Source organism: Octopus sinensis, linkage group LG6 (assembly GCF_006345805.1).
Source record: "Octopus sinensis linkage group LG6, ASM634580v1, whole genome shotgun sequence".
NCBI lineage: Eukaryota > Metazoa > Mollusca > Cephalopoda > Octopoda > Octopodidae > Octopus > Octopus sinensis.
The window spans coordinates 74,537,108-74,681,286 of record NC_043002.1 but is presented as its reverse complement, the minus strand read 5'-3'; the positions used below and the strand labels follow the sequence as shown (position 1 = coordinate 74,681,286).

The 144,179-nt window shown below is 36.0% G+C and overlaps 2 protein-coding genes and 1 long non-coding RNA gene across 9 annotated transcripts in view; 1 reads left to right on the top strand and 2 right to left on the bottom strand.

Moving 5' to 3' along the window:
* Positions 1–38,941, bottom strand: part of LOC115213434 (protein SMG5-like) — a 495,266-nt gene extending 456,325 nt beyond the window's left edge. For 2 of the 4 annotated variants that reach the window (XM_029782410.2, XM_036504030.1), the window contains exon 1: positions 38,664–38,937. In XM_029782410.2, the coding sequence (XP_029638270.1) occupies positions 38,664–38,731 (68 nt within the window). In that variant the 5' untranslated portion in view covers positions 38,732–38,937. Of the gene's footprint in view, positions 1–38,663 lie in introns of all 4 variants that reach the window. The other 2 variants (XM_036504028.1, XM_036504027.1) reach the window with 2 other exon arrangements.
* Positions 38,942–61,629: 22,688 nt separating this feature from the next.
* On the top strand, positions 61,630–126,714 carry LOC115213456 (NK-tumor recognition protein). 4 transcript variants are annotated; one of them, XM_029782436.2, is made up of 23 exons: positions 61,630–61,775; positions 67,891–67,955; positions 83,050–83,124; positions 83,586–83,693; positions 86,918–86,962; positions 87,187–87,274; positions 92,094–92,123; positions 92,801–92,946; positions 93,197–93,374; positions 95,011–95,139; positions 95,852–95,963; positions 99,476–100,068; positions 102,900–102,941; positions 106,790–107,446; positions 109,974–110,102; positions 111,304–111,402; positions 113,159–113,603; positions 115,320–115,394; positions 118,961–119,229; positions 122,420–123,286; positions 123,414–123,494; positions 124,919–124,966; positions 126,349–126,714. In XM_029782436.2, exons 2-23 carry the CDS (start codon positions 67,892–67,894, stop codon positions 126,563–126,565), a joined length of 4,497 nt encoding a protein of 1,498 aa, XP_029638296.1. In that variant the 5' UTR covers positions 61,630–61,775; position 67,891; the 3' UTR covers positions 126,566–126,714. The 4 variants fall into 4 exon arrangements, with proteins under 4 accessions (XP_029638296.1, XP_029638297.1, XP_029638298.1 ...); XM_029782437.2 differs by lacking the exon at positions 102,900–102,941; XM_029782438.2 differs by lacking the exons at positions 61,630–61,775; positions 67,891–67,955; positions 83,050–83,124 and having other exon boundaries at positions 83,623–83,693; positions 86,918–86,976.
* LOC118763962 lies at positions 98,245–117,361 on the bottom strand. Its single transcript, XR_004999734.1, has 3 exons — positions 117,218–117,361; positions 98,722–98,726; positions 98,245–98,255 (listed from the first exon to the last, which is right to left on the bottom strand). It is a non-coding gene; the product is annotated as an uncharacterized LOC118763962 (long non-coding RNA).
* Positions 126,715–144,179: the final 17,465 nt, after the last annotated feature.

Sequence of the window (144,179 nt, the reverse complement as noted above, 5' to 3'; positions counted from 1 at the left end):
CTAAACCAGCCTGGCATCAAAGTTTAGGATAGCATTTCAAGTGCTGGTGTTTTAGGACTTGGTTTTCTTTATTCGTTCAGTCACAAGTGACTGTTTCATCTTGTATCTTGAAACTGTAATGAAATTGTTCAACAGTTACATCAACAGCCTAATTCACATGACTTCTATTTCCAGCAAGATGGGTCACCCTCAATCCCCACCTCACATCATCCCAAAAATTATTCAAGAGCAGTCTGTGAGTATCCTGATGAAACATTTCCTGGAAAATGGAAGGGATCTAAATGATTGGCTTGCATGTACATCTAACTTTAAACCCCAACAGATTTTAAAATTTTCATTGCTTTATACTGTATAAGTTCTTTTTATTTATTTTGTATTACTGCATGGGAAAAACAAAAAGCAAATTTGAATATAATTGTGAATATGTCATCTTAAAATAAACAATCCTTTACTATTCACCTCCTTTTGGCCCAGACTCTGTCTCTCTTACTACACACATACACACATATGGTTTATGTCAAAGCATATATAGCATGTAAATATACAGGGTGTCCTATCAGTAAATATAAGATATAAAAATCATAAAAGTTTAGTGTGTCTTCTTTTTGTTTCAAACTAAATGAATTCAGATTTATAAATTAGATAATGGCTATGGACCGAAATACAATCATAACCCTCCACAAAGGAGGCAAAAGTAATACAGCTATAGCAAAGAAGCTTAAGATTAACCAAACAACAGGGTGAAAAATTGTCAAGAAATTTCAAGAGACTGGTTCTACCACTCATTTACTTGGACATAGCTAAAAAAGAAGTGTGCAAACCTCTCAGCTATTCAAAAGTACCAAAGAAAAGATACAGCAAAATCCTCATCATTCTGTTAGGACCCATCCCTACAAGATGATCCACCGGAATGAGTTCATGCAAGTTCATAAGTCCATGAGACTGAAGAAAAGTTGTCTCATCCTGCATCAGATTGCTGAAGGCACACTGCCCAACTTGATGTTCACCAATGAAAAGAAATTTGACATCAAACAGATAGTAAACCACCAGATTGACTGACTTTAGAATGTATTAGGCATCCAGTCAGTTATGGTTTGGGTGGTTGTGACATCCGCTGGAAAGTCTCCCCTCATTTTTGTGCCCTCAGATGTTAAAAATCAACACCCAGTGAGACATTAGCAACATTCTGGAAGCTGGACTGCTTCCATGGGCGAATGAGCACTTTCAAGGCGCACCTTGGAGCCTCCAACAGGACTCAGCACCATCCCACATCTCCAAACAGACACAATACCGGATTCAGAAAAATATTCCATCGTTCATAGGCAAGGATGTTTGACTCTCAAGAAACCTTGATCTCAACCCATTGGATTTTTCTGTTTGGTCTATTTTGAGATGAAGGTCTTGAGCACTCCTCATGCTTCACTTGACGCTCTGAAGGCAAAACTGCGCCAGGAATGGGCTTTGATTCCACAAGAACAGCTGTGTGCCATGTGCGAAGCATTCGCACCTAGACTTAAGGCTGTGATTTGAAACAGAGGTGTTCATATCAAATCAGGTTTCCTTTACCATTGCACTGCAACACTCACACCTGAAATATAATAATATTTTGCTTTGGCAAAATTGAAAAAAGTTGGTTGCCTTAATTTTGGGACACCTTGTATAAAAGCATGTAAATATTGGGTTTAAAAAGCCCTTAGATGGAAAAAAAGTTGAGGGGCTAATGGGACATGAACCCACATTTTCTGTCCCATGGGCAGCCTTCAACTTTTTCTATCCAAAGGGGTTTTTAACTCAATATTTCCACCATCATTTCTAGTTTTATCCACCTTCAGATTTAATTGTTAAAAAAAATGTTTATTATATATATATATATATAGGATAAAGAGTAAAGACCCCTCTGGTCACGAATGACCATGGGATTGCACCAAGAAAGTTCCCCACCAAGGCACAAGTATGGGCACCATGCCACACTAGTAGGAGAACCCAGTCATGGCTGTCAGACAATTTCTGTGACCATATCCCCACTAACATCTATCACCTAACTCCCCAGACTACAACCCCTTTGATTATTGTGTGTGGAGCACATTTGAGTGAGAGACCAACAAAACTTGTAACACCAAAGTCGAACTGAAGGCAAGGATTATGGAGGCATTCACTAATGTAAACAAGGAGACCATCTGGAAGAATTGCAGGAGATTCTGAAGTTGTGTGGAGGCCATGGTTGAAGCCAGTGGTGATTTTATTGAATAAATTTACTGTAGTATTTTAAGATATTTTTATGTAATTTTGGTAAATATATCTGTTAAAATGAGATGTCAGTATTCTTTTCATTTTTGTGTAATTTAGACGACAACTTATTCACCAAACCCTGTACACACACACACACACAAAATACTCTTTTTTTCTCTTTTACTAGCTTCAGCCCAAACATTTTGGCCATGCTGAAGCACAGCCATTAATACATGCGTATGTATAAACAAATGAAAAGAGCACTCAATACATGAAGTAGAACACTGGCAGCGTTGCACTCAGATTCTCAAATACACACATGTACCATCTTTCAGATGGTGCAATGTTTCAAAAATAAAGAGAAAAATGGTGAAAAGTAATATGCCCCTTCCCAACACACACACACACACACATACATAGATGTGCAAATACAGTATCTACCCCTATTAACCTACTTGAAGTTGTCACAATCCATCTATCTGCCCACTCAATGATCCTGCCTTTCTGAGCAATCATAAAATCTCCAGATGTCACTGAAGGGAATTATAGACATAACTGCAAACACTTTCAAGGGTCAGTGCCTTCAACATTTTGTACTCATTCAGGTCAAAGAACAGGAAAAATTCCACATTGCTCTCTAAAATTCATCTAAGAACTTAGGAAGAAGAAATGCCCTCCAGTAACATGGAATATCATTGAAAGTGCAATCCCATACTTTAACAGGTTATGGAACTGTAGTCATTACCTAACCAAAAAATCTCAGGGCTTGAAGCAACAGCAACCTACAACATCTCTTAACTGGAGATCAGAAGAACAATCTGATTCCTGCAACTGGAAGAAGTTCCTCTTAGAAAATTTCCAACCACCCTAATCTTTAATGGATCACTGGACTATAGGTTTTACCTTACTGAAAAGTTCCAGATTCTAAAGTTATGTGCAATATTTCTTACTGGAGATTTTAAGTACTATCTAATTACTACTGTCAGAGAAGGATCCTTTTAGAAAGAAAAATGTTCATAAAAATCAGCTTTAATAAATTCCAGCAAGTCTTGCAGATAACTTTGAACTATATTGCCTTCCTCTATATCACAATAACACAAGAATAAAGAAAGCGCTACCATCCCTAAACTGGCAACATATGCAATCATATGACCAACCGTAAAGAATGATAACTGATGTTACATATGCCCTATGGACATAATACCTTCTGCTAGTTTCACATTTATTCACAATATTGTTTAAAAGACTACAAGTATAAACCCCATGTGTGTGAGAAACTGAATAAGAATAATGGAATGAATCACTGTTTTCCAATATATATATATATATATATATCATATATATACGGAAACACTCATCTATATATGTGCATATGCACATATCAATATAGTTGTAGTTTACACTGTACAATTTTTATTGTTTTTCCAAATTATTCATGCTTGTTTGGAAGAGAAAATAATGATTGCATTATTATTAATGCCTGAATGACAGCTGAACACTGCTACTTTAACAGTTGGGTGCTGAATGAGAAGAAAGTTATCCAATTATAAAAACATTTGCTCCAATAAATAGGAATATGTGGAGGCTTGCAAAGCCCACTATGCCTAGAAAAATGATGCAAAAGAAAAAAAAAAAAAGGATGGGAGATTTTTTTTTTTTTTTTTTGCCATTGCTCCTAGTTTAATATATACACTAATACAACTGACAACTATGAAAATATGAAGCAGATTATATAGCAGCTCTTCCTAATTCTAAACACCCACCTTAACTATAAAATAGGATCGGTGCCAATTTTAAATAATTAGTCTTAAGTGATATAAACATTTAAATGTCAGAAGAAAGATTCGATCTAATAAACCTTTTCAGTGTGAAGTAATATCTCAAATTTTTCTTGCAACTTATTTGCACATTGATAAAGTTACATTGCAATACATGAGAAAACACACACAAATCATGATTCTTAAAAGACTTCCACTTCAATGAACCATCAATTGCCTGCTATACTAGCAATGTAATAATGTTCTCATGTGTCAGCTTGAAACAAATTTCACTGCTTTTGCTCAGGTAATCTATCAAATTTTAGAATATCTCTTTTGTATGCATCCTACACCTTGTCAAATAATAGATAAGACAGGGGTAACATACTTAATGCATGAAGCATCAAAAAGCCATCTAGAAATAAATATATAGTGTATATGCATATATTATGCAATGACTAATATAAAAGACATCTTTTCAGCAAATATGAGAAACAATTCAGGACATCAGCATACCACAGTTTTTCTAGATACTTGCTGATACAGAGATGGCTGGATTGCTAATTATTTTCCAGGATTTCCTAATTCATTATTAATTTGCTTGCTTGCCACCTTTAGCCAAGGTTTTAAATGGTCACTTAACCCCCACAAAGACTATTTCATTTCCAAACCTCCCTAGAATCTAGCTAAGCCCCAATTACACTTTATATATTTTATCATTCTAAATATGGTACTCCACCCAACCAGATTCAAATATGCAACACACATATTTTCAAGATATTATCCCACCTATGTGCATGCATACAAACATACACATTGTACTGAACCCTTCCTCTAAAGCAACATATTTTGAAATTATTTTCCTGTACATGTTTTCACTATACTTTGAAGAATATTAATAGCACCTCACTATTCTAATCTTTGTATCCATACAACAGTTAGATTAGCTTTGAATGTAACGCCATAACTAAAGTAACTGATAAATAATAATTCTTATTTCTTTACTGCCCACAAGGGGCTACACACAGAGGGGACAGACAAGGACAGACAAACGGATTAAGTCGATTATATCGACCCCAGTGCGTAACTGGTACTTATTTAATCGACCCCAAAAGAACGAAAGGCAATGTCAACGGGGGGGGGGGGCAGTTAATTACATCAACCCCAGCACTTGACTGGTATTTTATTTCACTGGCTATGAAAAGATGAATGAATACAGATTGTAAAGAACTACAAGAATGCTGCTAAGCATTTCATCTGATGTGCTACTAGCAAGGACATAGCCACAACATTGTGGGACTGAGGCACAATTGAGTGAAATGATCTCAATACATGAATAGCGATTTACTTTATTAACCCTGGAAAGGGTGAAAGGCAAAGTCAACCTAAGTGCAGTTGGAACTCAAAATGTTAAAAAGACAAAACTAATTACTACTACAAAAACAATTAGTCTGAACTCTATTGCCCTTTTATTAATGATGTCAGCCAGTACACAATTGCCACCCAATACTATAACAAGACTCACACAACACATACTGAATATAATCACCCAACATGAAATACAACTCAAACAACAAATACAAAAAACAATAACTACAAATTCAAAGATGACACTAAAATAACACCAGAAACAACAAAACGAAATTGATATACCATACAAATAAAATTCTACACACCCAAAACAATGCTACACACATATCAAGAAAACAAAGGTGAAACATAATAATGGTGATAGTGATAATTTCTTGGACACAAGATCACAAATTTTAAAGAAAAGGGTATAATCAATTGAACTGACTCTTACTACATGATTTGGAACTTATTTTATCAACGCTGGAAGAATGACAGGCAAAGTTGACAGATGAAATTCGAACTCGGAATAAGGAGGGTGAAACTAAATGCTGCATGACATTACTGTTGTAATTTCATAGCTGTAATAAAATAATCGCTTCTAATTTAGGTAAAAGGCCAGCAATTTTGAGGGAAAGGGGTTAGTCAATTACATCATCATCATAGTTTTAGCATCTCCCTTCCCCTGTTCACATAGGTTGGAAGTAATTCATAGAGGCAGATTTTCAACGGTTAGCCACTCTTCCTGTCATCAACCCTCACCTGTTTCCAAGTAAGGTAATAGTTCCCATGATCACACGTTTCCATGGAAGACTGGAAATGAAGGACATCGCTTACATGATGGTGACTCTCGTTCATAGCTATCATATGATGTCCAGATAAGAAGACACTTAGACACACACACATAGTGGGCTTCTTTCAGTTTCCATCTACCAAAATTTACTGGAAAGAGTTTGATCAGCTTGGGGCTATGGTAGAAGACACTTGCCCAAAGGACTGAACTGAAAACCATGGGTACAGAAGAAAACTTCTTAACCATATAGCTTTTGTACGCTAATTATTTAAATTAGTCCTTCAATATATAACTTCCTAAATCTAAATCTCTCTCAGCCTTCATTCTTCTTTGATTCTTCATGTAAATTTCTAATTGGAACCTCTTCTTGGCTATATATTTTTTGTACCACCCATCTAAATTAACCCTTGCTTGTTTATGATGCGCCCGCCCACTCCTACTCTCCACCACCAATACCAGATCTCCCTCTCTCTCTTCTCCCTCCACCATTACCGGATATCTCTCTTCTCTCACCAGAAACCCTCTCCCTCACTGGTGGTATCCTCTATCATACCTGTAATCTCCTCTCCCTCTCCCGGACAAATGCAACAAGTTTAGCTGCCCACCTATTTAATCGGCTATCTTTCATCTTGTCTCAAAATTTGTCAACAAACTACTCAGTAATTTCCATGGACGTATGGAAGGGAAAGGGAAAGTTAATGGGCTATATGTGTGTGGTTGTTCCGTGTGAGTGTGTGTGTGTGCATTTGTTCTTGTCTGTGTGTGTGTGTGTGTGGATATGTGCGTGCACATTCTAATGAGTGTGCTTGTTCCCCTCTTCTCTCACCGGAAACCCCTTCCCTCACTGGTGATATCCTCTATCATACCTGCAATTTTTTCTCCCAGCACAAATGCAACTTGGAAGGACTGGAAAAATGGTGGTAGCAGGAAATTGTATCTGACTGCCAAAAGGGAAGCTAGGAGTCAGGTATATTTAGCCAAGGGGGAAGCAGATAAGAACAAATTTGTTAATGTTCTGCACCATGAGGACCAAAAACTTCAGGTATTTCGTGATGCAAGACAGTGTGTAAGAGAGAATCAGGATGTGACCATTTAAAACCTTGGCTAAAGGTGGCAAACAAGCAAATTAATAATGAATTAGGAAATCCTGGAAAATAATTGGCAATCAGGATGTCATAGGAAAGAAATGTTTTTGCATGGCTGATGGTTCACTTGCATTAAATGAGGCTGCAAAGAGAGAGGTATGGAAATGCCACTATGAAAGGTTGCTAAATAAAGAGAGTGAATGGGAGAAAGAGAACCTGCCGAATGCCAACCCAACAGAGGGACCAGCTATCCGAATTGAGAGTGCCTTGGTAGATAAAGCAATTAAGGGTATGAAGACAGGAGAAGCCCCCGGCCCCTCAGGAATCACCGCAGAGATGCTCAAAATATCTGGCAGTGTTGGTTATAGCCTAATCACCCGTATAGGCAACCAGGTGATACATGAAGAAGTCATACCCAATGACTGGTGTAGCACTATCATAATCAACTGCTACAAAGGTAAAGGTGACGCATTATATACAAATAATTACAGAGATATCAAGTTGTTGGATCAGGTAAAGAAAGTCACAGAGAGAGTTGTAGTCCAACTAATTAGGAAGAGGGTCAGTCTAGACGAGATGCAGTTTGGGTTTGTGCCAGGGAAAAGCACCACTGATGCTATATTTCTGGTAAGACAGCTGCAGGAGAAATACCTGACCAAAGATAAGCCCCTGTACCTGGCTTTTGTTGACATGGAGAAAGTCTTCAACAGGGTCCCCCAATTCCTTATCTGATGGTCAATGAGGAAGCTAGGGATAGATGAATTGTTAGTGAGAACTGTGCAAACCATGTACAGGGACACTGTCAATAAGGTAAGGGTTGGCAATGAGTACAGTGAAGAATTCCGGGTAGAGGTTCAGTCCTCAGCCCCCTCCTATTTATCACAGTCCTCCAAGCAATAAGAGGAATTGAAGACAGGATGCCCCTGAGAGCTCCTCTATGCTGATGAGCTGGCTCATATTGCTGAGTCATAATCAGAACTAGGGCAGAAGTTTCAGGTGTGGAAGCAAGGATTAGAATTGAAGGGCCTTAGAGTCAACCTAGCTAAAACCAAAGTCTTAATAAGTAGGAAGGCAGACAAACCACAAATCCCTTCAGGTAGATGGCCCTGCTCGATCTGTAGAAAGGCGTAGGTAGAAACTCTGTAAGATATACCCAGTGTAAGCTATGGACACATAAGAGGTGCAGTAATATAAAAGGAAGGCTAACTGGGAAGATAGTTTTTGTATGCATCAGATGCTCTGGAGAAATAAACACTGGAAATGTGCAGAGAACAACTTCTGTCACATTCCAGGGAGAAAAACTAGAAGTAGTTGACAGCTTCCATTCCCTTGGTGACCAAGTCAGTAGTAGGGGTAGATGTTCTGAAAATGTAGCTGCTAGAATAAAAATAGCCTGGGCAAAGTTCAGAGAGCTCCTACCTCTGCTGGTAACAAAGGGCTTTTCGCTCAGAGTAAAAGGTAGACTGTATGACGCATGTGTACGAACAGCCATGCTACATGGCAATGAAACATGGGCCGTGACTGCTGAGGACATGCGTAAGCTTGCAAGGAATGAAGTCAATATGCTCTGCTGGGTGTGTAATGTCAGTGTGCATACATGACTGAGTGTAAGCGCCTTGATAGAAAAGTTGGACTTAAGAAGTATCAGATGTGGTGCACAAGAGAGCCGACTGCGATGGTATGGACATGTGGTGCTAATGGATGAGGACAGCTGTGTGAAAAAGTGTCACACCCTAGCAGTTGAGGGAATCTGTGGAAGAGGTAGACCCAGGAAGACCTGGGATGAAGTGGTGAAGCATGACCTTCGAATATTGGGCCTCACCAAGGCAATGACTAGTGACCAAGACCTTCGGAAATATGCTGTGCTTCAGAAGACCCAGCAAGCCAAGTGAGACCATAACCCGTGGCCTACGCCAGCGGAGTAACCAGCCTAATTATGCACTGCGTGCAAAGACCTGTTGAGGCAAGTGAAATCACAATCAAAATCAAATTCGCTGACGTGGCCGATGACAGCACCGCTTGACTGGCACCCATGCCAGTGGAATGTTAAAAGCACCATCCGAGCATGAACAATGCCAGGACCGCTGACTGCCAGTGGCACATAAAAAGCACCATTTGAGTGTGATTGTTACCAGCATCGCCTTAGTGGCACATGAAAAACAACATTCAAGTAAGGTTGCTGCCAGTGCCGCTGGTCTGGCTCCTATGCAGGTTGTACATAAAAAACACCACTTAAGCATGGCTGTTGCCAGTACTGCCTGAATGGCCTTCGTACCGGTGGCACATAAAGCACCCACTACATTCTTGGAGTGGTTGGCATTAGGAGGGCATCCAGCTGTAGAAGCTGTGCCAAATCAGATTGGAGCCTGGTGCAATCATCTGGCTCACCAGTCCTCAGTCAAACCATCCCACTCATTCCAGCATGGAAAGCATATGCTAAACGATGATGATGATATATATATACATGACCTTCGAATGCTGGACGATGACAAGTGACCGAGACCTTTGGAGATATGTTGTGCTTGAGAAGAACCAGAAAGCTAAGTGAGACCGTAACCATAGCCTATGCCAGTGCAGCATAACCAGCCCATTTAAGAGTACCCTTCAATCATTGAGCAATAAACTGTGCTTGCAAAGACCTGTTGTGGAAAGTGAAGTCGTTGTCTTGGCCAATGACAATACTGCCTGATTGGCACCCGTGCCAACTTACTGGTCCCATGCCGGTGGCACGTAAATAGCACCATTCAAGTGTGATTCTTGCCAGTGCCACCTGATTGGCACCTGTGCCGATGGCACATAAAAGGTACCATTCAAGTCTGGTCGATGCCATATATGTGTGTGTGTGCACATGTGTTATTGTCTCCTTGCCTTAACATCATGTAACAGTTATAAACAAATGTCACCATCATATGAGCAATGTCCTTCATTTCTTATTTACTGTAAAAGCATGTTTGATCATGAAGAAATATTACCTTACTTGAAAACAGGTGAGTGTTAGCATCTGATCATAGAAAATGATAATGATCATACACATAAATATGGTGAGCTTCTACAATTTCCATCCATAAGTTAATTAGGGAACCAAAAGTAGAAGACAACTTGCCCAAAGTGCTGTGCAATGGGATTGAACCCATAACCACACATCTTAACCACATACTAATACCTACTTAACAGGGTATTATGACTGAAAATATTCCAAAGAGAGTATAGGTCTGTAATACTACAGCATAAAGGACACAGAGTAGGAAGTGTTAAGTACCATCAACATCACCACCACAAAGGAGAGAGGGATGAAAAATTTTGGAAACACTAAGTTGATACAAAGTTTATTCATTATGCATCATCCATTTCCAGCCTATGTCCTAACATTGCTTTGTTGTGAGTGCATATGTATTTTTGTTTTGTTGTTGTGAACATTCATCACTTAACACTGGAAAACTAGGCTTCAATATCCATCTGTATGCCAATCCTCCTTCAAGTAAACACAATACTTCATTTCACTACGAATTTCTTTACAGCTGTAAGGCATCAAACGTCAGGCAAATGCATCAAACAAATTATCAAATTCATTAACAACAAAAGAATTTTCTTTCTCAGTACATGGAAGAGAAAAAATTCTTTTGCTGTTAATAAATGCCTGAGTTCTCTGCACAACTATTTTGAATTGCTACAAATTTAGGCCATTTTGACATTACAGATCTAAAACTGATTACATTGTCATGGTAACCAAACAAGTCTATTCGTCAAATAAATAAACTTTTGTGACACTTTGAAGCATTGTCAGTAAACCATAAAGCCTCCGACTAATATTATTTCTACATTCTCTCCCTTCCTTAACACCAGATATGGTGTGTTGCTATTGAGATTGCTGGCTGACACCATCATTACCAGATCCACCTGAAAACCCAGTCTCCATATCACTCTTACTAGTCTTAAAAATTATTGTACAGCTGGCAGAGAGCTTTTGAATTTAAGAAATAAGTTATCTGTAGTCTGAACTCAATATACTGAACTAAAATAAAAAATATGCAAACAGACTGTGCAGCTAACGAATAAATTTGAAAGCAGAAAAAGTACTGACTGTCAACAAGGCATTCTGAGGCCTAAACTATTTAACATGACTCCTGAGCTTCAGTGCTCATTTTGTCCCAGGATTCCAATAGTTAGTCTGCATTACCCCATAAGGAGCATAGGACCAGTTTCCCAGTTTTTTTTACAGGAATACTCATTTTTACCAGCTGAGTGAACTGGAGCAGTGTGAAATTAACTATTTTGCTCAAGAACATAACACATTGTCAGGTTCAACAACTGAAACTACAATCTTATGATCATGAGTCTAACACCCTAACCACTAAGCCATGCATCTCCATTACCATATCTTAATTTTGATATGAGAGTCATAATATTTTTTTTTTCATTATACATGAGGCAAGATTCACAGTTTTTTACTTATGACCCTCTGGTGGATCACTTTGTACTTTCCATTTTGCTAATTATATTTTGTTTGCTCAGGCTTCCATTTTACCTCTTTACATGGTGAAATTCAGTATTATATAAATGTGAAAATCTAAAAAAAAAAACTGCTATAGAATATATGTTCCATAATCACATACTTAAGCAATTCCCAAAAAGTTCATAGAAAAGAAATAATGGGATGAACCACCAGAGAGTCATGTGGGTCATGCAAATATATCACCATGACCCCTTTGGTGGGTTGTGTAGGAGCCACAACATGTTAAGAGCACAACACAATGGCTGTAAGATTTTAAACTTTTGATCAAGTGGTGGTAGTCATATTAATAAGTAAAACCTTATAGCCAGTATGTATCAACATAATGTTGATGTTTCCTGCATGCATGCAATGCATGCTTAAACAAAGATGAATGCAAACAAAACAGATTTTAATATAATCTTTCAATTTCATGAAAGACAGCAGAGAAAAAACTGGTACACAGAAGCTATATACACACTACTTCAATTGTATGGTTTTGATTTTCGACATTGCATATGTTGACTCAAGTACCAGTAGTCATATGACCGTGTAGTAAGAAGCTTGCTTCCTAACCATATACTTCTGGATTCAGTGCCACTGCAAGACATCTAGGGCAGGTATCTTGTAACTATAGCCTTGCGTCAGCCAAAGCCTTGTGAGTGGATTTAGTAGGCAGAAACTAAAAGAAATTTGTTGTATAATGTGTGTGTGTGTGTGTGTGTTTATCACCCACCACCACATGACAACTGGTGTTGGTGTGTTTATGTCCCCATAACTTAACAGTTCATCAAAACTGACTGATAGAATAAGTACCAGGCATAAAAGAAAAAAGAAAGAAAGTAGGCATTCGGGTCAATTCATTCAATTCAAAATTTTTCAAGGTTATGGCCCTGCATGGCCGCAGTCCAATGACTGAAACCAGTATAGGCGCAAGAGTGACTGTGTGGTAAAAAGCTTGCTTACCAACCACATGGTTCTAGGTTCAGTCCCACAGCGTACCACATTGGACAAGTGCCTTCTACTATAGCCTTAGGCCAACCAAAGCCTTATGAGTGGATTTGGTAAACAGAAACTGAAAGAAGCCCGCCGTATGTGTGTGTTGGCGTGTTTACGTCCCCATAACTTAACAGTTTTGTTCGGCTAAAGGCGGTGCTCCAGTACAGTCACAGTCAAATGACTGAAACAAGTAAAATAATACTAAAATACACTGTTTTTTGTTCTTTCACTTATCTGTCTTTTTGTGTATTTTTTAAGGATATAAATATACTCTATTTGTTTCAGTCATCTGACTGCAGCCATGCTGGAACACTGCCTTAAAGGGTTTTAGTCAAAGAAATCAATCCCAGGATTTATTCTTTATAAGCCTAGTACTTATTCTATAGGTCTCTTTTGCTGAACCACTAAGTTACGGGGATGTAAACACACCAACACCAACACTAAAATGATGGTGGGAGGACAAACACTGACACAAACACACACATATACAACAGGCTTCTTTTTGTTTCCATCTACAAAATCCACTCACAAGGCTTTGGTTGCCCCAAAGCTATAGTATAAGACGCTTGCCCAATATAAAATAAAACAAAAATGTTTACTACATAGTCCAACAAATTATTCAAGAAATATATTTCTCCTTCTAAGTAGTTGGAGTTAGCATTCTTCAAGATTGCCTCTCTTTTTAAAAGCAAACAAAATATTTTTAATCTTCCTCTAAATAAAGTTGAAAATGAGAAAAATGCACAATAATTTACATCTTAGAAACCTTACAAGAGCCAGTAGCAAAATTTGTCACTGAAAACTGAGAGCAGGTGCACAATGCAGGAGCTTTTGCTCTCTTCAAGAAGTTGCGGTAACTTGGAGTCCTTGATATTTTCCTTCAAAATATAACGGATGTAGGATAGATGTTAACATACTTAAGCAACACCTGCTCCTGCTGGAATTAACAGTCAGATCCTGCTCCGATTAAACTATTCTATCTTAGAAAAAGAACACATTAAGACACAAAGTCCTATATGTATATATATATATCATCATCATCGTTGAACGTCCGTTCTCCATGCTAGCATGGGTTGGACGGTTCGACCGGGGATCTAGGAAGCCAGAAGGCTGCACCAGGCTCCAGTCTTATCTGGCAATGTTTCTACAGCTGGATGCCCTTCCTAACGCCAACCACTCCGTGAGTGTAGTGGGTGCTTTTTACGTGCCACCTGCATACATATATATATATATATATTATGTTTTGAATGATCAGAACTGTAATGCTTTAGTTTGAAGATGACTTAGAACTGACTAAAAGCTACTATGTAGCATCTTGGATTAACTTACACAGCAGGGGACACAGATAATGGCATTTGCATCAAACTCTCACTGATTCAAACACACACACACACATTTGTAACAATCCTGAGGTGTACTCAATACAAATGTAGAGTGCAATAGTTTGGGCCACGGGAGTTTTCTAGACAAGTTAGCCTAGGCAAAAAGGCATGTTGTATCACCCCCAATAGTGGAAGCATTGTGGAAGGAGAAAAAAGTACAATGGACAATAACAAAAGTGAAAGTAGTAGTAATGATAAAATTTATATCAATAAATTCTGTCTAACTAATAAAAGCATGGGAAACTGGACATTAAAATGATGATGATGTGTGTGTGTGTATCATTTTGGAGAAAGCTTTTGATAGGGTCCCCCGATCCCTTATCTGGTGGTCAATGAGGAAACTAGGGATAGATGAATGGCTGGTGAGGACTGTGCAAGCCATGTACAGAGATGCCGTAAGTAAGGTTAGGGTTGGCAACATGTACACAGAAGAATTCAAAGTAGAGGTTGGGATCCACCAGGGTTCAGTACTCAGCCCCCTCCTATTTATCATAGTACTCCAGGCAATTACGGAGGAATTCAAGACAGGCTGTCCTGGGAGCTCCTCTACGCTGACGACCTTGCTCTTATTGCTGAGTCACTATCAGAACTGGAGGAGAAGTTCCAGGTGTGGAAGGAGGGTTTAGAATCAAGGGGCCTTAGAGTCAACCTAGCTAAAACCAAAGTACTAATAAGTAGAAAGGTAGACAATCCACAAATATCTTCAGGAAGATGGCCCTGCTCGATCTGTAGAAAAGGTGTAGGTAGAAACTCTATAAGATGTACCCAGTGTAAGCTATGGACACATAAGAGGTGCAGCAATGTCAAAGGTAGGCTAACTGGGAAGATAGTTTTTGTATGTGGCAGATGCTCGGGAGCATTAACCTCCGAAAATCTGCAGAAAACAACTTCCGTCACTTTCCAGGGGAAAAAAACTAGAAGTAGTTGATAGCTTCCGTTATCTAGGTGACCAAGTCAGTAGTGGGGGTGGGTGCGCTGAAAGTGTAACTACTAGAATAAGAATAGCCTGGGCAAAGTTTAGGGAGCTCTTACCTCTGCTGGTGACTAAAGGCCTCTCGCTCAGAGTAAAAGGCAGACTGTATGATGCGTGTGTACGAACAGCCATGTTACATGGCAGCGAAACATGGGCCGTGACTGCTGAGGACATGGGTAAGCTCGTGAGGAATGAAGCCAGTATGCTCCGATGGATGTGTAATGTCAGTGTACATACTCGACAGAGCGTTAGCACCTTGAGAGAAATGTTGTACCTAAGAAGCATCAGTTGTGGTGTGCAAGAGAGACGATTGCGCTGGTATGGTCATGTGGCGAGAATGGATGAAGATAGGTGTGTGAGAAAGTGCCAATCCCTAGCAGTTGAGGGAACCCGTGGAAGAGGTAGACCCAGGAAAACCTGGGACGAGGTGGTGAAGCACGACCTTCGAACTTTAGGCCTCACTGAGGAAATGACCAGAGACCGAGACCTTTGGAAATATTCTGTACGTGAGAAGACCAGGCAGGACAAGTGAGCCCAGCCCACTTATGAATGCCTTTCCTCCCTTGGACACAAAGACCGATTGAGGCAAGCGAAGTCGATATAGAACCTCATCCGACGACAGACACCCATGCCAACCCCCCATGCTTGCGAAGACATGTTGGGGCAAGCGAAATCGAAATCGAAACCGAATTGAACCAGCCAGGATCCCTGGCCTGGTGGTACGTAAAAAGCACTATCCGACTCGTGGCCGTGGCACGTAAAATACTCCAATGCGACCGTACGACAGGCACCCATGCCAACCCCCTTTGCTTGTGAAGACATGTTGGGGAAAGCGAAATCGAAATCGAATTGAACCAGCCAGGATCCCTGGTCTGGTGGTACGTAAAAAGCACTATCCGACTCGTGGCCGTGGCACGTAAAATACTCCAATGCGACCGTACGACAGGCACCCATGCCAACCCCCTTTGCTTGTGAAGACATGTTGGGGCAAGCGAAATCGAAATCGAATTGAACCAGCCAGGATCCCTGGTCTGGTGGTACGTAAAAAGCACTATCCGACTCGTGGCCGATGCCAGCACCGCCTCGACTGGCTTCCGTGCCGGTGGCACATAAAATACACCAATCTGACCGTGGCCGTTGCCAGCCCCGCCTGGCACCTGTGCAGGTGGCACGTAAAAAGCACCCACTACACTCACGGAGTGGTTGGCGTTAGGAAGGGCATCCAGCTGTAGAAACATTGCCAGATTAGACTGGAGCCTGGTGCAGCCTTCTGGCTTCCCAGAACCCCGGTCGAACCGTCCAACCCATGCTAGCATGGAGAACGGACGTTAAACGACGATGATGATGATGATGATTTGATCATATGTTGTTTAGCCTCCAAGACAACCCTAATCAAGCAGACCTACGATCAAAAGCTTTCCACCCAGTTATACTCTTACTCTTTTACTTGTTTCAGTCATATGAGTGCGGCCATGCTGGAGCACTGCCTTTAATCGAGCAACTCGATCCCGGGACTTATTATTTTGTAAGCCCAATACTTATTCTATCGGTCTCTTTTGCCGAACCGCTAAGTAACGGGGACATAAACACACCAGCATCGATTGTCAAGCAATGCTAGGGGGACAAACACAGACACACACACGCATATATATATATATACATATATACGACGGACTTCTTTCAGTTTCTGTCTACCAAATCCACTCACAAGGCTTTGGTTGGCCCGAGGCTATAGTAGAAGACACTTGCCCAAGGTGCCACGCAGTGGGACTGAACCCGGAACCGTGTGGTTGGTAAACAAGCTACTTACCACACTTGTTTTTTTATCATCATCATTATTATTATTTCTAGGGATACATTACCTAATGTTTCTTTGATGCTTTTTTTGAAACAGTTGGATGTGATTTGAAAGTTCATCTTCCATTTCTAGCAAGGTGGGTGACCACACAAGTACTCCCTCATTAGGTTGTACATGTATATGTGCGTGGGTGAATGCACAGGGGGTGTAGAACAAAGATTATCTATTCACCCACACACTCTCTCAGACACTTAGGTTGTTTTTTTTTCAAATGAATACCTTCATTCTTTTACTGCATATATATATATATATTATCAATAGTATGTTAGAGTTATTTCTGTCCAGATATAGATTTTCTTTTCCAAATATATACAAACAACCATTTTCAGAATCACCAATGTATCTTTGTAATGTTTAAAATTCATCAAGATTTAGATTTAAAAAAAAAAAAAATTTTTTCCTTTATTATTTCTTTGGTATGAATAAACATATAAGAATAAAAAAAATATTACCTATCAAGTTAAGAGACTTTTAAGAGGGGCACACATTGATATAACACACTTAATTTGAATGGCAGCATATATTTGATTAAATCTGAATGTAGGAAGAAAATATTTTCCACCTCCAACAATCCACAAAGCTTACTGAAGTATATAGCAGTGCAGTTGCCACAACAACCTGCAGTACAGTCAGTCAAAAGTAAGCCAAGGCCCTCCCACAATGATGAGATCAATGAAGTTTATGCTCAGCTTAAAACTTCTGCATATCTGTATTATTTGTCCATATATCCTCTTTTAGCACAGAGTTTTCGTTCAAAGAGAAAAAAAAACTCAGTGATAAATGGATCGTCTCTACACACTTTATAAATGGAAGGAATAGTAGATTCATGTACCAAACTCACAGCTTACTGCACTAAAGCTCCCACCATCACATATTATCCAGATCATCTCTATCTTTTCCTGATCTGCATTGTTTGTTAGGATCAAGCATCTCCATATTTTTTCTGTTCATCGGTCCCATGAATATATAAAGCCATATAAAAAAATATGTAAACTTTGCAGCATCATTACATAAACACAAGCAATTGTTAGTGCTTTCTAGGTGGCTGAGCCTTGCGGGTGGTTGCTGAGATGTGTTTATGCAGCACAAATAGAATCTTAATCGATCTCCAACTCATGTTATCACAAATTAATCCATAAGGGTAACATTGTTCACAATGGATCATCCTGTATGATCCCGGATGAGGGATAAATGAGGCTAGATGTACCAGGACATCGCAATTCTGAAGAGGAAGAATTTGATGATATATTTAGTATGGGATTTGGTGAAATATAACAGAGAGGACGAGGAAATGAGCATATCAACTGGGCCCCAGTGGAATAATTGTGCAGATTCCTACTTTACATAAGCAGAAACCATTGTAGAAATAATGCGGAAAAAGTAACACTGAGTTAGTGGTTGGTATTGCCTAATTCTGGTTTGGTCAAACAAACCTATGATTAAAAGATATTCAAACTGTAATCATCACAGTTTCATTTTAAAGTATATTCTAGCTAAGTTAATATTATCCCATATGGCTTCCCTTATGATGAGATTTGAGGAAGGTTTAGCTGCTATTCCTAGTAGCAGTTCTCTTGTTAGTGTGGCTAGTTAGGGGTTGAAGCATAATCAATCAGTGAGTATTTGCCAATTTTTGGATGTGGTGAAGAATATTTGTGCATAGTAGCATCAATTAAAAGTCATTCTGTAAAAAAAATCAGGACTGAAGTCTTGTGGACTTCAAGAGGAAGTCCTGTTATGCAGTTTTGGTAATTGTGTGTGAGAGAGAGAGACAGACAGAAAGACAGACGGAGACAGAAAGAGAGAGATAGACAGAGATTTCCATGAAAGATCATTTGTAGTAACTTTGAAAGTCTTAGCTGGCTGTTTTGTACAGAGAAGTTATTTCCTAATACTAAATTTTAATTGCTTTACAAATATCTTCACCAACCATGACGAACAACCATATTTAAGGATTTCATCACAAATAAATAAAAACTTTACATAACTAGTGCACCCATATCACCAAAACTGATGACAGTTTTGTTAATTATAGAGAACAGTGCACTTGTTCAAAATGACAGGTGACACTGTCGTTAAAATTCTTCTCTAAAAACTTAACACTTTTGTATTTAACAGTAAAATATTGCTAATAATTTACAAATGCAATAGTGCATGCCACCTACCAAAAATATAGGTCACCACAGTACATAAGCACATAGCAACTTTTTTTGACAGATTTTTTAATTTACATTTTGTTTTTACTGACCACTAAATTGTTTAACCTTTTAGTATTCAGATTACTTTGTCAAATCATCATTTAACGTCCGCTTTCCATGCTAACATGGGTTGGACGATTTGACTGAGGAGTGGCGAACTAGATGGCTGCACCAGGCTCCATTCTGATCTAGCACAGTTTCTACAGCTGGATGCCCTTCCTAACGCCAACCACTCTGAGAGTGTAGTGGATGATTTTACGTGCCACCAGCATGAGGGCAAGTCAGACAGTACTGGCAATGGCCATGGTCAAATGGTGTTTTTTTATGTGCTACCTGCACAGGAGCCAGTCCAGCAACAACCTCACTCGAATGTTTTTTTCACGTGCCAATAAGAAAACACTTGTAACTATCACACTCGAATGGTGCCTTTTATGTGCCACCAGCACAGAAGCCATTTAGCTGCTCTGGCAACAATCATGCTCGGATGGTGCTCTTAGCGCTCCACTAACACAGATGCCAGTCATCGAATTTGATTTCGATTTCACTTGCCTCAACAGGTCTTCGCAAGCAGAGTTTAGTATCCAAGTATCCAATTAAGGAAAGGTACACATAAGTGGACTGGTTACACACCTGGCATAGGCCACGAGGTTACAATGTTTATTTATTCACATCATTTTGAATTAATCCTGCATTATCTCATAGCTTCAAGATTTCAATAAGATTATATATTTTCGGAATAACATTGTAGGGTAGGTGTGAGAGGCCAGTTATAGCCAGTTTGAACATAAAATAGGTAGAATATTTGGGCCGGATATGGCCGGTTTAAATACTAAACAGTTAATGCTAGTTATAAAAATTTAATTTTTAAATTTATTATATATTTACAAAAATACTACAATATTATTAAACAAACATCAAAAGGTTTACATGGAAATATTATTACAACAGTCCTATTTGTCACAATACTCATAGTAAAACTGCTAGCTTCATTAAAATTTTGCTATTTTCCATCATTGCCTATTATACTAAGATTGTTCCTGTTTATCATCGTATCTAAAGCAAAATGAAGCTAAACATTTCTCATCCACTCATTTTAATTCTTTCACTCACGTTTCTCGTTTGCAATTACAGTTGTATGATATACACCTCATCCTTGTATTCATTTTCATTTTACTTGCACTGTCATTACCTCTTTATTTGTTGTTTGACAACCTCCTACTTCCAGAATATCTCATGTGTGACAACAAGCAAATGTACATTGCTAATTGGCATATAAGGATTTTGAATAAATAAATGTGTGTGCGTGGCTGGATGTTACATACATACATGCATGCATACGAACAAACAAACATTGGGAATGTGTATATTACCCAGACATTAAAAATCCCAAAGTCAGTTATAGAAATTCTTAGCTCACAAAGAGCAAAGTTCACGACACAATGAACAGATGTTACAAAACAGAGCTAAGGGGAAACATTATTTTTCCTCTTTATTCATTTATTAGTTAATAAATAATGTAAATCCAGTGATAGTCTGAGTGGAATATTGTATTGCAAACAGTTTTGGGCCCATATTAAATGGATCCAGAAATCACCAATGTATGTTCAAACTGCAATATCACCTACATGATATCCCACATCTCTTCCATTACATAGTTAATCCTACCTACTAAAGTAAATATACTTGATCTATGAAAGGAACAACTCAAGGGAAGTGACAGAAGGGCTTTTAACTCTAATTGCAATGCTGCACTTCTATTAGACCAGCCACAACAAAAACAATACAGGCTCATCTGCTAATAGCCCATAAGGCACCAGCATTCTCTGCCTTAGACTACAACAGTTTACACCCACATCCACACTGTGAACCCTTTTAGGAACAACATGGAGAAATGATGTTCCTCTGTTATAATGAAGGCAATCGGTCAACAATTTTGGATTTTCTAAACAAAGCCAACAATATCCTCAATGGTTTTACATTTGTTTTTTTTTTTAAGCTGGCATGGGTAGGAAGACAGTTCTTGAAACTATATTCTAGAGCCAATTGTCATTCCTGGTGCCAATTTTTCTTTTCAAGCAAAATACTTTTATTCAAAGCCTTTCAACATTGACCTACCAAACTGCCTGACTTTTTTTTTATTTGGGAAATAAACAAGCATCATTGCCATCTAAGTGATGTCAATAAAAAGACATGCAGAGACACACACACACATATATATATATATAGCATGTATATATAAACAGACACTGAAGCATGATGCAGCCTGACTCATAGGATTGTATCATCATCATTTAACATCTCTCCGTGGAGGCGCAATGGCCCAGTGGTTAGGGCAGTGGACTCATGGTCGTAGGATCATGGTTTCGATTCCCAGACCAGGCATTGTGAGTGTTTATTGAGCAAAAACACCTAAAGCTCCACGAGGCTCCAGCAGGTGGTGCTGGTGAACTCTGCTGTACTCTTTCACCACAACTTTCTCTCACTCCTTCTTCCTGTTTCTGTTGTAACTGTATTCCAAAGGGCCAGCCTTGTCACACTCTGAGTCATGTTGAATCTCCCTGAGAACTACATTAAGGATACACGTGTCTGTGGAGTGCTCAGCCACTTGCACGTTAATAAATGAGTTGCGTTATCACTGGTGCCAAGCTGTATCGGCCTTTGCCTTTCCCTTGGATAACATCGGTGGCGTGGATAGGGGAGGCTGGTATGCGTGGGTGACTGCTGGTCTATAAACTACCTTGCTCAGACTAGTGCCTCAGAGGGTAACTTTCGAGGTGCAATCCCATGGCCATTCATGACCGAAAGGTGTCACAACAACATCTCTCCATGCCACCATGGAGAGATATTGAATGATGACAGTACATACACACATACACACAACAGGCTTCTGTACAGTTTCCATCTACCAAATATCACTCACAATGCATTGATCAATACAAGGTTATAGTATACAGACACAAATAAGGTGCAATACAATGGGATCTAACTTAAAACCACAAGATTGTAATGGAAACCTCTTAACCACACAGCCTTGTTTCCATCTTTATAGAGACTTTGACCCATATTGTGCAGGAAATATGGATCCTGCAAGCTGCAATGAAAGCAACCTATCTAGGACAGCAGTAACTCTGAATTAAAACTGATGGTGTACATTTAATCCAAGCAAACATCATTAGTACAAGAGATACAATAAAATCTACTGAATCCATGTAATACAGTGATTAGAGACAGAACAGACACCCAGCAAAAATGTGTTACACAATTAAAAGAAAACTGTTACATGCATCAACAAGACTAAAACCTATCATGTAAGAGTTGAATAAAGTAGTTGGGTGATTAGGTGTGAGCATCCCCTCAACAGTAGCCAACCACTGAGGGGAATTAAGCTTAAATTAGTCAAAGGCAACACAACAGCAACAGTAAAATCTATCTATTATCCATGCACTTTAATCCAGAACAACATATTGAGCAAAAGTACCATTTCTATGCAATCCTCTTGCAGAATACTTTAACCCTTGTTACTATATTTCTGTTGAGATACTTTGTGTTTCTTTCAATTAATTTTAAATATTACTCTTTTACTTGTTTCAGTCATATGACTGTGGCCATGCTGGAGCACCGCCTTTAGTCAAGTAAATCGACCCCAGCACTTATTCTTTGTAAACCTAGTACTTATTCTATCGGTTTCTTTTGCCGAACCGCTAAGTTATGGGCATGTAAACACACCAGCATCGGTTGTCAAGCGATGTTGGGGTGACAAACACAGACACACACACACACACATATATGACAGGCTTCTTTCAGTTTCCATCTACCAAATTCACTCACAAGGCTTTGGTCGGCCCGAGGCTATAGTAGAAGACACTTGCCCAAGGTGCCACACAGGAGGACTGAGTCCAGAACCATGTGGTTGGTAAGCAAGTGACTTACCACACAGCCACTCCTACGCCTATAATAAAGAATTTAGTAAAATCACTTAGTTATCATTAAGCTAGTGTTAGGAACATAAATTGTGACTTGGGTTTAGTGGAAGATTTTAATTCAGAACTTTTGAAAACAAGACATTTGTACTAGAGCCAGAGGTGGTTTCAGCTAGGTTGGGATCAAAAGGGTTAATAGATAACAGCAACCTCAATATCAGAATTGGTGACTTTAATGGGCATATTAGGACATCATTAAAAAGGTTATTCAAGGCTATGGTAGAAGAAAGAATAGAGAAAGATCAAAATTGTTGGAGTCCTGTAACACAAAGAACATTAATGTTTTAGAAATCCAGACAGCCACTTGACTACCAAGCACTTAAGTATAAACACCAGCCACATAGACTTCATACTCACCAGGAAACAAGATAGCTAACTATTTGTGAATAGTTTTTTTCCTCAGTGAAGAATGTACTATTCAACATGAATTAGTGATTAGTTACTTCCAGATATAAGCCAGAGACTCCAAAGAAAAAAACATAAGGAAGGTATGAAAGCTGAAAGCTGTCTCTAACACAGTTGTTCTCAAACATATGACCCTTGGGGGTCAAAAATATGACCATTGGGGGTCCATGTAAGATTTTTTTGTTAAAGTTTACGAGCAATAAATTGGTTATACTCACTAGCGTAGCTAGAATGTGAGCCGCCCAGGGTGGCCCTTCCATTTGCCACCTCCAGAGCCCACAAAAAACACATATTGTCTACACCAGACCCAAAAGTGGTGCCCTTTAAAAGTTCCACCTGGGGCAAACTGCCCACCTCCAGCTACACTAGTGGTTATACTTCTAAAATGCACAAAATATTTTAACAAATTTTTTTATCCAATTCCTAACAATATTTGATTATAAAAATATAAGTTTTTTTTTTTAACATGGGTTCCAGTAGAGTAAAATGAGAATCAAAACAGTTCATAGGTAAAAAAAAAATGGTTGAGAATTACTGCTTTAGCATATGTAAATCCAAGAAGTACTACATGATGTCTAAAAGGAGAATAATTATGAGAGAAAACATTTGGGAATTTTTACAAGACAGCCTGCTGAGTCATAGACCAGATCTACCAATGGCGCAAGGTTCTAACTGGAGAGAGAGAGAGAGATGTTGTGATGAAATAATACAATGAATAGAGCCATAAAAGTTAAGTAATAAACCTGGAAAGGATGCAAAAAAGCTATCAGGTAGCTTGAAGAAACTTGATGTTGGATTTCTCTAGCAAAGAGGAATTAAGGGGTTTGCTATTGTTCTATGCTTTGACACTTTCAGGATTGCAAAGCCATGTGACTATAAATCAAGACTTGGTATAAAGTGTGTACAGAATGAGGGTAGCACACTCACTGATGCTGAGTAGAGGTAAGGAAACAATACTAAAAACTAGCTGATTGAAGAGAGCTCATAGGAAATACAGTCATTACCCAAAATGGATCCAATAGAAGAATCAGCTATCAAGAGGACCAGTATATGGTTGAAAGGACCTTTAACCCTTTTGATACCAACCCAGCTGAAACCGCCTCTGGCTCTGTAGTACAAATGTTTTGTTTTCATAAGTTTTGAATTAAATTCTTCCACCAAACTTTAGTCACAATTTATGTTCCTAACACTAGCTTAATGATAACTAAGTTATTTTACTAAATTCTTTGTTATATTTAAAATTAATTGAAAGAAACACAGAGCATCTCAAAATAAATACAGTAACGAAAGGATTAAGGATATGGATGCAAGAAAGCACCAGACCCATTAGGAAAATACACTGAGATGCTGAAAATATCCAGGAAGTAGGATATGTTGGTTACTTGCATAGTCAATCAAATAGTGGAAAAGGGATTTTGTCTCCAATCACAAGAATAAAAGTATCCCATAATCTGCTACAAAAGAAAGATGTTTTAGAAAAAAATAACTATGGAGACATTAAACCAATGGACCATGTCAGGAAAGTATTAGAGGAGTTAACTAATTCTCTTCCAGAATTAGTAAAGAGAACTAGCTTGAGTGAAATACAGTTGGATTTGTGCCAGCTTAGTGAGGTAACTACAAGTTCTTAGCCAGAAACAAACCATTATACCTGGTATTCATTAACTTAAAGAAGGCTTTCAATAGGGTACCTTACACTATATCTGGTGGTCACTAAGATAACTGGAGGTAGATGAATGGCTTGTGAAAGCAGTACAAGCAAGGTGAAAGTTAGAAAGGAATTTAGCATGCATACAACTATCCATCAGGGCTCAGATCTGTTCTCAACCCCTCCTGTTTATTATGATTCTCAAGACGATTACAAGAGTTCAAGATTGGATGTTTGTAGGAACTCCTGTTTGCTAACAATCTACTTCTCAGAAGATAAAAGGTGCAGTGGAATTTCAGACAAATTCACAGAGAAAGTTTACCTAAATAGCAGATGCACAGAAGTATTTAGCAATAAAAATACCATGAAATAAATTCCTAAAAGTAACTGAAAATGCTCTCTAGTAATTGACAGATTCTTTCACATAGGAAACCAAATAAACAATAGAGGAAGTGGTTGTTCCAAAAACATAGCGACCAGGGTAAGATCTGGATGGAAAACATTAAGGGAGCTAACACTCCTGCTGACAACAAAAGAATTTGCTCTCCAAATGAATGGCAAACTACATGATGCTTACTTGTGTGAGACTGCACAGTAGCAAAACATGTGCATTCAATATGGAAGACGTGCAATGGTTGGAAAGAAAAGAGGTGGGCATACTCTGCTGGATATATATAACACAACTTGAATCTAGACTATGTAACATTATAACCAGGATGCAAGAATGGCTCACTTCCCAAGCACAAAGTTTCAGGTTCAGCCCCTCTGTGCAACAGCTTGAGCAAGTGTCTTCTACTGTAGCCTTGAGCCAACGAAAGCCTTGAGAAAATTTGATAAACTGAAAGAAGCCCAATACACATGTGCATGTGTATGTGTGTATAAATAATAGATTATGGCGGCAAGCTGGCAGAATCATTAGCACGCCAGGCGAAATGCTTAGCGGTATTTCACCTGCCATTACGTTCTGAGTTTAAATTCCGCTGAGGTCGACTTTGCCTTTCATCCTTTTAAGGTTGATTAAATAAGTACCAGTTAAGCACTGGGGTCGATGTAATCGACTTATTCCCTTTGTCTGTCCTTGTTTGTCCCCTCTATGTTTAGCACCCTGCGAGCAATAAAGAAATATGTATATAATAAATTAAATAAAGAAATACAATTTACAATCTAATAATTTATTATATTGTTATATTCAATATTATATTATGAAATAAATTGTTAGATTGTCAATTGTATTTCTCTATTTAATTTATTTGTAATTTGTATTTATACCCCTAATTCTGCAGTATTCAACTGCCATACTAGTGAATTGGATGTTTTACACTTTTGAAGGAATTGTTTTTCCCTTGGTTATATATATTTATATACCATGGCACTCTGTCAGTTACAACGACGAGGGTTCCAATTGATCCAATCAATGGAACAGCCTGCTCATGAAATTAACGTGTAAGTGGCTGAGCACTCCACAGACACATGTACCCTTAACTATGTTTGAAATACAAGTACAACAAAAACAGGAAGAAAGAGTGAGAGAAAGTTATGGTGAAAGAGTACTGCAGGGTTCGCCACCACCACCCCTGCTGGAGCTTTGTCGAACTTTAGGTGTTTTCACTCAATAAACACTCATAGCACCCGGTCTGAGAATCAAAATCATGATCCCACAACTGTTTGAGCCTCCACATATATATATACACTCACATGCATGTAAATATATACATATGCACATGCATGTGAGCGTTTGTTTACATTTGAGCTTCTCTAAAAACTGCTTAGTTATGGATTGTGACATAGCCATCATTTTCTTCTGCAAATGGGTCATTCACTGGACTTGTCCCTTCAAAAACACATGGTATAAGGTACACCTTGCTTGAAAATCAAGCAGGTAAAAGTTAATGACAAGAAGGGCATCCAAGTGTAAAACATTGCCTCAATAATATATTTATCTCATAGAAAAAGCAAAAAAACAAAAACACAAATGAAAATTATACAAATTGGAAATAAACAGCAGAAGCTATGATGCAATCTCTCTTTAAAAGAATCCGCGACTAAAGACAAATTTCACAGTGTTTATCCTTTTGGTTTTGTAATGAGCCAAGATAAAATGAAAGGATGTCATTACTTGGAAGAAACATCTGGGATTTCTTTTCAAATCAAATGACATAGTATGGCATTGTTGTTGTATGAGAAATGTCAGTTTAGATTTGATTAATGTCACTTTTAAGCAAGTCAATTTACAACACGGAATGAGTGAGTGTAGTCAACTGACAAAGAATACTGGCAAACTTCCATGAAATCATATCAACATCTCAACAAGCTGACAAGGCAGCCTCTACATGCTCACTCAACCTGCTAGAAATAGCAACTAAATCTCCTTCAAATTAGGACTTACTTGAGAAAAAAACTAAAGACATACTGGTCGATGTAGTTTTAGATTAGAAGTAAAAATAGGAATGCTACAGCAGAAATAACTTAACGGCTTTGATTAACGACCTGCTTGTTCAAGTCTGACCTGGGAACTAAAGAAAAACAGCTCAAATGTTATAGGACTTAAGAAGAAAATGTTTTTAAAAGTAAAAATATCAAAAAGATACGATGGTTAATCATTTATGTATTGTTTAATTCCACTAATGTAAATATGGAAAAATGATTATCTCTCTTATTCTTTCTTGTCTCACAAGTTACCTGATAACTTCACTAGTGCTAGTGGTGGCAAGAAAAAAGTACCCAGTACACAGGCTAAAGTGATTGGTGTTGAAAAGGGCATCCAGTCGTAAAGACCATGCCAAGGCTAGCATGATGCAGCCCTGTGACTCACAAGATCCTATCAAACTGTCCAACCCATGCCCGCATAAAAGAATAGAGATCAAATGATGACGGTGATGGTGGTTATCAGAATGATGGCACTGATGATGATGATGGGGGAGGGGGTAATGGTAATGCTGGTGTTTGTGGTGACAGTCATAGTGATGGTGATCATGGTTATAATGCTGGGCATAAGGAAAGCAGCTAAGATTACTGTTTCTATTACCAAAGACTACGTAAGCAATTAAAACTTAGTTTTGTTACATCAAGAGATAACAATCTTTATCACATTACAAAGCAAGAGTCAATAAATCTATGATTTAGTCAATCTGCAGCTGTAAGATTACACATTGTTTTCACATTTGTTCCCTCTCGATGGTAGAACAACTAATTTATCAGATCTTCAGAACAAAAACAAAAGAGAAAAAAAAATGATTGATCAACAGATTCTCATCTGAGATTCTGTGATCAATGGTAATAGAAAACATAGAGAATGATAAGAGCTACTGCACATGAATGCATTACCTTCAAAATTCTAAGAGCCGAAATTGTAATAGTATTGCTACTTACATCATCGCAGTCTCTACACTTTTAAAAAGCTAACTCAAATAATACTTATTCCATAATAAATAAATTTTAAAAAAGCTGGATTAATCATTTAAGAAAGCTGTCAAAATAAATTGTATACAAGTGCATGCACGGATATGCAGTTAAGAAGTTTGCTTCTACAACCAAGCAGTTTCAGGTTCAGTCCCACTATGTGGTACCCTGAGCAAGTGTCTATTGACTGACTAGTACCTTTTGAATGAATCTGATAGATGGCAACTGTATGGAAGCCCATATATATATATATATATATATATATATATATCATTATCATCATCATTTAACATCCATTTTCCATGGTGGCATGGGTTGGATGGTTTGACTAAGGTCTGGAAAGCCAGCAGCTGCACCAGGCTCCAATCTGATCTGGCAATGTTTCTACAGCTGGATGCCCTTCCTAACGCCAACCACTCCAGGAGTGTAGTGGGTGCTTTTTATGTGTCACCGGCATGGGAGCCAGTCAGGAGACACTGGCATCAGCCATGTTCGGATAATGCTTTTTACGTTCTATTGGCACAGGAGCCAGTCAGGTGGCCCTGGCATTGATCACATTCAGATAGTGCTTTTTACGTACCACGAGCACAGTAGTCAGTCAGGGGGCACTGGCATTGGCCACATTCGGATGGTGCTTTTTACGTGCCACCAGTGCAGGAGCCAGTCAGGTGGACCTAGCATCATATATGTGTGTGTGTGTGTGTGTGTATAAAAACTGAAGAAAAAAAAAAAAAACAAGAAAAAATAACAATGCAAGGACGTGGTACATGCAAAGTATTAAAAGATGCTCAGGGAAGAAAAGAAAAGTTGTTTTACATTTCGAGCAAAACTCTTCTTCAGAAACAGGAGACAGAGGAAAGTACAAGAGAAAAGGAAGACGGAGGAAAAAAAAAATCGCCAACAATTCACATGTAGTTACATTTTGGGGGAGTGTCTATCTCTTTGTTTACTCCCCATATCACTGTTTAACAGTGTTGGTTTGTTTATATCTACATACTTAGTAGTCCAGCAAAAGAGATGAATAGAATAAATACAATACTTAAAAAAGTAGGTACAAGAGATGATTTGATAGACTAAATCCTTGGTCTTCTTTCAGTTTCCATCTACCAAATCAACTCCTAAGGCTTTGGTCGGCCCAGAGTAATAGTAGAAGACACTTGCCTAAGGTGCCATGCAGTGGGACTGAACCATGTGGTTGGAAAGTCCTTTTTAGTCTCTATCTACCAAATAAGCATATCCACTCACTAGGCTTTGGTTAGCCTGGGATTATAGTTAAAGATACTTGCTCAAGTTACCATGCAGTGATGGGACTGAACCCAAAACCACATGACTTCAAGGTGAATTTCTCAACCACACAGCTATACCTGTGTTTAATAGTAATACAAAGTCAAAACAATTTATTGATATCAATGAGAGACAAAGAATAAAGAAACATGAGAAAAGGATTTGTCAGTTGCTAACAAGAAGATTGGGTTGTTCTAAACACAAGATTCAGGATTCAATCATTTTTAGGGTGTTTACACAAACTTTTCTTCAATTTATTTCCCACCACAATCAAACTATAATGCATTTCATATGACATGCCTGGTTACTCCATCTACTAGAAATAATAGCTAAGCCTCCCTCAAAAACCTACCATTAAAAATAAGATAAAAGAAAATAATGAATAACGCTGTCTGGAGCACTATGTCTTGATTTTAAAAAAGTGGGAGGTGGGGGTAGAATGATTACAACTGAAATACATTTGCTCAATTAGGTTAACCTAGGGCTAAATTGTGATATTTAAAGCCTCAAATATTCAGTTAATTTCGTAAGTTTTATTTTGATAAACAACTAAATCATCATCATCATCATCGTTTAACGTCCGCTTTCCATGCTAGCATGGGTTGGACGATTTGGCTGAGGTCTGGCGAACCAGATGGCTGCACCAGACTCCAATCTGATCTGGCAGAGTTTCTACAGCTGGATGCCCTTCCTAACACCAACCATTCTGAGAGTGTAAATAAAGCTTGAAAATGTTAAAGAAAAAAACTATTTTACCAAATGGTTTGTTATATAATAGTCTATACAAATTCATTTGGACATCTGTATGTATTATTGAAACAATCAATCAAATATTTTGCAGTTTGATCTACAAACACCAACACAACAGATCTAAGACATTCTTTCATATTGTTTGATTTTGTATCTAGCAATACAGGCCTTACGATACCCTTTTTAAGAAACCTACATATGTATGACCTCAATATTTGATAGTGAAAGTAACACACAAGCAAGGACATGGAATTCAGATAGTTTATATTTATTGTAGATCTATTTGAAAGAGGTTTGTAACCCAGCAAAAACTATTCACGATAGTTGTCATTATTTTTTTTTTTTTTTCCATTAGCCAAGTAATTTCTGATAAGGTTATTTGTATATATGTGTATGGTTGTTAGGGCATGAAACTGTATAAGAAGTATTTGGGGAGAGGTTGAAGATTAACTGTTTAACACATTTAATACCAGCTCACTTGAAGCTATCTTTGGTTTCAGGATACGGAAACTCCTTTTAAAGTGTGTGTGTGTGTGTGTATATATATATATATATAGACAGACAAATAGATAGTTGTGTGTGTATATATTATATGTATATATCCAAATTATAACCTTCCATCATCATTATCATCATTTTAACATCCATTTTTCATGCTTGCATGAAACAAACAGAATTCATTCAGGCAGATTTTCTATGGTTAGTTGCCCTTCTTGTTACCAACCCTCACCTGTTTTTAAGCAAAGTAATATATCCCCATGGTTCACAGAAGATTGGGAATGAAAACCACTTGTGTGGCAGTGACACTCATTTACAACTGTCACATGTCAAAAGAAAATATATACACACATTATCTAAAGTCCACTTTTCATGCTGGCATGAGTTGGACAGTTTGACAGGAGCTGGTCAGGCAGGAGTCTGCACAGACTTCTGTGTCTGTTTTGGCAGGGTTTTTACACCTGGATGCCCTTCCTAACACCAACCACTGAGCAGAGTAGACTGAGCACAAGCACAGGCAAGGTCAGTTTTGGCAAGCTTTTTACAACTGGATGACCTTCCAACATATTTTATTTATTTATATATATATATATATATATACACACACATACATACACAAGCGTCTTTCAGTTTCCATGTACCAAATCCACTCACAAGACTGGTCAGCTCTGAGCTACAGTAGAAGACACTTACCCACGAAGCCACACAGTAGGACTGAATCCTAAACCATGTGATTGAAAAACAAGCGTCTTAACCACCCACCCATTTTATGCTTTAATTTCTAATTAATTATGTTCCAAACATCAGTTACTTAATGAAAAGTTAATCACTCAACTAAATCCCTTGATATTCTTGATTATTTTCAAAAGTAGTTGAAACACAAAAGCAGACCATTTCATTAATAGTCATGAAAGCTAAAAATATTTTTGAATGGACTGTATGATAGGAAACACAAATTTTTGATAGGCATTTGCATTAAAACATTTGTGTACAACGCAATGGTGAAGCACTAGAATAAATTAATAAGTGACAAGTGGTATGGTATTTTACATTTCTCTAGCACAAGAATAAGCAGCAAAGCAAAGAGTAAAAACAAATGACTGTCAATTAAGTCCACTTCCTTGTTAAAATACGACAGATGCCCACGAGATTTTTCTGAGTTAAAATAACATCATAAAAGGAAAAAGGCTGAGATGTGACATCTAGAAGCACAGGCAGTCAAATCAACACAATTATATAGGAACAATAGAAGTGGTGAGAATCTATGTGGTGGCTTGACCAGCTAGATATAGCAAACAAATCTTCCACAAAATCACACCATATCAGTATCATCAGCATTTTAATATCCCCTTTTTCACAGGTCAGATGCCCTCCCAGTTGCCATTTCTTACCTGTTTCCATGGAAGGTAATACTTTCCTATGTTCAGATATGTTTTTCACAGAATACTGGAAGTAAATGACATTGCTTGTATAACAGTGACACCTTTTTACAACTATCAAGTGATGCTAAAGCCATGACACATATGTATGTATGTATGCATGCATATACACTCAACAGGCTTCCAGAGAGTTTCTGTGTTCCCATCTACCAAATTCACTCACAAGGGTTTGGTCAGCCCAAAGCTATAATAGAAAACACTTGCCCAGGATGTAATACAGTGGGACTGAAACAGTGACCATGCTCGAAGGCAGTAAGCTGGCAAAAACATTAGCACGCCAGGTGAAATGCTTAGTATTTCGTCTGCTGCTACATTCTGAGTTCAAAATTCCGCCGAGGTCAACTTTGCCTTTCATCCTTTCGGGATCGATTAATAAGTACCAGTTTCGCAGTGGGTCGATGTAATTGATTTAATCCCTTTGTCTGTCCTTGTTTGTCCCCTCTGTATTTAGCCCCTTGTGGGCAGTAAAGAAATATGAAACAGTGAGCATGTGATTGGGATGCAAATTTCTTTGAAAAGAGACACATTAGACAAAATAGTCTTTGAGATGCAGAAAAAAAGAAAAAAGTAAAATAAAATTAGGCTCATGGTCAGAACACTTTTGATCATAGCTCAATCAAGGCTGACCTGGAGCTAAATAACAACATAGTAAAATATTAGAGAAAAACCATGAGACAACAAAAGCAGTATGAGTCTATTAGAAACTAAAGTAACAAGGTATCAAATGTATTGACTTGAAACACATTAGATGATAACATTGTTTCAGATATTATTTGACATAAATGGCACAAGCATGGCTATTTGGTTAAGAAGCTTGATTCCTAACCTTAGGTACAATCCAACTGTGTGACACCTTGGGCAAGTGTTTTCTACTATAACCAACCAAAGCCTGGCAAGTGGATTTGGTAGACGGAAACTGGAAGAAGCTCCTTATGTCTGTGTTTGTGTGCATCCTTGTCTTGATATCACATGAAGATTACAAACAATGTTATTTTGTTTCCTGTCTTTTGTGAAAAACATGTCTGGCCTTGGGAAATGTTACCTTCCTTAGAAACAAGTGACGGTTGGTGACAAGAAGGGCATCCAGCCAGAGGAAGTCTGCTCCAACCAACAAATTCAGTCCAACTCACATGGGTATGGCAAAGTGGATGTATGATGATAATGAATGCATATTATATATAGAATGAAAACATGCTACAAATAATAGTTGGTATATATGGTAGAAGTAGATTCATTAAAAAAACCTAGCTTAGAAATAGCTAAATCAAATTTCAGGAGATTGTTCATAATAAACAAGGGATGATTCATGATGTATAAACAAATGCTTGTATTACACATGTGTATAATCATTAGCGACAGGCAAACTAAAAGATTAATATAAGAATGATGTAATGAGATGAATTAGACTTTGAAAACTGAGAGAAGCAATGAACACAGATCCATATTTTGAATACAATAAAAACGGATGAATGTACAAAATCATAACATAAATACTCAGAAGAATGTTTGTAAATAAAAATAACATTTTTCTGTACAACATTCAAATAGTTGTTGGTGATAAGAAGAGCATTCAGCCATAGAAACCAAGCCAAGTTGCATACACAAGCACTAGTTCCTGGAAGCAGTATTTTCCATAAGAAATAATTTGGACCATAATGATCCATCCATCCATGCCAACATGGAATACAGATGTAAAATGATGATGATGTAGAAATTTCTAATTCTAAGTGGGAACTACTCTTTTCAGGGTATCCATAAATGGTGGCCGAGAAGGAAGAATATATGTTCAAACCAGATGCCTCAACCAAATGCCAGCAAGAGAGTGAACTCTGTTAAAGGGATCAAAGAGCCATGCAGTAATGTTAAACAGAGCAAGAGATTAAATCTCCCTTACAAGAACAGGAACTTTTCCCCAAACAGACTTTACCAAAACCCTGTGAGGGTTTTGGTCAGCCCAAAGTGCCATGCAGTAGAATCAAAATAGAAACTACTTAATCTTAGAATCATTTTGAAATTATCACATTGTAAACTCTTTGTGAAAATGTCTGACTGAAAAATCAGGAAAGCCATGTTAGAATTACTGTATTAGGCCTCTAAGCAACACATTACAGTACTGGCCTCAAAATTGGTGTGACTCTCATTTCCTGGCTGGAAATGACTGGTCATAGAAAGGCATGAAGCAGTAAATATTTTTGCTCCAATAATTCATATCAAAATACCTAGAACCATGGTAGCATGCAAGAATGTAATAAATAAATAATATTTTCTTTTGTGCTGGTAAAAGGCAAGTTTTATAGAGGGGAAGATAATTAAATAAACATCAATATTTCATGTTTTATTGATCTGGGTGAGTTGAGAGACAAAGTCATTGCCATAGGAATTTAGATACGAAGAAAAGTAAAACACCTCCCTAATTACACAATCTCTAGTTTGGCCCTCTACATTTGCTTGATAAATAAATGAAAATAAGAGACTGGGACGGAGAGAGTGGAAAATGTGACATTAAAGAGTTGTGTGAGATAAAGGATTTGTGGGAATTGGAAAATAAGCAAGTTCAGAATGATCTATTGGATATAAAGGGCACAGATGGGTTGTGAAAGTGAGAGAATACCAAAGGCACCAGGAATTAATTATATGCAAACCTAATAACTGTGCTAGTGTAGATAGATAAATGTAAATGAATGATTTACATGCTGAGTGAACAGAGCTATAGAATGGAAATAAAAACAAGACAACTAGTAAGAAAATACATCAGGCACTGAGAAGATTTGATCTTTCTAAAATACATGAAAATATGTTATTGTTCTTATCTAAACAATGGTAAACATGGAGAGGGAACAAAAAAAAATCAATCACTAAACTGCCGAAAGCATTTGGAATAGACCTCCTCGGTTACATACAGCATTTGTTTTAACTACAAACACTGACCTGCAGATGTCCTGGATGGTCATCAACCATATTTGCTTCAACTTCAGCTTAATAGGACCTAAAGCGGTTATGGACACTACCTAACTCCTACGAATAACTTCCTTTTCTTTTTTTTAATCACTTTGTCGTCTGCGAAGCTTGTCTTTGAACACTCCTTTTCGATCGATCAAAAAGATATACTACCAGGGTTTTGACATACAAATCCCCAATACATTGTGCTATTACAGTAAATAATATTTTGTAGGCTGATCTCTCCAACTTTTTCACACAACAAATATAGAGTAAATGAATGTGTAGATGAAACAATTTCTTTAGCTTAGATTTCTATCTTCAAATTTTAACCCTAATACAACAGGTGTGTGATAACGCTAACCAGGTCAAATTAATAACTATTATAAATATAATGAATATCAATTCCACAAAGTTCAAGACACTAAGAGTCCCAATTATAACAATTCGTATATTTTAATTGGGAATTTAATCACTGTTTTGATATAGCTTTCGCAGTTTACGTGCTATGATAAGTGAACTAAATTCCTTCCAGTATGAAGACAACAATTTCATTCCCATTGAAAAAATCATCATTTGCCGACTCTGAAGATAGGAAAAGTAATTTAAATAATTAATTTTGCATATACACTGTTGCCTAGTAATTTTACAAAACATTCTTCAGCAATGTATGTATCATTGTATATATGGTGAAACTGGTACCTTGGGTATCTTTAGCAGGGACAAGTCTCTCGCACTTGGCTCAGGTTTCCCCGTTTGAAAATAGCTCTACACTGGTTTCAGAGGCCTTGCCCACTGAGTAAAGGGAACATGCACACGTGCGTGTTTGATAGCAGAACAGACGACATATCGTACGTGTATTACATATCAAAATTATCACAAATTTAGGGAACAAATGAATAAAGTATCGAAAGGGAAGCATTTATCACGCTATCAACATCATCTCTTGTCCATTCACACAGTTCCAATAGATATAATCTCCGATTACCTTTCACTGCCAAGTGTCTACATACAACTCAGTACGTTACGAACACGAGTTTTTAACTGTGAGAAACATTATCGAATGAGCTGAGATAAAATATGCTTATGTTGCCAGAACAAAATGTGTTACCCCCCAAAAAAATAAGTCGGATTTCTGAGGTAAATAAAAGAACGAGTAAAGAACCGACACATTGTAAAAAAAGTTCAGATGTGAACCAGCTTTTGGTACAAACAGCACTCAGAACATTAACAATAATACTGTTAAAACAATATTTGTTTACACAAGATTTCACATTCCGAGAGTGTCAATTTAAATAAAATCGAGTTTTAATGAAGAATAGAGCAAGACTATGATAGTGATAGCTAGAGTTTTTCCATAATATAAAGGTAAATATATATTAGCGGGTTCGAGAAGGCACAGATAAGCTACACACCTGTTAGTATAAATTGAATTGTTGACTTCCTTATACAGTAATCTGATTATATACAATATATGGTGTGTGTGTGTGTTATACATACACCATATATTGCATATCATCATATTGTGTGTGTGTAACACACACGAAACGATTTCACTCGTGTTGGCAGACGATATATTTTAGATACCAGAACAAAACGGCGGGACTGAACTGACCGCGAGGGAACAAGACGTCATTCAAGCGGAAACATTTCTTCACATAGACTTTAAAAAAGAAAGCGAGTACATGTATGTGTGTGTATATATATATATATATATATATATACACACACACATATCTGGATGTACTAAAGGGAGAAAGTATATTCAGTATACGTAGCGGATTTTAATTGTTCGAAGCTAAGGATTCACTCCATCCTTAATTTCTTGCTATATGCGATCCTTCGTGTGACTAAAAGATATATATGTGTGTATACATACACACAGAGCATTAATAAGCCTTTCCATTTAAAGTTATAAAATATTTTGTATAAGAGAAATTAAATGCTTAAAATACAACATGCAAGCATATTTCGGTAAAATTACTATTTTACCCATATTTCGTTAGGATATATATATATATATATATATATATATATGAGTGTATCAAAATTGAACTTTCGTTACATAAGTTAGGAATATGAATTCAACAGAAACTAGCCAATGGTCCACTGTATCTCACATGGGACACTCATACATATGGACAGTTTTAGCCGAAATTAGCCATGTCCGAATTTTGTTTAAATACATCGACTACTTCCTCCAACTTGCACCATATTATAGGGAATATCTTGCACCGACATACATACCATTCCAAAAATACATGCAAAGCCAAAAATAAACAAATGCACCGAAGGTATGTATATAAAGGTATATTGCAAAATGGTCAGAAACAATACAGAGTTCATCCAATGAAAAATTTTCTGGGATCTTAAAATAAACACCAACTTATGTTTTCATGTGAATTTGTTTTCGTTGGCTGTGTTGCATTGATGCATTCAATGGCGAGCAAGTGGCAAAGCAACAACAAAATACTCTTAGTAACGAAGGAGAATAAAATAACCTGTGGATGGATGTTGGAGGGATTTAGGGAGAGCAGAGAGTCTTATATCCGATTAAGAAATCTTGCAGAAGAAACGGAACGAAAATTAAACTTAGTAGCTCGATTTAGTAGCAGTGCCAAAAAAGAAAAACAAGAAAACTCTCCATTTTTCGAACTCAACAAATATTCTAGCTTCTTACGGAATTTATCCAAGAACGGATAAACAAACACTAAGCACATTATTATTTTTTATTAAAGCAAATATATTCTTACAAATCATTTCAATGTCGATCAATTGCTCTATCTACCTCTCTATCTTACCTATCTATTCTTATTCAACACAGTTGTGTTTATTCGTTGTCCAGGAGTTCCTTATTTTAAACTACATAAATAGTAACTGGAATTATCCTCGGTAGACTTCTCATTCTCAAGAGCTGGTATCAGCCACGTGGAATAGTAAAGAATAACAGCTGAGGTGGTCAGTGACAAATTTAGAAATGTCTTTGAAAGTGGGAAAATACAAGACAGACAACCAGAACTAAGATTAACAAACACCTCACTTGTTATATTTATCTCTTTGTTGTTGTGGAAACTACCGAGAACTCAGGCGAAAGGAGATAAAAGGAGTGAGGTTAGGGGACTATTCCATGGAATATTTTATTATTATTATTATTAATATTCTTTAAACAGAGTGAAAGGGTCGAAGATGATCGGAGAAATTCCTTTTTACCTGTAGACTCGTCTGGCTTTGTCGACCTCAGGTTTAACTTCATCTTTCTTCTGCCCGGCTTTCTTCATCCCTTTTTCGAGAATTACACACAGAGCCTACCATGTCAATGTGTCAACCAGCTACAGTGCTGCGTGTGTTGGCAGTCATCGACTGTGTACGCTGTCGCGGTGTGAACAATGATGAGATGTACCTATCCGACAAACGTTGTGCGACATATTTGTTTCCATAAACTCATGTGTTACTTGTCGCGGGAATCGACGAGATTTGGCGAGATCAACAAAATAAATGCGTGTGTGATAGTCATAGTGGTTATTGTATTGGTTCTTTAATATTCTTCTTAATAAATACAAACAACCTTCACTATAACGAAATTTCTTTCACCAACACCTTTATGTACCCTCACTGATATCGTTGGAGCTTTTTTTTTTTTCCTTAACTAATTTCTGAGTTTATTTTAATCTACACTTAGAAGTTTTGTTCAGTATAGGCTTAGCTCTTATTTCCTCTTCGACCACTTTTCTTACTTTCATTTTAGTTTCGCGCTCAACATTGACAAAATTCATGCTTGTGTGAAAACACGTACCCACTACATGTGTGTATATATATATATATATAATGTCTGGAATTACAAACAGGATAAAACTCAAAATATAAATATATATTTATTTTAATTTTTTTTAATGGTCAAATGTTACAAAGTGACTCAAGGGCAGATAGTTCCGTGCATGGTACTTTATCAAACTAACTTTTCGTTATGTGTATATAATGTATTTGGGTGTAATTCATATACATTTATAACATACATTTGTTTATACATATATATGTATGCATGTATATGACGTGTGTGTATATACACATATATGTATAGAGATATAATTCTTCGAATACCTGATGAGAATTTTTAAAAAGAATGCAAAGGACATGCAATTATTCAGCTAAATTAATCAACGAACATGTGTGCTGATTGGTGCCAGGTCTGGACAATTTGGCGCTTTAACTGTTTCTTAAATCGATGTAGAATATTTAATACGATTAAGAAATTACATATGAAAAACAAAAGCTACTTATTAATTTAAGCATGGATTTTTCAACTTCTGTTATTTTTGTCTTTTGTTTAAAAAAAAAAAGCATTCTTCAACTATTTGTTTTAAACGAGATTCAGAATCGACATACCAACACGAGTGTGCTACACCGATTTCGTTTCAGAAAAATAGATATTTGTTTAATGAAATTTTCTACAAATATGTTCAGATAATAATTTTATTGGAAATTGTCGAGAAATTTTTTTTCTTCGGAGGAGGGGAGAGGATTTTCGGATAATTCATAAGTTTCGGCATTTTTTAATTAATTTTTCAACAAATTCTTTTCAGAAAGTGTAGATTGTGATTACATCGGAATTTAATGAGAAAGAAAAAAAAAAACTGAAAGTTCTGAGGAAACAAAATTGATAGGTGTGTGTTTGTGTGTGCCTTCTTTCCGTTTGTGATCATCAAATGAAAGTGGAAATACTGACAATTCGGCAATGTCTTGACGAACTTGTCACCCATCATTTTTTTTTTTTTTTACTTTCTGAAAATTTCTGCTTTTTACAACGGAGATTACGATTCTGGGACACCCCCACCACAAATAATGAAACTTTATTTTTTTCTAATTTTTAATCTTTCAGTCACGCCCACAGTCAATTTTTAGAAATTTAAAAAAAAGACTTTACTCGAAATTTTTGCCAGGGCTTTCACTTTAAAAAATAGAGATTATGATATTACATTCGGGGAGGGGAAAAAAGAGCTATATTTAAAATAATAATCTTTTAAAGCCGATTACTTACTATCATTCTTTTCCATTTTTACTTTCTTATCATAAACTGAATATATGACAGCTATTTTTAACATTAAAGTACTTTTTCAAAATCAAAAGAGAAACGCATTAATGGCATTTAGTTTCACTTTCTTAAAATGCTGCTGTTGAAATTTTTTAAAGTATGAAAGTGCAAATGAAATACTTATTTATACACTGCAAATTCAGACGATGTGAGAGTAAGTTCTTTTTTGTAAAATGCGCACATTAAAAAATTATAGGAAAGAACTGGAAATCTTTTAGCCAATAAAAATCTCGTAATCAACATCTGATTTTTAAAAATTCCTTTGTATAGGCGTGGCTCTGTGGTTTCCTTCCCAACCACATGGTTCCGGATTCAGTCTCACTGCGTGGCACCTTGTGCAATTATCTTCTTCTATAGGTAGCAGAAACTATCAACTACTTCTAGTTTCTCCTCCAGGAGTGTAATGGAATCTGTTTTCTGAGTATCAATGGTATCTATTGCACCTGTGCATCTGCCGCACACGAAAACTATCTTCTTGGTTAATTTTCCTTTGATGGTGCTGCACCTCTTATGTGTCCATAGGTTACATTGGGTACATCTTATGGAGTTTCTACCTACACCTTTTCTACAGATCGAGCAGGGCCACCTACCTGAAGGGGTTTGTGGTGTGTTTGCCTTCCTACTTACTAGAACTTTGGTCTTTGCTACATTGAACCTAAGGCCTTTTCTAAACCTAGCTTCCACACCCAAAATTTCTTTTCTAGTTCAGGTAGTGATTCTGCTATGAGGGCCAGGTCATCAGCATAGAGGAGCTCCCGGGGGCAACCCATCTTGAATTCCTCTGTTATTGCCTGGAGGACTATGATGAATGAAAGGAGACTGAGGGCTGAGCCTTGGTGGACCCCTACTTCTACCTGGAATTCTTCACTATACTCATTGCCAATCCTAACCTTGCTGACGGCGTCTCTGTATAGGACCTGTTCAGCCCTTATTAACCATTCGTCAATCTCCAGTTTCCACATAACCCACCAGATAAGGGATCGGGGGACCCTGTCAAAGGCTTTCTCCAAGTCCACGAAAGCTATTTAGCTAGGTATTTCTCCTGCAGTTGTCGAACCAGGAATATGGCATCAGTGGTGCTTCTACCCGGCACAAAACCGAACTGCATCTCATCTAAGCAGACTCTCCCCCTAATGAGATGGGCTATGACCCTCTCTGTGACCTTCATCACCTGATCCAACAGTTTAATACCCCTGTAGTTATTCATATATATATATATATATATATATATATATTATCATTGCCATCATCATCATCGTCGTCATCATCATCACCATCAACAAGATCATCATCATTTTCAACATTCCCATTTCCATGCTCATGTGGATCGAATATACACACACACACATATATAATCCTTTAACAGAAATAATAAACATGGTGTAGTGTGGTAAGTAGCTTGCTTACCATCCACATGGTTTTGGGTTCAGTCCCCCTGTATGGCACCTTGGCCAAGTGTCTTCTACTATAGCCTTGGGCTGACCAAAGCCTTGTGAGTGGATTTGATAGAAACTGAAAGAAGCCCATCGTATATATGTATATGTATATATAAAAGTGTGTGTCTGTGTTTGACCTCCACAACATCACTTGAGAACTGATGCTGGTGTGTTTACGTCCCCATAACTTAGCAGTTCGGCAAAAGAGTCCGATAGAATAAGTACTAGGTTTACAAAGAATAAGTCCTAGAGTCGATTTGCCTGACTAAAGACAGTGCTCCAGCATGACCGCAGTCAAATGACTGAAACAAGTAAAAAGAGAGTAAAGAGTATGTGCTTTACAAAAATAATTGAGTAATCCTTCAGATTAAGGTAAAATTGTTTTTATCATAACTTAACATAAGGCAGCAAGCTGGCAGAATCGTTAGCACACTGGATGAAATACTTAGTGGTATTTCGCCCATCACTATGTTCTGGGTTCAAATTCTGCCAAGGTTGGCTTTGCCTTTAATCCTTTCGGGGTCAATAAGTTAAGTACCAGTGACACACAGGGGTCAATATAATCAACTAGTCTCCTCCCCTAAGTTTCAGGCCTTGTGTCTATAGAAGAAAGGATTATAACATGACATAAAAACAAACATTAATATATATATATATATATGCACACACATCACACATACATAAGAAATGCCTGGTAAATTTATGAGCGTGTGTTTTTTAGAAGAAAAACATTTATCCTCACTCGTATTGCAACTCTTCTACTCAACTGGGGCCTTATTGACCCTGAAAGGATTAAAGGCAAAGCTGACCTCAGCGGGATATGAACTCACTACTACATAACACTATAGATCTTTCTTGCAATCAGATCTGGACACAATGCAACAATGGATCACAGACTGGCAACTGAAGCTGACTGTGGACAAGAGTACTACCATGCATTTTGGGAGGAAAGCTCTGACGTCTGGCAACTGACTTGGTAAACACCCACAAAATTATTAACCATAGTGCTAACAACCACCTTGAGAACCTTTTTGAGCTCCATGTGTCTAACATATGTGGGCACGTCTACAGAAAACAGCACAGCTCCAATGACTTTTGGAAACATTTTTTCACACTCAGAGTTACTGAAACATGGAACAAATTACTTGCATCAGTTGTTATTTGCCGAGACATTGCATCCTTTAATACCTCCATGCTTCCTGAGATTCACCAACTCTACACCTGATATTCCCTCCTCTATACACGTGCACACATGTATATCACGACTCATACACTGTTCACTTTCCTGACTTTTGTACATAATTCTATGTACGATACATGCACCTTTGATGAGTTGTAGTGCACCTGAGCACTATACACAATAATTTCATTATTATTTTATTATTATTATAAAGAGCTGTAATGAAATTATGTAGGCAATTTTCCCAACACTTTCATGATTCTACAAATCCACTGTTGCCAAGCACTATTGTCATACCATTCAAGTCATCAAACAGAAAAATAATAGGCTGAAACTATATTTGACCAAATTGCAATACATAATTTCAAAGATATGAATAAGAGAATTTTACAGAATTACATTTATTGTATATTTAGCCTTTTAATCTTCTTAAGAATGAAGAACTATAATCAGTGACATAGCTATGCGATTAAGAAGTTTGCTTCCCAGTCACATGGTTTCAGGTTCATTTCTAATGCATAGCACCTTGAGCAAGTGTCTTCAACTATTAGCCTTGGATCACTCAATGACTTGTGAGTGAATCTGATAGAATAAAATTGTGTGGAGGTTCAGTGTGTGTATGTATGTGTGTGAGTATACACATACATATGTGTATGTGCATATTGTGGAGTGTGTCCCACACTTGACTACCAGAATTGGTTTGATGGTGTTTCAGCACGATGAATAAGTGTAGCAGACTCAAAACAGAATAAGTATTTGGGGAAATTTGTTCAACTAAATGTTTCAAGTCAGAGAACCAACAAGTGGTTCAAGACTATCTACCAGACTCCTCCCTGATCAAAACTCACACAGCTCTCAAATTCTGAGAGAACCTAACAACAGTCTTGTTCCACCTTGCCAAATTTCTCTTGAAGACCCCAGTTATATCATGTATTTCTTTCAAATATTAACAAGGAATTACATGATACCTGTTTGGAAAATATCATAACTAAACTCTAATATCTTAACTGTTAGCCTCATGTTCCAAATTTTATGTTATGAATGACATTGCATAGTCATTGAGAAATAACAAAACATGAAGATTCCATTTTGAACAGCAGGATAATGATTCTGTGGTTTTGTCCCACTAAGTGATAAGCAATTTTATAGTTTATATATCTTAGTTCAAATATGGCCAAATTCATTTTAACCCTTCTCTCTAGGTGCAAAATAGAAGTATTTGCCTATAACATTTATTGGTGAAATAGTAAAAGAAGCACAATAATTCAACAATATATTAGAGCTGTCCAACTGGATTTCATTGAAACTATGAAAGCACAAAACCTTTTCTCTTCTATGACATATGCATCTATTAACTCTATGGTTTCCACTGATGAAATATAGTGTAGAATCATCAGCCTGGGAACTGATAAGTGTGGAAGACTGTGTATATACCAAACCTAGGAGCTGACTGAGATACCTATCTCAAAGTAAGGAACCTTTGCTAGTGTCAGTTTGGAATAACGGCATATTGAAAGCAGAGAAAAAGAGAAAGACAAAAAGAATATGAAGAAGCATTATACAACAAGAAGCTACACAATCAATCCAATGTAGAAGTTGCTGGAAAATATAGGTAGGACTGGCTGAAGAAAGGAGCACTGAAAAAAAGAGACAGAGCACCATACTGGCTGCACAAGACCAAACTTTGGCTCACTGTGCTGCATCTGTAATAGAGTGGATGAAACCATTGCCCATATTGTGAACAAATGTCCTAGACTTGCCCAAAACCATTACAAGTTGTCGCGGCGATGATGTAGTGAAAGTGCTACATTGGAAACTGTGCAAAAAGTGGGGACTACAGAGAGAGGCAAGATGTAGGATTAGAAACCAGAGTGTGGTGGAATCAGAGACCTGCAAAATCCTGTAGGATTTTCCAATCCAAACAGATCAGATGCTAGAGCTTAACAGACCAGACCTAGTGGTGATGGATAAGGTGCACCACATATGTTATATAGTTGATGTTACATGCCCCTTTGATCCACAAATAGTTAAGAAGGAAGGTGAAAAAATATATACAATCCTCTTGAGTATGAAATAGCTTGGCTATGGAAAATGAAGAGGGTGAAGATAGTGCCAATTATTGTTGGGTCCTTTAGGACAGCATCAAGAGGAATATAAAGGAAATCAGAATAAAGTGACCAGTAGAACTGTTGCTAAAGGTGTGCCTTCTTGGCACAGCCAGAATAATCAGGAAAATATTAGTTGAAAAGAACAGATCACATGGTAGTGAAGGTTGTAAGCAGCAAGCCTGCTACACATACAAGACTCCTGGAGTTCCTCTTTTGCTTGTTTCAGTCATATGACCGTGGCCATGCTGGAGCACCGCCTTTAGTCAAGCAAATCAACCCCAGGACTTATTCTTTATAAGCCTAGTACTTATTCTATCGGTCTCTTTTGCCGAACAGCTAAGTTACGGGGACGTAAACACACCACCATCGGTTGCCAAGCAATGTTGGGCGACAAACACAAACACATAAACACACACACACATACATATATATATATATATTATATATATATATATATATATTATATATATATATATATATATATATACGACGGGCTTCTTTCAGTTTCCGTTTACCAAATCCACTCACAAAGCTTTGGTCGGCCCGAGGCTATAGTAGAAGACACTTGCCCAAGATTCCACACAGTGGGAATGAACCCGGAATCATGTGGTTGGTAAGCAAGCTACTTGCCACACAGCCACTCCTGCGCCTGTTCCAATAATAAAATAAAAGTGAATGCAACGATGTAAATAGTTATTTGTAAAGGCAACGTTTCTTCTGTTTAGAATGTTGTTCTAAAAATATGCAACGCTGTTATTTAAACATATGGCATTTATTTCATAAAAGATCATTCCCATGCGTTTCAGAACATTGCTTTTATGCCTACCTGTGTCACTAACTTATTAGGTGATTCATCTTTAAAGCTAATCCTGTCATGAATCAGAAAAATACATAGGAGCAGTGCCCGTCTTCAGGTTTCTTTGGATACGTTGATGACACACAAAATGTCTTTAGCAATATTACATCTTTTCTCACGAGAAGAATTAGAGTAATTCAGTGCTACAAGCCACTGAATTATATTTCCAATCCACAGTACTGCTGCGGCAGTGAATTATACACCCTCGTTCTTCGGCGAAAGTAAAGAATGCGCACGCCCGGTGTTTAGGATTAGGGTTTAGGGTCAGGGTTAGGGTTAAGGTAAAGTTTTTCTTACGTCGAAAACGGGTGGTGTAATTATTCTTCACCTCTGTCCCGTCTTTTCCGTATCTCCGTTGAGCTATGTCTACATAACTATTTAAAGTTGAATATCTCATAAATCTTTAACATACATAACAGTATTAAATGCGTGATTGCCGCTTATCTGAAACGTCTCACATCCCCTAAACTTAATACGAACTTATTTATACTGGCAAACATTTACTGATTTCACCTCACCCTCCATAAGTTTAAAAGGATTCTACTCTTTATATAAAATATAAAACAGTAATATATCATAATTTATTTATTCTATCGATTATTTTCTCGCAGTCAGTGTTTTCTTGGTGAAAAAAAAAACACTCATACAAATGAGCGCCAAAATTATTAACAAATTTTTATTTCCAAACGCAGAACAATAACATCACGATCACATTTCCATTTCAAAAGCAGCTAACTCAAATACAATTCTATAAATCGAAAATAATTTTCTTTTTCATTGTAATCTGGAATTGTTTTCTGATTTCATAAAAGAAAGTAACAAACAAAAAATATTTATTAATCGTCCTTCGGCATGTGTAATTTAGGGTTGTTTCCCCTACATAAAATAATCTCTAGAGTTAATTCCCTTGCACTATAAACTTATCGTAATTTCGTTTATGCAACGCAATTGTTTGAATTTGATAAATTTATTGTTGTTACACTGATGTTTATCAAATTATTTGTTTGATTTTTAATTTTGGATTTAGAAAGGGGAGTAATATATTAAAAAAATGAGTGGTTAACATGTTTTCTGTATGATATTCCCAAAAGTCTCTTCAAACATTCATCTCCGTAGCTTGAATTCTTTCGATTTCTGCTGTCAGTGTCCATGTCTCACAGGCGTACAGGAATCCTAATTTTGGAGCACAGTGAGATATTTCTGTCTTTCCACAGTCTTCTGAATTTGGTCATTGCTGCGGTTGTTTTGGCAATGCAGGATATCAATTCAGGCTTGGAACCTTGGATACTTACTAACACCCCAAGAGGTCGTATCACAAACGAGGATGTGAAAAGAAAAATAAGGCAGGCAATAGGGCCCTATAAGGAACTTCTTACCACAGTAAAGAAATGCAAGCTCAGGTGGTTTGGGCATGTCACCCACTCACCAGGGATGGCCGAAATAATCCTTCAGGGAACAGTCAAAAATGGCAGACAGAAAAGGTGGGAAAATAACATCTATGAGTGGACAGGCTTAAAGATGAGAGACAGAAGACAGAGACGGGTGAAGGGATATGGTCGCAAAGTCATTAGTGGTAATGAAGTCAGTGAGACGACGGGATAGGTAATATGTAATATAATAATATGTTTTCTAACGGAATTCCTATGACGGTGAATTGACCAAATCGTAAGAGCGTTAGGAGAAATACCTCACGTGTTTGTTCCGGCTCATTGAGTACTAAGGTTCAAATCCCGCTGAGATGAATTTTGCCTTTTCACCTTTACTGATTGATAGAACTGTTTGAGCCTCAGACAAAATGGTTTGTAGTATTTATTCGAATTTTTTGCCATTTGAATTCTTGAGTAGTAGACTTAATCCGTTACCTGTTTTAACACCATCGCCTGGTCTTTGGGTGCCTTTAAGCAGAATTCACTCTGTGACTAGCATTTAGGCTAGATTTAAGGTTTGAGGATACCACCTGACTCCCTCCCAGCCTACTACTAGCTTAGAAAGCACTGAAAATGGGGTCAAGGACACCGATCTCCCTTTCCTGAACAAGTTTTTTTTTTAAAGGCTTGACTGTGTGGTAAGGAGCTTGCTTCCCAACCACATGGGCCTGGATTCAACCCCACTGCGTGGTACCTTAGGCAAGTGTCTTCTACTATAGCCTTGGGCTGACCAAAGCCTTGTGAGTGGATCTGATGGATGGAATCTGAAAGAAGCCCATCGTAGATACACACATATATATGTATACATGTATGAATGAATTTATGTGTGTGTCTTTGTGTCTATGTTTGTCCCCCTACCACCACTTGACAACTGGTGTTCGTATGCTTATGTCCCCATAACATAGCAGTTCATCAACAAAGACCAGTAGAATAAGTACCATACTTTAAAAAAAATATTAAGTCCTGGATGAGCAGGTGACATGGGGTCGATTTGTTCAACTAAAAACACTTCATGACCCAGCATGACCACAGTCAGGTGACTGAAGGAAGTAAAAAAAGAAAAACCAGCAGATTTCAGCAAAGTGATTTTATATTAATCACTGAGGTGGCCATTTTCTGGATACTGTGATAGGTATCTGTGTATATAGTCATAGCACTGTTCCAGAATGCAAAGGTGATATTTCATTATGCACTTCATCTGAGCTTTGTAGATTATCGATAATTGTTAGGGACTGAAATATCTTCTGACCTTGAGGAGAAGGTCTGTTAAATTCCCTTTAACTTTTTTAATTTAGTTCATCATCATCATCGGTGGGAGTGGTCACTCCCCTTGCTCCCCTATTAACAATGCCACTGCCCTTGCTTACCTTTAGCAGAACCCCCACTACTGCAAGGACTTCAGCCTTAGGCTAAATAGATATCTGAATAGTAATCCATGAGCTATTGTTACTGTTCCTTTCATTTATACCAGTCTCTGAAGCTCTGTTGTTCTTTCTCCCTTGACTACATTTTTATGGTTTAGTCAGAGGAGAAAGGCTATCAGTCATGAATTTAAAAAAAGTCACACTATAACAGCAGCAACAAAGTTTGAACTAATAACAGGGAACAAAAATTAGGGAGAAATTTATGGCAGGTCATAAAAAAGAACTTTTCCATACTTGCACGAGCCAGATGGAATTTTGTTGGGGCAGATTTTCTACAGCTGGATGCTCTTCCACCTACCACACCTTACCTGTTTTCAAGTAAGGTAACAGTTCCCATGACCAGGCATATTTTCCATGGAAGATGAGAAATGAACAACACCACTTGTAAAACAGTGATGTTAGTTTACAATCAACAAACGATGTCAAGACAAATATTCACTCATACATACATATATACAACAAACTTATTTCAGTTTTCATTTTACCAAACTTACTCTCAAGGCTTTAGGCAGCCCAAGACACATACCCAAGCTGCTGTGCAGTAGGACAGAACCCAAGATCACATGGTTGGGAAGCAAGTTTCTTAGCCACACAACCACTTGGATCTATAAGCCATGCCTGCACTTGTGTTAGTTTTCCATGTTGACTTGGGTTGGATAGGTGATAGGTTTCCAATATATCTTGTCATGTTCAAGGAAAAGCCATAATCAATAAACTTGCCCTAAATATTCATTTTTTTCTTCTCATTTTGAAGGGATCAAGAAAACCAGACACAGGAATGGGTTCAGTCTTGTCCTGATTGTCTTTCTTATATACATCAATGACTTACTTGTGACCACATCCAACCACACCCACTCTTGTGCAGATGCCACAACCTTCATTCCACCTCAATCTTCCCCAGCCATGCATCATCCACCAGCAACTTAGTCACCACATACCAAACACAGATTAATTCCATGAACAGTCTCTCAAAAGCTTCCTCAAATGGATATATACTGATCTTATCTCTTTCAAAAACAACAAAACACAAATGTTACTCATATCAAGAAAATATCATCACACCCAAACTTTGTTTAAGCATGAGCCACACTCAGCTAGAGCCAGCACTGTAACTCCAATTGTTGGATCTCACAATCACTAAGGTTTTCTCTTAGTAAAAAGAAAATCCTGAACAGAGTTAGGATTGGATGTATCCAAATGGCTGGCCCTTCTTGTCAGGATCAGAAAATACTTATTCTCCCAACAGTTATTGATAATCTACAAAATTCAGATGAGGCTCACAATTGAATATTGGTGTCTTGGATTCATCTGCTGTTGCACATACAGACACTCTACACAGCATCCAGAAAAGAGCCACCTGAATGACTGGCATACAGTCATTCAGCCTCAGGCCCACAAGCATAGGCTAATCATATTCATGTAGCATAATCTCAGACAGTTTAGTCCGAAAGAATCCAAACTTGTTTCTCTTCAAAAAATACCATCAAGGAGAATTGAAATTAACTCTAAACACAGGTAAAATACTTTTCAACTTCCCAAGACTGCTGCTGTTTATCCTTTTACAGCTTGGTGTGCTGTGCCAATGAAAGTTAAGAGCCATGATAATGGAAGCAGCACTGAAGATATGAACACTAAGGCTTTAACTGGTAACCTAGTTACCTATTAGCATGGTTATCTTCATCAGTCTTTTACTGATTCTACAGAGTTGACTGCATGCTGTTATTATTTCCTCAAAATAATTCACCTGGTGCTTTAAAAGTTAAGCACCTGTCACTAAGTATGTAATAACATAAAAAGGATTTCGTTTTTGGATTTGGTTTGCAAGATTCTTTATGTGAGTTTGTGTGTTGAAGCATATTCTGTTGTGTCTGGGGAGAGTCATTTTCTTTTTGTGCTTTATAAGAGTCAAAACTATTGAAAAGGTTGTAAGATGCAACGAAAATTTTAGGAAAATAAAAATAAGAAAAGAGTGAAAATTTTACTGGTGAGTGTGTTATATTATAAGGCACAAAAAGAAAATGACTCTCCCCGGACACAACAGAATAAAAAGGATTATTTACAAACGAATGAGACTGGGATAAAATAAAACATTTTTTTTGTAAAAATCTTTTTTTTTATTATTATTCATTCATCCAATTTTCCATGTATGGTGTATAGCTTTTACAAAAATGAACTTTTATAAACTGTGCTTGATGCAGTTAAGACACTTATTTTCCAAATAAGTGATTTGAATATCATCCTGAATCTCATATGCAAAGTTGAACCTATATTACATGCTGCAATACACTAGAAACATATTTTCTTGAGTTTCTGCTGCTGATATTATGGTGTATCTAATTCACTTGTGCATCTTATAGGCCATCAAATACGGGTTGTTTAATAAATTGAGCAAAAAAATTTGCAGGAACATGCCATTTTTACTGTAAACAATTCAGCAATGAAGTTGGAGAAGGAAATACAATTATTTCAGTAAACTAAGGCAAAGAAAATAAGAAGGTCAGTCACAAAATCTCATCATTGAAATAGCCTCATACCACTGAACAGCCTTGAAATATTGAATCTGTACATTTGTATAGAAAGCTGATTCCATATTTCTTTGGTTATGCAGCAATGTATAGGTTGCAGTGGAATGGATTCAGATGAATAACAGTTGATACAAGAACTGGACACTTTAGGCTTTTGCTATCTAATTACAATTGTCATTTTATATTTTGATATACAGAGAACATTTTTGTTTTGGATCGAGTAATATCATATAATTTTAGCAGACATAAAATTATTAGCATTCCCAACCATGTAGTTTTGGTTTCAGTCCCTTTGCATGTCACCTCGAGCAAGTGTCTTCTATTATAGGCTTAGGCCAACCAAAGCCTTGTGAGTGGATTTGGTAGACAGAGACTAATAGAACTCTGTCACATATATGTGTGTGTGTGTGTGCATCGTTGTCTTGACATTACCTGATGTTTCTAAAAGATAGTCACCATCTTACAAGTGATGTTGCTCATTTCTAATCTTCTATGAAAAATATGTCCAGCCTTGAGGAAATATTACCTTACTTGGAAACAGGTGAGGGTTGGCTACAAGGACATCCAGCTATAGGAAATCTTCCTCAAAAAATCCGTCTGACTATGGAAGCATGGAAAAGTGAACATTAAAATAATGTAGATGATGATGATGATTACCATATATTTTCTTAAATATGTCTCTGTGTAAACTACTTTGTGTTAACTCATTTACATAGAAAGCAGATATATCCACTCAAAATTTCATTTCCTTTAACAGTGAAAAGTAGTTTTATACACCATTCTATCTTTTGTTGAGGAATACTATGTTTGAAAATATTTTCTGTTGTGATATGTCAAATTTACTGAGGCAACATGACTTTAGAAAATACCAAATGGTAGGTATTTAACATCACTGGAATAAGTATGAATTTTAATTTCACAGTGAAAGAGTTAAATAAGTTAATGTGTGAAAAACAAAATAAGAATTTTGAAAGAAGTATCTATAAAATTAGTTTTTATACATTGAATGGTTATGGGTGTCTACCAGAATAAAATAGTAATCAAAGGGTCCATAGATAAAAGAAAGATAGTTGAGAATCTCTGATCTAGACAGAGCTATTAGAGGTTCGATTTTGAATGAAATTGATGACAAGCAATCAATAAACTGGAAGTAATCTGAGACATAACAAACAAGGTTTGAAAATATTAGGAAACCCGTGACCTTTTATCTAACTTTAATCTGACAGTAAAACATTAAGTGATACAATAACCGAAAACCTGCTCTTAAACACCCACTGTGGCTTACTTGATAAATGATACATAACATTGTAAAGCAAAATAATATAACAATGCTTTATTGGGTTATATTTAAAAGTCTTTATTTGTATGAAATGAAATACATATTGTTAATTGTTTTAGAAGTTATGTCTTACAGAGCATGGTATAAAAATTTAGACATGGAGATATTCATTAACTTATTTTTATTTAATATCATTAGTATTAAGGTGGCAAGCTGGTAGAGTTGTTAGCACGCCAGACCAGATGCTTAACAGCCTTTTTCCAGCTTTAGTTCTAAGTTCAAATTCCAACAAGGTCGACTTTGCCTTTCAAGGTTGATAAAATAAGTACCATTTGAGCATTGGGTCAATACATTGATTAGTCCCTTTCCCCAAAATTTCAGGCCCTGTGACTATAGTAGAAAGAATTATCATTATTATCTGCTCCTTTCATCCTTTACCCTGGTAGCAAATAAAAGAAATTATTATTATTATTATTAAAGCAGAGAGCTGACAGAATTGTTTGCACACCTGGTAAAATGCTTAGCAGTATTTTGTCCATTTTTATGTTCTGAGTTCAAATTTGACTTTGCTTTTCTTCATTTCAGGGCCTATAAAATAATTACCATTTGAGCACTGGGCTCGATTTAATCAACTTAGCCCATCCCCCAAAATTGCTGGCCTTGTGCCAAAATTTGAAACCATTGTTATTATTATTATTTTATAGATTCATGCAAGTTTCTACTACACCACCATGTTCCTGAGGTGTGTGCAGTGTTGTGTTGTTATCTTTGTGGTAATTGGAAGGGTGTAAACTTCTCCTGTTGCTCTACTACATCAGTTTATGGGGATTTGGTTTCTGGTTATATCAGTGTTATGTTCTGTTCAACATAGTGTGTGTGATGTGAGTTGTGTTATTTTATTGGGCCTTAATCTTGCATATGTCACATGAGTTTGTGGTATTTTAGATTATTAGGGGCTTATTGTATAGGGTGTGTTGTGTGTGAAGGTGGTTCTATTTGAGCTATTCTATTGAATTGTAATCATCATCATTTTTATGTTAATATATAGGAGGCAAGGGAAGTGAACTGGCAACATCGTTAGCACGTCGGGCGAAATGCTTTGCGGTATTTCGTCTGCCGTTACGTTCTGAGTTCAAATTCCGCCGAGGTCGACTTTGCCTTTCATCCTTTCGGGGTCGATTAAATAAGTATCAGTTACGCACTGGGGTTGATGTAATCAACTTAATCCCTTTGTCTGTCCTTGTTTGTCCCCTCTATGTTTAGCCCCCTGTGGGTAATAAAGAAATAAATACAAAGGAGGCAAACAATTTCCATTGCTATTTTAGGTCCTTTTAGATAGAAAAGTTGAGATAATTAATGAGGCAAAATAGTAATTAGGATTTATCGTTAAATATTTTAGATTTGTGATTAAAAGAAGTAAGAATGCAAAGGACATGGTATCCAAAACATTGTAGCTTTGGAAAGAAAGGATTAGAAAATGTCTTGAGTGGAAGGATTGAGAGTAAATAGGTAAGGAAAAGGGAAAATATTTCACCAGAAAATACATCAAAGATCTATTTTGCAAAGAAACTAGAAATATCTTATCACATTTCAGTTTTTTAAATTTTGCTTTATCTTTAATTTATTGGATTATATTTTTAATTACTTTCAAACACCAGTTATTCATTTAGTTGAGATTTATACATATATATTGGGTTGTCCAGAAAGTTCGTGCCAATTTTTAAAGGAAAGAAAAAGGTCAATAAATTCTTGCCATTACATTTTTAATCAACAAAATATGAACCATTTTGTTGCACAATGCATCTCCATCTTTCCTTTAACTTGAAAATACCCTCTTCCCAGAATTGGGGTGGTTTCATGGCAAAGAATTCATCAAGGTATCTTTTTACATCATCCAAGGAATTGAAATTTTTACCATTAAGACTATTCTGCAGAGACTTGAATAAGTGGAAATCCGAAGGAGTAATATCTGGTGAATATGGAGGATGGGGTAACACATCCCAGCCAAGCTGCAGCAATTTTTGCCTGGTTCCCAAAGCATCAAGTGCCGAAAATGAACTTTCTTATCTTCCATTTTAAAGGGTTACAGAATTAACACAGGTTATAGGAACATAAACCTTCTTCCACGAAAAGATAGCTTAAACTGTGCTCTAAATGGAGGTGTAGTCAAATCCTATTTCATGGACTCAACCATGTTCTAAAATAAGTCGAAAGGTAAGGTACTATAAATTGGCATGAACTTTCCAGACAAGCCAATATTTTATTTTATTTTATTTTATACCAGTGTGTTTTGTAACTGTATTATCCAAGAAGGGATGGGCTAAACCATTATAATATGAGTCACATATTGTTTGAATAATAACAAAACCAATTACTGATATTTTGAATGCATTTAGTATGTACATTTCAAATGGTTATGTAACATAATGTTATACAGATAGCCATTCTTTTCAGTCACTTGTAATAACTGAACAGAGTAGACAGCTACAAAGTACAAGTGGTAATGACATAGCCACAAAGGTTTGACATCTCCTACTCTTCTTATTACTGCAATTTCATGTTTTTGGGGTGTGTGGATGGATTAACAAATTTTGTTCAAGTTGCTCAGAATTTGTGCAGAACTCCCCAGTTTTTAACACTTTAAGCAATCACTTAATTAGCCTAGCATATATCATTAGTCCTGGAAGTGACCCTTAGATTTTGTAGCCCTATCTACAATATCCTTATCTATATGTCATCACCTGCCTGGAGCCTTTGAATCATCAACAGATCTAGCCGGTGGCATGTAGCAAGTTGTCTTGTAGAAACTTCCAGGTGTCTTTTATTTTACAGGTCCCAGCTTCTGACCCCTTCTTGACATCTGTTTCAACTAGTACTTCCCTGAAACTGTCTAGTAGGGAGGTCTTTCAGATTCTATATCTTCTGTCCTAAGAATGGCTTGTGATTCTGGATCCATCTAGTTAACCACTTGACTATGTTGAGAAGTATATTCTTCAGCAAGTTAAGACTTGGTATTCACAACTAACTGTCCATCTGGTTTCCTCTTGAATATAACTTTAACTGGCTTGTCTGTTTGTCTGAGAAGTAGATGATCAGTTGGTTGGACATTTTGGTACATTCCTGAAGTCAGAGAGTCAGTTCATAGACACACACACACTGCAGACAGACAGACACACACACACACAGATACATACATACATACATACACATACTCAAGCATGCACACACACACTTAGCTGTTACTCTGTAGTAAGTATGATGACCTGATTGCTCAAAATAAGTTCAATATGCTTGGGAATTGTCAAAGACATGCTTTAATTTTTCTGAAACTGAATAAAATAAATAAAATAATGATGAATACATATGTACTTGTACATGATGAATAAAATGGATGATAATAATGATAATGTGGTATAAATAAAATGACAAATGTTTTGGTGCTTGACTTTTGTCCCACCCTATATACACATACACCCATGCACACACTCACATAATATACTAACTTAAAAGCTGCACTCAGTATGGACTTTTAAGCTAGCTCCTGCAGAGGACTAATTGGGCCTACAACCCAAAACTAAATAGCATGGCTATAATATGTATATAAAAACTATATGCTTCGGTGGTGTTTGATCAGAGGTTAAAGATGGATGAGAATTAATTCTGTAATACAATCATTCTATTGTTCCAGTCCCAAGTTGAATTCCATCTGTTGGTTTATTTGTAGCAGCACAAACAGCCAGCATTATATTGGATGAGATCTCGCGGCAGTCATTGCCATCTCCGAGACTGGAGTGAGACCTCACCTGCATACATTTGCCATGCGCGAAATCACAACGAGGCTCATGATGGAGAAAACTATATAAACAGGAAACCGATTCAGACCAGCCTCTTTTGGTGCCATTTACATCACAGCATTGATTGAACACCAACACTGGCAGAGCCCTCTGCCTGTCTATCTCCAGTGGCTATGCACCCACACTATTGGAGCTTGAGATGGTAGCTGAGAGCAGCACACTTCACCTTTCTTGTAAATAAACCAGTTGTAAATAGCAGATGTACTTGAAGTTCTTTCTCTTCACCTGCCGAAAGCCTGAACTACATAAAAAACAAGATGAATGATGGGAGGAGATGATATTCCTTTGATATCATAAACATTGCCTTCCATTTATAAAAATTTGTCCCAAAGTTCTTCAGGTTAGGGTTAGGATTAATGAACTGAATGTCATTTATCACCCCCTTGATTTGATGTCATCTGACAAACACCAACCAAGATGATGTGAATCTGCTAAGCTTTACCTGTTAAAAATAGCAACCTAAATGCGTTAAATCAGATCCTAATACTGGATATTCAAGAACCAAATAAAATGCAGATTTTCAATCCCTGGATCTTCCTGATACCAAAAAGGTATAATATGTCTATGTAGAGCAAATGCAGACTGAGATACAAGAGTGCCAGATGGACAGACAGAATTTCACTTTTATTGATATAGATATACAGGGTTATTCAAAAAGAAAGAGCAGATTTCAAATTCATTTTTGAAACAAATGCTAAGAGACACAAACTCATTCTACATATTTCTTGATAGGGGAATGTTTAAAGCTTATAGCTGAACACGATCAATTGAATTAAGCCTTAAATAACATAATATTTTAATTTTGCTTTAATGTTTCATTTCGTTCATTTTATTTAAAGTTGTATAATTTTGATTTGTGTAATCCCTTAGAAAATGGCGATGCCACAAAAAAAGTCTTTTTGTGTGCTGCAGTTTGAGAAATGCGAATTGATTGTGCAAGTGCAATGTGAATTTCACTGCCAATTCAATAAAAATCCACCCTGTCACAAGCAAATTTACAAATGCCATAAAAATTTCACAGAAAAAGGTTGCATTTGTAAAGAAAAAAGCACTGGTGCTTATGGTATGTGCATACTACCTTAAAATAAGCTTTAAACCTTCCCCTACAAAGACATATGTAGAATATGTTTGTGTCTCTTAACGTGTTTTTTTAACAATAAATTTAAAATCTGCTCTTGCTTTTTGAATAATCCTGATTATATATATAAACAAAATTGAACACACATATACAAGGTGTGTGTGTGTGTGTGTATGTTGTTAGTGCATTTTAGACATAAGATGGGTAGAGGCAGGGGTTCACCAAGGATCAGTCCTCAGCTCCCTCTTATTCATCATTGTCCTCCAGGCAATAACAGAGGAATTCAAGACAGGCTGTCCCTGGGAGCTTTTCTATACTGATGACCTTGCTCTAGTAGCTGAGTCACTACCAGAACTAGAGCATAAGTTTCAGGTGTGGAAGCAAGGTCTAGAATCGAAGGGCCTTAGAGTCAATCTAGCAAAAACCAAAGTCTTAGTAAGTAGGAAGGCAAACATATCACAAATCCCTTCAGGTAGATGGCTCTTCACAATCCTTTCAGGTAGAAAAGGCATAGGTAGAAACTCCATAAGATGTGCCAGGTGTAAGCTATGGACACATAAGAGGTGCAGCAGTATCAAAGGAAGGTTAACTGGGAAGATAGCTTTTGCATGTAACAGATGTACAGGGGCAATAAATACTGAAGATGTATAGAAAACAGATTCCACCACATGCTAGGGGAAAAACTAGAAGTAGTTGAAGGCTTCCATTACCTAGGTGACCAAGTCAGTAGTGGGGTGGATGCTCTGAGAGCATAGCTTAATGTCAGCTGTCATCCCCTAGTTTATGAAAAAAATACAACTATCCTTTGTATAGGACTGTGTAATTCACAGTTCCAGCAACACGGGTGTTTGGCTGCTGTACGCATGCTCACATGTCCAAGATAGGAAGCTTCATGCTAGGGAGAGAGAGCACTGTCGTTCATGCAGTGCCAGTGAAAGGTAATGTTTCTTTTTGACTCTGCATGTGTTGTGCTTAAAAACATGTTTATATTCTTGAATGTGATAAAGTGTAGAATTAGAGTATTATCCTGCTTCCAGCGTCAGTCTTGCAGCTGGGATTCGAAAAATAGAGCAGATTTTCCCCCTTTATTTTGTGATTTATGGCGGTGTTTTTTAAAAACAAGGGGGAATTTGCGGTGGTGTTCAGTGGACACACTACCCGGCAGTGGCTAAAACGTGAACCAATCAAATTTATGTATAAGTAGTCTTTTTTATATGTTTGTTTCCTTTTACACGATATTAAAACAACGGCTAAACATTTTCTAAAGCAGCACCCCCACTAATTTTATCTACAAGCCACCACTGGATCTATGTAACTTCATAAATATATTATATTGGTCTTATTGGCATATTTACATACCTTCAAATTATGTACCTGCAGCATTGATGTTTTGTAATGTATCGTTTAAAAGACTATAATATGACAGAGAAAAATTAAGATTCTTGAAAATGTATTATTATTGACTTTTTTCTAACATTAAATTGGCGACAGATGATTCAAATTTACCAGTGAGGGGTAACATCTATGCTCTTCCCTGAGACGACAGTGATTTGTACTCTCAGCCATAAATATGCCAAGCAGATGCATTGTCATATAAGTTTACAATGCATATGTAATTATTTCTCCATTTAAATATTTATTTCAGTGGTTCTCATCCTTTTACATAGAAAGACTAACATTTTCTAAATAAAGTTGTTTAGCCACGTTAGGCAATCCAGATCCACAACTAAAGACTGGCTGATCTCATCTATGATCAAGGACTTCCAAGATGGGACTACTCAGCTTTTTCCCGGACACAGTGTATGTCTTTTACATTAATTGATAGTAGGGTGTGAAATGAGAGAGAGTTGGCAGCTACTTCTAGCACATTGACAATCACATACACCCTTGTTGGTTTGTTCCAAACAAAATATGAATAAGGGTAACATCAAGAATAATTCTTAAATGTTATTATAACACACACACACACATCTGTAGGCATTACGTTGCCATGATATTAATAATTTAAATTCAGTATTGACTGTGCATAAGGTGGTGAGCTAGCAGAATCAAGGCGGCGAGCTGGTAGAAACGTTAGCACGCCGGGTGAAATGCTTAGTGGTATTTCGTCTGCGTTACGTTGTGAGTTCAAATTCCGCCGAGGTCGACTTTGCCTTTCATCCTTTCGGGGTCGATAAATTAAGTATCAGTTACGCACTGGGGTCGATGTAATCGACTTAATACCTATGTCTGTCCTTGTTTGTCCCCTCTGTGTTTAGCCCCTTGTGGGTAATAAAGAAATAGGTATTTCGTCTGCGGTTACGTTCTGAGTTCAAATTCTGTCGAGGTCGACTTCGCCTTTCATCCTTTCGGGGTCGATTAAATAAGTACCAGTTACGCACTGGGGTCGATATAATCAACTTAATCCGTTTGTCTGTCCTCTCTGTGTTTAACCCCTTATGGGTAGTAAAGAAATAGGTGATCTGGCAGAATCGTTAACACACCGCCCAAAAATGTTAGCGGCATTTCATCCATCTTAACGTTCTGCCTTTTGGAGGCGATAAAATAAGTACCAGTTCAACACAGAGGTCCATAGAATTGACTTATCCCTCCCCTGAAATCGCTGGCCTAGTGCCAAAATTTGAAACCAACAGACCGTCAAAACCTCATTCAATTAACTACACCGGCTTCCCAGAACCGAATCTTTTGCAGCAAGCAAAGAACGACTTTTAGAAGAGTTGAGTCTAACATTTAATCTTCATTCTCATCAATCTCCTTTCACTTCAGCTATGTCCTTATGAAATAATTCCCTCTCTTTTTTCAAGCCACTTGAAGAAGTATTTGTATAGGCTAATTAGGGGCAACCAGCGGGACATTTTGAATGGCACGCCTAATGAAAAATTACCCATCATTTTCTTAGTAGTTGCCTGATGATGAACAATGTTTCATGTGACCCGCTTCTCGAAAAACGGTTGCTCATGCTTGGTATAAAATACTCCGTTCTCACTTAAAACTGTTTTAGTTGTATTGCTAACGCCCTCAGGAGATATGTTACAGTCGCCTATGGTTCTTCCCTTTAAGTCTGACTCCTCTGGCAGAGAATGTAATACCTATTTGTTTTAGCAAGTCACAAAACCAATCTTCGAAGAGCATTAACTCTAGTTTGACCTAACGTATTACTGGTTCTTGTTTTATCGAACCGCCCCACCTCAGACAGCTGAAAAGCTGAGTCAACGCTGTACAAATTTTTGAGATAAAAATATAACTAAATACTACATAGCGTTCAGTCAGTTGCTCGTTGTCAACAAGTAATATTAATAAATACGACTACATATTTATATATATACATATTACTGAGAGAAACGAACGATTGTCATTGCTTTCTAGAAAAATTGAGGTTATGAACAAGTAGTAGCAGTGTTAAGATCAAGCTTGCTAAATCCTGTTGCAGAACGAACAATTTAAGATTTTATGTGTTTAAAAGCAATATCAACGTTAAATAAAACCTGAAAATGTGCTATTATTTCTGATATATAATACATTAATTTAGCGACCTTTAGTGGAAATAAATAATTAAATTATATATAAGTGTCTGCATGTATGTATATATACATATACACATATATTTCTGAATGTGTATGCATGTAAAAATGATCAAAACACTAATTTCGTCGGCATCATACGCGTTTTATGTTAGGATAAAATAGGTTTGTCCACTTGATGTTCCAGTACTATAAAAGTGGTATAAAGAGGCACGAAAAAACTACAATTATCATAGTTGACGTCACATGTCAAAGCCTTCTGGTTTAGTCCATTATAATGTTTAGGGTTTATTGAATCTTACATCGTCATTTCAATTATTTCTTATTTTAAATGTTTTGAAACAGATTAAAATTTTATTTGCTATTTACTCTCGATTATGTTTTCCATTTTAATGTACATTAGCAGAATTGATTTTATTTGAATACAAACATTTGTTTTTATTTAGTCTAAATTTATAGTGCGAATCTATCGCACCTTTTTTTAGGTCAGATCTATAAACCGCCATTCCTGAAATCTTTAATGATGTGCATGAAGCATTCTTGAGGTATTCTTTATAATTTCTGTTATATATTGACCCATGCTTGACCAACGTTAAATAGCTATTATTAGTATTTGTTAACTTTTAACACTCTTTCATGTTTTAGTTTTAAGTAATGAACATCGAGTCAATTTTATTCCCAAATCATTGTGTACCTTGATCGTACATGCTTTCCCTTTTGCTTGCAGTCTAAATGTAATGGTTAGGCGTATTTTTCCCTTGTTTTTCCCCGCCGCTGTCCACATCTCACTTGATTTCACTATATATATATATAAAAAGATACCCTTTTCTAGATAGTTATACTTATATATAAATAATATGCATATTTATATATATTGAGAGGAAGAGACAATCTTGCATATGAAATAGATTCGGTTTGATTGACAATTAACACCTGGCACCGAGGGTTTTTATTTTCCATGATATGTTGTATCAGTCCTAAATATTGCTTCCACTTTGAGCAAACCTTCGATTCCACTTGATGACAGACACTACTAAATGCTTTCTTCCTCCCATATTAAAATCTTATTGCCGCGCTAGTCTATCGTTTTTAATTTCCTTCCTTAATTAAATGACTACTAATTAATACATTTATAAACAAAATTATATGTAATGTACACACACACCTCCGCCTTCTACGGGTATATATAAACATACACCTATATAATACACAACTTTATATATATATATATATATATTATATATATAATATATATATATATTAGAAAAATTGAGGTAATCAGATCAGATGGTTCATATTTGTAGATATTTATTTATATATTACATTTTTTACATATATATCATATCATTCGGATTAGCGCTTGCTCCCATTCTAGTGGGTTTTCAAATCAAATCAGTTGTGGGTAGTTTGAACCTTTATATATATATATATATATATATATATATATAAATAATACACAATTTATATAATATATATATACACATACATATATATATATATAGTCTTGTTAGGTGACTGATCGTATTGGACGTATATTTGTAGCAATATATTTTGAAACCATTTTGTTTTTGTATTGATATTTACATTGTTAAAGGTTGTTGCGAAGAGCTAAGTATACCTGACATTTAATAAACATTTGAGAAAAGAAAGAAAAAAAAACGGAAACTATACTAAAATTAACTTGGGTATATATATTGCTCTATGCAAATTGTTATCTACTTCTTATGACTATATATATATGTGTGTGTATATATAGTTGTACGCATTTTTTGTTAGGAAAATATCTCAGCCAGTGTTCAACAAATAAGACGAGGAGGTAGGCAGCAGCAGTCGTACCCTTGTTGTTTGCTTTATATAGCGTACAGTACTGTATTCCTTCATGTTCCGCCATTATACATGTCGTTTGTATCATCGTTTCATTTCGTCTCACCACAACAAATCTTCTTTAAACTGCAAATAGGAGAACTGTCTTGCAAATAGTTTCTGCTCTGCTTCTTCGAAATTCAGAATTAAATTACCTCATTGAAAAATGTTTTTCTTCATCGTGACTGTGTTCATAGCAGCTGATACATAAATACATGTTTGTGTGTGTGTATATATATATATATATATATAGCGAGTGGTCAATTCTGCCTTGTAGGCAATTGTATATATTTATTGGCATGATTGAAAAGAACACACACACACACACACATATATATATACAAGCTTTTCGTTTCGATGGTTAAATTATTAAGGAGACAGCCAGTCAAACCATCTTTTAAATCTTGATTTACAATAGTAATATCTAGTTACAAATATTTAGTTACACTGATCTAGCTGGTAGTATTAACTAACATATCAGAGCTGTTGCTCGGATTTAAGCACTATCGTGTCTGTTGGTTGACGTATTTTAAATTCGGACAATATTATGTATGTTATATTATCAATATGAACCTATCTGTGGATAGTTCCTTTGTCTGCTTTCGGTATTGATTGGCATCGGAATAATTATAACTTATCGATTTGAGGATCTATTCGTAATCTGCTATCGCACAACTACTATAATCGGTATCCACCCCTCGTCTCCAACATATTGATCATGTTGCTAAGCTTCTTTTTTTTAAATTTTCTTTTCTTTATTCTCTTAAATTCTACAATTTACTTATTCATAAATCGGTTTATGATCATGCATGAGCATATATAGTCATCTTCATCCATGTTGCAGACATTAAAAAAAAAATCTTGTAAACTCAAAATAGTTGCTGTACGTCATTTGAATGAAGCTTTCTACCCTGGTTGCTTCCTGTGCTAATTTTGTAATACACGTTGTTAAACCAGAATTGCTTCATGTTCTTACCAACAGGTCACTCCTAATCGCGCAAGCCTACTATCAAAGGCGCTCTAGTCAAAACCATCCAATCTTTTGTATATCTGGGCATACATTGTCTTTTTTCGAGAGAGATTTAGCTGTTATTTCTAGTAGGTCCCTTGATCGAATTGCTTCGTGATGTTTTGCTGCCGGTCAGTTCTGTCTGAGTACACATATGATCAAAGGCGTTTCAGCCACGACAATATTGTCTTGTACAATATCAATGTCTTTTTAAAGATGGTTAAATGCGATTCGAATGAGATTCAGCTATTATTTCTAGCAACCTGAGTGACCTTTCAGGCTTTGCTCCTCGTTGGCTCGACGAATGCTTTCTGCATTTTGATTTAGTTCAAATCTATTGACCTGTCTCATTCCTTTCTGATACCATATCCACCCCCTCTACACGTTATTTGTTAACTCTTGACATCATTTTTAAAACGACTGTTTTAAGCATTTAGTACGCGCAAACCAGCTAACGTGTGAAAACTTATCCACCGGTTTTCCATCACAAAATAATCCTTCTTAACGTTTCAGATTGTGGAGTTGGAAATCCACAGGGCTAATTATTAATTAACAATCAAACGATTTTTAAGAAATGTGTTTCATTTAAAGTAAATCAGTGGCAGTTAAATATAAAGTATCTTTTATCATTTATTTGTTCCCTCATTGGACTGCGGTCATGTTGGAGCATAGCTGGGGGAGGGTTTAGTCAATCAAATCGACAGCAGTAATTTAAAAAAAAGTTTGATACTTATTCTATCGGTTCTTTTACCGACCCGCTAAGTTATGGGTATGTAAACAAACCAACACCAGTTGTCAAGATGTGACAGGAGTATAAACACATGTATTTATATGTATATATATATATATCTTTTTATCTTTTTTTTTGTATCCTTCACCCTCATTTAATCCTAATCAAGCAAACTTATCAAAAGCATTCTTGTTGTGACCTTTCTGTGTTTTCTTTAATGTCAGGGCCACATAGTCCAATGTAATGTCGCTCTTTTTTTTTTTAATATGTTAGGGTGTGACCTGAGAGAAAATTTAGTTGCTATTTCTATCAGATTATCAGTATAGAGGGTTATCCCTTGTTTCGTCATCATGATTTGACCTCCATGTTCCTTGCTGACATGGGTTGCACACTTTGATGGTCCATGGTGATTGAAGTTATGGGGTTATGGGACCATCTCTAACTACTGCAGCTTTAAAATCCTCTTTAGCAACAGATTCAGCCTTCAATAATTATGTTTATATCTAGGGAAGTATAAAACTAGACGGTAATGTGTGAACTAAATTATCTAGTGTTTAGTCTTCACCACTATTAAAAGGTCATTTAGCTGAATTGTAGTATCTTTTCAGTTATTTGGTCGAGTCTGTTTGCAAGTATTATTTCAATCAACCAAATTTCGTTTGGAAACATGCTGATGAAACAAAATTTATTTAAACAATTGATCATAGATATTATTATGAAACTTCAGAAACAGAAAGTGCATAATGATAGTGAAGATAAAAAATATAAATTCTTATTCTTATAGAGTTGTAGTTTACAAAACTGCAAAAATTGGTGGGACAAATTTTATGATGATTTCCAAAATCGGTAGAACCAACTATTTATGCAGCAAACTTAGGATCAAAGATGGTCAAAATTTATGGATAGAAGCTAAATCATCATCATCGTTTAACGTCTGCTTTCCATGCTAGCATGGGTTGGACGATTTGACTGAGGACTGGCGAACCACATGGCTGCACCAGGCTCCAATCTTGATCTGGCGGAGTTTCTACAGCTGGATGCCCTTCTTAATGCCAACCACTCCAAGAGTGTAGTGGGTGCTTTTACATGCCACCGACATGAGGGCCAGTCAGGCTGTACTGGCAATGGCCACGCTCGAATGGTGTTTTTTACGTACCACCTGCACAGGAGCCAGTCCAGCGGCACTGGCAACAACCATATATTTAAAATATGAATAATCAATGAAGAGCAAAGCATGAAACTATGTTTATCAGATAGCACTTAATTTACTCCTTAAAACAAGTCAGTTTAGTCTTAATTCAGTTAAAGAAAAATAAAAGGAAAGTAAAGAACAATTACATTTAGCAGAGGCAGGTACAAATTAATACTCAGTATATTCATCATCCACTCTGAATCCCGGTGCTTCTTATATTGGTCTATTCATAGCTTTGATTAAATGCATGTTGTAGAGCAGTCATTTTTGAACAAAACTACCCAAAAACGTTAGGTTATGACTAAAACATCAAAAGAAATTAAAAGCAAAGGTATCAGAGGGGCAATGCAGATAAATTTATTCGTGAATTATAGTCTGGCTTACAATATGTTGCTTACCCTTTTTAAATGAACTGAATTAAGCTTTGTAAGTGTTTGACTGAAAGAAGATTAGAAGCCTAAGAATGGTTGAAATAAAAAAATCAACTTATAAATAAAAGAAACCCTTGAATCCATCACTGTACGCACACACACACAGTCGCATATCTATGTATGTATGTACCCACACATCTACATGCATAGGTACATCATGATCTATACACACGCAGACAACAGTCGATTCCAATGAAAAATGTGAACAAAATGAGATACTTATAGAAATATAGCATAGCAATGTCTTTTGATGATGTCAGGCAAATCAAACATACTGTAGCTCGTTGTAGGATATAAATAATATATGCACTTTCTTTTCAGGAAATCTGTAAGTTTGACTTTAAAAAAAAGTTATACTCTGGTGAAATTAAGAAATCTTACTTGTTTAGTCTGAGAAAAGGGGCATTTTCCATGCCCTTTGCCAGTCCTTGTGGACTGGTGAGATCAGTGCCATTAATATTCCTTTTGAACCTTTCGTCATCATCATTTAACATCTGTCTTCCATGCTGGCATGAGTTGGATGGTTTGCAGGATGTCCTTCCTAATGCCAACCACTGGGTGTCTTTCATGTGGAACCAGCACAACTGTTTTTTTATGTGGGGCCAGCACAGGTGCTTTTTATGTGGTACCAGTGGGGTCATCCAGTAGCTTGCAAGACAAAGACCTCTCAGCTGAGAGAGGGAGTGGAACCAAGGGAAGTGTCTGTGAGCCAGGTGGGAGGTTAGAGTATAATATTTGCAGGAAAGTTATGTATAAGGATGGAGTTCCAGAAGGACTGGATGTAGTGATTAATGTGGAGTCTGGGGTGAGTGTGGGACATCTTAAGAGTATGAAAGGGAAGAGCTGAGTTGGACTGGAATACCTGAGTAGAACTGATATGAACCCAGCTAACTCCAAGGAGCAGAGGGTGATGTGATAGCAGTAGAAAAGGCAAAGTAAGAGACCGTAAGTGCTGGTCCACAGGCATATTGTATTTCTGAGTGATTTTATGCCAGTCAGTTTCAAGGTGAAATTGTATATTTTTTAGATTGAAAATAGTTACTCACATGGATGTGCACATACTTTGCAAGGAAAGACAAAATTTGTATGCAAGCAAATTTTTGGGCAATCAACAGCAAAAAATTATAACATTGATTATGGGTTAGTATTTTATGCCAAAGATGATGAAAATTAGGTGAACTTAATTGTGGGAAATTTAGGAGGCTTTGAAAAGTCTGGGCTTGAGAGTGTAATGATGATGGTGATAGATCACATTTGAGCAAACCCACCCAATCAGTGTTCAAACTATTGAATAATCTTGATGTTTTTTTGTTTTTTTTGTATTTAGAATTTTGTTTTTAATTTTAAACATTTTCTGGATATCTAAGACCTTAAATCATTTATATTGACTTCCATCCTATTTATTAAAATTCTTTGGTTCTTTTTTTCTTTCCAGCATGACTGTTAACGGAACGTACCGTCCTCGGTGCTTTTTTGACGTGGAGACCAATGGACGTGCATGTGAGTTTTAAACTTTTTTAATACATTGTCAGATTGATAATTAAGCATATTGTAAACAGATTATAATTGGTGTTTCATTTTGGTGCATTACTGTCCCAGTGGATGGACAAGAGTGTTGTTACTTTTAATTAGTCTAGATATAAAGATATCTCATTTGAAACCAGTTTGCCATTTTATTCTGTACATATTCAGGAATAAGACCTTTGATTACAATTGGAGATTAGACTGATCAAAACAATGTAGATGTACAAAGGGGTGCTGAAAAGTTCCTGGCTTTGGGTAAAAGAAAATACAAGAGGATCAGTTGTTAATTATGATTTTATTCAACATATCCTCCTCTCAGATTCACACACTTATTGCAGTGGTCCTTCAGATTTAGTAAAGCCGTGTAAAAGAACTTAGAATGTTGGGCCTCCAACCAGGCCTTTCGCCACACCCTTAAAGCCAGGAACTTTTCAGCAACCTCTCGTAAATGTTTAGATCTTTCATCTTTCATGGTGGGGGTTAATAATTTGCAAAATCCTAATGGGATTAACAGTTCATTTCAGATGCTTAGATATTTGCTAAGTTTTGAGTCTTTTAGATTTTATTAAATTTCTTCAGTTTCATGTAGCATCTGTACTTTATTTTCCTAACTGCCTTGGCTCAAGAAAAGAGAATATAATTAACTAACTGACTTAGGTTTGTGGTTATTTTATATACTGTGGAGGATAATGGGTATAGTTGATTTGGTGAAATTTGTAGCTGAATGAGGTAATGATCTAAATACTGTAAAAAAAAAAAAAACTCAGTCTGAACCAATTTCTTTAATTTTCCATGCTTGAATGTGTAAGACATTTTTCGCAACCATTAGATCAAATGTTTTTTTTCAGCCTCCTATTAATAACTAATCAATCATAAAGTAGGCAGTTAACAGAATAATGTATCTTTCCAGGAGCATGAAAAATATAGCAAGGTTTTAGCTCGTAGTTGTCCAACATTTTAACACTACATTAACTATAGTTATTAAGTAAAATAGTATTTTCAGTAACAATATTTTACTTGATATTTTGAAATAGTATTTTCTCTAATGTTATGTGTTATTTCCCTTGCCAGACTTTATTATATATCCTTACTATGATTGTATTGTATTCATAGAAAGTCTATCATATTTATAGTATTCTTAATTGTTTCTTTTGATCTCTATTCTGATCTTAATATGCAAATATATGCCAAGATCAAGTAGTTTTTGTTTCACTCAATTGGCTTAAATAGGGCAAACTAACATTGGTTTGGATGAGGACTAAAAAAAAAAAAATTATGTGCATTAAATACAACCAATAGTCTTTTTTTAGTCAATAAACATCAACTGGAACTGAAAAATAGTCACTACATTTTCAATATTGCAAGGAGTCTATATTGAAACAAATTGATTATCAGGATTACATATTTTGCAGTGACTTAGAATAAACTGAAGAATCGAGAAAATTCAGTTGTTTTTAGATTGAAAGGAGCCAATGTATTGATTAACCAGAATAAACACATTAATCCTGCATCTTCCGTTGATTTCCTTGAAATAAATATTTCAAAATATTGGATCAAATCACATTGGCTAATAGACAAAATCTAGCAGATTACTGTTCCTAAACCAAAAGATGAAATTGTAAAATATTTGGAGTTTATAACTACTATTGCTGGTTTGTATCAGAACTTGTAGACCTAGTTGAACTTCTTGTGGTAAAAAGAAATGTCTTTATATGAGGAATGCTTAAAGAATATGCATTAATGTTAAACAAAAGAACTTACACAATACTTTATTTTGGGAACATTCTCTACCGAATGTGAAACAACTCTTACTGATGTTTCTGAATATGCCATAGTTAGAAGATCTATAGTATTTAAGAGAAACTGGAATGATATTCAATGTGAAGCTTGTAATGTGGTAGGGAGTACTGAAAAAAAAAGTGATTTTTAAAATTATTAATGAAATCCTTCAAGCTTGATGCTGGTCATTAGTTGTAATTCATTTTTTCAAAGGCTCTTGATGTTTTTGGGCTAGCTTTATAGTAGACTGCTGAGTGAGTTGTCATATTATCATTACAAGACAATTGCATTTTCATTCTTCATTATCATTTAATGTCTGCATGGGTTGGACAGTTTGACCAAGGATTGGCAAGCCAGTAGGCTGCACCAAAATCACCAGCCATATGGGTGCTCTAAATAGGTTAAAGTATGATTGTGATCAGTTTGGTAATATCATCACTATCATCATTATCATTTGACATCCATTTTCCATGCTGATATAAATTGGATGAGATGTCAGCCTCATTCAGCTCCTATTTGGAGTTGTGGCGCTCCAAGAAAAATCGGGGAACCTTGCTTATGTTTCATTCTGTATGGTATTTAATGACCAGATGCTCTTCCCAACACCAACCACTTCATACAATGTACTAGATTTATTTTATCAAGGCTTATGTCTTGGTTACTGTGCAACATTTTAGCTTGTACACTAATGTCAGACAATTTACCCTTTACTCTGAGAGTGAAACCTTTTATTGCCAGTTGAAGTAATAACTCCTCAAACTTTTCCTCATACATTTTCTTACTTTGACTACTTTGCTTTTGGTATGCCCACCCCCAATGCTAATTAGGTCAACTAGGTTGCAAAAGCTATCAGTTAGTTTGGTGAACCTTCCAGACATATGAAGGAATTTATTTCACATGTATTCTTATTGCTCACTACTTTTGTGCATCTGCCACATAGGAAGCCTATCTTCTTTACCATCCTTTCTGTGATCCCATTATTTGTGAACTTGTGCATCCATAATTTATATTGTCTGCACTGTATGAAATTCCAACTTCCTTTTTTTTTTTCAGCATGTTAAACTTAGTCCAAGTCTTGTCTTTGCTACTTCTTAAAAAATTTAGACATTTCTAAATTTGAGGCTTCTTAGTTTTGCTTCCATATCGGGGAAAATTTTACAGATTTGGCTTTAGTCACTTTTGACATTATAGTGGTTTATGATGGTTCTAGTATGTTGCCATTGGGTATGACACCTTCCTGTGATACTAATCACTTACGTGATTGGTATTGCTATTTTGATCATCCTAGGAACAATCTTTGATGGTGCAGTAACCGTCCCTGTTTTCATATCTTTACTTGCACTTGTGATCATATTGCTGTCAACATTTCTGACTGGTCCTTCTGTTGGGTCTACTTGAGGTAGCCTTCTCTTCCAGTTAGTTTCTTCATTCAACAGTCTTTCATAAACGTAGCCATGCCACTTTTTGAAATGCAATTCATTGTGTTTGATTATATTGTGAGTTTTCTCTTGTAAATCAATTTTTGTGAACCCACAGATAGATAAAAAATTCATGTTTATGAATATGAGTTCTATCATGAAACCAGTGCATCCCAGACAGCTTGAAACATCAATGAGGTGTTTGGTGAAGATGTGGCAAATGAGCGCACTGTACGCTGATGATTTGAAAAGTTCCAGTTTGGTGACTTTACTCTTGAAAATCAGCCCTATGGTAGACCTGTGACCAAGGTGGATAACGATGAGCTGGAAACTATAGTGGAAGCAGATACATCTCAAATTACGTATGAATTAGCAGCAAGGTTTCGATTCCAACTGTATTGGACATCTAAAACAAATTGGCAAGGTAAAGAAGCTGGATGGGTGAACTGAATAAGCATCAAATGACACATCTTGAAATTTCCTGTTCTTTGCTGTCATGGCATAAAAGCGAACCATTTTTGCATTGCATTATATTTATGAAAAATGGATTCTTTTCAACAATAACAAGCGTTCTGCACAGTAGTTCGATAGAGATAATATGCCAAAACACAATCCCAAAAAGAATATTCACCAAAAAAAGCTAATGGTGTCTGTTTGGTGGTCCAGTGCTGGTGTCATCCATTACATCTTCATGAGACCTGGTAAGTCAATTACAGCAGATGTATACATCAACCAATTGGATGAAATGATGAGTGAACTTGCAATTAAGCAACTGAGATTGGTCAACAGAGACAGGCCAATTCTCTTGCAAGACAATGCTTGACCACATATTGCACAAAGAATGCTGCTCAAGTTACAGGAACTGAACTTGGAAGTACTCTGTCATCCACCATATTCACCAGATCTTGCACCAATTGACTATCACATTTTCCAGGCATTAGACAACTTTTTGCAAGGCAAAAACTTCAAATCTGAAGATGCAAAAATAGCCTTTTGTGATTTCATCACCTCTTGCTCTCCAGAATTCTTTGCTGCTGGCATAAATAAGCTACTGATAAAATGACAAAATTGTGTTGATAATTTAGGTGCATACATTGATTAACTGCATTGTTTTTTGTTGAGATAAAGTAAAATAAACTTTTAGTTCAAAATCAGACATTTCATTCTTAATGACCTGATATTTGCAACCATCTGTCTGTCTCATCATTTCCTTGGGAACTTGAAGTCTTTCTGTCCTGTGTGTTCACCTAATTGGTAGCTGATCAGGCTGCTCCAGGAGCCTTGATCTCTCCTCATTCCTTATACTATATTGATCTCTTCCATGTAAGCAGGAGAAACTAACATGGTGTTGCCTCATATGTGTTCTAAAACTACCATCTGCTAATCTGCAGGATCATAAACACAGGATTTCTCTTCATCTGCCAGCCTTGATGAAAGTTAACGTCATATTGTCATGACAGCAACTTTCATCTCATTCTGTCATGTTGTCCTGATTAGCTTAAACTTAATTAATCTATTGCACATTCTGTCTTCCTCAGTTACCTTATCTATTCAACTCTCTTCTAATGATATACCTCCATTACTGATACCCACGAGAATTTATACCTATGCTCTTTGCCTTTGAGGAGTCTAGCTGAGGCTCTCTTCCATCTTGTCTCTTGTATACAGCACACATCTACCTACCTCACCTCTGATCCAGCATCTCTATGATCTCACCTGACCTTCAGTTTATTTTTGCTGATGTTCAAAAAGTTGAAGTTATCAGCTTTTATTTTAACACATATAACCTTCATATTCACTTAAAGAATCACATTACTGGAAAAGACTAGTGTAAACCAACTCCTTTTAGAATGTCAGTTTGTCAGACATTCTTCTGAAATGATTGTAGATGATGATCTTATCTTAAATAAGATTATTATTATTCCTGAGCTTTATGCAAAAGTTCTTTTCACAACTTATCACACATTTGGATGTATAACAAACATTAAAGAAAGCAAGGGCTTGTGTTTGGAGGTCTAATCTTGATAATATAGATAATGAATAATTTGTGAAATGTGCTCTAAAATCAGATTCCAAGGCATCACTTGTACTAATAAGTGGCTTGGATCTCAGCTGGAAAGATTACATAGATACGATTCTATCACTTAAATCAAAGCCTTTTTATGTTCCAGATCAATTGAAAAACAAGGAAATGTTTATTTCTCATTTTCTCTAAACTTGGCATTCCATTGACTACAGTCTCAGACAATGGACCAGAATTCATTCAATTAAAGGTATGATTAAATTGGCTTGGTTGCAAGAAAATTGAAAATCCTTCCTATAGTATTGTTTTTCTGAAACATAAAAAGGCTTTGATTTGATTGATAGAATCCTATCTGTGTAATCTTTTCCAGCTGAGATTCAGGTCACTTATTGGTACAAGTGATGCCATTTAATAGTGCAGCAGTAAGAATTCTGCAGCCAATCGAATCTGCATTAAAAGTTTACAGTTCATCAATAGGAAATTTGATGAGTGTTTGCCAAAAGTTCTTTTCAACCACCACTGTTCCTCTGAGGTATGCAGGTTATCTACAGCTGAGAAATTACTGGACTGATAATTGAGTTGCGGTAAATCTTTTTCATGAGGTTGGACACATGCTTCATTACCTGAACAATATAATGAAATTTCCTGCATATGCATGTTATCGGATTCCTGCTGACAAGAGCACAGCTTGAATTAAAACATGAAGATGAAAAAGCTCAGCATAATTTCAATCACTTACCTTCTAATTAATTATCCATCTTCTAGCAATTCTGCTCATCATGAACTGACATTACTAATTATACAATTTCCTGTAGGGTTGCTACTTAATTGTATGATCTCCTGTATGTAATGTTTATGACAAGTAAACATTGTGAATTTCTCTTACTACTGCCAATATTCAATCTTCAATACTTTCCATACTACCAACACTTCTAAATCATGTTAATCCTTACAGAAACTAAATAGGATAGTACAATATCATGACATAAGAGCTATAGAATCACAAAGGGAATTCTGAAGCTGCAGATGTGATTTAATCTTTTGCTGCTGGAGCAATGTTATACTTATAGTATTCTAGAAAGGATCATCATTATTTTTGTTATTGACATCATCATCACCATTAAGACTGTTTTCCATGCTAGTATGTGTTAGAGGACCACATGTTACTCGTGCATTTCTTCTTTGGCATGGTTTTTAACCATTGGATGGCTTTTTTAAAGCAAATCACTTTACTGAGAGTATTTGGTGTATTTTATAATGATATCACCATAAGAGAAGTTGTTATGTCCTTAACATGTCCACAGAGTATGTTTGACCACATGTTGTTTCTGCTCATTTGATAACCACTTTACAATGTATTGGGCACATTTTATTGTGGTGAAGTCTATTACTCGGCATGTCTGATCACTCAAAGTCATGTGACCAAGAGAGCTTATAGTAGATAGAGCTATGACAGAAGAAAAACTAGGATTGGTGGAACATGGGAACGAGTATATTTGAAGAAATAGTGAAAAGAGTCAGGAAGGTAAAGTGACAGAGTGATAGATAGTAATAGAAGTGGACAGTGGTAAGAGTAATGGATGTCAGTGATGACTGGTAATACACAAAGGGTGATGATAGTGTTTCAGTAAAAACTGATTGTATGCAATCATTTATATATACCTAAGCCTTGTGATGAGCAAAAGAGGTAGAGTGATAAGAACAGTAGTAATAGGTGATTGAATACAAGTGGGTTCAATGCTGTACCTCATTACATGAGTAGCATAGCCCAATGAATAGATAGAGGGTGATTGTCTCAGAGATGAGAGGGTCATATATGTCAAGTGATGTCGATAGCTACATGGTTAACATGGTACAATTAATAGGAGAGGTTGATTGTTACTCTTAATTCCATATGAAGCATGAAAAATGTGTGATACTATATGACTGTGAATTGTAGGAGGTAGATGTCTAGGATCTGCAACTATTTAAGAGGAAAACTTTGTGTATGGTCAGTTGGATATGCAAAGTTAATTCATAAGAAAGTTTATAAATATGCGTGTTAAGAAAGTAAAACCTCTCTATTCTATCTGATTTACTAACACATCCTACTTTGCCAGATATTTCCAACATCTCGATATTTCCCTGATTGATACTCTAGATGCTGTGAACATCCTTTATGATTGATTTGATAATTCAGTTGTCAACCTCAACTCCTGGTTTCCTGCTGAGTTTGCTTGGAATAATCTTTCTCTCTCCCACACATTCTTGTTCAATAACCTCTCCCAGACATATTTCTCTAGCTCTTTCTTATCAGTGAGGGCAAGTGCATCTATATCATGTTCCATATATACTTTTCACTAATAACCTCCCACTTACACCCTCCTTTGTACTCTGAAACATTGCACATCCGTGATTGTTACAGCACAGAATTTAAGAAAATATAAGAAAACTTCTCTGTAAACATAATTAACATATTTATTATTCTGGGCAGAAAAGTATGGATGTTACTAATTAGCAGACCCAGCTTATGACACTGGTACTGAGGATTTTTGTTGTGAGATCAATCAGGCTGATTCCATAACTGTAGAATGATGTATCTCAGACATGAAATGGCAGAGAATATAGACAGACACATGAATGGGTTGATAAATTGAAGATACAAGGATTGGACAAAATAATGGAAACACTTTAAAATTTCAAACAAATTTATTTTAATATAGTGTTGGACTGCCCTTGGCAGTAATTACAGTTTGAATTCTACGAGGTATGGACTGGTACAAAGTTTGAATTGTTTCCAAAGGAATTTTTGTCTATTCTTTGGCTAAAACAGTCTCCAGTTCTTGTAGTGATGATGATGGAGGATATCGACTCCTTACTTTTTTTTCTAAAATGCACCATAAATATTCAATAATTTTGAGATCTGGGGACTGTGGTGGCCAGATAAGATGTTCAACTTCACTAGAATGTTCCTTGTGCCGTTCAGTAACAACTTTAGCTGTATGAATTGGTGCATTATCAGCCTAAAAGATTGCGTTTCCCTCCAGAAACAGTTCTGCAACCATAGGATGAATTTGATCAAACAAAATGCTTAAATAGTCTTTACTATTAATTCTTCCACGAAGGGAAACCATTAGGCTGGCGGATTTCCAAGATATAACCCCCCCTCCCTGAAGATCATCACAGATCCTCCTCCATGTTTAACAGTTGGTAGAAGGTAGTCTGGGTTGAATGCTTCTTTTGGCTGTCTCCACACGTATACTCAGCCAGTAGTTGGAAATGAGGTAAAGGATGACTTGTCCAAGAAAATAATGTTCTTCCACTGCTCTAGGGACCAATTTTGTAGGTTTTTACTTCATTCTAAATGCTTTACAATGTTTGTTTTTGAAAGTTGTGGTTTTCTGATTGAAGCCCTCCTGTGAAATCTGGCTTTGTACAGCTTCCAGAAAACTGTTTTTGTGGAGACTGGGTTCTTGAGGTGGTCATTAATCTCCCAAGTAATTTTGGGAGCTGTACTTTTGTGATCCTTTCTTACAATTTGCACAAGAGTTCAACATACCCTATCTGAAAGCTTTGGTTTTCTTCCGGAGTTTTGTTTCAACAAGGAGGTTTTTCCCTCTTTCTCAAAGGGTGTCATTACTTTTGAGACAGTACTTCTTGATACATCAAATATTTTGGCTGTTTTCGTTATGCTAGCGCCTGCCATATGAGCATTTGACCTCTTTGAAAGTCTGATAGATCTGTCATTTTAATTAATTTTAATTAGCTTTTTCTGATGATATCTGAAAAGAAACAGCAATTTTAGCAAAACTTATTAAGCAATGCTAATAATAAATCAAAAAACATAAAAATAAATAAGCTTTTGACAGTTTTATAGATATTTCAAAATTATAATGCTATGAGGCTAGGTGTTTCCATTACTTTGTCCAACCCCTCATATTTTGTTTGTTTTAGGTCTGTTTTCTTGTGTTAACATGGGTTTGACTAATATGTTACTAACCCATTGTTTTACCGCCTGTTGTTTTCCTGCAAAGGATCTGTTATTTCTCCTGACTTTGAAAGCAAGAAACAAGTAAACAGTGACAGGATGCATATGTGGTTTTAGAAGAAAGAAAGAAGTGGCAGATGTAAACACACACATATGCAAACACACGCATATATAGTGTACTGTTTCATTAACAGTAAGATCAACATAAATACAACTTCATCCACTGAGAGATAAATATCAGTTGATAAATACAGGATTTAAATGGCATACTCTCCAAGCCTGTCCAGCTTGAACATGAAATTAAGAGTAGCTCACATTTAAATCTTATTTAATAAATTTGTGTGTGTGTGTGTGTGTGTGTGTGATGAGCTTCTTTTTCAGTTTCTCTCTACCAAATCCATTTACAAGGCTTTGGTCCGTCCAGGGCTATAGTAGTGGAAAACATTTGCCCTAGGTGTCAGTGGGACCAAGTAAAAGAGATATTAAGTGAATAATGTGTGGTTGCTGCATGGTTGTTTTCCAATCTCTTCCACTCTAAGCAGCAGTATTCTCATCAACTTGTGGGCATAGATGCAAAGAAGAAACTACGTATCTTCTGTAGAAGCTAGGTATTCTTTAAGGAAAGTTATCAGCCTGACTGTAAAAAAGAAGCGGGTACTCATTCCTAAAATGTGCTTTTTTTTAAAATCAAATTTAAATTGTAATTATTTTAATTTATGTCAAACATTGGCAACAAGCATTAAAATATAGGAGTGTAGATAGTTCTTCCTCAACATTTTATTACTTTGGCTGAATTTTAATATTCAGCAACAAAGTCTATTTAGTCACTTTCATTACTGGCCTTTATGGATTTTTACAGATTAAAACAAAACAGGTAAATTAGATTTTCTTTTCATAGTTCATGAGTAAAAATTTTCTCTGACACTGGAGTCTCTTTTGTACTAGTTCTGCAATCCTTCATCTCTCTCTCTTTTTTATTATTAATTTAATAACTTAAAAAGAAAAAAAATCCTTCAATGACTTTAAATAATTCAGGTTAGATAAGCTATTTGTTTGAAGAACTATAGATTATTATTCTAAATACTGTTTAGAGCAGTGGTTCTTAACCCTTTTTTTTTACTGCACACCTCTCCATCCTCTTTTATGTAGTTGTTATACTAAGCACCTGCCTAAGTGGTGAGTGAAGTATCATGACTAAACTAACTTAACATGGATGATAATTTATAAATTTTACACTTAAAAATGGATTTTATAAGCTTTCAAAAAGTGAAATGATAATTAATGAAGACAAAAATTTACTTTATGCATTGCAAGATAATGACTTCCCTGTGCCTGATGGGATCATTTTATTTTAATAGCCGTTACTAGTTTTATCATATATATAATATAATTACTTCTATAGGTAAAATTCAGTATGTTAATTATGTTACCTCACCACCTTGTCACCACCCCATAAAGCCTAACAACCTCTTTGATAAGCCCCTTTGAGGGTAGTACCGCCTATGTTGAGAACCTCTGGTTTAAAGTAACACTAAATCAAAACTTTTGACGTATTTTTAATAATTATTTAATTGGTAAATTGATATTGTACTGATTTTCATTTACACCAATTTCTTACACATGAAATTTATATCAGTTTAGAAATGGGAAGTTGTGATGCTTGTGTCTTTCTGAGAAATATGTCAGCATAAAGGAAGTGAAGTGGTATGACTGGGAATCTAAACTGGGTCATGGACTCAGCTCCTTAGGGACTTAGCTCTACTGTACAGTACTTGCCATAGTTTTTGATCACACAAGAAAAAAAAAGTGCTATTTTTTTTTAGTCGAAAAACATAACTAATGTTAGACTGAGAAACTGAGTGAATGTTAAAATTTACATAGCTTTGCCATCATTGTGCTCCAGTGCCTGTATGATGCAGTTCTTGGACCCATCAGATCCTGTCAAACCATCCATCTCGTGCCTGCATGGAACATGGATGTTTAAAGATGATGATGATGATTGTAGAAATTTAAAAGACAATTATTCAGCACTCTTGTAAAGTTTGAACTAGTGGTTCCTAAATAGTTTGGTGTCATGAACTCAATACCAGTGCCTTTTAGGTTCATGCTCTTAAAATCATCCAGAATAATACTTTATATGATGATAATTTCACAATAAATTAGAAACCAGTGGACATTTCTTAAAAAAGATTGATGCATGTACTTGCTTCTGCTCTACCATCTCCAAAATATCTTCCAGACTTATCTTTCTTTATGCCATTGTTAAACGATAAGTCTGTTAACCAATGTTAATAATGCCAGCCTTAAAGACTTGTGCTTGAAAGAAAGGGAAGAGTTTTTATTTGCAATGGTGATAGGTAGATTGGTTTATAGTCATCTTTCAGATACAGAAAGATAGATGTAAAGCAATTTACATGTCCACCACCACTGGAAACATTCCTTTCAGGTGCAAAACTTGAAGGCTGTCACTGTTAATATTGGTGTGATGAAAGTTCTGGAGAGATTGCAGAAATATTAGAGTACATGCAATTAAATGTGTGCTATGATGACAAAATATATATAAAAAAAGGGAGAAATGAAAGGGAGCCAGTGTTAAGAGTTTTGATGAGCAAAGAACACTGTTGATGCAAATTCTTTTGTGTAGATAACAGCACTGGAGTAGGTAGAGTAGGCATCTGATGACAGAGAAATTGTGGTAGTTAGAGAATATGTGACAGAATAATTAAACTTAGGCCTATCACAGATGACATAACAGTGACAGTGATTTTGTGTATGTTCCACTATCAGGAATGACAGACGAGTAAAAAGTGCATATATATGTGGCCCTCTTCTAAGACTACCTCAGTAACAGATGACATCAATCTTGTTATAAGGGTTAGTGACTTCAATAAACTTGTTGGGCAATAACATACTCTGCTATGTGTGGAGACCAAGTACAAGGAATGAAAAGAGATCAAGGCTCATGGAGTCCTGTGAAGCAAATATCTTAAATATTTGCAACACAATTGTCATAAATCCAGACAGCCACTTGAGCATGTGAGCCAAGTGGACTTTATACTCACTAGGCATGAGATAGAGTGTTTAGTGAATATTATGTCGTTCTCTGCTAAAGAATGTACTATTCAACATAGATTAATGACCTCAGGATAAGGAAGGGCTGGACAGACTCAAAGACAAACAAGGGAAGAAAGGTATGGAAGCTGAAAGATCCCTCTATTATTTGTAACATTTTGGGAGCATTATGTGATGCCTGTGATATGAAAAAAGGGAATTGATAGGCTTCCATTAGTGGATGGAAAAAGACTCCCAGAAAGAAGTGATTCACGGACTGAGATTGGATAGTTAGGAAAAGACACGAGTTGCAGGTATCCCTAACAAGGAGAGAAATTGAAATTACAAGATGTGTTATGTTGATCAGAGGCACGAGGTGTTCCAGAGTGTGAGGCACTGTACTTGCATGAATCGGAACATAACCAAATTGAAAATGAAAAGAGTGGCACTGTGCTGGAGATGACCTATCCAGTCCAAGCTGGCATTGGGATGGGGGTAAAATGATGATGATGAAAATTCTTCCATCCCATTCCAGGGATTGGCACCAGCTTCAGATTGTTTCTGCGTATTATTATTCAATTTATTCAATATTTTGCAAATAATATTTTTAAAATGGACCAAAATGGATGAAAGAAATTGTAAAGGAAAATTAGAAAAATAAAGTAGTAATAAGAGAAGATATGTAAAGGTTTCTTTTCAAATATACATTGGCATAAGGGTTGGGGAAGAGTATGCATTGTTGATTACATTGATGCTAGTACTTGGCAAGAATGGAAAGGAAAGTTAATCTCAGCAAGATTTGAAGTAATAACATACAGGATGTAACTGAAAAGTGCACTTTTGTTTTTTGTTTGGTTTTTTTTGCACTTCTAACAGTTCTGTCTCCTCATCATTGCCATGAAATATAATTTGTGTTAATTAACCCTTTTCTTACCATATTTCTGTTGAGAGAGAGATGCTCTGTGTTTCTTTCAATTAAGATTAAATATAACAAAGAATTTCGTAAAATCACTTAGTTATCATTAAGCTAGTGTTAGGAACATAAATTGTGACTAAGGTTTGGTGGAAGATTTTAATTCAGAACTCATGAAAACAAGACATTTGTACTTCAGCCGGGCTGGTATCAAAAGGGTTAAATCTAGATAAGGTCAAGCATTACTAAAAGTTGGGAAATAATAAATCCCTTAAAAAAAATTTTTTTTTATGGTTTTGTCAGATGAAGTAGAGAAGCACATGGCTTCTTTTTCAGGGTTTTTGAGACTTCAGGGAGGAAGGATGATATCTTCCAGTTGGGGTTGTGGCCCAAATAATTGCAGCAGAGTGGACTCTGCTACAGTTACCCAGGGGCCAAAATGGTGGTGGTAGTTGATGCTTTATATCTGCCACTCTAATTTTTTAGAATGCTAATTCTATTAGTAAGAATACAAGGGAGCAGATTAGTATGTGAACCACTTGGCAATTTACTTGCTACATAACATTGTACTCTTGGACTGTAAGTTTGATCCTTATTACTTATCTGAAGGTATATCTTGAAAACAGATATTTAAATGTCCCCATAGGGTGTGAGTCTCTGTGCATGTATTTGTATGTGTTTACATGTGTAAGTACAAGCATTTTCTAAACAATAACTTTTGAGAGTCAAATGAAAAGTGCAAGAAACTTGATATATTAAAGATAACAACAAAAAAAATGGTAGGAAATTATTACAAAAAACAAACAGAAAAAAACCATTTTAATTGCACCACCATTTTTTTTCTAATGTTAATTCCATACTGGTGAATGATGTTTGTATAATACTGTGTGAACAACTTTAATCCACATATGGTCTTTGCAGATGTGTATGTATACAGTACATATAACAATTTTTTTCATGTTTCCACAACTAGGGTTGTTTATGTTTTGCAAATTCTACACTCATATGCATGCATGTGTGTTCGTATACATATATATGTAGGTATGTGTGTGTATGTATTGAGACAATTTTCTAACACTATCTACTCAGCTGTGAATAGAATATTGCACTTAAATTTTAGTTTGGCAGACTGAAAGAAGTGGGAGTAATGTGCCAACAGCATACATAATAGTCTGCCTAATAAGTAGACTAATAATGTGTGGTATTTATGTGTGTGTGCTTATACTGGGGCATCAATATGTCTTTGTATCCTAGAATATCATGTGTGTTGGTGTGTAATATATATATATATAGATATATATATATATATATATATATGAATATTGCAAGCTTTGTGGTGTTTATTTTCTGCTTGCCACTTTGTAACATAATATGTGCTATATAAAGCATTGTATGGCTATTTGGAGAATGAGAGTAGATAAAGCAGAAGGATAAATTTAGTGTGTCTATATTAACCTCAGGGCGCAAAAAGTTTTATCAATATTTATTAACAAGAAAATATTTTGTGTATGTTTGTAAGATGTTTTCTCAAATCTTTGAGTCAGCTCCTACATAATTAATACAGTGTTATAAGAATTGATATCATTCTATTCACTTCTTGCTCTCTTAGGGTTGAATCTCTTCAGGATCTCCCATATCTGACAATGTTAGCTTCTCATGAAATCATGAAAATGCAAATGTTGTTATTGTCTGTTACAACAAAACATTATTTTTAGCTAATAGTGATATACAGCTATTCATAATCACAAACTGTGTCTTTATATTGGCAGTAGGAGACAAAGGTTTTAGTTCAAACTGGAGGATAAAATCTGATTTAAATTGTAGTTTAACTATATACACTTGTAGTTTAATGTTTGTTGTGTGACTTATTTAATGAGAAGTAAAAAAGAAATTGAGGAATGGAAATTTTTATTTTGCAGTGGGTCGCATTGTGGTGGAGCTTTTTTCTGACATCTGTCCCAAGACATGTGAAAATTTTAGAGCCCTCTGTACAGGTAATTATTTTGTTTTGTTTTTTTTTGCTTTCCGTGTTATTTTATTATCAATATTCATTACACATTCATAGAATTGTTTATTGTCTTATACTTCTAAAGAGTCCATTGTCATTCATTTTGCTTGTGTGTTTTAATCATTTCATTTCTAGTGTAGTTATTGTATTGGGTTGCCAAATAAATTCATTCTTTTTTAATAACTCTCTATCATCATATGTCTGAAAAGAGGTAAAATTTATTTCAATTTCAAAAATAATAACCAAAAATAAAGGAAGAATGGTTATTCAAAAAGAACCATAAAACACTACAATAAAAAGATTATTTTTCCCATTAATTCAAATAACATTGGAAAAGATAAAAATAAATGAAAGAAAAACTGATTAAATTTATTTGACAACACAATATAATAAAATATTAAATATATGTGGTGTTTTCAGTAATTAATTAACTTCATAATTTTTCAGGGGAGAAGGGTTTAGGGCAGAAGACTGGAAAACCTCTTCATTATAAAGGAATCCTTTTCCACCGAGTTGTTAAAGATTTTATGATACAGGGAGGTGACTTCACAAAAGGTAAGAAAATATTTCACCATGTTCACCATAAATATTTTTTCAGCTTACACTAATTGTTTGTGAAACATACTCTATGTTGTTAGCTTTTGATTTAAACTAATTATTTTATTAAGCATTGAATTTTTGCAATACATGAAAGTATGTAATATATTTATATTAACCATTAATACTTGGAGAGAAAAATTGTCACTCACATTTTCTTATTTATATTTTACATAACATCTCTTTTGGAAATGAATATAAATTTTAGAATTTCTGAGGTTTCCGTATTGTAATTCTTTCATTACTTTTGTGAAAATACTTTTGTTTTAGTAATTAGGATTAGACTAAAATTCCTAAATATCAGCAACTTTTAGAGTTCAAGATTTTCCATTGCGTAAGAAGTTTATTTTTTAATGCATTTATTATATAAATGTATACATATGTTTTCCATGCTGGCATGGTTTGGACAGTTTGACAAGTGCTCATAAGGCCAGGGACCACACCAGGCTCCATTGTCTGTTTTGGCATCATTACTATGGCTGGATGCCCTTCCTAACACCAACCACTTTACAGAGTATATTGGTTGCTTTTTATCTGGCACCTGCACCAGTTCTTTTTACGCAGCACCAGTACTTTTTACACAGCACCAGTGCTTTTTACGTGGCATCGGCACCAGTGCTTTTTATGTGGCATCAGCAGAGTATAGTATAATGAGTATCACTTTATTAACTGCTACATGTACAGAAGCAATTTGGAAAAAACCTGAAAAAAGAAATTGTTAGTCTTTTCTCTAGCACCTTCTCACATTAATAACTCTTCCTCCAATCATAGATTTGTTACTTTTGCCATCTTACCTTGAGTATAGTCTATATTATTACAGCCTCTCTTCTTTTCTCGCTCTAAAGACATGAGGGTTCTTTAGTGTTGCAAGGTACAACCTACCTATTGTGGTGCCACAGCAAAATGCATCCAGTACATTCTGTACAAAGTGCTTGACAAATCAAGTAAAGACAATATAGAGTTGTGGGGACTTGTTAGTCTTATGACAAGCTCTAGTACAGCCATTTCTATTCGTAAAGTGGTTAATGACAGGAAGAGTATTCAGTTGTAGAAACCATGCCAAAAGCTGTATTCTGTGAGTGAAATGCGATCTTTTGACTTGCCCCCAGAGTGTTGTGATTCTCAACAAGAACTGGTTCAAATGGTGACAACCTATCCATCCTATGTTAACATAAAAGATGGATGTAAAAACTATAATGTTGATGATTTGTAAAATGGAAAAAAAAAATATATAAAATCTAAATTGTACACCACAAATACTAAATAATGAATACTTGTTTATTTTATGACACAATTCCACTGCAGCTCTCTATATAGCTGATAACTTGTGGAGATTTGCTTCACTCATGAGTGAATATTTTCCAGCCATTGTGCTCTTATAAAGTTTAAGAATAAGTCAAAGTTACCTTCAGATGACTTGTAAACTGGTTTCTCTTATGTTAACATTTATTTTCTGTGTTAGCATTGGATGTGACTAGTTCTATTATGTTTGGTTGGCAGAAACTATACAGAAGCCTGTTTGTGTATGTGTGAATGTTTTTGCCTCTGTTTAAATTTGCTCTGACAATGTTCACCCTGCAAAGATGTAGAGTGAAGTAACTAGATTTAAAAATCAAGAAGAGCCTCTGTCTATTATCTAGCCTATACCAGAACAGAAAAGTGGATGTAAAAATGACAGCAGCAGTGGGAAAGTGGGGAAATTCAGAAATGAGAGAATATAACACAACTGGTTTTATGACATTGTAATATGAAATCCTAGCAGCACTTGTGCTGGGCCATGTAAAAAGCACTCAGCATACTCTGTAAAGTGGTTGGTGTTAGGGAGGGCAACCAGTTGTAGAAACCAAGCCAAATCAGACTAGACTGGTTCAGCTCTCCAGCTCTGGTCTAACCATCAAACCCATGAAAAATCGATGTTGATGATGATGATGAATTTGACTGTAAAAGAAATTATACTGATGTTATCTCTTTCATTCACTGTACCACACTTTAAAGTGTCTCTCCCTGTTTATAGTTAAGACAGTAAAAGGTGTTTTTTCAACAATTTAGTATAAAAATAAGTAAGTACCCTATTTGATGGCATAAAAAAATGCATGAGCATATTAGATGCACCCTAATTTCAGCAACACATATACAGGGTAAAAGTTTTTAGTGTATTTACCCTTTAGCATTCAGATTACTTTGTCAATTATAATGCTTTTGTATTCACATTGTTTTGAATTAATCATGCATTATTTTGTAGCTTTGAGATTTCGATGATATGACTGTTTACTTTTAGTGTGACTTCGTAGGGTAGGTGTGAGAAACCATATTTGACCAGTTTGAATATAAAGCAAATAGAATATTTTGTCCAAATATAGCCGATTTAAATGCTAAAAGGTTAAAGTTTCTGTGAGGCCCAACTCTGCATGTTTTGAAAATCAGACAGAATATTTGGGCCAGATATAGCCACTTTAATTGCTAAAGGGTTAATCATGGTTCTGCTTGATCAAGGCTAACATGGGACTAAGCAGCAACAAAATCACATGCAATAGATGTATTACTAGCAGATTTATTGGTAATAATTTTGTAGATGGCAGATGGAAAAAAAAAACTTTATTATTTTATTAAAACACATAAGAGGGACCTGTATTGGTGAAACATAAAGGGTACTCATGCTGGTGACATGTAAGGGGCACTTGTGCCGGTGACACGCAAGGGGCACTCATGCCAGTGGCACGTAAGGGGCATTTGTGCTGGTGACACGTAAGGAGCATTCGTGCCGGTGACACGTAAGGGGCATTCGTGCTGGTGACACGTAAGGGGCGCCCATGCCGGTGATACGTAAGGGGTGCCCGTGCCGGTGACATGTAAAAGACACCCAATACACTCTGTAGAGTAGTTGGTGTTAGAAAGAGCATCCAACCATAGAAACCACACCAAAACAGATTGGAGTCTGGTGCAGTTCTCTGGCTTACCAGTTCCAGTTAAGCCATGTAACCTTTACCAGCATGGAAAACAGGTGCTAAATGATGATGATGACGAAATTTGAACAAATTTAAATTAGACACTATACAAAATGACCATCTTTATGTTAATATAAATTTAGCAGTTTGTAACAGCTACTTTACGAAGGAGTTAAATATGAATAAAAAAAAAATTGTGGTGTTAAGTTTCTAAAAATCTGTTGACTTTTTGTTTAGGTGATGGTACTGGTGGAGAATCTATATATGGAGGAGTGTTTCCTGGTACGTATTTGCTGGTATGTAGTTTGGTGATTTAATATGGCTTGCATTGGCCTGGTAGGTGTGTCTGACTAACTAATATATATATATATAATTTTAAAAGCTTTAAAATTTTAGTTTTTATTTTCATTTTTTTTTTGTGTGTGAGAGTGAGCACATGTGAAAAATAATTGAAATATAATCAAGTCAAAGTGAATGAGTTTTTTTAATATTTTTTATCTTTTCAGACGAGAATTTTATCTTGAAACATGACCAGAAATATCTTCTTTCTATGGCTAATCGTGGAAAAGATACAAATGGATCTCAGTTTTTTATGTAAGTTTCTAATTTCTATTTTACAACGATCTATTTGTACTAATTAAGGGAAATGGCTTTGGCCAAAATATATTTTTTGTACCATAAATAGAAAGTAACAAATGTGTTTGTTAATTAAAATTACATAGAAACCAGTTTGTTAATGTTATATATGCCTGTTCCTGTATATATTTAACTGCTGAAGACTAGGTCTTGAATGTTAATTAGTTGTAAGACAAGCAAACAGTTTGTGTGCAGTTTAAGCGATGGCAAAGTAGGAGTTGTGGGAGAAGGGGAAATGTTGGATGGAAGGCCTATGTTACCATCTAGTTCAGAGAGACAAAAACTATGTATACCAGTGGTTGAAGCAGCAGTGTATTTATGACATAGTGGTTAGAGTGGTTAGTTTTATAGATGTGTTGAGAAAATTTCTGTGTGCATATAGCAACAGCACCACCAGGTGTGTGAGGTATACTTTAGCTTCATAGAAAGCTAGCAACTGATTGGAGCTAATTTTCTAGCTGTGGCAAAGAATCTTAGTGTTACAGATGTAGTTTTGGCAGTGTTTAAATGTAAAAATCACCAGCAGAGATTGTGTGCCCTGACATTGGCAGTGATTTTAATGGTTTGTGCATTGTTCATGTGTAGTGCAAGACTGTTTTCCTTGAGATATGTATTATTTTGGAGCTGTTGGGTGACTTGAATATGTGGTATAGGGAAAAAAATCTGTTTGATTTGAATCTGTGGAAACTATTGGAGATGACTGAAAAGGAACTAATGATAATGAAGTAATAATAGTTTACCTTTGTGATGAAAAATCAAAGAAGTCCTTTCTTGGAAATGAAATACAGCATTGCATGTTTTCATAGATTTGGATAGGTTCTTGTAATGTGAGGAAGATTGAAAAATTTTGTAAGGGAGGTGCTAGTTCTAGAAGTTAACAGAAGGGACAGTTTGAAGTTAATAGAAGGGATTTTCTCAGACCAATCACATTATTGGGTTGGGTAATTGGAACTTTCCCACTTGGTGACTATGTACATGTGAGGATGAAAGAGATTGAATGAAGGAGGGTTTGGAAAGACCAGTGTGTCAAGTTGAAGGCAAAATTGGTAGAAAATGTAGCAGCTTTATCAGAAGAAGACTTCTTACAGAGCCATCATGGTTCAGAAACGACAGGTAGGACAATTCTGAAAAGTTAGTAGTGGCCTTAATGAAATGATTCTAGAAAACCCAGCTGCAATTTGGGAGGCAGGAGAAATTGCAGGTTGTGCAATAGCATCTTTTGGTTTCCTAATAACTATCTTGCATGTGTTGGTAAATGCCTCATGTTGAATTCAATGGTGTTGTATACTTGTCCAGTTGATATGTGTGAATTATTTGAAATGTTTTGATCTGCATGTTGTATTTGGTAGTATCTTGGAGTTTTTTCGAGGGACAGTTGCTGATGTTTAACTGCTAGACTACTGAATGCATGGTCATAAGTTCAACTCTTATGATTGTGTTGTCCCTCTGATCAAGGTAACTAATGTTATTTGCCCCAGTTTGCCTGATAAGATAAAAAATTGCACACCTCTCCTATCTCATGGTGAAAGGTTCACAGTAAGTTGGGCATTTAAGGGTGCTAACATTAACTCCAACAAATAAACTCTCCTGTCATCCATGCAAGCATAGAAAAATGTATGTGAAACAGTAAAAAATAATTCTATTTAAATATACAGTAGAGTTCCGCATACATGATACACTATATCGAGAAACATTAACTGAGATTATCTAATTATAATGGAAATATAAAAGAGCAAATATAGCAAAAGCAGTTACAACAATAATTACATATAGTATAATAGATATATCATACAATGATCACAGTTCCAAATATAAACTTGACTCCTCATATATATATATATATATATATATATAATTTCAATAAGGGTCATATTCATCTATTAAGCTGCTCTAGGAAAAACTTTTCTGAATCTGGTTGTGTAGGTTTGAATTCACCTGTAGTGTAGTGATAACTAGATAACAGTAAAGTCTTACAGTTACATTTTCTCTAAGTGTTTTTTTTTTTCTGTTCTAAGTACATCTACTGTCTCTACTTCTCTGTAACTCCCTCTAAACACTCACAAGTAGATGTTGCATTATCTGTCGTTTTGCAACTATCTCATCTCGTGTTACTTCTCTCTGAAGTTATCAGCTTTAGTGATCCAAATATACTTAATTCCCCTTGGCTCTCACACTCAAACTACACAATCACCATTGGTGTAGAGGCCAAATTGTTAACCATTTTTGTTGTCCACACCAATTAGTTTTATCATTTACTTATATCTCTATCTCTGAACAGTGTACATATTTGTCATTCTTTCTCACCTCTCAAACTAACTTTTGTCCAGCCAATACAATCTTAGTCCATATTAAAATCTAATTATTACCTAATCAAGGCAACCCACTCTCAGTTCTAAACTTTGGTAGTATGTGTGCATTGCTTTTGACTCATAAGACAGCTGATATCACTTGCCTAGATATGCCCCTCCATATTCTTCACACGCCTAAAACCCACAATACCAAAACCCTGCAGTAGTTCGCTTGCAGCTATACAGAGGAAGAACACTGCCTGCAACACTTGAAGGAAGTAACCCACCGTTTCCACCTGGAATGAGTTCATCCATCAGCGTGAAATCTGCAAGATAGCCATCAAGAAAGCAAAAGGTGTCTTTGCACATCACATGGCCTGCAAGTTTCCTACTTCCTATATTGCAACTGAGCTTTGTGGACCTTGGTCAAGATGATCTCTACTAACTTTGCAGAATCTCCTACTTGTCACTCCTCAACCAAGATGTCTCTGTAAGTAGCTCTCCTTCTGATGAAGCCACAATATTTGCTGCCCATTTTGCTTCCACTTCTACACTGCACATACAACAAGGCACCTCCCTAGACAATAGCTGTGACACAGTATTTTCAAATATTCTCAAATCCTGCATTCCTCTGCTGGCTCTTTTTTTTTTTGCCTAACTTATTCAATCTTTCTGTTAGTTGGGAATTGCCCCTTGTCTTATAGAAAGGCATGGCAACTACTGATGAACTGTCTTCACTTCTAGCATCTCTAAAGTGTTAGGGATAGTTGTAAACATAAACTTTTTTCACACCTAAAATCTCTTTCCTATTCAATGGAATTATAGCTTTTGTTGAGCTAGATCTACTGAAGACTCTCCTAGCATATCACACACCACTGGTCTCTCAACCATGAAAACTTCCAAGAAGACATTGTTGTTGTTTTTGACATAAGCAAGGCCTTCAGTTGTCTGGCAAGCAAACCTCCTGAGTTGTCTGCCTATGGCCTTTATCTCTTTCATTGCTTAGATTGAAGGTTTTACTTCAGATTGCTCCATTGCAGGATGCACTAACGGATCTCTTTACCTGAAATTTTTTTCATTTCTGGTTTACCTCTAAAGTTTTCTGTCACTGCTCCATTGCAGCATATGTTATGGAAGTAACCCACCTATGGATCCCATCTGTTTCTTTTCTCTTGCATCTGTTCCATGAATGTATGATCTACCCAAAGTTCAGGTATTATTCCCATAATTTTCTTTCCATGCATTAATTTGCTCCTTAACACAAACTCTTATGCATATGTTACCACCATTAACTGTTTTTTAGCTTTTCACACTCACAGGTGCTGTCACATGTAATCTAAGACATTTCAGGTTCTGCATGTGCTGCTTCGATGAACAGAGACTTTGAAACCTTCTCCGTTGGGTATATGACAACTTGATCTCATCCACCATATTGTCTCACTGCCCAAACTTATATTGAATATTTTACTCAATTTTTCCTCTGTAATTGATTTCCTGCTCCTATATATATTTGTCCTTTATATCCCATCATCTTTTGTCAATGTGTAATCTTTTTCTTGGTTGGTAATAGATCTTAAATGTCTTCTAAAGTGCTCAGGAAGAGTCTTAATTTAAATAAGGATTCATACACAGTATGAGTAATCGAAGAAGGCAAAATGATTGGAGGAGGTATATAGGTATCTAGTTCTCAGTAGCAGAGGCTGTCAAAGTAGCAATAGAAGAGGCACAGGGGAGGGACAGGTATCAGTAAAAAAAATCCTAAATGGAGCATATACACAAGACCTGTCAAGCCATGTGAAATCATAGTCGGGGCCAATGCCGGTGTCATGTAACTGGCGCCTATGCCTGTGGTATGTAAGAAGCACCCTTCAAACATTGGGCCTTATAGAAGCTGTGTTTGAGATGACCCATCAAGCCAAGTGAAATTGTAGTCATGGCTGATGCCGGTGTCACAACTGGCACCTGTACCAGTGACATGTACAAAGCACCCGTTACATTCTTGGAGTGGTTGGCATTAGGGGCATCCAGCTGTAGAAACCATGCCAAGTCAGATTGGAATCTGATGTAGCCCTGCAACTTACCAGTTTCAGTCAAACTGTCTAACGCATGCCAGCATGGAAAGCCAATGCTAAATGATGGCACTAGGCCATAGGGCCTATCTTTGGCCTCGAATCTGCCACGAATATGTGAGTCAGCAATTGAAATTGAATAGTCCCATTCAGAAGTGGTCTTGGATAATTTTGTACTAAGTACTGTCAGTATCCGAGATACAGGAGTAGCATTCCAGTTGAATTGCACTTGAGCTTTGTAGAAGGTCATTGACTTGATCGAAGCTGAGAGATGAGGCTATTAGTCCTTTTGGTGTATACTACTTTGGTAATATATCATTTCAGGATTATGAAGATTTGTTTTTGTATTTGTGTGTATTTGTGTGTACATGTGTTAATACTCAGTTTCATTGTCTTCTTTTTTTATATTTATATTTCCAGAACAACAAGAAATTCACCACATTTGGATGGGTAAGTTTTCTGACCTGTTATATTCAAGTAATGAATATTTTGATATGTAAATGAGCATTTTTACTTTATTAATTTAATTCTTTATGCCGTATTGAATTACAGTTGGACAAAAGCAAAAACGTTTGTATCAACTTCAGCTGTTTACTTAGAACATTTTCATCATAATTCTTGCAAAGGTTATTATAGTTGTCTCTAGTTTTTCTTTCCTCAGATAATTAGCAAGTAGTAACTGAATGTTAAATGTACTATAATATTTTATTTCAAGCCTAGTCATTAGTATTTTTTTTTGACTATCATTGAAGATGTGTGCTTTTTCCCACTTGATGGTTGATTGGTTAGTATTAAGGAGCATCCATGTTTTAGATACTGCAACTAACAATTCAAGCCAGTATCCACATTTTGTAAAATCATTCAACTCATGTTCACATGAAGAAAAAGACCTGTAAAAGTCTTTTGATATTGGGACAGGAAAATTACATTAAAAATAGATTCTCTAAGTCTGTGATTTTCTTTTTATGTAATCATAAATTATAAAGCAGTGCAATGCCTTTATGATAATTAAATTTAATAAGGTTTTATGTTGAAGAGTTAAGAATGAAAATGGGATTTTTGCCTAGACAATGAATCATGATTTAGCTGAAGTTTCTACCTTCCTTTTTTTTCTCCTCGTATTGCAGGGTTCATGTTGTATTTGGTCGTGTGATTAATGGAACGGACGTTGTTTGCCAGATAGAGAATGAGAAGACAAACAGTCAAAGCAGTCCTTTAGAGCAGGTCAGAGTGGCTAACTGTGGAGAATTGGTGTTGCAGATGAAGCCGAAAGGTAGTGTATAGTACTGCTTTTCTTTTTAAGATTTCCTTTTTAGTAGAATGATTCTTTAGGTTATCTTTGAATTTATAATGAATAAGTTTGTGTGCTGTGAGTGGAGTGTGAATTTTGACATTTCAGGTACACAAAGTTAACTTCTTTTTTTTTTTTTGAATTTTATAAACTGTTTCTAAGATATTTTTCTGTTCCTGTACAGCCCTTTGTCAGCTATTCTATATAATATTCTTTGTATTTCTGTGATTAGCTAAGAAGAGACGACATGAGTCAGAAAGTGAATCAGTTTCCTCATCAGGATCATCTTCAGACTCTAGCTCTTCGGCTTCAGAAAGTGATACTGAAAAGAAAAAGAAGAAATCAAAGAAGAAGAAAAAGAAATCAAAGAAGAAGAAGGAGAAAAAAAAGAAGAAAAAGAAAGAATCAAAGTAAGTTTCTTTTTAGCCCCCCCCCCCATTTCATTCACCTTGAAAAGAAATAATAGTTTCTTTTTTCGTATTCTTCATGTCTGTCTTGTACCTTCATAATAGTTTTGAAATTCTCTATTTAAAGACTATTTTCTGTTGGGATAGTAAGAAAATTGCCATAACTTCCTAAGGTGATTCATTAAATGAAATTTTTAGTATCCAGATAAGCTTTCTACTTTATCAAACTAGGTTTTGAAAGGTAGAAAATTTTTCTGTTCAAAAAATGGTTCTCTTGCTTGATATTTAATTAGATGAACTCTTATTTGACAACCCTGATATAGTTTTATTTGTCACTTGTTTTTGAACAAGTCTTTAAAGCATCAGTGTTGTGGTATTTGTTCCAGCTCTCTGCATTCTGAGTTCAAATCCTGTCAAAGTCAACTTTACTTTTCATCTTTTTGGGTTTCATAAAGTACCAGCCTTCTCTTTGCATTGTAGGTGTTTTACTGGTGCAATTCTCTCCTCACATTCTGTCTGTTTTGCTAGATCAAGTGTAGAAGAGCTGAGAAGGTGTCTATGCCTCCCTGCAAGTACATGAACGCCTAAAACAATCAATAAGAGCATAGTATGTGATACCAAGTCATCCTCAGTTGTGAGTGATAGCTGTAGTCTAGGTTATTTTCCAACAATAATTACTAGCAGTTTTCAGTCTTTCTACAGCTGGAAATAAGTGCTACATCCCTTCCCCATAGCAGCTGAATAATACCAATTCTGTCTCTTTAAGTCGAGGGATACATACGAACAGAGAGCTGTGTTATTTACATAAGAGTTTTTAGCATGCAAAAATTTTATTAATGTATAAGTTCTGATAAAACGGTATCTAAATTTGCAGAGCAATTGAGCTCATTCTTGTATGGAAAAAGACTTAATATTTTGTCTGCAAAATTTAACATTAAAAAATATATTAGAATGATAATTATGAAATCACTATTTGTAGCAATTTTTATTCATTTATATCTATGAATTCTATTCCTTTGTATCTTCAAAATCAAGAAGTACATAGGAATGAAAGGTTGTCTTCCATTGTTAAACCAACTGTTGTCACCCAACATCTATTTTTTTTCTTCAAAGGAACTTCATATGAATATGAAACAATAGATGTAGCTGGTTTTAAACTAATGACTGTATAAGCGTTTAGTAATTCAGCTCCATACTAGAATTATTTTTCCTAAAAGATGAGTTCCTTGAAGTAATGGAAATAAAACAACTTTTATAAATATATCCATCAACATCAAAATTTTCAACATTTACTTCATGGCAGAATTGTTAGCTTGGCGGGCAAAAACTGCTTAGCGGCATTTTCATCTATCCTCATGTTCTGAGTTCAAATTCCACTGAGGTTGACTTTGCCTTTCATCCCTCTCAGGGTTGATAGAATAAGAACCAGTTGAGCACTGGAGTTGATGTAACTGATTTACCCAACTCCCCCAAAATTGCTGCCCTTGTGCCAAAATTTGAAATCAGTATTAATATCTTCAGTTTATGTTTTGTTTTCCTTTTGTTAGTCACCCATATGCTATTGAAATATTAGATAGGAGGGAAAGAGAATTGAAAGATATAAATTATAATGTAGTGACAATTTTTCTCTTGTTCCTAGAAATGATGCTGAATCAGATTCGAAAAAGGACTCTGCTCAAGTTTCCTCTGTACGGCCTGAAGAGATACCTGATGTCCCAGCACCCAAATTTCTCTATCGAGGCAATCCTCAGTTGCAAGATAAATCCAGGTTAGTATTTCCTTATCATCATTGTATTTACTTAAGAAGTTAGATGTCATTATATTCTGAGATCAAATCCTGTTAGGTCAGTTTTGCATTTCATCCCTCCTGATTTGATGAATTAGTCATGATCACATTCAATTCTCTTAAAAAATTCTGGCCTTTTCACTAATTTAAGAAATCATTATTTTAGTGTTTTATTATATTCGATAAGCATAAGGCTCTGAGCTGGCAGAATTGTTAACACATAGGACAAAATGGTTAGAGGTATTCCTTCTGGTTCTTTACCTTCTGAGTTCAAATCCCTCCAAAGTCAACTTTGTATTTAATCCTTTCAGGGTAAATAAAATAAAGTACCAGTCAAGTACTGGGGTCAAAGTAATTGACAAACTCTTTCATCTAAAATTGCTGGCCTTGTTCTAGAATTAAAAAGAATTACAAGTGCTTCTACATCTGTTAGAAGTAGAAAGTGATCAGCTTTTATTTGGAAATAATGCAATTGTCATCAACAGAATACTTATTTGAAATACGAAATTTTTCCTGTTTTCAAGTAAGATGTGGTCCTCTGATTCATTTAGGATTGGAGTAATTCCAAATATGATCTTAGAACATGAATACCTGCTCAACCCATGTCAGCATGGAAAGCAGATATAAGAGTGATGATGTTGGTGTAAGTGGTTGTGGTATTGATGATGATAATGATGAATGTACTTTATTTCAGGAATTCTCCAGTTCGTGGAGAAACACACAGGAAATATCCAGATTCCAACTACAAAGGCAGAGGCACAAAATATTCTAGCACAGGTCGAAAAATCAAGGGTCGTGGAAGTTTTGTAAGTTTATCCTTTGTCTTTCTTTTTGGTTTTTGTGATTTCACACAGCACCTGTTTCTAATTACTTCAAAATTTTAATCACCTGAAGATAATCATCTATAATTGATAAATCATATCTTTTGACACATGTAAGATGATCATAGACTAGATATATTTTGGAACTTTGTTGATCTGAAAGATAAATTTTGATCTTCATAATATTTCAAGCTCTCTTAGTGTCCATATAACAAGTTTTAACTTGGAAATGACAAAATAGTTATGTGAAATGGAAAATTTCCTTTCAGATATTACAATGTCTAAATTATAATCAACAATTTGAAGTATATTTAAGAAAAAGATGCCTTTTAGTTTTGTTTGTGACCTGTGCTTAAAAATCATTGAGTATTTTGTAAAATTTGAAATAAAAACTGGAAGTCCCCAATACCAATGTATTATTTTCTAAAACATCACTGAATAGCATATTGAGCTACCAGTACATGGATTAGGTTCAATATTCTAGTAAAGGACAATCCTATTAGGATTGTCCTTTACTAGAATAGTGATGTTTTAGAAAATAATGTATAATTTACAGAGATGTACTTGCATAGCAAGTGACCTGATCTGAGATCGTGTGCTGGAACAAAAATAGTTGCAGCATGGAAGGTGTTTATAAGCCATTTAACCCTTTCGTTACTATATTTCTGACCAAAATACACCCCTTATGTGTTTCAATTAATTTCCAACGTAATCATAAATTTAGTCTGGTTTCATTAAACAACTATAACTTTTTTATTTATCAATAAATTAACGTGAATTTTGGAAGATAATTTAATGAGATGTTCTCAACCAATTCTATACTATAATTTTTGTCACAAAGTGACTCTAATTGCAGGTAGATACAGGTAAATTCAACAAAATATAAAATTATTAAAATTTTGTTCAAACATCGCTATAGAAAATGGGTTATTAGCTAATATTCAATTGGGTATACAACAAAATTTTATGATAGAATTTGTTATTCTGGGTAACTTTCTGATACCCATAATAATATTTATGGCAAAATAGTCTTAATTTCATTTAAGGTTATGGGAAACCACTTTCTTTCGTTTTGTTTACATTTAGCGTAACGGTTCGTTTTCGCTGTAATGATTTCAAATAGGCTCATTCGAAAAAGTAAAAAGAAATAGTCTAAGGCTTTACTCTTCTGGGAAAGTCTGTGGCTTGGTCCAGTTTCTTCAGAAACATCACCGAAAGAAAGTTTTTAAATTTTCACTCCATTCAGGTGCCAATTCATTTTCTTTATCGCTGTCGGAGCTCTCGGATTCACTGTTTCCACTTTCGGAAAATGAAACATCAGATTCATTATCAAATACCACATGCTTTTTTTTTTCAGTCATAGAGTTAGATTTATGAAGTTCTTCAGTAGAAAATCCTTCGAATTCTGACTCGTTGCTTGATATAATGAAATTTGTATCCATTTTTTGTCAGAATTACAAATTTTGAAAACACAATAGGAACAAATTTCAGGAAAAAATCTCCCAAAATTCACGGAATTAAAATTACACTTCGATTTTTGTACAAAACTGTAGTTGAACTCTTTACGAAGTATAATACGTGTTTTCACGAATGTACTAAAGAGATTTGCTCTGATATTCTCATTTAAATATGAATAGGTAAATTCGGGCGGTTTGGTCACATTAACCAAAAATTTCGGGCGGCTTTGGGCGGTTTGGTAACGAAAGGGTTAAGAACCACACAAAATCCATTAGATTCACTTCAACATTTAAATTTAATTTGTCAAAATATTTTCATCACTTTGAGACCCCGACCTGTTCACTAACAAAATTCCATGCTGCGACTAAAATATTTTGACAAATTAATTTTAAATGTTGAAGTGAATCTAACGGATTTTGTGTGTTTCTTAAATGGCTTGTAAACACCTTCCACACTGCAAATGTATAATTTGTTATAATTTTATATGCTGTAAAAATACTGTTTATTTTGGAAACCATACTAAATTATCTATTTAAGAATCATTTATTTTAAGGGCTTTGATTAATCCCAATATCTGAATTGCCTCAATGACTGTGCAAAAGTGAATGTTTCATTTGTTCTCAAAAATAAGTAATCAATGATAAATTTCTATGGAGATTTGAGAAAGGATGGTACAGGTGTTGTGAAGGGTGATCTGTTAAATGAATTATTTTGTAACATTATGTAATGAAGGTGTGTGGCTTAGTGGTTAGGTTGTGGGTTTAATTTCCAGATTGGGTTGCACATTGCTCTTTGAGCAAAGAATTTCATTTCATCTTGCTCTGGTCTTGTCATTTGAAAATGAATACTAGCAGCTGCTGGGGGTTAACTATGCAATGACTGGTGTCCCATTCAGAAGCATCTCATGCTCTCAGTCACTTAAATGCCACAGACACTGTGATAAGTTGTTACTTATTGAATGCATTGGCTCGAGAGAGAGACTATATAATGTCCCAGCACAATGGGCTAATGTTGAATGTTTATTACAAATTGCTTATTTGAAGATAAGCTTTTTTTTTTTATCAAACAGTTTCCCTTTCATTTTCTTTTTCAATACTAGTGTAGGCTGAATACTTTAATGAGATATTAGTGTGTTTTTACAAATTTACATAATACTGACATGATGACTAGGGTTCCAGTTGATCTAATCAACGGAACAGCTTGATTGTGAAATTAGCATGCAATTGACTGAGCATAACACAGACACGTGTACTCTTAACCCTTTCGTTACCAACCCGGCTGAAACCGGCTCTGGCTCTGTAGTACAAATGTCTTGTTTTCATAAGTTTTGAATTAAAATCTTCCACCAAACCTTAGTCACAATTTATGTTCCTAACACTAGCTTAATTATAACTATGTTATTTTACTAAATTCTTTGTTATATTTAAAGTAAGTGAAAGAAACACTGAGCATCTCAACAGAAATATGATAACAAAAGGGTTAAAGTAGTTCTCAGTGAAATTCAGTGTGCACAGAATGTGATAAGGCTGGCCCTTTGAATTACAGGTAGAACTACAACTCATTTTTGCCAGCTGAGTGAACTGGAGCAACGTGAAATAAAGCATCTTGCTCAAGAACATAACACACTGCTGGGAATCGAACTCATGACCTTATGGTTGTTAGCCAAATACCCCAACCACTGAACCAAGTATCTTCATTCACAAATTTACATACACCCTCACTGAATATACCTTCAGTTAAGGAGTAAGAAAAGTTGTCTTGCTTAAATCAAATGATAGCGTTAGATTCCAAAGATAGGTAAGAAAATTCACCTGTTAATCATTCAACCACAGCTGGCCTTCATGCAGTCAGTTCACATGAATTAAGGAGTGAAAATATTGACTATTACTCACAAAAAATTTATATTGATATTAACTGTTTGCCAAAATGCAGTGACTGTAGATTTTGTGTTACTAGAATCAGTAGATTACATTGTTTTTTATTGCATTTTTTTTTTATCACGATATCTTTATTTTGATTTAATGTTATATTTTTTGTAGCGTTTCCGGTCTCGGAGTAGAGATGGTAGCATTACTCCGCCACATTGGCGTCGGGAACTAGATAGAATCCGCCAGGTAGATAATGGTGTGAAGACTGTTGCAGCTGCTAAAGAGAACCCTAACAGTTCTCGTTGGTTGAAAGGAGATAAATTGGATTCAACAGGAAAGGAAATTAGCAACTCCACCCGCTGGGTGAAGGGAGATACACTTGAGTCAAACCGACAGAAAAATTCTGAGAATTCAAGCCGGAATCGCGAGAGCACTGACCACGATGGTTGGCGTGTTCATAGCGAGAGTAAGGACAGAGACAGGGAGGCTGATGACTGGAAGAAAGACAGTCGTCGAAGCAACAGCAGAGATCGTCGAAATCGGAAAAAAGAGCAGAGTAAAGAACAATCAAGTCGAGACAGAGACAGAGATAGACAGCGTGAGCGTGAATCTGATCGATCTAAGAGACAAAGTGTAGAGAAAGGCAGTGAGTCCAAGAGGAGTCGTTCACCATTGGAGAAAGAACGTACAAAAGATTCTCATTCTCATCGTGATGCTGCCCAGCTTGATTCATCCAAATCTAATAAGGTTGCTGAAGAGAGCAGGTTTGTACTTTTCTTATATTCTTGCAGATCTGGTTATAAATTTAAAAAAAAATGTTGTCCATCCTTTTCTGGAAGAACCTAATTTAACATTTAATACAATTATCTTAATTCTTTAGTTTATCCTCATGTTGGCATGGTTGTGTGATTAAGAAGTTTGCTTCACAATTATAGGGTTTGGGGTTCAGTCTCATTGTCTTCTGCCATTGTTTCACATTGACCAGAACCATGTGAGTAAAATTTGGTTGGCAGAAACTATGTAGAAGCCCTTTTGAAGGGCTGTTCTTGTTCTTAGACAGAAGACCTATTTTAACACCACAATTGGTCCTTGGGTACCTTTAGTGGAGTCTGCTCTGTTGCAAGCAATCAAACTAGGTCTCTGTTCTGAGGATAACTCCTTCACTTCCTCTGACTAGTCTTGGAGGCCCTGAAAGTGTCACTGTACTACCCTTCCTCCTCTGAGTTACTCGTAAAAATATTTTAAAATGTTAGCATGGGAAAATGGATGGTGTACAATCTAAAAATGTTTATAAAACATCTATCTTTAAGAAGATGGAATTACATTGCATGACTTAAGGTCTTTTTAGGTCTATAAAAAAAAATAGACATAGTGTTAACTAACAATATTTACTTTTAAAGAATCAGTAATTATTTTCCAAATCTCTAAAGCCTTTTTGAATAGATAATTTTCATACAAATATATACATCAATACAGCATTCTTAATTTTATGCACTGTTACATAAAACTTGATCATACCTGTATTGCTGTCAATACTGTTCAACAATACTGATTATTTAGTGTATTCTACTAATTATTACTAAGCCAACTATTTAAACCGGCTATATCCGGCCAAAATATTCTATCTATTTTTATGTTCAAACTGGCCAGATCTGGTTTCTCAATTCTACCCTATAATGTCATTCTAAGAAATTAACTGTTGCCTCATCAAAATCTCAAAGTTACAAGATAATGCATGCTTAATTTAAAACAAAGTGAATAAATAAGCATTACTTGTGACAGACTAATGTGAATGCTAAAGAGTTAATACTATTAAAATAATAAACTGATTATTTCATTGTTTATCTTCATCATTTTAATTTTTGTTTTTCCGTAGTTGCATTAGCTGGATTTTCTGATAGTTGCATTTGTTTTAGTGTTAAATTGCTTTCCTAATACCAACCATTTTAATACAGTAAAACTAAGGATATGCTACAATGTCTGTGGTGGGGATTATACTGCCTTGGAAAAGGAAGGACATATTGGATGATTTAGTCCTGGATACACTATTCCTGAAAACCATGTTTAGATTGTCACATCTGGAATGTCTTTAGGTCAGCATCATCAAGGCTGTACTGGGGCAACAACAATATTATTATTATCATCTGAATTTATAAGATAAGTAATTATCATTATTATACTCTGATATATTCAGACTAGTGTCTTATAGTTTTAAAGTTATGGTCATGTACACTCCAGCCTTTTTCCAGATGCCTGTTGTTATTTAATAACATACTCAGAATTTTGGACCAAACCTATTGGTCAGTCGATTGGCTAGATTGTTCTCATTCATTGCCTGAGATACTCTTGTAGTAGTTGTTCTCTTATTTGTGATGCTACTTATGTGTGCTGCTTAAACCAGAATATATATAGGTGCTGCTTTGGTATGTGATCTACAACTTCAAGGGTGATTACTTTAGTTAGTTTTTAGTTTCTTTACGTTGCAAAGCTCATGGCTGGCAAACTTGTGTGATCTACATGCTTATTTTAATTGTTATATTGTTTATTCTTGGTTTCTTATTATTATTTACTAAGACATAAATGAAATATAGTTTTATTATTATTAAAATAGTAAGAATTTTGAAAAAATTCATTTATAATGTTAAGCATGTACAAAAGAATTTATTGTAAAGTCTTTTTAGAAATTGAAAAGTAAACTAAAAAGTAACCTGAAGTAATTGCCCTTTAAGTTGTAGATCACATGCCAAAGTAGCGCACGTGCACGCACACACACACACACACACATATATGTACAGGCATGGTTGTGTAGTAAGAAATTTGCTTCCCAACTACACGGTTCTGGGTTCAGTCCCACTGTGTGACACCTTGGGCAAGTGTCTTCCACTTTTGCCTCAGGCCAATCAAAGCTTTGTGAGTGGATTTCATAGACAAAAACTGAAAGAAGCCCATCATGTATGTGTGTGTGTGTCTCTTTGATCCCCACCCTCGCTTGACAACTGATGTTGGTGTGTTTTCGTTCCTGTACTTTGTGGTTCGGCAAAAGGGGTTGATAGAATAAGTACCAGGCTTACAAAGAATAAATCCTGAGGTCAATTTCTTCGGCTAAAAGGCAGTGCTCCAGCATGGCCACTGTCAAATGATTGAAACAAATAAAAGAACATACACGCGCACAAGTGGTACTCATCACCTTTGTAGGGGGTTACATATAATTTTATGGTTTAAAGTTTAGTGAGCACTGTCAAATTTGAAGTCATATGGAGTCGAGTTAAACTATAATTAAATTATATATAGTATTATATTTGAAGCTCAAGACTTCACAAATTTCAGAGTTTTATGTAACCACTCATCACACAGTCATGAGTAATGCTCACAACTGTCTGATATTGGTATAGAAAATTAATTGAACATATTGCTTGTGGAATAATGTGCTTCTAATGAATGGTAAATAAATAATCTCTTTGGAAATAATTTACTTGAAATTCATTGCCCTCATTAAAGATAGCTACATTTATTAAAAATAAAATTAAGGTCGATGATTTAAAAAAATTTCTTTAACAAATTCTCATGCTTGATTGATTTTTTTTTTCTCTTTCAGAGACAACCATAAAGATGATGTTAAAAAGCATAAGGAGAAAAAGTAAGTGCCTGTTTAACTCTTTAGTGTTCAGATTAATCTCTCAAATGTAATGCTTATTTGTTCACATTGTTTTGAATTATTGAGGTTCAAGAGGGGTGTCCACACTATTTTCTTGTGACTTTAATTTCTTATATACAGATTTGAAATTTTGTCAGTGGGTGCTAATATACTATTGGATTATAGTTATGTAATTTCAGCTGATCTTGCTTATTAAATTTGACTTTTTTGGGCAGGTAAATTTAAATAACAGGTGTAAAAGCAATTATGAATAAACATTAACATTGAAATTCTTAATGCTTCTAACTTAACCTGTTTGATTTGTTAATAAAATTATCCCAGATGTCAACTGTCAACGATTTTGTCACTTTTCAAGATGAGGGACATTCATTTGAATTAATTAAAATACAGGTATAATTGGTACAAAATTTTATTCTTTCTCTATATTTCATTCCAACATTTTCATAGAAAATAAAATACAAAACTCTTTTACTAGTCAATATACCATTGGCTATGTACTCTCATACAATTTAATGAATACATTTACATAACAGAATGCATCTAATAAAAAAAGCTCATTAACAGGTGAGACAAAGGTGAATACAGGTGTATAAGATACTGAAAATTAATATGTATTTCTCACTTACATATATTATTTGTAATAAAATGAAAGGAATATATGATAGTATTACTATGAAACAACAAAGTATAGTTACACCATATTTCTGCCGTGAAACTGTCCAAAGCACCCTTTACACAAGGGCACTTTACAAAACAAACACATATATGAAGTCTTGACCTGATATCCTTTTACATTTTTTTTTTACAGCGAACAATGTCTTCAAACTTTTTTCCTTCCATTTATTTTTTCCACTTTCTGGAAGTCAATATTTTCTCTGTTGGCATCCACCTCAGTTAATTTTGCTTCTCTCCAAGTTCTGTGCTTTCTGGAATAAAAGCGCTCATGTAACTGAGATGCATTGTCAACCTGAAATTTCAAATGGTCATAGTCCTTTGGTGGTGGAGATACCTTGTGGTTTTTTACATAAACAATACATGAATTAACTATAGTCAGACATAATGCTAGAGATATATGGATCACCATACCTTATATCCAGTAGTTCCACAGTCGAGGAAGCTGCTTGATATCAAACGTAATGTTTATGGTAAAAAAAGCTCATATTTCCACAGTATCAGTTGGCTGCCATAGTGGATGAAGTCTTCCAAGAATAGAAATTATGTGTTGAGCATATTTGTTTCATCCACGACAGTTTCAAAAAAACTTTTTGGTAGAAATAAAGGTGAAGGTAAAGAATATGCACACCTGGGGTTTAGGGGTTAGGGTTACGCTCGACACAAGTGGTATGTGTATTCTTTTATCTCTACCATAATAAAAATAGTCCTATGGTTAAGCTTCAGGAGGTAGACTGTGTTGTGGACTAGTCCTTTCTGTGAAATCAGGAATTGTGGTTGATGTAGCAATCTTCAATCATGTTGCAGTAATGTTTTCAGTATCGTTTTCATCACTTTCATTATTGAAATCTTCCTCGTCCAACGAAGATTCATAAATATCAATATGATTTGTCTAAAGACAAATCACTGTGGTTTTCATGTATATTTTGTACATCATCAAGAGGAAAGCCTTTGAAGTCGGAATTGCTACTTGCTGATGCCATCTCGTTAAAAAGTAAGATATATACTTCTCTTCAAATGATGAAAAAACGAAAATGTCACAAAAATTTCACAGTATTTTTACTTGAATAAAGGCAGGAAAGGCTTTATCTCACATTATCTCAAAGCTACGAGAATTCAGTGATGTGATTTGTAGATATTTTTAGTGATTTCATAGAGGAATCAGATACAGCTGGATTTGGCCAGTTCAAACAAATAAAGGGGAAAATTTTCAGCTGGTTTTGGCCAGTCTAAACACTAAAGGGTTAAACATTAATATATTGTCTAATTATGCAGTTACCTACCATGAATAAAAAAAATACTACACTTATCAGAACAGACTGTACCATTCATTGTATCTTTTTTTAAAAGCAATAAATATTTCTTAGAAGTCTCAATTTTGTCTAATCTAAAAACTTTGGGCTACTTTTAAATACTTATAACATTTTAATGAAGCGTTTGATTGATATTTACTACAATACGTCATAGTAATTTTTGACCTTCAAATTAATGGCCATGTTCTAATAAGGTCTTAGTTATATCTAAAACAAACCAAGGAATCACAAATAGTGAAATAATTATTGAAATATCATGATAACACTATTTATTACTAATCCAAAATAACAGGACAAATGAGAATATAAAAATTCAAGAAACATGTAAATATATTATTGATCATCATCATGAATAAGGTAAATATATTATTGATCATCATCATAAATAAGGATATGTGTACATTTTTCTTGAGTTTTTATATATGCCTAAATAAACCATAATTCTAGAAATAGCTTTAATTTAGTTAAATAACAATTAAATAATTTGAAATACTCGAGTATATTTAAAATATTTTGGTAAATTGATCGGTTATGGTGCAGGTGTAGCTGTGTGGTAGGAAATTGCTTCTCAAGCATAAGGTTCTGGGTTCAGTTGCCTTGCTGCTTGGTACCTTGGGCAAGTACCTCAGGCTGACCAAAGGATTGTGAGAGGATTTGTTAGACAGAAACTGAAAGAAGCCTGTCGTGTGTATATATTTGTGTCTTTACTTGGTCCCCACCACAACTTGGCAACTGGTATTGGTTTGTTTACATCCCCATAACTTAACAGTTTGACATAACAGACTGATATAAGAAGTACTGGGGTTGATTCATTCAGCTAAAATTTTTCAAGTTGGTGCCCCCAGCATGGCTGCAGTCTAATGACTGAAACAAGTAAAAGATAAACAAATAAATATACTGTTATATTTCAGGGGGGTTTTTTCCCCCAAAATAAGCACGTAATTTGAGGCAGCCATAATTAATTTTACAAATCTTTTATCACTGTCATTAGGAAACTATAAAAAACAAAAAAAAAAAAACAGGTGAATATTAAATGGTACACAATAGGGAAATTAAGACAGTTTATCATTACTCATTGCCATTGTTTTCAATCTCTGCTTTTTCCATTCTTGTATGGGTTGCATAGGACTTATTGATGAAGTTTTTCTATGACTTGGTGCCCTTTCTGTTGCCATCCCTTGTTTCCAAGTATGATTCTCCTATTCCTCTGGTCATTTCAACATTAACCTGTTCAACAGCTTGGCATTTTTTGCAGCAGATGTAAACAACGATATCACATGGGGTGATGCTGTTTTTGCTCACACATAATGTCAAGACGCAAATAGAAAAGCACACCCTCTGTCTTGTGCATGTGTGCACACACATTTATATGCAGCCAGCTTCCATACAATTTCTGACTACCAGTTTCACTGAAGGTATTGATCAACCTGAGGCTATCACAGAAAACACTTTACTTGGTGGTCACACAATGGAAGTGAACCAGAAACCCAATGGTTGCAAAGCAAACTTCTTGACCACACAGCCAATGTTGGTTTATATCATATTAATTCCTTGTTTTATCACAAATATTTTTCCTAATACATTATAAAAAAACTAACTTTGCCTGAGTTGACTTTTGTGAAAATAATAAAAACAGTGGAGTCATCATTATCAGCATTATTATCAGTGAATTTCAAAAATGATTGCCACATTCATTGTTTCCATCACCATCATCATCATCACCACCATCATCATCATTATCACCATTCCTCATCATCATCACTGTCAATAATAATCATAAGGTTTAATTATCAAAATGATTTTGTTTTTGTTGCAAATAATTTATCATAATTTTTTTATTTTTAGGCACAAGAAGCATAAGAAGCACAAAAGGGGAGGGAAGTCTCCGAAGGATCGAGAATCTCGTTCCAAATCACGCAGCCGGAAAAATGCTTCGGATTCTGATGTAGAAGTTCAGAGTGCAAAGACAAAGGGGGAAGAGAATCATGAAACAAAAGCCAGCAAAGATGATGGAGAAAGTAGTGGAAAGAGGAGTAAACCATCAAAGCAGCGAAGTCATGGACAAAAGACGGAAGAGAATAAATCAAGACACAGCAGCTGGTCATCTCAGCAAGTGGGTCCAGATCACACTGACAAACACAACAGCCGATATCGGCGTTCTACTCGTAGAAACAGTAGATCTTCTTCAAAGTCCTCACACAATGATTCAAGGCATCAGAACAAAAGCAGAAGACGCAGTCGTTCGCATTCCAAATCACATGTTGCCAGAGACCGACGGTCATGGTCGAAATCAGCACAGCCATCTCGATCACATAAATCCCATTCAGCTGATCGGAGTCGTAAGAATCGGTCCACTTCAAAGTCAAGGCCAAGATCTAACTCTCCTGAACACTACAAGAGGAATAGAACAACACGGCGTTCTCAGCGGCAGCATTCTTCTTCGTCCTCTTCTTCATCTCCATCACATCATAGAAACAGGAGTTCATCTCGTCACCAACACAGGTAAAACGTTTTTGAAACATTTAGGCTGTGTTTAGGAATCAAACAATTGTATATGGGACTGGGGAACTAAAGGAAAAAAGATCTTAAAATAGTTTATTTATGTAAACACAATTTTTGTCCTTGAGTAGAAATTGTTATTTCCTATTTGTTTACCCCTAAAAAGTACAAAAAATGACTAATATTTCCTTCAAATTTTCCTTTTGTTACATTTACCCAAGCCCAAAGAAGCCCTCTCCCCAACTACTGCTCATGATCAGAGATGCACATATTGTCAGCCACTAAGGGACATGCTCATGTGGTTGAGCTCAAGCAAGTGACGAGCAAATCTGTGGTATTGAGCAGAATATTTGCTATAACAATATTTCTACTTCAGCAACTCAGTGCTGAAGCTGTCTGAAATGTAATGGAAAATAGTTCAGTTTCAAAACATTGATGTCCAGGTCACAAAAGCACATTTTGAAGGGAATAGTAGTCGTTTCTTTTTGATTTCAATATAGGAGCAAATAGGAAATAACACTAATCTAAGACAATGCCAATGCCAGCGCCGCCTTGACTGGTTTCCATCCCGGCGGCACATAAAAAGCACCAACCGATTGTGGCCATTGCCAGCCTCCTCTGGTCCCTGTGCCGATGGCACATGAAAAGCACCCACTACACTTACGGAGTGGTTGGCGTTAGGGAGGGCATCTAGCTGTAGAAACACTGCCAGATCAGACTGGAGCCTGGTGCAGCCTCCTGGCTTCCCAGACCCCAGTCGAACCGTCCGATGATGATGATGAATGAAAAAAAATAAAAGTTTTGTTACACGGTTTTTTATCAATAAGGTATAGTCTTTATAAAGTAAGGGTTGTTTATTTTACTGAAGGATTTGTAGTTAACGTTTTATTGCAAGATCTTGATAGTTTCTGCTAAACTGTTATTTTGTCTTTTATTTGTTTCTGTCTCTGGACTGTGGCCACATTGGGAGACTGCTTTCAAGAGTGTAGTTGAACAAATTGACCTCAGTACGTTTTTTTTTGCCAGACCACTAACTTACAAGGATATTAACAAAGCAAAACCAGTTGTCAAACAGTGGTGGGGGATAAACACAAGGATGCATACATATATACACATATACAGCTGGCTTCTTTCAGTTTCTGTCTACTAAATCCACTCACATGGTTTTGGTCAGCCTGGGAATTGAATAGAAGACACTTGCTCAAGGTGCCATGCAATGGGACTGGACTTGAAAACCATGTGGTTGTGAAGCAAACTTCTTACCCCATAAGTTAGCTTATCTAAAAAGATAGAATCCAGTCGTCTTATTTGCTTGCCTTACTAAAATTCCCTCAGGATATAAAAAGAATGTGAGAAAGACCCTTTAGTCAGTTCTCAGCTTGAATCTGAGGTGTTGAAATAGTACGTTCTTAACAAGTAGGAAAAGTAAAAACATTGTCTACAATGCTGAGTGTATGAATCACAAGCAGATAGGTTTATACTCAATAGACCTGATGTTCTCAAACATGCAGACCAAGGGCTTATTTTGAACAAAACATTATTCCATTATCATTCTTCATTGCCATTACTATCCATACCATATAAGTCTTCTCATTTATAGTTTTATTTTCATTATTTTTATTAGCTTTCTTGGGTTCTATTCAATAGACAGTAACCAGATCAGAGTTTTAACCTTCATTTTGATGCATTTTGCTTCTAAACTTTTCCCTGGCAATACAAACTGGTATTACTATGCTGTGACTGGCTTTGCCCACTATTTCTTTTTTATATTAATTAATTATGATTTGTTGGAGCAGTTGATTTTATAGTTGGATACGTGTCCTGTTGCTAACCGCTCAAGTGTAAAAACACGAGTTCGAACCAGTTTCTAACTGCGACAACCAGAGAGGTTTCACTATGTAATAACTGTAGTAATATTTGATAAATCATTATTGGATTATTACATCTCTCTGGTTTTATGAATTCAAGCATTGCGACATTGAGTGAATATTGAACATTTGAGCAATGTATACTACGTATTACAGTTTCTGTGTTGCTTCAATATGGAAATCTAGTCATGAAAATCATATTCAATTAATTTTTAGATTTGTTTTAATTTTTCCATGTGCTAAGATGAACAATTTTATGTTAATTGATTTCTTTCGGAGAAAGGTAGTTTTGGAAGCCATTCTGGTGAATTATGGATTAGTGGTCTCCAACTAATAGGCTTAAGAAATGATCCCTTTGTTGACTGTCTTATATTCTGGTTTTCCAGGAGTGTTAACTAAGAGATTTCTGTTCTTGTCCAGGGAAAAGTTTATTTCTTCATTTTAATATAAGTCCATGACTTAGAATTTGCCCTTATCAACTGAAAGGTACTCATTTTCAAGTTGAACTGAGCCATTGAAAAATAAAACTCCTAAACCTCAGTGAAGTGCTGATGATGAAATACAAACAGTTAATCCTTTGCTTTGTTGGTCAACACCCCAACAACTTAACTAACTGCAACTTTCATCATGCATTTGTAAAAATATTTTCTTTTTTTCTAAAGTCGCAGATATTCACATTCAAGTTCTGGTGGACATCACAGTCCACCAAGAAGGCGATCTAATGTGGCTGAAAAGCGGCAGAAACTTTTTTCCCGAGATGCACTTCAACACCAGTTACTTACATTTCAAAGGTAAATTATTACATTGATATATTCAGTTTAAAGTTTTAAGGTTCTGTTTTATTCTATATTTTTCTTTGCTTTATTTATACTTGGGTAAACACTAATTTCTGTTTTATAGCTCACTACAGGCTCCATACTTGGGATGATGGGCTAAGAATAATTGTAATTAAGGAAAAGGAAAATACATTGTTAGAGTTGGGCAAGAGAAGAAACTTTCAAAAGTTTATATGAACCAAAAATAAACCTTTTATGGAAATAAGCAAAGTGACAATTGAACGTTTTGGTTTCGTTGTCCACAGTGAAGGGTAGATCACTCAATTATTGCCAGGAGCTTAGAACTATTAATAGGAATAGAACTGTATATGAAGAACATTAATTTGTTGATCAAATCAAAATAACAGTGGTATAGTAGCAGCAGCATGGGGGCATGTGCTGTCACAGTGTGTTGCTGCATCCACCGTTTGTTGGTGATTTTCCCCCCTTCCCTGGCAGATGAAGCTTTTGCACCACTCAGGCAACAACCCTCCAACCTATGAGTCTGTTTGGGTAGTCATTGCTGGTAAGAGTTTATGAGGTTGAAGTACAAATCCTACCTCAACTTCTTAGCTGCCCTTTATGACATGCAGAGTAAATATTGGGTCTATTCTTTGGCATGCCAATCCCCACATAGTAGAAATTGAAATAATGTTCCTCAAAAATTTACTCTTATATTTCAAGCTTAATATATTATAAGAGGGCTGTAGTTAGAATAACCCCAATGAATTTTAATTTCATGGATTAGAGTATAAATGAGTTGAACGGAACAGGCATTTTTCATAAGCGGATCTAAACAGCTGGACTCTTGAAAATCTGTGAGACCTAGTCATGAATCTCATATTTCTGTTGCTCCTGGAATTTGGACTTGGAACCTTGCTGGTGTCATATAAAAAGCACCCAGACCACAGTGGTTTTTCTTAAGTACTGTGTAATACATGAATGGACCTGTAAATGTTAAGTGTATTTCCTATATATAACGGATACTGAACATGACACCATGTGGTTGGGGAGTGAATTTCTTAACCACTCAGCCATCCCTGTGTCTTGAGAATAATTATTATATTGTATCTTATATTTTTGATTATATAAGCACTGTTTTCTATTTGATATATGTTATGCATATGTAATTGTTATCGCTAGGTTTAAGTTCTTTCCCATTCTCACTTTTTATCAGAATGGAACGAGAGAAGTCAGAGAGTCCACCTCCTACTCACTGGAAACCAGGGCAGAAACCATGGAGACCTAAATCTACGAGTACAGAGAACTTGATGACGTGAGTACTGTGAATTACCTCGATAACTAAAATATCAGTGCAGCAACTGATTTTTTAAAAGTTAGTTTCTATTTTGCTTTAATGTAAATTCAATCTGATGATATATTTTATTACCTGTACATGTTTATATGTCTTTATGTTAGAACTTCTGTACCCTCTTAGATAGTGTTTCATTTTCATCCTCTATTTTATTTTAATGATTTACATATTATTTAAGAGTTGTTGTAGCAACTTGTTTTTACCATTTTAGTCATCTGTTTGTTATTACTATTGGCCTTCCTACTGTTAACTGTAAAATATTGTGCATCCTGTTGTTTGGGTCTGACAATTTTGAGCCAACATAGTTCTTATTCTTTACCTAAGTGCCACAACACAATAACTGTTATAACAATTGTATGATTATGTAATCAGTCCAACATCTAAAATCTCTCCCCTTAAAAAATATGTTAGCATAGAAAAACATGTAAAAATGAACGACATATCATCATAGCAACATCCACTTTTTCATGCTCCCTTTCTTATCACTCATTGACATCTATCATGCTTACCCTCTCACTTTCTCCCTTTCCCTTTCTCTCTCTTGTACATTACTCCCCATCTATCATTAATTACTGATATATAATTCTCTCCTATTATTCTCATGAAATTTCATAATTTCCTCTTCCATTGCCTTCTCTCCTTCCTGTCACTCCCTCTACCCGAATCATACTGCTCACACTAGTTTATCTGTTCAATTCAGTCTCCTTGTTAATATCAACATGTAGCTATCAAATGTACCTAACAAATGGGATGTTGTTTACATTTGATTCCATTGTTTAAAGAAACTTCTAGCTTTTTTGAGACTTGATAAATGATAAAGTTTGGTTTTTCTTAAGTACTGTGTAATACATGAATGGACCTGTAAATGTTAAGTGTACTTTAATATTGTAAATCGTATTTTATTACTAAACATTAGAAGACCAAGCATGATGAAATAAACAGGGATAGAAACTAGTGTGATAGAGGAAGGGCAATGGAAAAAAGATTATTTCTATCTTCTTTCTTGGTTGTTTTACGTTGAACATGCAGAGTTAGTACAAGGTAGTGAGAATGCTTCAGCATTGCTAGGACCCCTCTATAACTGGTGCCACTATAAAATGCAGCCAGTACACTGTAAAGTGGTTAGCAAATGAATGAAAACAACACAAAGTAGAAAAAACTTGTTAGTTTTGCTTGGCACCTAACAACCTCTTTAGAACTGGTACCATGATGTAATACAACCAGTAAATTTTGTAAAGTGGTTGGCATTAGGAAGGGTATCCAGCTCTAGAAACCATGCCAAAATGGAATGTACAAGCAAAATGTGGACCCTTGTTCATCTGGAGCTCGAATAAGAACTGACTTGAATGGAAGTAACTCATTCAACCCATGCCAGAATAGAAAAGCAGATGTAAGATGATGATGATGATTTTGAAAATAGATGTGCTTTCTTTTGTATTATGGATGATTGTGTAGTGTTGGTAGGAAAGTAAGATGTTAGTGGTAGATAATAATGTGATTTTAGTATTATATTCCAACTGGTATATCACTTCACCTGCCATCTGAACACCACATTTGGGTGAGGCTTTAGGTTTTACTGTATCATGTTAGCCCATTGCATGTAGGCACAGATTAGAAGTTGATAAATTGCCCCAATGTTTGATTGGTACTTTGATGTGTTTGTACATAAGTATACAGTTATACTAATTAATTTTTTTTTTACTTGCTTTCTTTGCAGTGATAATCTTAGTCCAAATAAAACACTACCTAAAACTGATGAAGATAGCGATGCAGAGCAGAAGGATTCTGCTAGTGCAGTCACTCCAAAATCACCCAAAAATTCATTGACTCCTGAACTGCCATCATTATCACAACTTCAGCCAGCAGCACCCATTGTAGTTGCCAATGAACCTACTAGTGGAAAGATTCAGTACAACCTGGAGGATCAGCCAGAACCATTAGTGGCCGCTGTGATTAAACCTGATGACCGAAGTCAGCTTAATTCAACTGCTCTTTCTTCAAACATGAGTAATTCTTCTGGTTGCTCAGATTCTGATATGGATTCTGATGGTGATGGCCCACAGGCTCGACATGCTACTCCTGAATCTAAATCCAGCAAGTCCAAGCATTACTCTCGTCAGTCAACATCTGGTGCTGAAAAGAAACCTAAAGAGAAACTAGAAGTAAGTATTTTGAATCTGTAATGTTAGAAAGAGTTTACAATGATAGGCATTGGAGTGGCTGTATGGTAACTAATAGGCGTAGGAGAGTGGCTGTGTGGTAACTAGCTTGCGTATCAACCACATGGTTCTGGGTTCAGTCCCACTGCATGGCACCTTAGGCAAGTGCCTTCTACTATAGCCTCAGGCCAACCAAAGCCTTGTGAGTGCATTTGGTAGAAGGAAACTGAAAGAAGCCTGTTGTATATATGTATGTATATGTATATATATATATATATATGTGTGTGTGTGTGTGTATGTTTGTACCCCCCCTCCAACGTCGCTTGACAACCGATGCTGGTGTGTTTACACCCCCGTAACTTAGTGGTTCGGCAAAAGAGACCGATAGAATAAATCCTAGGCTTACAAAGAATAAGTTGTGGGATCGATTTGCGCGACTAAAGGTGGTGCTCCAGCTTGGCCGCAGTCAAATGACTGAAACAAGTAAAAGAGTAAAGAGAGCAATTGTATTTGTTGCTTATGAATTGCTATCCAGTATAATGTTAGAGCCAGCTACCCTTTGTGACCAATAAGTTTCTAGGTTGACTATAAAAGCAAGTAGATTATTGTGACTTGTATTACATTACGATATAATTCAATTTTAGACATTTAATGTTTTGGTCTTTAGCTCAGTATCTTATTTGTCTACTGTTGATCCTTTACTGTTTTACTTATAAATTGTTGTTTTTAGATTTGTGTTGTAGAACAGATTTAGACTATGATTATTTTCTGTTCATGAATTTCTGCATCCAAACACTGAATACTGAAACTGGCCTTTAGATATACTTTTGTTAATATTAACTAGTTGTAGTTAAAGCAAAGACAATTGTGTATCTTCATAAGAATATAATGCAGTATTTTATTTTTGATGTTATTGTTAGTTTCCATATCAGCCCTGATTAAGCAGATCTATGACAGAAACATTGCAACAGTAACCATTTAGTCTCTTCCCCCCAGACATAGTGTATTTACGACTGTATTATCTAATGTCTTTCCTTCTTTTTAAGACGGGGTTCACATTAGGAAGAGCATCCAGCTGTAGAGACCATGCTAGAACAGATGATAGAACCTGGTCTGGCCTCTGGCCTGACCAGCTCCTGTCAAACCATCCAACCCATGACAGCATGGAAAATGGATGTTAAATGATAATGATAACAATGCAAGAAAAGTTGATTATTTTAGTGACTAATGTAGTCTATCCACTAGTTTATGTATGGTAGGATTGGACCCTGTGATTTTTTTTGAAGTTCTTGATATTCCAGAAGTTTCTTTGTTCTCTGCTAGTTTTTCTAATTGTACACTGTTTATTTCTACATAAATATGACATTGTATAATTTGGTAACTTGTGAATTGTCTTCTACTTTTGTATAATTTTATTCCCAACAGTTCAGGAAGCACACTTTTACAACTAAAATGGTTATGTGAATAAAGCATTGAGCTACTTGTTCATTGACTGTTAATTGTGTAACTGTGTAGATTCCTCATTGGCATTATGTCTATTATATGCGTATGTCTAGCTAGATAGGTACAGTAAATTCTTTGTAAAACGCACAGTGAATTTGCTTATTAAAGTTGATTTGAAAGAAATTTCCTACTTTTATATTTGAAATTGTCAACTGCCTTTTGTTAATTCTAATAACGGTTATATTTGACTGAGGTTTTAAAACTGTTGTATTTTAGAAGTTCAAATGGCAACCACCCCCTGACCCTGAAGATGTTGATCCTGAAGAAGAGATGAATTTACAAAATATTCAGGTAAAGTTATTTCAACCACTTAATTTAAATATTTGTTCAAGTCATTTGTTATAAGTTTCACTGTGAAGTAACCCAAATAAATGCCACAGTTATGAGTTTTTACACCTTTAGAAGCCTTAAAATAAGTCAAGCATTTCCAATGTGAGGTCTTTTGCCTAAATTTACACTCCTACTTCTGTGTTTCTAACGTAGATTGTTGTCTTGATTATTTCAGTAGTAAGCCACATGAGACTGCTTCACAGTCTGTGATACACAATTGTCTATACTGAAATGTTAATGTTTTATGAAAAAAGTATTTATGTTCCAAACAACAGCTTAATAATGATAAAGTTAATTAGTTTTACTAAAACCTTTCAAATGTTTAATTATTCTCAAAATTATTGAAATTCAAGCATGGCTCTGTGGTTCAGAAGCTTGCTTTGTGACCATGTGGTTTCAGGTTCAATCTTAGTGTGCAGCACCTTGAGCAACTATGTACTACTATAAGCCCTGTGTTAAAAAATGCTTTGTGAGTGAATTTAGTTGGTTGAAACTGTGTGGAAGCCCATTGTGTGCATGCATATATATATATTTCATAAGCGTATCTAAGTCTTGTGTTTGTCCTTGACAACTGGTTTATGGCACTGTAACATTAGTGATTCAACAAAAGAAACCAGTAAAATAAGTACCAGACATAGAAAGGTGCCCCAGCATGACCACAATCCAATGATTGAAACAAGTAAAAGCATATTTCATTAGAAATATGGTCATGAAATTGTTAATACAAGCACCTAACAAATGGATGGTGTTTTTTACAGTTGATTCCATTGTTCGAAGAAGTTTCTAGCTTTATTGAGACTTGATAAACGACAAAGTTTTGCTCTTTCTCAAGTACTGTGTAATACATGAATGAACCTGTAAATGTTAAGTGTACTTGAATATTGTAAATCATATTTTATTACTGAACATAGAAATATAATGTTAATACACGTTTAACATCGTTTATACGTTTTATCTAATCATGGTCATCACATTTGCATTGTTTGTGTTGTACTTATGAGATGAGAACTTGTTTCATACACGTAATGGGAGTTATTCAAATGATAACTTGGTTTTTGACTGATTTATGTAGATCATTTGTTGGGTTATGGTGCTCTGTTAATTAGGCTCTTCCACATAAGTATTTTATTCATTTTAAATTGAAGTTTATGCCTGAGATATCTGGTGCTTGACAAAGAACTGAGATATCTGGCACCTTGTTGTACTCAAGAAGACCTGTCCACCATAGCAGAATTGATACCAGTGCTGGTGCTGTGTAAAAAACACCCAGTACACTCTGTAAAGTGGTTCGCATTAGGAAGAGCATCTAGCTGCAGAGACCATGCTAGAACAGATGATAGAGCCTGGTGTGGCCCCTGGCCTGACCAGCTCCTGTCAAACCATCCAACCCATGGCAGCATGGAAAATGGATGTTAAATAATAATGATGATGATGCAAGAAAAGTTGATTATTTTAGTGACTAATGTAGTCTATCCACTAGTTTGTGTGTGGTAGGATTGGACCCTTTGAGTTTTTTGAAGTTCTTGATATTCCAGAAGTTCCTTTGTTCTCTGCTATTTTTCTAATTGTACACTGTTTATTTCTACATAAATATGACATTGTATAATTTGGTAACTTGTGAATTGTCTGCTACTTTTGTATAATTTTATTCCCAACTGTTCAGTAAGCACACTTTTACAACTAAAATGGTTATGTGAATAAAGCATTGAGCTACTTGTTCATTGACTGTTAATTCAAATTGATTACAGCTGTTTCATTGTGTTTTGGGGTATAGCTCTTTATACCCCAAGAATAGGTACCTTATCATTTGAGAATGTTACCTGCTATAGACCAGTGTCTAGTTTTGGAAAACTTTATTTATCTGACACTATGCATCAACTAACTCCTAAATGTTCTTTTAGTCTTGCTCAAATTCTGATGAAAATCCCTACTTAGTGAAAAGTAATGCTTCATAACAATAAACAGAAACAGTTAATGCAACGATCTTGTACTGATTGAAATGAGTGGAGTGTGTTCTGAGATGTGTATTGGGAACATGAGCAAATTGTTGAACACAAATTAGTTAAGAAAATATCTAGACATTAAAAGAGGTTAATGTATATAGGAGAAGTAACTGATATAGGTATACGATGCAAATGGAAGACACATGCTAGGTTATAAAACAGGCAATGAGTTGATGTACTAAAGTTGTAGGTCAATGAAAATTTGGTTAGTTAAAGGTCGTAAAAACAAACCATAAAAAGTTTGGCTGTGCAGATGTGATGACACAAGGTTATGAAACAAGTTGATAGATGTTCCATTGCAGATCTACTCTATTGCAACAAGAAGAAATAATGGTGAGAATGATATTTAGAATTATCTACTGAATGAAGATAGTCCTTCAGTTATTATCATCATAACATTGACCCGACTACTGCTGCCACCAAAACCTCCTCCTCCACCACTATCGTTGTCATCATTAATGTCTCCATAATTGCTTCCTTCTTTCATTATCATCAATCATTATTGTTAATCGCCATCATCATGAACAGTAAAGTTTTTATTTCATGTTGACATGCACCAAACAGTTCTCTCAGGTTACATGAGAAACTGTTTTAAATGTTGATATTGGTTTTACTAGGTTGGTAATATCCTAGCTTTACAACCGGGTGTGGCAAGGAATGTGTGCTTCAGGTTACCATAAAAAGGGACCTCCTACCAAGAACAAATGGCTTTAATGTTTCCAGCTGTCATCAATTATTGAATCTCTTCATTATATGAGTATATTGGTGTGCTATTCTGTCAAAACAACCACCCTATCTCCTGTTCTCTCCCTCATGGAAGAGGACTCTTTAACCTAGTGATTTACAAGACAACCTCACTAGTGCTAGTGTCATGAAAAAAAGCAGTCTGTACACTCTTAAAGTGGCTGGCATTAGGAAGGGCATCTAGCTGTAGAAACCTTGCCAAAACACAACACTGGAGTGAGACATGGTCAGTCTTCTGACTTATTGGACTCTCACCCAGCTCATGCCAGCATAGAAAGTGGATGTAAAAATTATATGCTGTAAAAACCTTGCCAAAACTGATATTGCTTGTGCCATGTAAAAAGCACTCAGTTCACTCTGCTGAATGGTTGGTGTCAGGAAGGGCATCCAGCTGTAAAAATCCTGCCAAAACAGTCACAGACGTCTGGTGCAGGCTTCTGCCTGGCCAACCATTCTACCCATGCCAGCATGGAAGGTGGACATTAAATGATGATGGTGATATATATCTCATAATATATCTCATAATATATAAAGCAAACTATTATACAAAGGAATCTATATTCTAATTCCACTTCAAGGTTGAAAGAGAATCCTTTCAATCATACAAAAATGATAGTTTTTTTATGTGATTTCACTCTGTATCTTTTATTTCTCTCCTTTCCTCTTTCTCTCATTTTAATAGTAATATGGTTGGATAGTTTTACAAATTAAGCGATTTTTTTATAGGACTAGATAGAACAAGTCTGTTTTATAATGAAAGCTATAAATCTATATTTGCAGTTGCCTCCTGAAGTGAACCCTCCTTTGTCTATCCGTCTTCCATCGGAAGGAAGTCGGGAAACTGTACATTTAAGCTGTACTACTTCTGGGCTGACGACGTCAGCAACAACATCAACAACAGTGCAAACTACGACTACTACTACTACCGCTGCCGCCTCCACCACCGCCACCACCACTACTACCACCACTCCACCGCCACCTCCTCTTCCACCACCACCATTAGCAATTGCCGAACAAACAGCCATTGAAGCTACAGCTCAGTTTGCCAAGTTGGTATTTTCTTCTTTTTGCACCAGTTTTTAATGAGTAAAATGTCTGTAGTTGTCAGATACATTGAAGCACATTTTTGTTGATAAACATGTTTTGACATGAAAATCATTTAACTTTTTTTTTTATTAAAGCATTAAAAATTATAAATGTCCTTGTTTATTATCATTAAAAGGAAAAAATGTGCCGTATTACAAAGTTTTCTTTGGTTCTCCAACTTTTTGCATAAAATTGATTCCTGTCCATAATTGACTTTTCTTCATAGAATACACCAAAAAGTGGGAATGAAGAAAAAGTAATTTCTATGTAGTTAATTGCAATGTAGAAATTTCCCTCCTCCCCAAGCAAAATCTTTCATATATAAGAAAGGACCTTAATGTTATATTTAGATCTTAAGTATTTGGATAACATGTCTTTTGTAATAAAGGTAAGATGATCTTGACAAGAGGTCAGCTGCCTCCATATTACAAGTCTGCTCAAGCACAGCTGACCTAGATTACTAAAGAACATAAAAGACAATATAAGAGATTAGTTAATCTTTTTGATACCCACCTACCAGAGACCACCCTTAGTTCTAGGATACAAATTGATTACCAAATTTCTTTTGAACAACACTGGATTTGAAAATAATGAAGAATTAAGTAAAATAACTTTATCATTATTAAGCTGATATTTGGAACAAAAATCAACATGAAATTTTGATGGAAGGCTTTAATTTAACCCTTTTGTTACCAACCCGGCTGAAACCGGCTCTGGCTCTGTAGTACAAATGTCTTTTCATAAATTTTGAATTGAAATCTTCCACCAAATCTTCATCACAGTTTATGTTCCTAACACCAGCTTAGTTATTTTATGAAATTTTTTGTTATATTTAAAATAATTGAAAGAAACAAAGAGCATCTCAAAATAAATATGGTAACAAAAGTGTTAAATCACTTTAAAACATAAAGTTTATATCATTGAAACCAAGGGTGGTCTCAAATGTGTTGGTATCACAAAAGTTATTGTGATCTACATAAAAGCAGCTTAATAATGATTGTCATTTTACTAAATTTTTCCTTATTTTTAAAGACAATATATTTTAACAGAAATATGGTAATAAATGGGTTAAATATCCAGTTGTCGCAGAGAACTTCATTCAGCCTATAGTGACCTATAAGCACTTGGAGGAGAATTTGCTTTGGTTGAATTTAAAAACAATTTATTTCTGTTAAGTAACTCTTAAGAATATACTGGGATCAATTTTCAAACATGGATTCAATCCCATGTGAAATTATGGAATTCCAACATAGTCAACTAAAGCTTTCAATAAGGGAGCCTCTATATGGTTGCTCAACCTTCTAGAAATAACAACCCTCAAACTGCACCATACTATATTAAAGATTGAATGCATTGACTAATGTAGTCTTGGATACCCTTTAAAATATGGGGTGGTCACAAATGGATTGCTTTCAATTGTAGGTAAGCTCTTCCAGGGTTGCCCTGCATCCGAATAGTGACAACAACTAAGCCATCATTAATTTCCAGGTAGTTTGGCACTGGACCACCAAGTCATTTTTTTCGTTCTTTTTCCTACACTTTTTAATTCATCTTAATTGTTTTGCATTTAAGATAAATGATAAATTGGATTTATATTTTATTAATTGAAAAGTCAGATTGCTTTCATACAGCAATGTAGGTACAGAGATGAACTTCATTCTGGCTGTTTATAATGTATATAATCTATTTAATTTTCAGGTTTGTCTCTAATATCCTTGAGAAAGATATCAACATTACAAATTCATTTTTCTGTCATTAGAAATCTGCAGCCTTGTGTTAAACAATCAGTTACATTGACCCTAAATAATTATGCGTGTTCTTTAATTGTTCAAATTATTGATTTACGATAAGACCAATTCCCAAAGATTTTCTTATTCATTTTTAGTTCAAGACCGTCTATATAGTTACTATTAAATAAATATTTGTTCTTTTCTTTGTATATTTATCTACTGATATGATTTAGGTCATGTGAGCTACAGTCATGCTTAAGTATAATTGAGAGCAGTATGGTTTCTAAAGAATCATAATAACTTGTAAAGACTTGGCCTCTATCGTGGAATTTTATCAGAGGAAATGACTAGCTTTTGTCATTATTTGAAACATGCACCAACACGCTTTCTTTGTGTGTCTGCAGAAGCATGCATGTCAGCTATTGGTAGAATTTCAGTTAAATATTATTAAGAATGACCACAGAAAGATATTCTCCCAGAAAACTATTAGAGTAACTTTGATTTTATTTTTGCAACAATTAATTTGGGATTTATTTAAATACTCCATAATGACTAGCTGTCTATCTTAGTTTTATTTTTTTATATTATAAGCTGATGAAGGGTAGTAAATATGGAGAGGTTAATAGAATGACAGGCTTGATGTATGGTTGTATTTGATATGCATCTCTTGAATCTCAGTTCAAATATTAATGGGGTTGACTTGCCTTCCATCTTTTCAGAATTAATAAATAAGTAGGATAAAATAAGATAGAAATTTGCCTTGATAAAGTGGTATACATAGTATAACAGTAGAATGCATTTACTATATATTTTATGGTCACAGGTTTGGAACATTGTGTTTCTTGGTTTAATTACATTAGATACAACTTTTTCAATCTCCAAAGTTGATAATATATTGGAGTTAAGTGAATCAATTATATTTCCTTTCTTGTACTTGATAGTGAAATTGTTATTGATTGGCACCAACTTTTAGTATAATTTTTTTCCAGTTTAGTTAAAATGCATTTATCTTTAAAAATGGTACTCGAAAAATTTAGAATATAAAACTTCTTTTACATGAATTTATCAAAAATCAAAGTGGTCTGAGTTAGAATATCAGGTGAGCTAAGATAATAAAGTAGTTAGGAAATACCAATCTTTAAAGAACTGGTTCTTTTACAGACCTTTGTGTATATTGTTGAAATAAATATTTTTTACAGCTTATCATTCCTAAGCACTCAACTTGAAGTGGAGTGCTGCCACTTGTCATCTGAGGCAAACTAAAGCTGAGTAATGATTGCATCTTGCCTAAGGATATGTTGCAACAGCTGATCAGCTTTGATCAAATAATCAAATGGTCAAATAGTCCAAACCTTTAGCTTTAAAATTTTAATATTTTTTAATTACTAATTTTGTTTTTATACTTTTCATTTGTTTTCTCTAGAATCAATTCTGCAGCATTACTAGCAAACATCCCTACCCCACCTGATCCTGTAGGAGGTGTGAAATCTGTACCACTTCCACCTAGTTCCACAAACACTGTAGCTTCTGTTTCCATTGACTCTTTGACTGCAGTTCCATCAATGACAGATAAATGTGCACAGAACATCTTCTCTTCCACTTTGAAACTTTCTGACACTAGCAGTTCTGTTTTGGCCAAAGCTGTAATCACAACACCTGCTGTAGCGGTCAGTTCTGAGACAGACCAGAAAGCAGTCGTTGATGAAGCAGTGATATCCATTAACTCAGATGAAGTTACAAAAGAGAGCATTGAATTGTCTGATGTCCCTGTGCCTTTACCTTCAGATACAAAAGCAGGTGATCTTAAGATGCAACCACCCTCGATCTCTGAAATAACCAAGGCTGTAGTTGAGAAAGACAATGCTGAAAAGAGTGGCAAAAAAGAAATTGATGTGATTAGCATCCCTTCTAAGAGCACTGAAGATAATGAAAAACATCATTCAACTCTGTCTTCATCCAAACAGTCATACACGCGGGATTCAAGTCCTTCGCCAAAGAAGTCATCGGGCAGACGGCATACCAGTCACAACAGTAGCAAATCGAGAAGCCATTCACGGTCTCCAAAGCGCTACTTTAGGTCACCCAGCCGAAATTCTCCAGTGCGTGGTGGACGTTGGAACCATTCACCGACATCATACTCTTTAAACAGGTATTCACGTTCGTCGTCCTCTCGAGGAATCCGATCATCAAGAAAGTATACTTCACCTCGTTCATCACGACCTTATATGAGGACCAGTAACTACTCGCCCCCTAGATGGAAGCAACGTAGATCAACACGCTCTAGGAGTCGGTGTGTAAACAGTTTCTATTTTTTGCACGCTTCTTTGGAATTAATATTTTTATCATATTCAGTAATGTGAGAAGTCTTTATGAAGTTGGTTTTGCTTTTTCTAAATTTTGATGTTTCCTCTTTCTAGGGGTCCTCCTTATCGTCATAGATCCCCAATATCATCATCAACTTCTAAGTATAAGCGCAGCCCTTCTAGAGACACTTCTAAGTAAGTTAAGTTTTCATATTTTAAATCCTATGTCTTTTACTTGTTTCAGTCATTGGACTGCAGCCATACAACCTGAAGGGTTTTAGTTGAACAATTTAATCCTGGTACTTATTTTTTTTTTTTTAAGTCTGATACTTATTCTGTTGGTTTCTTTTGCTGGACTGCTATGTTATGGGAAGATAAACAAACCAACACCAGTTGTTAAAAAATGGGGAGTGGCACATAACACAGACACAAAGACACATATACAACAGACTTTTAAACAGTTTACACCTACCAAATTCACACACAAGGCATTGATTTATCTGGGGCTATACTAGAAGATACTTGCCCAAGGTGCTATGCAGTGGGATTGAACCCAAAACCATGTGGTCGCAAAGCAAACTTCTTATGTAACTTTTATAAACTATCATTTGTATTGGGGTCCACAAAAAGCTCAATCTCATAAACTATCTGGTTTAAGTAGCACTTAAAAAGCTTTCAACAATTAGAACTTTACTCATCATCCACTCCACCCTCACCTACCACACTTTCATGTTTAATTTTGATATTTCAACAGATTGTCCTATACCAGAAAACCTGTTCTTTTAATAAAATACTCTACTTGTTAATTCTTCAATGATCACTCATAAATCAACATGGTTTCTAATGCTTTATTCACTTTATTCACGGCTAACATAAAATACAGCAGTTTACAAGGTTAACTTGAAAAAGGCAGGATTATGATTTCAGGGTTGTTGAAAGACGCTTAAGCTCTAAATTTTGAACCTGTGTAACTTTCCACAGTCAATTTGCTTACTTGAACTTTACATTAGATCAAATCCAGGGAATCTCTGTTATGAATCAATTTCCAAATATGAAATTCTTTTAAACGACGATGATATGTGCTGCTGTGCGATAAGAAGCTTGTTTCCCAACCACATGGTTCTGGATACAATACTTCTGCATGGTACCTTGGGCAAGTGTTTTCTACTATTGCATCAGGCCAACCAAAGCCTGAAGTATATATATATATATATATATATATATATATATATTTATGTGTGTGTGTCTTTGTATTTGCATGGCCATCATTGCTTGACAACTGGTGTTGGTGTTTTCACATTTCTATAACTTAGCAATTCAGCAAAGAGGCCGATAGAATAAGTACTAGGCTTAAAAATAAGTCCTGGGGTCAGATTATTTGACAAAAAACACTTCAAGGCAGTACTCCAGCATGGCTGCAGTCAATGACTGTGAAATAAGTAAAAAAAAAAGAAAAAGAAAAGATAAACGTGTGTATATGTATATATATTTATATGTATACTAATTCATTTTAATATTTATTTTTGCATTTAAAAAAAATGACCTAGACATGTTTTATGTTAACGTCAAATCATTTTAAATAGAAAATCTGATTTATTGAAAATTGTATATTTGTGAAGGAATCGTCGCAGGCGAGATTCTCCCAGGCGTAGTAATTCTCGAAGACGGTAAGTTTTTAATTTCATCTTTATTACATTCAAGTAAAAAAAATGAAGAAAAAAAAAAACCAAATGTTATTGGGTCACCTGCCTTTTGTCCTTCTGGAGTTAATAAAATTAGTACCAGTCTAGTAATAAAGACACTTCAGTTCATACATATATGTATGAACTTGCGATTGTAAGCCGAATACCCTAACAACTAGTGGCCGTGTGTTAAGTATCTTCCTTACCAACCACATGGTTCTGGGTTCAGTCCCACTGCTTGGTATCTTGGGCAAGTGTCTTCTTTTATAGCTTTGGGCTGACCAAAGCGTTGTGAGTGGATTTGGTAGACGGAAACTGAAAGAAGCCTGTCATATGTGTGTATATATATGTGTGCTTGTGTCTGTGTTCCCCCATTATCACTTAACAACCAATGCTGGTGTGTTCACGTCCCTGTAACTTAGCGGTTCGGCATAAGAGACCAATAGAATAAGCAAAGAGTAATCTCTGGGGTCATTTTGTTTGACTAAAGGTGATGCTCCAGCATGGCCACAGTCAAATGACTAAAACAAATAAAAGAATATGATTGTAAGGTCGTGAGTTCAATTCCTGGCAACGGGTTGTGTTTGAACAAGACACTTTATTTCACATTTCTCCAGTCTACCCAGCTGGCAGAAATGAAGTCCCTATACCTCAAAGGGCCAGCCTTGTCACACTTTGTGTCATGCTGAATCTCCCTGAGAACTATGTTACGGCTACATGTGTTTGTGGAGTACTCAGCCACTTGCATGTTAATTTTGTGAGAAGGTTGTTCCATTGATCTGATCAATTAGAACCCTTGTCGTCCTAACTGACAGAGTGCCCAGAAATATATATGTCTTGCCCAAAATTTCTGATCCTTTTAGAAATGAAAATTATTTCCTCATAAAAACAAATGAAATTGTTTTAAACCTATAAATTTTGAAAATTTCTTGGCATTATCTTTTTGGTGTAAATGCTACAATATTTTGTGTTGTTAAATAAGATATGTTTATATTCTAGTTTCTTTAAATTTGTTCTTTTCTTACCATCTGACTTCTAATAATAAAGATAGAATTAAATCCCTTAGCTGATCTAGAAAACAAAATGTACCATTGTGCTACATATAATTTACAATTTATATTGTAAAATATGAAGTAGTCTGTAAATCACTAATTCTTTACTATCATTTGTATATCAGGTTGACATGTTTGATAAGTTATATTTTTGCATCTGAATTTATTGCAGGGTGTCATTCTTGTAAAAAAAAAAAAAATTATAATTTTTGTTCATCATTTTCAATTAAATCTTTTAAAATTGATTAGTTTCACCCTAGCTTTTTAATAAATTGCAAAATTTATTTCCTTTATTTATATATTTGTGGCTCACAGTTCAAGTCCTTCACGAAGTCGGTCATCCAGCCATCGGCGCTCCTACTCACGAAGCAGCTCTCGCAACCAACAACGGCGAAACACTCGGGACCGCCGTAGTAGCAGCAGCAGTCGTCAGCGCCGTCGAAGCAGTAGAAGGAGCGGAAGAAGATTGAGTGGTCGCAAGAGAAAGAGCAGTAGTTCCAGTCGCAGTCGCAGTTGGTCATCAAGTGATTGAAGAATGGTTTCAATGGAACTGCCTACCATTGTAGTATCCTGTTGATAGTACTTGTAACTTCAATATACTATCTGGCTTGCACATTACAAAGGGTGTATGGAAATTCTCATTGAAAAATAAAACTTTATGTTTATTATTATACTAAAACATTTGGTAGTTTTCTTATTTCTTCCTACTTCTTCAGCTCAAATTAATTCCTTTAGTTATTTTAATTCTTAATTCAGGTAAGTGTATCTACTTAGACTGAATGTATACAAATGCTAAATCAGCATGTATATGACAAGCTTTCTTCAGTTTCTCTTTACAAATCCACTCACATGGCTTTGGTTGGCCCATGGTTTATAGTCGAAAACACTTATTCAAATAAAATACTATTCAGTGGGACTGAACCCAAAACCATGTGGTTGGGAAGAAAACTACACAGTTATTCCTGTGCACCAATACACACAGCTAGGCATGTGCCTATTCATACAGTCATGCATGTACCTATACATGGCCATTCCTCCACTTATGCTCAAGGTCATGTCTGCATCTATACACGGCTGTGTCTGCATCTATACACAGCTATGCATGTGCCTTTACACAACCATGCTTGTACTTATATATAACCATGTCTGCATGCCAGTACACAGCCAAGCTTTGGCCTACACATGACTGTGTTTGTGATTTACATGATGTTGAAAAATTATCTTGTATGAGCTACATGAGTTCATCTTTTTACTTGTTGATTTTTTTTTTATTTATCAGTAGTACATGTATAATGCACCTTAAGTACAACTATTTTCCTGATATATTTAAGCTTTGAAAGTCCCTGCTACTTGCCCATATTGTTGGCTCAGTACTCATACCATACAGACAAGATACTTCAGCTACTAACACTCATTGACACTCCTCAAAGGTCAGGTGAGGCCCTCAGTGGAGTATTGTACCCCCAAATAGGGCTCAGTGCTGCTCTTACATACAAAGATATCCAAGACCATATCCAGAAAAGGACCTCTTAACTGACTGGCATAAAATCACTCAGAGATGTACTCCAGCTTGTAATCCACAGCTTTGCATGTCTCCTGCCTCTGCTATTGCTACCATATTGGCCTCTACTTGCACCACCTCTACTTGGGCATTCTTGACCCACTTATTTTTATTTATCATGATATCCTTGTTGTGTTCAAATATTCAGGCCCAGCACTGACCACCACACTCAATCCTTCCTAGAATGTTGGAACTCTCACACTGCATGTATTTTTTCTGTAAGTGTTGGCTAAAGTCACGGACATTTCTTCTTCCAGACCTAGCAACTAAAAGGAAAAATACTAATCTATATGTTTTAGATGAGGAATTATGTACATTATTTACAATTGTCAGATAGGTGTCCTCACCTTGTTTGTTGTTACCACAACGTTTCGGCTGATGTTCTCTATCACCCTCATCAGGTGTTCTGGTGGAATTTCGAACCTAACCCTTTATTTGACTAATGGGGTACTCTGTTCTCATTCCTAGATATTCTTTTTTGCTGATGATTATTTCCCAAGTCCTTGCCTGGGATTGAACTCAGAATCTGAGGATTAGTAGCTATATGCCCGTCAGCAAAAAAGAATACCTTAGGAATGAGAACAGTACCCCATTAGTCAAATAAAGGGTTGGGTTCGAAATTCCACCAGAACACCTGGAGACGTGGAAACAACAAACACTTTCAAATAAAACGAAAAATGTATGTAATGTGTGTGTGTGTATGTCAACCCACAAAGGATGAACAGCCTTAAATGAGTTTTCAACCTTTATTGGAGTTTTTGGTAAAGGTGTCTACATCATTTGACCAATCCCAGAGAAACAAGTTGACAATCTATTTATATGCACATCAATCCTGGTAGCTTCAAAGAATTGGAGCTTCTCATTTGCACATTATAAGTGTTTAACGCTTTTGAAGCCGATGCTTCACTGCGTTGTTAGACTTAAGTTTCCTGTTTCAATTCTTACATGAATAAGTACTTTTTTAACCCTGGTCTGAGCAAAGTCAGGTGAGTGAATTTATATATATATATATATATATGTATACAGTACCGTGCAAAAGTCCTTGCCACTTTAAACTATTGTAAATTTCTATCTATTGCCAACTTATAAGTGGATGTTTTGCATTGCGTTTTTTACAGATAAAACATTGGCCCTGTTGAAGTCAGTTTCCATACTTAATCATTGTTTTTTGTAGTAGGGGTTCTGAATGAGAGGGGAAGATGACAAATTCTCATTTATTAGAAAGCGAAATGATTTACGTTACACGACGAAAACAGTGAAGGTTGGGGGTAAGAGCGATGCTTTGGGGATACATAAAAAGCGATGGTTCAAGAAAGTTGGTTAATATTGACAGTAACTTGAATAGTGCCAAACACATCCAGGACAATTTGATACCGGACTTGGGATGAAGGTGAGATCTTTCAACACGACGGGGCTCCATGTCACAGATCGCGTGCAACACAACAGAGAGTCTGACTGATGAAAGAAAGTGTTACCGTATTGGAAAGATTGGCCAGCTCAGAGCCCTGACGTAAATACCATCGAGCAAATGTGGACAGAACTAAAGAGGAGTCCGTCAGAAGAATCCACGCAATTTTGAACAGTTGTGGGAGCTCAGCCACAGAGAATGGTATCTCATACCTGTGAAGATGGCGAAGGATTTGTACGCATCTCTTCTCAGACGCATTGAAGCAATTATTAAAGCTAGGGAAGCCACACGAAATATTAACAATGTACAGTAACTTCTTAAAATGAACATTATGGAATAAATTTTCATTATAGACATTTTCCTGTTTTAAAACACGGTTTCTTGATAGGTTTATGTGAGGTGGCCGAAAACTTTTGCACGGCCATTTTTGGTGGTCGTCTCACATCTTCCCCTCTCATTCACAACCACTACTACAAAATGTAGTGATTAGGTATGGAAATGACTCCAACAGAGCAAATGTTTCATCTGTAAAAAACGCAATGCAAAACCTCCACTTATATATATATATATATATATATGTCCCTGTGACCGACTAGGCTATCAGATGTTGCTACACATCGCTGGTCACATTGCGCTTCGCATTGTTTTAGCCTTCAAATGACGCCGCCCCACTGGCTAAGCGAGCAGGCCAACAGAAGAAAGAGTGAGGGAGAGTTGTGGCGAAAGAGATCGACACCACTCCCTGCTGGAGCCTCGTGCAGCTTTAGGTGTTTTCGTTCAATAGACACTCACAACGCCCGGTCTGGGAATCGAAACCGCGATCCTACGACCGCGAGTTCGCTGCCCTAACCACTGGGCCATTGCGCCTCTCCACACACACACACACACACATAATTTGCTTCAATCATTAGACTGCGACCATGGTGGGGCACCACCTTGAAGGATTTTAGTCGAAGGAATCGATCCCGGAACTTTTTAAAAGCCTGGTACTTATTTTATCGGTTTCTTTTGCCGAACCGCTAAGTTACGGGAACGTAAACACACTAGCATCGGTTGTCAAGCGATGTTGGGGGCACAGACACAAACACACACACACACACACATATACATATATACGACAGGCTTCTTTCAGTTTCCGTCTACCAAATTTACTCACAAGGCTTTGGTCGGTCCGAGGTTAGAGTAGAAGACACTTGCCTAAGGTGCCACACAGTGGGACTGAACCCGGAACCATGTGGTTGGTAAGCAAGCTACTTACCACACAACCACTCCTACAATCTGACCATGCCGTTTACCAATATTTATGAGCTGTAAGCATTTGTTCTGCTCTATTTCTGTAAGTGTGATATGGCAGTAGAAGAAATGGTTCAGACGAATTGCGTTGTAAAAGCAAATATGAACCTGAGAATACGTGAAGTGTCATAATTGAATAATAGAGCAGATATATATGCTTGTAGTTGTTATAAACCTTGGCTTGATTGATTGCGTAAAGGTTACGCGACAGTAATGCTGTCGTTGTTAATAATCTCAAATGATTACTGACTTCCACCTCCTACCGCTGAACAAACAATGCTATTCAATTGGGAAATTCACACCATTTAGCCTTCAGAACACACCTATATATATGGGATACCTGGTGTGGGTGGACTGGTTGGTGACTGTGGTTGAGGTGGTGCTTGTGAAAACTAATTGAATAATGAATGAATGCTTATTAATTTATAAAAAATTAATTTATTAAAAAATTGACTTCGTTTGTCAATTGTTTGCACATCATTCTATATATCCATAAATTGGTATACGTGTACATGTGATGAGGACGATGATGATGATGGCTGCGAGTTAGTTTCTGTGAATGATGATGTCCTTCGGCTGGTGGTTTTTATTCACAATACATGAAGTTTTGGTTGTTTTCCTTGCGTGTTCAGAGAATGAATACCTGACCGCATTAGGATTGATGTATGCCTTGTCTTTTTTTTTTCAGTTACTTTCTGTCACTGTTCCTTGTTGTAATGTTTTTATGGCTGAACAATTCTACAAAGCAGATAGATTTTATTATCAATAACTTAAAGACAAATCATGTGCATAAACTCCAACCTGCTCTTATCATTACTAACAGTGAACCTCTCTTGACTATGCTAAGGACTTTACATGTATAGGAAGCCTTATCAGTAAAGCCAACAGGGCAAGGCCTATCAAAGCTTATGAGGTAGTCATATGACTTCAGTCGATTTGGCAATCTTAGGATTGAAGTTAGACCCTGTAAACAATAATGTTTACTGGATCCAAAACTGTTCTTATGTATGGGTCAGAATGCTAGCACGAAGTAAGAGACGTGAGATCGATGTTTTCTATAATGGGTACACGAGGGAATTCTGCGTATCTTCTGGTCCAGTGAAGTGTTAAATGAGGAGATGTACTACAAAATTAATTGTAATAGTGTGGTTGTTTTTCTACTGGCGCCTCAAAATGCTTGTCTACATATTCGGGATGAACCGGGACAGGGTAAAAGGAGGCATTTAAGATGGTTACTTTGTGGAAAGGACGGTAAAAAAACACCAGATGTAGAACAGTTGAAAGCGAATGAGAGAAATGGATTTTATATGGCTTGAATAGCATCGAATCGATGAAACCTTATTTCTCGACTGGCAACTAGATAAAATAATAATAATGGTTACAGATTTTGGAAGAAGGCCATCATTTTTTTAGGGAATGGAGTTAGTCGATTACATCGATCCCAGTACTTAACTGCTATTTATTTTGTCGACCCCGAAAAGATGAAAGCAAAGCTGACTTCGGAAGAAATGTCGCTGAGCATTTTGTCCGACACGTTAATGATGCTGTCATTTCACCGGCTTGACGGTTTTTGGTTTTGGTACAGGGCCAGCAATTTTGAGGAAAGTGGGTAAGTCGATACCACCAATCCCAATACTTGACTGGTACTTTATTTTATTGAGGAAAGGCAAAGTTGAGCCCAGCAGGATTTGAACTCGGAAGGTAATGAGTCAGAAGAAATACCGCTAGGTATTTTGTCCGACGCTCTAGCGATTCTGCCAGCTCTTGGCTCAATGCCAGCAATTTTAGGGGAAGGTGCTTTGTCGTTTATATCAACTCCAGTACTTCATTTTAATTGTCTCTGGAGGGATGGAAGCAAAGTCGATCTACGCGGAATTTGAACATAGAACGTGAAAAAAAACCCGAAAAATATCACAAAGCGTTTTTTCTATGCTCTAATGATTCTGCCAGGCCGCCTACCATCATTCTTTTCTGCTAAGTACGCATGCGTGAGTGTGCGCGTGTATGTGTGTGTATCCGATGTACGCAACTGAAGCAGCATTGCATTAAAATAGCCAGTTACGTAACATAATTAATGTTTATACGCATTTGACAAACAAAGATACTGTGGTTTTCGTCCTATATAAACTCTCTTAAAAATACAAAACATATCAGGAGGAATCGAAAAATTGTCCCAGTAGCGGCTAACAAGAACTGCAGATGCATTTCAGTTATATATTGTATTTTTAAATACATGTCTATAAGAGATTTTATTTCAGAAGAAAACCACACCATCTTGCTTGTCAACGATATATATATACATTAAGCATGATACACAGATAGCTATTTAAATCTAATGCTGCCACAGTTGTGTACACCGGATATTTTATTCAACTCGGTAGCTACTCGCAATGTCAGTGAGTAGTATTCACTGTTTCCTATATATCGGAGGAGACAAATTTCATCTAGGCCTGTAACTACGAATACATTTATTGAAAAGCCACACGAAGGCCGAAATGCATCTGGCGTTCTCGCAATATGCTGCCGCGATAATTTTTCGTTTCCTTCCGCTATATATCGTCCTTTTTTTTAAATACAGAACGTCTATAAGGGAATTTATGCCGGACAAAAACCGTTATATCTTGCCTGATACCCGTGTATATACATTGCATTAAGTACGATAAATAGATCAATCTTATGGCTAAGATCAAGATCTAATATCTACTCTCAACAGTTTTATATATATGTCTATCACTGTTTGAGTTGCATAATAGTGGTTTTATCTCTAATTTATATTATATTATTTATATATATAAAGAAAAAATGAGATTAAAAAGTCCTGGCAGATATCAATTAAGCACCCAGTATAAAGGTATATGGTTAAATTTCCAACAATCAGATACCAGTAAATGCAAGTGGAATGCAAATCCCAGGTAAATCATCAAGCATGACAGGTAAATCCAGCAATCCTTTTGTAGAATTTTTAAAGAAATTCAGAGTGTGTGTGTGTGTGTGTATGTATTGGGTTGTCCGGAAAGTTCGTGCCGATTTATAGTAGCTTACCTTTCGATTTATTTTAGAACATGGTTGAATCCATAAAATAGGATTTGACTACACCTTCTTTTTAGAGCACTGTTTAAGCTACCCTTTCGTGGAGGAAGGTTTATGTTCCTATAACCTGTGTTAATTCGGTAACTCTTTAAAAGGGAAGATAAGAAAGTTCATTTTCGGCACTTGATGCTTTGGGAACCAGACAAAAATTGCTGCAGCTCGGCTCTCACCCTCCATATTCACCAGCTATTGCTCCTTCAGATTTCCACTTATTCAGGTCTCTGCAGAATAGTCTTAATGGTAAGAAATTCAATTCCTTGCATGGCGTAAAAAGATACTTTGATGAATTCTTTGCCATGAAACCAACTCAATATATGTTAATGTAATTGAAACAATTCTTGGATTTTTAAGGTGTGATATATATTGCTGTTATATATATATATATATATATATAGAGAGAGAGAGAGAGAGAGAGAAGAGGAAAGTGAGACCATTTCTACGAACCAAATCAGTTACATAGCCCTTATTTTTCTCTAAACAAAAATTTAATTCTACCTGTACTCTATATCAACACGCTTTACAAATCTTTTTATCTTTGAATAATTTGTTTGGTATTTGAAGACAAGCACAAACAGGCTACAATCATGCAAACGCTCACCTTGGAAACAAAATGCCCCCGTATTTGTACAATCAATAAATTAAACTCTCACTGCCAAGTCCGATTCCAGGAACGAGTAACTAAAAGAAAAGAAAAGAAATAAACCCTACAAACGGATCAACAAAGAAAATCCAAGATTAATTGAAAGGAAGAAAAGAACGTGTATAATGAAAGAGAAGCTATATATATTTTTTCTCCTTTTAACTAGTCTAATTTTGTCAGATTTTCCCGTTAATGAGTAGTTCTCTGTGTGTGAATGAGAAGTTATGTGTGTGTATGCATGCACACACACATATATATTTGTCTATATGTGTGTGTGTGTGTATATATATATATATGCATGCATATATATATATATATACACACACATATATATCTATATATATATGTGTGTGTGTATGTTTATGTGTGTATGTGTGCGTATGTATATATATATATGTGTGTGTGTGTGTGTGTGTGTATGTATGTGTGTATGTATATGTATGTGTGTGTATGTATGTATGTATATATATATGTGTGTATGTATATATGTGAGTGTGTGTGTGTGTGTGTATACACAGGGTGTCCATAAAGTCTCTTTACAATTTCAAAAATTTATTACAAAGGCAATTGATGTGGGTTTTTTTTTATCAGATTTGTTCTATGTACTCAGTGGTTATCAAAGTTTTAAATCACATTGCATTTGTGTTTTTCAGGTACCTTGTTGACGGAAAAGGTTCTGTCAAATGAAACCCTAAAAAATTTGCTACTCCTCAAGAAAAGACACAACTTATATCGTGTGTTATTGAAACGAAATCGGACATGCAGATCCAGCGAAAGTACAGGCTCAAGAATGGAAGACATCCACCGTAATGTCCGCCAATTCGTGCACGGCAAAGAAATTTATGGAAACAGGAAGTGTTTGATAAAGGGTGGAGTGGACGACCAAACTTATCTGAGGATAAACATCGATCGTGTAAGACAGGCATTTGCTATTATCTTACAAAGTCCATACGTACTGCTGCCAGACAGTTAAAACCACCACGTTCAACGGTGCAGAAAGTCCTACTCAAGAACTTGCGATTTTACGCTTACAAAGTGAAACTCTTACAGGCACTCGAACCAAATGATAAACCAAGTCGAAAAAGGTTTGCAGTCAACATGCTGGAACGAATTTCTGAGGATATAGCGTTAATGATGAGACAACCTTTAATGTTTCAGGGAAACTGAACACACTATGTGTGTTCAGTTATCAGAACACTCTCATATGACTAGAGAACTCCAGTGAGATAGTCTAAAGGTAAATTTCTGGAGTGGGATGATGTGCAATCGAATCATTAGTCCATTTTTCTTTGCAGAGAGATCAATTTCTGCAAATGTTTACCTTGACCTTTTAACTGTGGATGACCAACTAGATGACCAACTGGATGGCTGTCAACCAACCATCATTTTCCAACAGGATGGTGTACCACCACATTGGGGACTGCATATTCGTGGCTTCCTAAATCAAACATCTCCAGACTGATGGGTTGGAAGGGATGGTCCCATTCCCATTTCCTGGCTACATCGTTCCTTGGATATCACTCCCTTGGAATTTTCTATGGGGTTATATTAAAGACATTGTGTGTCGAACAAAGATACGGGACATCTGCTCTGTAAGGATTTTATCCTATATTTGCTGTTCTATCAGTATTTATGCATTGAAAAATATATATCTTTCTACTTGTACTACAATGTATGTATGTGTACGTGTGTATGTATATGTGTGTGCATGTATACACACACACACATCACACACTGACTGTGTTGTATTTCTGGTACAAGATTTGTTGCACAATACACTTATTACAGCAGGATTTCTTTTGTATGTTTTCTAGAATCTAGTGAAAAAGGAGACGAGGAAATGTTCGTGATTTTTGAACGCTCTCCCAGACTGGTGCGATTAATGCGGTTGAAGTCCAGTTTAAACAGCTGTAGATCGATGTTTGGCATTAGAAATATGTAAGTGGGCCAAGAAGGACATACTGTAGAATTGTTCTGGGGTAGCGGTGAAGGAGTGGGTAAGTATTGGTGCAGGATCAGAGGAGAGTGGTGAAACATTACAAGGGAGATGGGAAGAAAAAAAAAACGGTTGGTGTGCCGGGTGGATGAGAGCAGTTAGTTAACTAGTTGGTGTTTAGCTAATTTACATGAATAACGGTTGTTTTAGTCGTGATAGAAGAGACAGAGGAAAGAAACAACAGTGGGTGATGTGTGTCGGTGATGGATTTAAATGATCAAACTTTTTTAAAACATTTTCCTGGAAAAAGTGAAACACCTCCAGTGATTTAGCTTGAATGTTTTTAAAAAGTTATAGAGGTTTAAAGTTTGATCATTTTCACCCAATAAGGAAACCGGATTTGGAAGCTGTCATTTTGTGCGTGGCGGCATACGTTGTCGACTGTGTAAACAAAGTAAATAAATTGGAGGAGGTTAATTATTAAAAAAAATTCTTCTTTTGCTAAATCGTAATCTCCGATATCGAAAACATAATAAAATGAAAATATTAAAAAAGAAAATTACTGGTTCAGAAGTTATAGGGTGGTGGGGAATTCCGAAGAAGTACCCAATATTTTACACTTCAACACTTCAAAGAAGAGCGACCATCTGCGACGGTAATCCCACCACAAGGTACGTCCGAACATTTTTCTAAGAACCAAGATAATAACTGATAGATCGTTAGTCATGACACATTCTTAATCTTCTCTCCTGGTTTCTTTCTGTGTTCCTTTCTGTGGAAGAGCGTAGGCTCGAAACGTTAACGATTTTTTTCACTTCCCAAGCGTTAAACTAATACATCTGTTTGTTGTCCACACCACCTGTCTTCGTCTTTCGGTTTTTTTTGTGTGAATTCTCCTCATAATAACTGAATAGCTGTACAAATATCCCGAAGTTTTCGCATGTAATCGAGGACTACTGCAATTACTCTATTTCCAGTCATACATACATACACACACACACACACACACACACACACACACACACACACACACACACACAACACACACATAATATCGGTTTCTAGTTTTGACACTTGGCTACTAAGTTTGGGGAAGAAGCCAAGTCAATTAAATCGATCCCAGTGTTATAGCTATTGGTATTTATTCTATCGAACCCGAAAGGACGAAAGGCAAAGTCGATTCCGGCAGAATTGAACTCGGAACCTACAGACGGACGAAATGCTGCTAAGCACACCTTACACACACACACACACACACACACATTTGGGATATATATATATTCTACAAATATTTTTAAATCACTGCATTACATTATGTATACACTCACATATAAATGTATATGTATGTATGTATATATACATACATACGTATATACATGCAAATAGACATACATACATACACACATAGATATATATGCGCATGCATATATGTATGTATATATATATATAATATATATATATATATACATATACGCATACACACACACACACACACACCACACACATATATATATATATATAGATATATATATATATATATTATATATATATATATATATATATATATATACATATACGCATACACACACACACACCACACACACACACACACACACATATATATATATATATGTGTGTGTGTGTGTATGCATATATGTATATGTATGTATGTATATTACATACATACGTGTGTGTAAATATAAAGGAGAATGAGAGAGTAGTAGGGAGGTATATTTGTATGCTAGTTGCATGATGATGATGATGATAATAATAATAATAATAATTAATAATAATAATAATAATAATAATGATAATAATAATAATAATAAGAAGAAGAAGAAGAAGAAGAAGGCTGTTATGATTATTGAACCGACAAGTAAAAAGAGTCCTTTAAGATTAACAACAGAACAGATGGTGATGGGAATAATGCTTGACGACCATCGATGATTTGGACAAACTGATCAGAGGAAAAGAGAGGAAAGATAATTTGTTTAGCTCACTGATTAATACAACATGTTCGTGTGAGTGCAGAAATCTTGAAATTTAAGATTATATACTTAGTAAGCATAAGGAAAGCTGATTACTAGTTTATCAACATATTAAACAATTAAGTAAGTATAAACAAATAAGACCGCCACAGAAATCTAATTTAATTGCTTACCCACTCACCATGTATGTATACCACTAACTGCTGTTCTAGCGCAAGTCTTACTTTATTATATGAGATTCGGGTATCAGTCCGAAGGAGAATAAGTACATCGCCATGCTTATTAAGTATAAGTCTGGCCAAAAAAGGAGTTGACTCTTTCGGAGAAGTATAAAGAGAGTATGATTATTATTGTTGTTGTTCTTATAAGCAAATATTCACTCGGTGTAAGCGTATAGATGTAAGGTGTAGATATTTTCGTGTATGTGTATGTGTGTGCGCGCGCGCGCAGGTATGTGTGTATATATATATATGTGTGTGTGTATGCATGTATGTATATATGTATGTATGCGTGTGTGTGTATTTTAGACTTATATTAAATTGTAGTCCAATAACTGAAACAGATCTTTTCGGTTTGACCGGCAGTTTTTAAAAATAATTTTCACGTAACTAAACACTTTTAAACTTCGTATACTGGTAGAATGTGTTTATAATTCATCTTTTTCGCTTGGCTTTATTGAGAAAATTCTATAGTTTGTAAGATATTTGTTGTTTTTTTTCTTCAATTTCTGCAATTTCAACCAATCAATGACGTCTATTGAGGTGAAAACATTCTGTGCCGTATGAATATGTCCCTCGTTTAAGAAACAGATTGGGTTTCCGTTCAAACCGAAAAGATCCACTGAAACATGTGAAAAACGTGAATAAAAGAATAACACCAGGAAATTTACTTACTAGGAAACTCAATACTAAAATAAGAGTAAAATTTGTTACAGAATTCGGTTTCAGTAGTATCACTTTTATTGAAGCTGTCGATCTTATAGCGAAAACTTTATCTTTTTATCCTTTTACTTGTTTCAGTCTTCACTACCGTTGAAGAATTTTAGCCGAATAGATGTCAGTGCTTATTTTCTTAAAGCCTGGCACTTATTCTATCGGCATCTTTTGCCGAACCGCTACGTTGCGAGGGCGTAAACAATACCAGTTGTCAAGCAGTGTAGGGGACAAACACAGACACAGACACATGCACATACACAGAGACAGACAAACACGCCCGCACGCACGCACACCCGCGTACACACACCTACACACTCACACACACACACCACACACACACACACACACACACTCACACACACATGTATATATACGACGGTCTTCTTTCAGTTTCCGTCTATCAAATCCACTCACAAGGCCTTGGTCAGTCTGAGGCTATCGTAGAAGACACTAGTCCCAGGTGTTACGCAGTGGGATTGAACTTCTTACCTGGATGGTGTTGCTATATTTTAAATCTCAGAATGGGATTTCGATGGGTTACGTCTTTATTGGTATCCGTGCTTATGGGCTAGTGAAGGTGTATAGCTTAGTGGACATGATATTTCAGTTCACGAACGTAAGGTCGTGAGTTCGACCCTTGGCGGCGAGTTGTGTCCTTGACCAAGCCACTTTATTTACGTTGCTTCTGTTCACTCAGCTGGCAAAAATGGATAGTACCAGAATTTCTAAGAGCAAGCCTTGTCGCATTCTGTGTCACGCTGAATGTTCCAGTGAAATTCGTAAAAGAGTAAATATGTCCGTGGAGTACTCAGCCACTTGCACGATAAGTTCACTGGCAGGCTGTTTCGTTGATCGAGTCGACTGGAACACTCGTCATCGTAACCGACGGAGTGCCAGTTTATGGGCAGATGATCTACTCTGTGAAAGAGCGAATATAAATGTTCATATCCGGTTGTTATTTTAAAGAGATTTTAAAAATAACAGTTATTGTTCTTTCAGTCACTGGATAGCAGCCATAATTGGCCACAATCTCGAAGGGTTTAATCGAACAAATTGGCCATAGTACATATTCTTTTTGAGTCTGGTACATAGTCAATTTCTCTGCTAAGTGTAATAAGTTAAACAAACTAACACCGGTTGTCAAGCATTGTGGTGAAAGATACAAAGAGGCACGCACACACATAGATATACTCACAGGGTATTGCTCTGCCCGGAGCATAGCTCTACGCAGAGCAATGCCCTGTGTGTATAAGTATACCCTGTGAGTATAAGACGCTTGTTGAAGGGGCTGTAGATCGGGACTGAACCCGAAGCTACGTGATGGCAAGCCGAACTGCGAAACCATACTGTCATATCTGTGCTGTCCGAGATGTACGGTTTTATATATCCAACACAGCTGATCTTACCAATCGGTTTCGCGTTAGGAGTACAACGTAGTGTTAAATAATAATCCGATTATATAACGCTACGCTCATCAGAGGTAACCGATATGGGATGAAATATGGCGACTGTTCCTAACACTCCGTTGTACATCTAGCGCGAAACCGGTTGGTAAGATCAGCCGTGATGGATTTATAATAGTATACATTGATAGATATACGACTGCATCTTTCTCCTGACTTATGGACCTTTAGATGACTTATGTGTATATATATATTATATACACGCACGCACAAATACATTTGCTTACATACATATACATCCAAATATAATAGTATGTATGTATATGTATGCATGTATATGATAGGCAGCCCATCGATCGACGAGAATGTCCATATGATAAAACGCGTTTCATAGTATCAGTAGCGAATCGATCTCCATAACAGCGGTCCCGCTGTTAGTATCACTATCCAATCCTACCATGTTACATTAAGTCACATTGTAGTATCTCACTCGAGTGTCTTCTTTAACACACACGCGCACACACACACACTAACACATACTTGTGTGTGTGTGTGTGTGTGTGTGTGTGTGTATGTATGTATGTGTATATGTATGTATGTATGTATGTATGTATGTATGCATGTATGTATGTATGCATGTACGTATGTATCTCTCTCTATTTCTCTCTCTCCTCTCTCTATGTATATATATATATATATATTATTTTATTTTATTTGTTAGGGAATTTGTTAGGGGTTCAAATTATTCTCAAAGAGGAAAATATATATTTTCATTTAGAGATAGTAGGCCCCTTCATCCCACCATATAAAAGAATTTTAATTTAAATACTTACTAATTATATCTCGGCTACACGTGTTTCTTGAGGTTCATTTCTCGGTTCCTTAACCACGCCGTGTTTTGCTGGAACCTTTCTTAAAATATAAACCCAATCATCAGGTCTCTACATCACTTTATCATAGTTTGATACTAAAAACTATATTTTAATTTTTTAACCAAATAAGTATGTGAAAATAAGCTCGCTGGACCCTACTGTATAAGCCATGATTTAATTCAAATAAAAAATTACAAAAATAAAAGAAAGATAAAAAGACGAATAAAAATAAAAAATTACAAAAACTATGTTCTCATGTAACCTATGTCTATAAATATAAAATTAATAATATAGGGATAAAAATTAAATAAAATATATACTTGTGATGATATAAAATGATATAAAATGAATTAGTTTCATTAAGCTTTTCCATTAAATTTCTTTAAATATGTCTTGTAAAAAAGTAGCAACGACATAAAAGAACAAAGGAATTGTTATTTTTAAGTCAAGAAGTTGTTTATTAATCGTACTTTCAATTTTATTTTAGAAAATTTACATGATTGTCAGCGATTACGTAAAAGGGGTCAATGGCAGACGTTTGTCGATCCCATAACGTATTTACTCAAATTCAGCAGCTGCTTAAGGAATTCTCACTTCCTGTTGGAAATACACCACTTCTAACGTTACGTCCTGTTTGTGTATTCCAATCCGTTTACCTTTTCTCCTGTATCTTAGAATAATAACTCCTCAATTACGATGTCAGTCTTTGAATTTCCATATTGTGTCAAGGATCAGAATGTTATATTCATGCTCTTTCATTGTTATTATTGTCTGTCTAAACAGATGATGTTTATCTATCTATTGAGGGCTCGTGCAGTCGGTTTTCTTAAACAATCACGCGCACACGTAACCACGTGTACGTACGTACGTACGCCCATATGCCGCGGACAGATTAATACTTGAAAGAGTTACGAAATTGTTTTACCGTTTGGTTAAAAGCAAAATAGTTTACTCCCTTTATAGATACAAACATGCGCGCGCACACACACACGCAGCTGTAACGACGGTATAATTAATTAACATACGAGGTTTCTGTTCTGCTTTGTCATTCCATTGTTCTGTAACATTTGTCTTTCTTGGTGTATATTGTAAGGAGACATTCGGACCTAAGCTTGTGGTAGAAAGTAATTAGAATTACTTTTCTCTATCTTTTTTTCTCACCTACTCACCACGTTTTTCATTTCACTTACCGTCCTCCCCACATACATACACGGGCGCTCACACACACACACACACACACGGGCGCTCACACACACACGGGCGCTCACACACACACACACACACACACACACACACACACACACTTTCTCTCTCCCTACTTCTCTCAGTAACACACTTTCTCATGTCACCAGCCTTATTTTTTTAATGCATTCTCACTTATACCTCTTTTTTCTTTCTCTCTTTCCTTCTTTGTCTGTCTACCTGTCTATCTGTCTGTCTCTCTCTCTCACGGGCGCTCACACGCACACACACACACACACACACACACACACACACACACACACGCTCACTATCTTTATCTCTTCCTCTCTAATGTCCTGTTAGTATCGACTGTCTATGTATGTATTATCCTTCGTGAATATACTTCTATGTGACTCCCTGTTTACATGTCTATGCTGTCTGTCAGTGCCTATCTCCTAGTGTGTCTCTCTGTCTATATGTAAACGCCTTTGAACGTTTCAGTGTATACCTATTTCTTTATTACCCACAAGGGGCTAAAGACAGAGGGGACAAACAAGGACAGACATAGGTATTAGGTCGATTACATCGACCCAGTACGTAACTGGTACTTAATTTATCGACCCCGAAACGTTCAACATGTACAGAAAACTGCAGCAAAAAAAGAGCTGGAAGACAGACAAGCGAGGAAACAACAAACAAGGTGTATTAGTTTGACGCTCTGGAAAAGTGGAAGAGTTTTTGTCATTTCGAGTCTATGTTCTTCTACAGACAGAAATGAAGAAAGAAAAGAAAGGATATTGTGTGTGTGTGTCTACATACATACATACATACATACATACATACATACATACATACATACATACATATATATACATATATGTATGTATATATTTCTTTATTGCCCACAAGGGGCTAAACACAGGGGGGACAAACAAGGACAGACAAAGGGATTAATTCGATTACATCGACCCCAGTGCGTAACTGGTACTTTATCTATCGACCCCGAAAGGATGGAAGGCAAAGTTGACCTCGGCGGAATTTGAACTCACAACGTAACGACAGACGAAATACCGCTAAACATTTCGCCCGGTGCGCTAACGTGTCTGCCAGCTCGCCACCTTTCATATATGTATGTAGTGGATCTTGCATGCATGAAGTGGATTCGATCCACCATAGCCAAATTTAAATTAACGCTGCAACTGAACTGTTCCCATGGCGGAACAATGGTTTTTCTCTGACAGCAGTTTTACATTTTCCAGATGCCTTTAGCTAGGCCGAAATAATGTCTTCACTACTTGACCCTTTCTAACCTCTTATACTTCACCAAAAGCTAGAATAGAGATAGCAAGACCACCAACTAAATCTATTGTTCTCAATGATATATCTATCCTTCTGGATCTTTATATAAGCAAGCACACCCCAAGCAAAAATCAGTTCGTCACAGTCGTGACAACTCAACGGAGTTAGTTACCTTGGTGACAAACTCGTGAGTTGAGAGAGAGCTAAACCACTATTTTACCCAGTGCCGTTGTAGCAGCAGTATAGCCTCTCCCTCGGGCTTTGTGTGGGGACCGGCACGCCAGAGAATTGACCCAACGTTTCCGATACGTCTCGTAAAAAGGCGACTGAAAGAAATTGAAGTAAGATTTGTACTGAGGCCTCGTAAAAACCCTCACCAGCAACTACAACTCATACAGTCCCATCTAGTTCTCTCTTCCGGGAAGTACCTCGACTGCCTGTAAGGTACATGGTATGGGGAAAACTTTGGAGGACAGGTTGGGTTGGAGTGTTGTTACCTGAGTGGTGCAAAGGTATCATCCGCTAAGAGTAGAGAATCA

Coding starts and splice junctions, on each gene's coding strand:
- LOC115213456 (XM_029782436.2), top strand. CDS start 67,892: ATGACTGTTAACGGAACGTACCGTCCTCGGTGCTTTTTTGACGTGGAG. Junction 107,447..109,973: donor TCATCTCGTCACCAACACAG/GTAAAACGTTTT, acceptor TTTTTTCTAAAG/TCGCAGATATTCACATTCAA. Junction 123,495..124,918: donor CCTTCTAGAGACACTTCTAA/GTAAGTTAAGTT, acceptor ATATTTGTGAAG/GAATCGTCGCAGGCGAGATT.